Raw genomic sequence first — 121896 nt, forward strand, 5'->3', positions numbered from 1 at the left:
GATAGGGATGGGTATGGACTCAAATGGGGCTAGATTAATTGTGAAAACTGGGCAGCATGGACAAGCTGAGACAAAGGGTCAGGTTCCGTGCTGTAAACCTCTATGACTCGATGACACTGCCTGGATATGCAGTGGAAGCAGATTCAATTAAAGCAGTCAGAAGGACAATGGCTGATTATTTGGATAGGGATGTGTGCAATGATATGGGGAAAAGGCAGGAGATTAGCACTGGTACTAGAACAATTGACAGCAAAATGAGCCAAATGGCCTCCTCCTGAGCCTTATCAATTCTATGAATCTGTGTTACTTGATAAAATTGTAGAAAATATTGAACCATATTGTACAGTTCTTACTGGTATCATTTAACATTGTTCTGCATGTTATTGGTCTTAGTCCAAGAAAACAAATGACGCTGCTCCCAATGACTGTGTTGCCAGTCAGAACCTATGAAAAAATTATAATAATTGACAAGGCACTTTAATCCATCAGTACAATTATAGCCCAGACCTTGACAGCTGTATGCAGCTGCTATTAATTACTATTTCAGCAATATGAGGTGCATTAATCAGGGGTGGTGATGGCACTGAAGTACTATCGTTAGACTTTTTAATCCAGTGACCCAGGTAATCTTCTGGGGACCTGACTTCAAATCCCTCAATGGCAGATGGTCGAATTTGAATTAGACAAAAATATGTGAGATACATTCAACACAAAGGAATAACAAGAAGCTCCATGTACTTCGATAATGTAACAAACAATGATCTGAATAATTCCAGTGTTCTCATGATCACACTTAAAATGGTTTAATGCCAAATATAGCAGGAATTCTAACCTTTTCTTCACCACGAAAGTAACAGAATTTTCCTGAATTGATTTATCTACTTGCATTTCAGGTAGGATAATATTACAAAGGACAAATGTTTCCATTGAACCAGAGTTCCCAGGTGTTGCAGGGAGATAAACTGATTGGAGAGATCCATTAGATTGGGTTTCTATCTCCATGACACTATCTGAAATGGGCAGAGCTTGTCTGCACTGTAATAGGTGCACATCCAGCATGACCAGCGTAAAGAGAAAGGAAGGACATCTTGGTCTTTTCAGGACTGGTTTTTGATGCTTGTAGAGATAAAGCTGAAAGGAATATTACCTCATGCAGGTTATCTGTTTTCCTTCCCTCAATTTAATCCTCAGCTTTGCAATTGCTGATCTTTCCTAGAAGCAGCAAGAAAGCCCAAAGACCAGCATTTTGAAAAAATAATCATTCCTGGCATGTAGACATTGCTGGTTAGGCCAGCATTTATTGTTTATCTCCAATGGCCTGGCAAAGGTGGTAGTGAGCTGCCTTTGTGAACCACAGCAGTCCTTGTGGGGTCAGGATACTTTGTTAGGAATGCAGTTCCCTAACTTTGACACTGCAACAATGAAAGAACATCAATACAGTTCCAAGCCAGGATGGTGTGTGGCTTTGAGGTGATCACAAAATGTTACCATGTCCTTCTGTGCTGTAAAGATCACAAGTTTGGAAAATGCAGCTGAGAAAGGCACCTCTTACGGGAGGTACAGACTGCTATCATTGTAGGGAGTGAATGTTGGAGATGATGAATAAAGTACCAAACAAGCAGCCTGCTTTATCCTAGATTGTGTAAAACAACTTGATAGTTGTTGGAGCTGCACCCATCCAGGCTAGTAGAGAATATTTTGTCACACTCCTGACTTGCGCCGAATAGTAATGTCTATATTATTGGAGTTGAGTAACTCAACACAGAAATCATAGCCTCTAACCTACAATTGTTGTCGCACTATTATTTCAGTTGCTTTAATTCAGTTTCTGATCAATGGATATAGTCAGAGGGAAATTGAGAAACTAAATTGTAAGGAGATCTCAGCTATCTGTAAGAATTATACGGTAGTTATGGTAGGGAATTTTAACTTTTCAAACATCGACTGGGACTGCCATAGTGTTAAAGGTTTAAATGGAGAGGAATTTATTAAGTGTGTACAAGACAATTTTCTGATTCAGTATGTGGATGTACCTACTAGAGAAGATGCAAAACTTGACGTACCCTTGGGAAATAAGGCAGGGCAGGTGACTGAGGTGTCACTTTGGGGCCAGTGACCATAATTCTATTCGTTTTAAAATAGTGATGGAAAAGGATAGACCAGATCAAAAAGTTGAAGTTCTAAATTGGAGAAAGGCCAGTTTTGATGGTATTATGCAAGAACTTTCGAAAGCTGATTGGAGGCAGATGTTTGCAGGTAAAGGAATGGCTGGAAAATGGGAAGCCTTCAGAAATGAGATAACGAGAATCCAGAGAAAGTATATTCCTGTCAGGGTGAAAGGGAAGGCTGGTAGGTATAGGGAATGCTGGATGACTAAAGAAATTGATGGTTTGGTTAAGAAAAAGAAGGAAGCATATGTCAGGTATAGACAGGATAGATCGAGTGAATCCTTAGAAGAGTATAAAGAAAGTAGGAGTATACTTAAGAGGGAAATCAGGAGGGCAAAATGAGGACATGAGATAGCTTTGGCAAATAGAATTAAGGAAAATCCAAAGGGTTTTTGCAAATATATTAAGGACAAAAGGGTAACTAGGGAGAGAATAGGGCCCCTCAAAGATCAGCAAGGCGGCCTTTGTGTGGAGCCACAGAAAATGGGGGAGATACTGAATGAATATTTTGCATCAGTATTTACTGTGGAAAAGGAGATGGAAGACATAGACTGTAGGGAAATAGATGGTGACATCTTGCAAAATGTCCAGTCTACAAAGGAGGAAGTGCTGGATGTCTTGAAATGGTTAAAGGTGGATAAATCCCCAGGACCTGAACAGGTGTACCCGAGAACTCTGTGGGAAGCTAGAGAAGTGATTGCTGGGCCTCTTGCTGAGATATTTGTATCATATATAGTCACAGGTGAGGTGCCGGAAGACTGGAGGTTGGCCAATGTGATGCCACTGTTTAAGAAGGGCAGTAAAGACAAGCCAGGAAACTATAGACCGGTGAGCCTGACTCAGTGGTGGGCAAGTTGTTGGAGGGAATCCTGAGGGACAGGATGTACATGTATTGGAAAGGCGAGGACTGATTTGGGATAGTCAACATGTGCGTGTGAAGTCATGTCGCACAAACTTGATTGAGTTTTTTGAAGAAGTAACAAAGAGGATCGATGAGGGCAGAGCAGTAGATGTGATCTATATGGACTTCAGTAAGGCATTCGACAAGGTTCCCCATGGGAGACTGATTAGCAAGGTTAGATCTCATGGAATACAGGGAGAACTAGCCATTTGGATACAGAACTGGCTCAAAGGTAGAAGACAGAGGGTGGTGGTGGAGGGTTGTTTTTCAGACTGGAGGCCTGTGACCAGTGGAGTGCCACAAGGATTGGTGCTGGGCCCTCTACTTTTTGTCATCTACATAAATGATTTGGATGCGAGCATAAGAGGTACAGTTAGTAAGTTTGCAGATGACACCAAAATTGGAGGTGTAGTGGACAGCGAAGAGGGTTACCTCAGATTACAACAGGATCTGGACCAGATGGGCCAATGGGCTGAGAAGTGGCAGATGGAGTTTAATTCAGATAAATGCAAGGTGCTGCATTTTGGGAAAGCAAATCTCAGCAGGACTTATACACTTAATGGTAAGGTCTTAGAGAGTGTTGCAGAACAAAGAGACCTTGGAGTGCAGGTTCATAGCTTCTTGAAAGTGGAGTCACAGGTAGACAGGATAGTGAAGAAGGCGTTTGGTATGCTTTCCTTTATTGGTCAGAGTATTGAGTACAGGAGTTGGGAGGTCATGTTGCGGCTGTACAGGACATTGGTTAGGCCACTGTTGGAATATTGCATGCAATTCTGGTCTCCTTCCTATCGGAAAGATGGTGTGAAACTTAAAAGGATTCAGAAAAGATTGACAAGGAAGTTGCCAGTGTTGGAGGATTTGAGCTATAGGGAGAGGACGAACAGGCTGGGGCTGTTTTCCCTGGAGTGTCGGAGGCTGAGGGGTGACCTTATAGAGGTTCACAAAATTATGAGGGGCATGGATAGAATAAATAGACAAAGTCTTTTCCCTGGGGTCGGGAAGTCCAGAACTAGAGGGCATAGGTTTAGGGTGAGAGGGGAAAGATATAAGGGAGACCTAAGGGGCAACTTGTTCTTGCAGTGGGTGGTACGTGTATGGAATGTACTTCCAGAGGATGTGGTGGAGGCTGGTACAATTGCAACATTTAAGAGGCATTTGGATGGGTACATGAATAGGAAGGGTTTGAAGGGATAAGGGCCAGGTGCTAGCAGGTGGGACTAGATTGGATTGGGATATCTGGTCAGCATGGACGAGTTGGACCGAAGGGTCTGTTTCCATGCTGTACACCTCTATGATTCTATGACTAGTTTCAAAACAAATCACCGCAGTTTTCAGGATTAAACTCCATTTGCCACTTGCCTGAAGTCTAAAGCTTTTCTCTTCAGTACTTACCAAACCACCAATTTTCATGTCATTTGCAAATTTACTAAGCAAGCTTCCTGATTTCATGTCTAGCTCATTAATGTAGACTACACCAGGAAAACATCAAAACTTGAATAGAGGCTTTCATAAAACCATAAGACAGCAGCAGAATTAGGCCATTCAACCGACATAGTCTGCTCCACCATTCAATTTGGCTCATATGTATGACAATCCATTTTCCTAACTTCTCCACATAACGCTTCATCCCCTTCCCAATCAATAATCTATCTATCTCTGTCCTAATTGCATTCAATATCTTGGCCTCCACAGCCTTCTGCAGCAAATAATTCCACAGACTAACTACTCTCTGGTGGAAGAAGTTCCTCCTGATCTCAGTTCTAAAGGTGCATCCCTTCACCCTAGTCTCTCCTACTATTGAAAACATCTTCTAATGTCCTCTCTATCCAGGCCTCTTAATATTCTGTAAGTTTCAATAAGGTGTCCCCTCATCCTTCTAAACACCATTGAGTACAGACTCAGACTCCTCAACTGCTCCACTTCTGACAATCCCTTCATCCTCAGGAGTCATTCTTGTAAACTGCTTGTGGACTCCTCTTAATGCTAGCACATCCTTCCTTAAATATGGTGCCCAAAATTGCTCACAATATACCAAATGTAGTCTGACTTTGTGCAGCCTCAGCAGAACATCTGTACTCTTGTTTTCTAGCCCTCTTGAAATGAATTCTAACTTTGCTTTTGCCTTCCTAATTACCAACTGAACCTGCATGTTAACCTTAACAGAATCTGAACTAGGACTTCCAAGTCCATTTCTGTTTTCAATTTCCAAAGCCTTTCCATACTTATAAAATAGCATCCACCTATATTCTTCCTAACAATTCTTCCTACCTTGCACTTTTCCATATTGTATTCCTTCTGCCACTTCTTTGCCCATACTCTTAGTGCATTCAATTCCTTCTGCAGCCTCTCCACTTCACCTGCACTATCTGTCCTTCCACGTACCTTTGTGACATCTGCAAACTTAGCAACAATGTCCAGATCATTAGTGTACAATATGAATAGTTATGGTCCCATCTCTGACCCATCCTGAAAAAGACTCCTTTATCCTTACTTTCTGCCTTCTGCCAATCAGCCAATCGTCTTTCCACTCACCCACTCACCATCTCCACTCAGCCAATCGTCTATCCAGTCACCCACTCACCGCCCCCCCCTCCCCCAATGCCCCCTACCACCCCCCTCCCCCAACTTATCTCTCCACCCTGGATGCTCCCTGCTTCCATTCCTGATGAAGGGCTTTTGCCTGAAACATTGATTTTCCTGCTCCTCAGATGCTGCCTGACCTGCTGTGCTTTTCCAGCACCACTCTAATCTAAACTCTGGTTTCCAGCATCTGCAATCCTCACTTTTGCCTACCCACTCACCATCCACCTAACAGATTACGTGACCTTCCTGCCCTTGAAAACTTGTCACAGGAGGATGACATTAAATTCTGACCTTTGAGCTATGATTCCAGGATGAGCTGGAAAGTGGACTCAGGCTGAATAGCTATTTTTTCCAAACACTGACACCATGGGTCTCATGGCCTCGTTCTTCTGTTGTGTTTTCTATGTTAAAAGTTCCATTATTCATACACACAGAAGGAAAATTTATCAACAGTGGGCTTGCACGACCAGGACATTAATTTTCAAGTACTACGACTTTATTTTCCACCTTCCGCACATGTTGAGGTTGTCCTGGCAGATTTATGAAACGCAGGTGGCAAGCCTAGAGCAAAGGAGGAGCTTGATCCTGACTATGATTGGTGGTTGCAGTTGCGGGGAGAATTGCTTGCCCTCGAGTGGCTGAGACTGTGATATATATTTCCAGTTTTACTTGGAACTGGAAAGAACAAAAGTGCAACTCAGCGGCATAGTCGTCACTCGTGAGTACAGTTCATTCCAATCATGAATTAGTACAATATTTCAGCAACAGACGGAATACCATTTAGTAAATGCAATAATCCGGCTGGTAACTACACAGGGTCATACTGTACTTAACTACATTCGGATTACTTTGCGTTAGAAAGGATTTATTACAAGGGTCACCGGGTTAAGTGTAGCCACGCTAACGCATACTACAATAAACAGAAAACACGTTTTCGAAATACATTGCAATTGGTGAAGAAAAGTCGGGGCACAGAGAGTATACATATCGAATTTGACCCGTAGTTAGAATCGATTTACCCTTGACGAGACATCAAAGGTGGCTCATGTTGTTGTCATAGTGGGTTTACAGTGTATACATTTCTCCAGAATTCTTAAGAAAAACGCGTGGATTTTATGTTTTAGGCTGTGCACCAATTTTCAATTTTTTTTAAACTGCTGTTTTCTTTAGTTGGAATCGGACACAGTATGGATTTCGAGGAATTCCGTAAAAGGGGTAAAGAGATGGTGGATTATATCACAGATTACCTAAAATTCATTGAGCAGCGACCTGTTTACCCAGCGGTGCAGCCCGGGTACCTGCGATCGCTAATTCCAGACAGCGCGCCCCAGGAACCAGACAGCTTCGAGGATCTGATGTGGGACATCGAAAGAGTCATTATGCCCGGGGTGAGTGAATTCAACCTACAAATTACATCCCTGATGCTAAACCTTTGCACCTTGTACGTCCGCGCAGCATTAAGAAAAACTTCAATTATAAATCTGAAACTAACTGTTGCGTTGTATTTGAAAAGCTGACCAACAAGATGAAGTGCTGAAATAAAAACAGAAAACACTGCAGAAATTCGGCAGCTCTGGCAGCATCTGTGGAGACAAGGTAGAGTTAATGTTTCGGTTCTAGTAGCCCTTCTTCCGTTCTGAGGAAGGGTCACCATAGCAGAAATGTCGCCTCTGATTTTACTCCACAGATGCAGCCAGATCTGCTAAGTTTCTGCAGCAATTTATGTTTTGTCTCTGTTTTACAGCATCCGCAGTTCTTTGGGTTTTTACCCTTCATCAGAATTCTCAATTTTTTTAAATTCAGAAGTGCACAACTACGTGACTTTCCCACCATCAAAATCACCGTTACATCTTATTTTTGCTCTTTTTTTTGGCTTTTTTAACTACTAACCACCACCAGTAATCATCTGGCAGCCAATTCAGTATTTACATGCAAAGCCCATTGTGGGCAATGCAAACCATCAAAAGTGAGGTGGAGGTAGGGAAAGCAGGAAGAGGCTAAATCAGAATGGAGTTGGACGAGAAAATAAAGCATTGTGCAGGGCGACCCTGTAACTATGGAATTGTTTTCCATGGTTTCAATTACCTGTGGTTTACTGCAGCTGGAACATATTATAGGGAATATCCCAGCAGCCGGAATCTTGATCAGATGGGCCAGTGGGCTGAGGAGTGGCAGATGGAATTTAATTTAGATAAATGTGAGGCGTTACATTGGGGGAAGGCAAACCTCAGCAGGACTTATATAGTTAATGGTAAGATCCTTGGGAGTGTTGCTGAACAAAGAGACCTTGGAGTGCAGCTCCTCGAAAGTAGAGTCGCAGGTAGATAGGATAGTGAAGAAGGTGTTTGGTATGCTGTTCTTTATTGGTCAGAGTATTGAATATAGGACTTGGGAGGTCATGTTGCGGCTGTACAGGACGTTGGTTAGGCCACTTTTGGAAAATTGCATGCAGTTCTGGTCTCCTTCCTATTGGGTTCAGAAAAGATTTACAAGGATGTTGCCAGGGTTGAAGGATTTGAGCTATAGGGAGAGGCTGAATAGTTTTGGGCTGTTTTCCCTGGAGCGTCGAAGGCGGAGGGGTGACCTTACAGAGGTTTACAAAATCATGAAGGGCATGGATAGAGTAAATAGACAAGGTCTTTTCCCTGGTGTGGGGAGTCCAGAACTAGAGGGCATAGGTTAGGGTAAGAGGGGAAAGATATAAAAAAGACCTAAGGGGCAACTTTTTCATGCAGAGGGTGGTGCGTGTATGGAATGAGCTGCCAGAGGATGTAGTGGAGAATGTGCTGGTACAATTGCAACATTTAAGAGGTATTTGGATGGGTATATGAATAGGAAGGGTTTGGAGGGATATGGGCCGGGTGCTGGCAGGTGGCACTAGATTGTTTGGGATATCTGGTCAGCATGGACAGGTTGGACCAACGGGTCTGTTTCCATTCTGTACATCTCTATGACTCTCGGTGAGAGAGGAAAGATACAAAAGAGGCCCAAAAGGCAACCTTTTCACACAGAGGGTGGTGCGTGCATGGAATGAGCTCCCAGAGAAAGTGGTGGAGACGAGTACAATTGTAACATTTAAAAGGCATCTGGTTGGGTTTATGAATAGGAAAGGTTTGGAGGGGTATGGGCTGAGTGCTTGCAAATGGGACTTGACCTAAAAGGTCTGTGTCTGTGCTTTACATTTCTATGACCAGGGACCAGGAGGCTGCCAGGAAGTAAATTTCCTACTTAAATGAATGGGTTCGCTCCTATTCATGGTTTTGGTCTTCCACAGTAGCTCCTGGAACATAATATCCATGGGTACTGTGGGACTATTGTATTCCCCTTAATATCTTAACCAAATAGTCAATTGCTATAACAGTAAATTTGGAGTGAGAACTGTAATCAATGATTACAAATGTACTAACATCCTCTTTATTTTAGAAATAATACTGACTGTCACAATTTACCTTCCTTTTCAGGTAACCCACTGGCAAAGTCCTAATTTCCATGCCTATTTCCCCGCTGCCTGTTCCTTTCCTGGCCTCCTGGGTGATATGTTATCTGGTGCTATTGGCTGTATTGGGTTTTCCTGGGTAGGAATCTTTCATTGTTTTCTGCTTTAAAATTAAGGACAAGTAATTATGTGAAGGTTGCAGAGACATTGAATTTAGGGAGAACAAATGCATGTAATTAAATCTGTCAGGCTGTGCAGCATTGCAGGGCAGCAAAATAATCCAGTAGTTCTGAATTAATTTTTTTTTCACTTTATATTTTCATCTTTTAAACTTAGAAAAAAATGTTTAGAATTTGATATTCACTGTGCAAGTTAAAATACAAAAAATGGTTGCAGATAAGGGAGCATTGTAAATTAATAACATCAATTTCACTGTGTTATTTAACTAACATATGGAATATTCTAAAATACCAATGTGAATATATTTCAGACATATCAGGTTGATGATTTTGAATGTGACTTCAAGTTTTGCAGATATATCAAAGCATTGAGATTTCAGTAAATCTTTAATCCTTCTATACTGTTGCACTTTAAAATTGTGTTTTTTTGGGTGTTTATGTATTAATGAGATGGGGTGGAACTTGCTGCATTAGATTAGATTACTTACAGTGTGGAAACAGGCCCTTCGGCCCAACAAGTCCACACTGACCCGCCGAAGCGCAACCCACCCATACCCCTACATGTACCCCTTCTTACCTAACACTACAGGCAATTTAGCATGGCCAATTCACCTGGCCTGCACATCTTTGGACTGTGGGAGGAAACTGGAGTATCCGGAGGAAACCCACGCAGACACAGGGAGAATGTGCAAACTCCACACAGTCAGTCGCCTGAGTCGGGAATTGAACCCGGGTCTCTGGCACTGTGAGGCAGCAGTGCTAACCACTATGCCACCCACAGTGATTAAAAGCCAAAAGATGTGAATTGTGATCGGTTCACATTGTCAAGCAAAGTTTTGTTGAATGCAATTATTCAAAAGGTATTTTTCTTTGCAAGTAAGCAACACTAGTTGATGTCCCTTTGAGTGGCATAAGGCAAATCAAACCCAAGTATAGTTTTTCGGTCCAGTGGACCTAGAGCATGCAGATGTAATTCAATTTTCAATTTAAAGCCATTCTTCCTGTCAGTTTTAATTAATTGAACAGCAGAATAGTAAAATGGTTGCAGCAAGGAAGGAGGATATTTGAATCATTGTATCCATGCCACCTTTTCACAGGAACGACTCAGCCAGCCCCTCCTTCCTGCACTTCTGTAGTCCAGCAAATGTCTCTCTTCAAAAAAGATTCAATTTTGTTTTAAAAGCTGCTGTCTCTCAGAGTGTAGATAAAACAATTTTCCTCATTTCTCCATTTTGTCATTCACCGTATTTTGGTGCCTTTTGGTTCTCAACCCCTCTGCCAATGTGGAACAGTTTCGATCAATCTGCTCTGCCCAGCATATTGAACACATCTACCAAATCTCATCTATACCTTCTCTACAGATTATTATCCCAGCTTCTCCAATTGCACAAACTGGCAATTGCTCATCCTGAAAACCGTGTCTGTTAAACTTTTCTGTACCCTCTTTAAAGTCTTTATTTCTGAAATATTGGAGCTCAGTATAAAGTCCAATATACCACATGTGTTTAAACTAGTGTTTGAAAAGATGTATAATTAACTTTTTTACTCTTTGCCTCTCTTTAGAAGGCCTAGGATTCTATATGGCCTTTTAATTACTTTCTCAAAGTACCATTGCATCTTAAGTATTTGTGCACAAATACCACAGAGTCCCACTGCTCCTGCAGTCCTTTTTGGAATTGTACCCTTATGTTTTTCTTGTCTCCCCTCATTCTGTTGACCAAAATATGTCAAATGTCTGCCCAGCCACAAGCCAATCACTGTGTCTTCTGGGAGTCTTTCAATATCCTCCTTGCAGCTTACAATGATTCCAAGTGTGGTATCATGTACCAATTTTGAAAAAAAGTACAGTGTACAAGATAAATTTTTAGCATTTATCCGGAAAAACAGTGTCGTAGAGCTGACTACACACTGACTAAACATCTCTGAAAAGCTTTCTTTATATTCATTCATGAGATGTGACTGTCACTGGTCAGGCCAGCATTTATTACCTGTCACTAATTGCCCAGAAGGCGGTAAAGTGTCAACCACATTGTTGTGGGTCTAGAGTTTAGGTAAGGAAATAGAACCAGTCTGACTAAAATTGGAATACATTTGGACTCTAACCTCACACCATTAATGCATTGTCTGAGCTGAGATGTCACCTTTTTTTAATAAAACGTTATGTTATCTTGGGAATGAGACTTGAAAGAAGTTCTTGGGTTTACATATTAACAAATCAAAACCTGCAACCCATTTTAAAAAAGATGAGAGACTTAACAGCAATCTATGTTTGTTCAATATATCATATCAGTTGCATGACACCATAATCTTATGCAATAAATTCTGTATCTTATGATCCCACTAGCTACCTTACAAAGGAGCAGTGCTCCAAAAGCTAGCACTTCCAAATAAACCTGTTGGACTATAGCCTGGCATTATGTAATTTTTAACTTTGTCCATCCCAATCCAACACTGGCACCTCCTCACCATGAAGACCATGCATGATCTAATATGCTTCAATCAAGTCATCACTCAATCTTATAAACTCCAGTGGAAACAAACCGAGCTTGCCCAGTGTTTTCTCATAAGACGACTTGCTCATTTAAGGTATCATTTTACGAAACTTCCTCTGACCCTGTCTCCAATATGTTGACATCCTTCTTTAAAAAAGGGGACTGAAACTGCACATGGTATTCAAGATGTGATCTCACTCACCAACCTCCTGCCAAATTAAAGCAGAAGTCCTTAGTTTTACAAAAAACAGCAAATGCTGGAGAAATTCATCAGATTTAGTAGCATCTCCGGGGACAGAAAGAGTTAATATTTTCTGTGCAATGACTCTTCTTCAGAAATGAAGGGGCTGGAACATTGTATTTTTATGCTGTTGCCAAAGAAAGAGGAGAAGAAAGTGGAAGAGATGGTCAGAATACAAAGGCCTTTGACAGGATGAAACACAGAAAGATACTGAGCTTGTGGTGTTAGGGGCAAGGTACTGGCATGGACGAAAGATTGGCTGGCTGGCTGGCAGAAGGCAGATAATAGGAATAAAGAGGTTTTTTTAGAATGGCAGCTAGTGAAGATCCGCAGGGGTCAATGTTGGGACCACAACTATTCACATTATACATTAACGATCTGGATGAAGGAACTGAAAGCATTGTTGCTGAGTTAGACAAGTAGTGTTGAGAAAACAGGGAAACTGCAAAAAAGAATTGAAACATGCTAGGTGAGTGGACAATGAAGTGGCAGATGGAATACAATGTGGGAAAGTGTGAGGTTATGTACTTTGGTAGGAAAATAGAGGCATAGACTATTTTCTGAATGGGGAATAGCTTTGGAAATTTAAAGCACAAAGGACTGAGGAGTCCTATTTCAGGATTCTCTTCAGGTTAACATGCAGGTTCAGTTGGCAGTTAGGAAGGCAAAAGCAATGTTCGCACTCATTTCAAGAGGGCTAGAATACAAGACCAGAGATGTACTGCTGAAGCTGTATAAAGCTCTGGTTAGACCACGCTTGTAATATTGTGAGCAATTTTGGGCCCTGTATCTAAGGAAGGATGTGCTGGCATTGGAGGGGGTTGAGAGGAAGTTTGCAAGAATGAGCCTGGAGATGAAGGCTTGTCATATAAGAAGCAGTTGAGGACTATGGGTTTGTACTGGATGGAGTTGAGAAGGATGAAGGAGATCTCATTGTAACTTACAAAATAAAGTGGACACAGAGAAGATCTTTCCACTAGCAGGAGAGACTAGACCCTAAAGACACAGCTTCAGAATGAAGGGACAACCCTTTAGAACTAAGATGTGAAGAAATTTCTTCAGCCAGAGGATAATCTGTGGAACTCATTGCCACAGAGAGCTTTGGAAGCCAAATCATTAAGTGTACATTTGACAGTGAAAGATAAGTTCTGGATTGCTAAGGGGATCAATGGTTATGGGGAGAAGGCAGGAGAATAGGTTTCTCAACCCGTTCAGTCATGATTGAACGGCAGAGCAAACTCAATGGGCTGAATGGCCTAATTCTGTTCCTATATCTTATGGTGCCTAGGGTCAAAGAGTTTGAGCGCTAATGATAGTAAAGAAGAGAGTTCAATGCAAAAAACATGCATGTAATAGGTATGAATAGTCAAAAACAGATTAGTTCTGCAGTGAGCAAACCCATGTCACTTGTACATATAAAGTGCCGAGTTCGAAAATGAAGTACTGCTCCTCTAACTGGGATGGTGTATTGAAAAGGCAGGCAGCCATTAGATTGGGCAGCTCTTGTGGACAGAGTGGAGATATTCCTCAAAGTAGTCAGCCAGAATATGTTTAGTCTCACCAATGTAGAAGAGACCAATATTTGCAATGAATACAGTACATTATATTGAAGGAAGTAATGTAAATCACTGCTTCATCTGTAAGGTGTATCTGGGGCCCTTGACAGTGAGGAAGGAAGAGGGCAAGTGCAGCACCTTCTGCAGTTGCATTGGAAGGTCCCATGGAGGCCTGAGGAAGTGTTGGGAGTGACAGAGGCATAGGTCAAGGTATCACAAAGGAACTGACCTTGGGGAATGATGACAAGGAGAGGGGAAGAAATGGTGTCATCCTGTTAGAGGTAGTGGAAATGATGGAGGATGATCCTTTGAATGCGGAGGCTGTTGGGTGGAAAGTGAACACATGGGACATGTTATCATTGAGCTGGGGATGAGTGAAAGTGGTGAGTACAGAATAAAGCAAATTTAATAAACTAAATAATAATACCTCATTATCCTACTAGCTCATATACCTTACTATCTTGTAAGATCCGGGGATAAAGTCCATCAGGACTGATGGACCCATCAATTTGCCTTCAATTTGCTCAGTACCACTACCTGAATGATTACCATTTCACCAAATTCTTCTCTCCCTTCCACCTCCTATTTACAGCTATTGCTGGAGTTTATTTTGTATCCTCTAAAGTCAAGGCAGAAGTAAAATATTTGTTCATTTCAAACATAATTTCCTTATTATCCATTTTAACTCTCTATTCTCCCTCTTTGAAGGCAAAGTCTTACTCTTTTCCTTCATAAATACCTGTAGAATCTTGCCATCAATTTTTACATTTCTAAATAGTTTCTTCTCAAGCTCTCTTTCATCTGTTTAATCTCCCAGTCATTTTGAGCTGTTCTTTATGATCAGTTTAGTCATCTCACCTGCCAATCAACTTCCCACAATTATATGTTGTTTTCTTTTAATTTTGATGATTTTCTTAATTTCTTTAAGTAACTGAAGAAAATCAGTCCTCCCTTTGTATTTTTTCTTTATAGTGACAACATACTTATGAGTGTTTTGAAATATTCCCTTAAATATCTGTCACTGCTTCTGTATTGATCTACCCCTTTCCGATTATCCCGGTTTGATTTAGCTGGCTCAGATTTCATGCCAGTATGTTGCCCTTATTTAGGTCTTATTGTGGTTACTGCTGCATTTACTCTGAGGCTAGTAATTAATTCTGGCACATTTCACAATTCAAAGTCAATTATAACCTGCAGTGTGGGCAGCTCCAGAACGTTCTGCTCTAAGAAACTGTTTCTTTCTGAGAAACCACCTCATCCAAGCTACCATTTGTAATTTGATTTTTCCCGTAAATATGTAAATTAAAACCACTCAAGATTATTGCTGTCCCTTTATTATAAACACGCTATTTCTTCTTGTATACTTTGTCCTACATTGTGGTTAATTTTTGGGATCTGTAGGTCGCTTCCACTTGTGACTTATTTCCCCTAATAATCCTCATCTCCAGTCAACTTGGTTCTACGTCCTGATCTCCTGAACCATGTTGATCCCTAACTTTTGCATTAAAGCTATCCGTGATTAACAATGAATGCCTTCATTATATCTAAATTCTTATTCTTCTTGAATATCTGCATTGAGGATCCAATATTTGTCATCATGCATCAATGTCTCCAAAATTGCTATCAGATAATATTTATGCACTGGTATGGCATGGTGGTTAGCACTCACAGTGCCAGGCACCCAGGTTCAATTCCAATCTCAGGTGATTGTGTGGAGTTTGCATATTGTCCCTGTGTCTTTGTGGGTTCTCTCTGGGTGCTTCAGTTCCTCCAACAGTCCCAAAGGTGTGTAGGTTAGATGGATTAGCCATGGGAAATGCAGGATTACAGGAATAGGCTAAGGGGATGAGTCTGGGTGGAATGCTGTTTGGAGGGGCGGTGTGGACTCGATCGGCTGAATGGCCTGCTTCCACACTGTAGGGATTCCATGAGTCTACTTCAATGTGCACTATCAACATTCAGATACAGATTGTAAAATCTTGTCTTGACTGTTGGCATTTTACAAGGTTTATTCCCTCTGTCCCTTCCTTCCATTCATTGACCTTCATTTCACTTATTATTATTTTGCTTTTTTTGCCTTGACTGTACCCTTGATTTCATCTAGACAAGATTAATTCCTCACATCCAGTGTTTATTCCAAAGTCTCTTCTATTTCCTCAGTTATAGATTTTTCCAGAACACTGTTCCTACCAATAATTCATTCCCACTTTCCCCAGTACTGATGCCAATACCCTATGAACCAAAGCCCACTTTTCCCATGCCAGTGTTTGAACCATGTATCTATCTCATCAATCTTATGTACTTCTGCCATTTCAAATGTGGCTTTTACACATGAGATTCTGCTCTTCAAATTTAGTGTCTATCCCCACCTATGACATTGTTGAACAACAACAAGTGGATCTTACCCTCTCACTCCAAGTTCCAATCTAGACCCGAGTGGATATCTTGAATCCTGGCCATGGTTAGGCAACATTGCCTTCTGAACTCTTTTGCTTTGTTTTCTCTTTGCACAGAAAAGTATCACTACCGTCTTGCTATATTATCCCTACTATCATTACATTTCTATGTACTCCCTCCATTTAAAATACTTTAATTGTGGTCTCACCTTCCTGTCCCTTGCTACAAATGGAATTGAGCAACCGCCTTCACATAAAAAAATCAGTTAGCTCTCCTCTTCTTGATACATTGCAAAGTCATCAACTCAGTCTCCAATTCATTAACACTGAATTTGAGATCTTATAGCTATAGATGTTTGTGACAGATGTGTTTGCCCTGGAATACTTTCAGTTCCTAAACTTCCCATGTTCTGCAGCCATGACACTGAATTAATTAGAATACAGGCATGGAGAGACAATATGTCTCTCCATTGTCTCTGTTCTAACTAATTCAGTGTATTCTTTTATTTTAATCTGGCATGTAAAATTGTGGAAAAGAGAAATATTTTTTACTGTATCTACAAAATTCTGATACCCTTTCTAACTATAACCTATATATTAGCACCTACTAGCTGATCAGCTTACCCATCAGAATCCTGTGATGAGACTTCTTTCACTCTGTTTTTCAAAATGAACAGTTTTTTTTAGCAGATGAAGCAGCATACTCCAAAAAGGTAAAGAAAGGAAGAACAATGGTACAACTCCTTCTCCTACTTTGAGTGCTCACATTGCCAAACTTCAAAGCCTTCCACTCTGTGCCAAATGCACTCAATATTCTTTTTCCAAATCCTGATAGTGTGATACAACCTCAACTATATCTGCTTTCTCAACTCTTAGTTTCATTTCTACCTCCAACTTTTATGGTAATGCTATTAATTGGTTAATTCTTGCAAATCAGTCAAGCATAAATCTTACTTCCCTAGAAAGGTCACAACAACTGACAAAATTATTTTAATTTCCAATATGTAGAGTACAATTCACCTTAAAATTCTACTAGCCGTAAGTCCAGCAAGTCCTAATTTCAAATCCCGCAAAAGCCCCCAAAGTTAAGTTATGATCTGGTTAAGGACTTAATTCCATGGACTCCTCCTGAGTCATAACTTGGTGTAGCTGCCCCTCTTGATGGAATAGCTTCGCTGTGCAGCTAAATGCCTGACTGACAAGCAACCAGCAGGGAACAATTTTCTCCTCTGAATGCCTCTATCCAAATGCTTAAAATTGGCTATTCAGTAACCTATTCACTTTTCTGAGAAATCGATAGAAAACTTTGCAACAAGCCCAGTCCATATTGCTAGATGGAATCAAATATAACTAACACTTTGGAACAGTCAAATGCAGCAAACCCTTGAAACAAAATGATCCATGAATGCTGCAATTTTCAGGACTTGCTAGCTTACACTTAATTGAATAGATACACAGTAAAAATGGATTTCATCACACATCTCAAAATAATTCCTTTCAGTCTTGTGGAGATGCTCGATTCTGATACTTCTGTTGCTTGAATAATTCAAATACTTTAAACACTAAAACAACTTTTGATGAATTTCATTTAAGTTATTCCCACATCAGCATTATTATTTGGCAGATAGCCAAATTACTAGTGATATGGTGAGAAAAGGATCTGAGTAAATTCCCACTCTGTGGTAGACTGGTTAGAATGTTATTTGGTCCTGGAATAGGAAATTAAATATCGGCAACAAATGCTGGCCTTGCCAATGACATTCACATCCCACCAAGGAAAAAAAATTCTTATTGTGTTTGCTAACTTAATGTTGCTCATTAGACAGTATTTTATTTTAAACAGTGTTAATTCAAACAATTAAAATACACCTTACATCATTAATGTTTAAGCTCATGAAGTGTAAAAAAATGACTGTTGTTGCCTTTAGGCTGCAAGCCCTGCATGTTCAGAGTTGGAAACTGTGATGCTTGACTGGTTGGGGAAGATGCTGAATCTGCCTGAAGAATTTCTGGCTGTGACTGGCAGTGGAGGTGGTGGAGTGATACAGGTAAAAGAAAAGGCTCAGGAAAATATTATAAAGATCGTAAAGCACTATAACTGTCTAGAAATTGCAGGAAAAATAATGGCAAGTTTATGATATAGGAGCAAAATACTGCAGATGCTGAAATCTGTACTGAAAATAAAAAATGCTGGAAATCGCAGCAGGTCAAGCAGCATCCATGGAGAGAAAGCAAGCTAACGTTTTGAATCTACATGACTCTTCAACTGAGCTGACGTGAAATGTGGAGCGTGGGAGACATCTATGCAATACGTGGTTGGGGGGGAAGGGATGGAGTGCTTAGGCAGAAAGGATGTTGATAGTTCAGATTAAGTGATTGGAATGTGAGAAAAGCAGATCGATGATGCAGCTAACTGACTGCACCATGTCCTCGCTCCCCTCCCCTCACTCCGTTGGGTCTGTCTTCTTTGCAATCTATCAGTTAGACATACAATAACAGCAAAAAGAATGATTAAACCCATTTCCCAGCAAAATCATTCATAGATTCTCAACCCTAGTGAAGTATCACACCTATCTTCACACAAACACAGAATATCTCATTACTTTTTTACTGATCACTAAAAAAAGGAATTTTTTTTTCGGTTACTTTGACCACTTTACATTGATAACTGGCACCATTGAGTTTCAATCCAGTGGGTGGGAGAACAGGAAATTGCATATCAATCAAGTGAGATGATGTAATAGTGAGGAAGATGGTGGATGTGGAAATCTGCAAATTGGTCAGTTACTAGAAATAATTTTACCTTGCAGTTCAACAGCTTTTGAAAGGTGGAATTTTTTGCTCTTGATGTCGGGAATCTTCTTGCTACCTTTTGCTCAAGGTTTCTTCAATTTCCTTGTGAATGCATACATCATTCAATAGCTGGCAGGATATGGCCACAAGTCATCGATATTATTGCCAGAATGTTGTAAGAATATCGTAGCCTTTTTGCAACGCAGTTAATTTTTGATTTCAGATCGGAGTAAATTAACTTGGCTGAACACTGGCATTTGAGAATCTCAGGAAGAGCCCAAAATGAATAATCCATTTCTGCCTGAAGATATAGGTGTCTAGATTAGCTCCAACCTTCCAGCTCGGCATCGTCCCCATGACCTGTCCTACCTGCCTCATCCTCCGCCTAGGAACCCTCCAACTACACGGGGTGAATGCAAATTTCTCCAGCTTCCTCATTTCCCCTTCCCCCACCTTATCTCAGTCCCAACCCTTGGATTCAACACCGCCCTCTTGATCTGCAATCTTCTTCCCGACCTCTCCGCCCACACCCCCTCTCCGGCCTATCACCCTCACCTCCTTCCACCTAGCGTATTCCCAGCGCCCCTCCCCCAAATTCCCTCCCCCCTACCTTTTATCTCAGCCTGCTTGGCACACCAGCCTCATTCCTGAAGAAAGGCTTATGCCTGAAACGTCGATTCTCCTGCTCCTCGGATGCTGCCTGACCTGCTGGTCAATGCAAGTCAAATAGTCAAGGCAGGCAAAACCAAAGTAGAGAATGAGGTAAGACTGATAAATTAAGCTACATTAATTTCAATGCAACAGGTAAAGCAGATAAACTCGGGTCATGGTGGGAACATGGGATTGCAATATCATAGCTATTGAAGATATATGACTCAGGGAAGGGCAAGACTGGCAGCTTAATCTTCCACAGTGTTGCAGGATGTTGCAAGGGTTGGAGGGTTTGAGCTACAAGGATAGGCTGAATAGGCTGGGGTGTTTTTTCCTGGAATGTCGGAGGCTACAGGGTGACCTTATAGATATTTATAAAATCATGAGGGGCATGGATGGGGTGAATAGCCAAGGTCTTTTTCCTAGGGTAGGGGAGTCCAAAACTAGAGCACATAGGTTTAAGGTGAGACAGGAACTCCTGCAGAGATGTCCTGGGGCTGAGATGACCAACCTCCAAGAATCACAACTATCTTCCTATGTGTCAGATATGACTGGCGGGTTTTCCCCATGAGACCTATTAATTCCAGTTTTGCTTGGGCTCCTTGATTATACGTTCAGTCTAATGCAGCCTTGATGTCACGGGTTGTCACTCTCACCTCTCTTCTAGAATTCAGCTCTTTTTTCCATATTTGAACCAAGACTGTAATAAGGTAAGGAGTGGCTCTGGTGCAGTCCAAAATGGGCATCACTGAGCAGGGTATTGCTGAGTAGGTGCTGCTTGATAGCATTGTTGATGACACCTTGCATCACTTTGCTGATGATTGACAGTAGACCGATGGGGAGGTAATTGGCCAGGTCATACTTGGGCAATTTTCCACACTGTTGGTAGTGTTGTAACTGTATTGGAACAGCTTGGCTAGCGGAGTGGCAAGTTCTGGAGCACAAGCCTTCAGTAAAATTGCCGGACTATTGTCAGCGCTCGTGGCCTTTGCAGTTTCCAGTCTCTCTAAACATTTCTTGATATCATGTGGAGTGAATCAAATTGACTGAAGCCTGGTATCTGTGATGCTGGGGACCACTGATCTGTGATGCTGGGGACCACTGATCTGTGATGCTGGGGACCACTGATCTGTAATGCTGGGGACCACTGATCTGTAATGCTGGGGACCACTGATCTGTAATGCTGGGGACCACTGATCTGTGATGCTGGGGACCACTGATCTGTAATGCTGGGGACCACTGATCTGTGATGCTGGGGACCACTGATCTGTAATGCTGGGGACCACTGATCTGTAATGCTGGGGACCACTGATCTGTAATGCTGGGGACCACTGATCTGTGATGCTGGGGACCACTGATCTGTAATGCTGGGGACCACTGATCTGTGATGCTGGGGACCACTGATCTGTGATGCTGGGGACCACTGATCTGTAATGCTGGGGACCACTGATCTGTGATGCTGGGGACCACTGATCTGTAATGCTGGGGACCACTGATCTGTAATGCTGGGGACCACTGATCTGTGATGCTGGGGACCACTGATCTGTAATGCTGGGGACCACTGATCTGTAATGCTGGGGACCACTGATCTGTGATGCTGGGGACCACTGATCTGTAATGCTGGGGACCACTGATCTGTGATGCTGGGGACCACTGATCTGTAATGCTGGGGACCACTGATCTGTGATGCTGGGGACCACTGATCTGTGATGCTGGGGACCACTGATCTGTAATGCTGGGGACCACTGATCTGTGATGCTGGGGACCACTGATCTGTGATGCTGGGGACCACTGATCTGTAATGCTGGGGACCACTGATCTGTGATGCTGGGGACCACTGATCTGTAATGCTGGGGACCACTGATCTGTGATGCTGGGGACCACTGATCTGTGATGCTGGGGACCACTGATCTGTGATGCTGGGGACCACTGATCTGTGATGCTGGGGACCACTGATCTGTGATGCTGGGGACCACTGGCGGAGGCCTGGATGGATCATCTACTCAGCATTTCTGGCTGAAGGCTGTTGCAAAAGCTTCAGCCTCATCTTTTGCACTCAAGTGCAGGGTTCTTCCATCATCAAGGATGGGGATATTTGATGAGCCTCCTCCTCCAATGAATTGTTTAATTGTCCACCACCATTCACAACTGGTTTTGACAGGACTACAGAGCTTCAGTCTGATTGTAGGGTCGCTTAACTCTTTCTATCATTTGCTGCTTATGCTGTTTGGCATGCAAGTGATCTGTTTGGTGGCTTCACCAGGTTGACAATGCATCCTCAGGTATATCTAGTGCTGCTCCTGCTCATGGTTGATCCCCTGACTCGATGGTAATGGTTAAGTGGGGGGTTATGCCAGGTCATGAAGTTACAGATTGTGCGGGGTACAATTCTGCTGTTGTTGATAGATGCCGGAGTCTGATTGGACTCTGTCCCATTTGCCATAGTGGTAGTACCATACAACACGATGGAGGTTATGCTCAATGTGAATAAGGACTTCATCTTTACCATGATTGTGTGGTGATCATTCTTATGATATTGTCAAAGACAGATGCATCTGTAGCTGGCACATTGGTAAGGATGAGGTCATGTATGTTTTTCCCTTCTGTTGGTTCTGTTACGATCTGCCACAGACTCTCTCTAGCAGCTATGTCCTTTTGGACCCAACCAGCTTGATCAGTAGTGCTGCTGCCAAACCAATCTTGGTGGTGGACATTGAAATACCCCTGGCAGAGTACATTTTGTGCCTTTGCCAACCTCAATGTTTCCTCTCGGTTAAAAGTGGAGGAGAACTGATTCATCAGCCGAGGGAGGATGGTACATCGTATTTGGCAGGAGGTTTCCTTGCCCATGTTTAGCCTGAATCCATAAGACTTCATGGGGTCTAAAGTCAATGTTGAGGACTCTGAGGCAACTCCTTCATGAGTATATAACAGTGTGCCACCACCTCTGCTGGATCTGTCTTGCTGGTGGAACAGGACATTTTCAGGGATCGTGATGGTGGTGTCTGGGACATTGTCTGTAATGTATGATTCGGTGAGTATGATTGTGTCAGGCTGTTGCATGATTAGCCTGTGAGACAGCTGTCCCAATTTTTGGCATTAGCTCCCAGATGTTAGTGAGGAGGACTTTTTGCAGGGTCACCAGGGCTATTTCTGCTGTTGTCTTTTTTGGTACCAAGGTCGATGGCAGGTGATCCATCAATTTTCATTTCTGTGAGACTTTGTAGCAATTGTTACGACTGAATGGCTTGCTAGACCATTTCAGAGCATAGTTGAGAGTCACCCAAATTGCTTTCGGTGTGGAGTAACATGTAAGCCACACCAGGTGAGAATGGCAGATTTCCTTCCTTGAAGGACTTTAGTAAACCAGATTGTTTTTTCCAACAATCAGCAATGGTTTTGAGTAGATTCTTAATTCTAGATTTTTAAAAATTGAATTCGAATTCCACCATCTGCCATGGTGGGATTCAAACCTAGGTCCCTGGATTAATAGTCTAGCAATAATACCAGTAAGCAATCACCTTTCGTAACTTCAAATTAGACACCTTTGTTTATTTGCATAGGTCTCAGGAAGTTTCTTTCAATCTGTGGTTAGATGACCACTGCAACCATTTTAGGTTCATGTTTCTTCCTTTCTAAAAACAGTTTTAGTCCACAAGACAACTCCGCTATAACAATGGAAGTAATATTTGACTCTCTATATTTACTGCTATCATAGCAGTACCCTGTTTAAATTTCAGGCCCTTTTTTCCTTAAGCTGGAGCATTATTTAGTGAGAGTTGCCTTGTGAATCACACATGGCTAAAGCAAACCTCATACTGCGATGATAATGAAGCTGATTTTGTACCAAAGATGTACATTTCATTCAAGTACAGAAAGCAATAACGTTTCAAAGAGCAGTGATCTTTATTTTGATTAAAAGCTTCAAATATCACAGCTTATGAGCCATCCATCCCATTATTTGATTTTTGTCTTCTGAAATGTCAGTTTCTTTGTTGGTGGTGTATGATTGCTTGCAATTTCAGCCGTGTAATATTGTTAAATGGTTATTATAGCAAAGTTCTTTCCAACTTAATTGGAATCTGTAAAGCTGCTACCAATATTGATTTCCTGCATCCTACAATAATAGCAGACAGGCAGCATAAATCCATTTTTGTTCTGATATATAATTTTGATGTCAGCAAAGCATGTGTTTGAATATTATTTGGTCATCTTTTAAGTCTATCATCTGGTAGTGGACTGATTGCAAATATATTTCAGCTAGCGCTTGAAAAAGGCAGCAGATGAAAGGAAATTGCACTATAGATTTCTGACGAGTGAAAGAGTATGCGTCAGCGTTGACCAGTTTTTCTTTTCCTCTTTTGCATGGCTCACCATAGCAACAATTGTCTGCATTTTCAGCCGTGGAGTAAAATGTATCTTAGCAACTTAAGCTTCCCCCACTATAAGAGCTGACTCAGATACATAAAGTGCTCTGTGATGTGCAAGAACTACAGATCATCTGGTAAGAAATCCAGCAATTATAGGGCAGAAATTGCGAGGCTTCACTGCCAGTGAGGATGTTGCTACGCAACACTGTGTGCTATGTAATGCTGAGAGCCTTAATATTTCTAGTCCTTTACATAAACTATTAGAATTGTAAATCAGCCATCATCGTCAAAGGGTGTGGTGCTGGAAAAGCACAGCTGGTCAGGCAGCATCCGAGGAACAGGAGAATCGACATTTCAGGCATAAGCCCTTCAACCAAGTTGAGGAAGTTTGAATATTACAGTCCCCAGCAGCTCTATTATGTGACCATTCAAGAACACCATTTTCTGAGTCAGTCAATAATCTGATTGATTATTGAAATACAGGTCAGAATTTTGTGAGATATGGTAACACACCTCTCAGTCCATCCCACCTTCCAGGTTGAAAAACCAGGACTGATCTTGTCAGACAGCTAACTGGTTCAGGCTGAGCCTTCCATCTGGTCAGGGAGCAAGTTTTGTATTCAAAGGCTGCCAACTAATGAATTAATTGGGAGACAACAGAACTACTGGGAGAAGTGTCAGCTCCTGAGCCCACAGGCTGTCTCCAACCTCATGGAGCTGTGGATCTGAAAAACTAGGTTATTTCAGGGTTTCACCGGGACCAGGCTGATGAGCCCTGGGAAGCTGGTGTCAGCTTTGGGACAGAGGGGAGAAGGCAACATGTGAGATGCGGAGTATCCACATAGAGTGTTAACCTCCATTGAGTACAGAAATTGTACCCCAGCTCACATAGTTTGACACTATCCATTATTAACAAAAATCTAGGGAATGTTATGAATCCTTTAAATAGCCACTTATTTGCCATTGAGGTCCCCAATTGGCCCTAGGGTAGATAGACCACCACTCTCTGCTCCCACTACTCATAGGCAGATGGTTGGATAATTAGTTGATTGAAAAATTACCATGAGTGCAAGTGTCAAATTATAATGCCAATAAAAATAAAATGGGTAATCATAAATCGTGACATACTGACAGACAACCATTAAAACTGCTTAAAATAACAAGATTACATATTGTGATAAATGCATCATACAAATAATTAGGTACACTGCAAAATGTAAATCTCCTTAATTTATAGAATAGAAATGAAATGTTTGCTACTTTGTTTTGTCCTTAAGTTCATTGGTAATACATTGCCAGGAAGAGTGCGTTAAATTTTCATTTGGGGAGACTAGTAAAATACCAGTACAGATGTTTAGGTGGCAGGCATGACATCAAAATCTTGATATCTGATTCTGTGGTTCCCCACCACATGCCAGCCACTCCTGGAGTGGAATGGGAGCATTAAATTTCATCCGCACTATAGAAACAGAACATATTGCAGCAGCTTCTGCAAATAGTTATTTCATTCATTCAGGGATTGTGAGCATCGCTGGCAAGACCAGCACTTATTGTCTCTCTTAAATTGCCTTGAGAAGGTGGTGGTGTGCAACTTATTGAACCACTCACATCTCAAGGCTATATGTACACCTACAGTGTTGTTTAGAAGGGAATTTTAGGACTTTAATCTATTGACCAATAAATTTCCAAGTGAAATGGTATGTCACTTGGAAAGCAGCTTGCAAATGGGGTTGTTCCAAAAACAACAATAATGACTCATATTTATATACATGTAATAAAACATTTAAAGACACTGCACAGGTGCGTTATAAACTAATCTCCACTGAGCCACATGAGAAATTGTTCAATGGTTAAATTTTATGGAGTATCATTTCAGAGGAAAGGAAGGTAAAGAAGCAGTAAGATGTGAGGAGAGAATTCCAGAACTAGGGACCTGGCCAACTGAAGGCAAAGCTACTAGTAGAGGAACAATTATAATTGGGAATGTTCAAGAGGCCAGAATTAGAGGAACTCAGATATCTCACAGGACTCTGGAGCTGAATGAGACTGTACAAATAAGGAGGCAAAGGCCATTGAGGAACTGGAAAACAAAGATAGGCTTTTAAAGTCAAACGCGACTTGAACGGAAGCCACTGTAAGTCAGACTACACATGGCTGATAGGGAAATGGGTCTTATTGTGCATTAAGACATGGACAGATATGTTTTGGATCACTTCAAATTTATGGAGAGTAGAAGGTGGGAAACCAGCATTGGAATGATCAGATTTGAAAGGTACTGAAGGAATTGTCGAAGGCTTCGGAAGCAGATAAGATGAATCAGAGTGAATGGGGGAATGTTACAGAGGTGGAAATTGGCAGTCTTAATAGATAACTTGAATGTGAGATTTGAAGTTCAGTTCAGGATCAAATCTGACACTAAGTTTGTAGAGAGAGTGGCATAAACTCAGACTGTTGCCAGGAGAAGTCTGGAGTCAGTAGCTGGGGAATGCAGTTTGAAATGGGGATGTAAAATAATGGTTTTGGTATCCCTAATTTTATCAATGCAATTCTGCACTTGCTAATCTTGGTAATCAAAGTTGCAGGTTTGATAGGTTCTGTGGAAGGAGCCATGGTGCGCTGCCGCTGCACATTTTGTAGATGGTACGCACTGCTACCACTGTGTGTCAGTGGTGGAATGAATGAATGTGGAAGGAGGTGTATAGATTGCCAGTCAAGTGGGGTGTTTTACATTGGATGTTGAGGAGCTTCCTGTGTGTTGGATCTGCACTATTCCAGGCATGTGAAGAGTTTTCAATCACATGCCTAAGTTGTGGATTGTAGATGGTGGCAAGCTTTGATGAATCAAGAGGTATGTAAGCAAAATTCTTAGCCTGTTTCTTAAATTAGTACTTTTCTGGCAACTCCAGATATGTTTCTGGTCAATGGTAGCCACGAGGGATGTTGATCAGTGGTGATTCAGTGATGAGATTCGTCCTCAATGTCAGTGCTGCATATCCACTTTGCAGCTCAAGACTGAATGGTGTCCAAGTCTTGCTGCATGCCAACACAGATTAAGTTATAAATGGTAATGAAATTGTGAAAACATTGGCAAATGTCCCTAGTTCTGGCCTTATATTGGCAAAAAGATTATTGATGAATTAACTAAGGATGGCTAGACATTGAACAGAACCCTGATGAACTCCTGCATGTATATGCTAAGATAAATATAAATAATGTAAGTTTGCTTACTAATTTATATGTTCTGTACCAAATGAAAATTAGGTAATTCAAATATAAAACTAATTGTGCCAAATTAGTGTCAGCTTTGTTTCCTCATATTTACAATTCCCTGCTTTCCTTGGGCATATGTCCAGATCAAATATATTAGTAGATATGATTTTTAGTTGATAAAAATTTGTGCCAAATACTTGAGGTGAAACTAATTATTAAGGCAGCAAATTCATAAAATTATTCCACAAATAAGATTGGTCTCAGTAGATAGTTTTCAGACTTCCTTATCAAGCTCCTCCCTGCTACACCAATAAAACATGCATTTGGAGTGGCTTTTTTTAAAATTTAGTGAAATAGCAATTTAAATTAAGCTAGCAAATCATAATTTATATTTAAAATAAAACAGTGTGCAAAGTTAGAGGAATATGCTATGTTCTGCCTCAACAGTATTATTGCAGTTATCTAATAAGATCACATTTCCTGCCTGTCATCACATCTTCAAATATTTTACTTGGGAATACATAATTTCCTTTACAATATTGTGGTTGACTCAGCTTCAATAAAGTGATAATTTAATCTGCATTCTAAAGATTCTTCAGTTAATAAGTTTCTTCTAAGCTTCATTTATGCCACCTGTTTTCAGGTGCTTTAATGGAGGGGCATCTAGTCTATTTAATCTACTAATCTGTAACTGATCTCAGAAAGCATGCAGTCTGTTTTAAAAGAAGCCCAAATGAACACATACTGTAGAATGTCTACACATTATGCAACACCATTAACACATGAATAAACTCGTCACTTTTCCAGTTTTCAGAAATAGTGCAATATAATTTAAAAAGGCTCAAATACTAATGTTTCTACAATGAAGCAACATTAAAAACTTGAATAATTCTTCCTTCAGTCTGGAAGGAACCATGTAACAATTTATGCCTAAAGACACATTCTTAGCTACTGAAAATGCTGTCTTTGTTCTGCTCTTTGGCACCTCTGTTTATTTTCTTTATCTATGCTATAGCCCACAACCACTATGTTCATGTTTGGTATCAAGTGATGTGCTTGGAATCCTTAAAATCAGGAAAATGTCCTTCAGCATGTATCATGCTACTTTCTGTAGACTTGAGCAAGTTTAAACAATTCCAAATGGTAATGAAATTGTGGAAATATCAGCAAAGATCCCTACTTCGAAAGGGTCATTGTTGAAATAATTAAGGATGGCTAGACATCCTTAAGCATAAATCGAAGCAGGTAGTGCAGGAGTTCTCTAAGACCATCCCAATAGCCAATTAGTACTAGGTACTGAGTTCTGGCAACAGTAATAATGCCTCAGGAAATTGCAGCCAAAGCAAAACCTGCAGCACCACAGAGAATCAAGAAAATAAATTAAAAGCAAGAAGCAGCTGAGCAGTGTACTCCTAAGATGTGGTAGTGACAGAAAAAGTGAGAATGTTTTCAAACAAAGGTTCTTCTGGTCGAGGTGTTAGGATTCAAAAAGAAGATATAAAAATTAGCATAAGGTTACTTACCCGAGTGCTCGCAGAATTTGAAACAAGATAAATGAGTTGACAGCACAAATCATTGCGAATAGATATGATTTAATGGGCATTGCAGAGACATGGTTGCAGGGTAGTAACAACTGGGAGTTAAATAGCAAGGGGTATCAAACTATTCAGAAGGACAGACAGGAAGGAAAGGGAAGAGGTGTAGCTCTGGTATTTAAAGACGACATCAGGATGGTAGTGAGACATGATATAGGATTAATGGAGAAAAAGGTTGGATCTGTGTGGATGGAAATAGTAAGGGGAAAAAGGGGCATAGTGTATAGCTGATCAAATGACAGCATTATAGTAGGCTGGGCAATAAACAAAATAATAACTGATGCATGTAGAAATGGTATGGCAATTGTCATGGGGGATTTAAATCTACATATACATTGGTCAAACCAAGTTGATCAAGGCAGCCTTGAAGAGAAGTTCATAGAATATATCAGCGATAGTTTCCTCAAACAGTATGTAATGGAACTCATGAGGGAGCAAACTATCCTAGATCTGGTCCCGTGTAATGAGGTAGGTATAATTGATGATCTCAAAGTTAGGGTGCTCTTGGAAGGAGCAATCACAGTATAGTTGAATTTAAAATACAGTTGTAGGGTGAGAAGATAAAATCCAAGATCGGTGCTTTGTTTAAGTTTGTGAAAAGATTTGTAGCTCGGGTGCTCGTTGTTGTGGTTCTGTTCGCCAAGCTGGGAATTTGTGCTGCAGACGTTTCGTCCCCTGTCTAGGTGACATCCTCAGTGCTTGGGAGCCTCCCGTGAGGTGCTTCTGTGATCTTTCCTCCAGCATTTGTAGTGGTTTGAATCTGCTGCTTCCGGTTGTCAGTTCCAGCTGTCCGTTGCAGTGGTCGGTATATTGCGTCCAGGTCGATGTGCTTATTGATTGAATCTGTGGATGAGTGCCATGCCTCTAGGAATTCCCTGGCTGTTCTCTGTTTGGCTTGTCCTATAATAGTAGTGTTGTCCCGGTCGAATTCATGTTGCCTGTCATCTGCGTGTGTGGCTACTAAGGATAGATGGTCCCATCGACCTGGACCCAATATACCGGCCACTGCAGCGGACAGCTGGAACTGACAACCGAAAGCGGCAGATTCAAACCACTACAAATGCTGGAGGAAAGATCACAGAAGCCCCTCACGGGAGGCTCCCAAGCACTGAGGATGTCACCTAGACAGGGGACGAAACGTCTGCAACACAAATTCCCAGCTCGGCGAACAGAACCACAATAGTGCTTTGTTATTAAACAAAGGAAATGACAATGGGATGAAGGAGGAGTTGGGAGCAAAGACTATTTGGTGAGACAGTTAAAGAACAGTAGAGGACTTTCAAAGCAATTTTTCACAGTGGTCAGCAAAAGTATATTACCAGTCAGAAGGGAGGACTGTAGGAAAAGGGAAAATCCGCCATGAATAACTAAGGAAATAAAGGAGGGCATCAATTTGAAAGCTAATGCATAAAATTTGAATTAAAAAATTAGTGGGAAACTAGGGGATTAGAAAATCTTTAAAGGTCAACAGAAAACCATGAGAAAAACTGCAAAGAAAAGTAAGATGGATTCTGAGAGTAAACAAGCTCAGAATATAGAAACAGATAGCAAAAATGTCTACAAATATAGAAAACAAAAAACTGTGGCTCAGGTAAACATTTTTCCTTTAGAGGATGACAAGGGGAATTTATTAATCGGAATGATGAAATGGATGAGACATTGAACAGGTATTTTGTGTCGGTCTTCACAGTGGAGACATACAGAACATGTCAATAATTGATGACAAGGGGACTATGGCAAGTGAGGACCTAGAAACTATCATTGTCACTAAACAAGTAGTGTTGGGCAAGCTAATGCGGCTAAAGAAAGACAAGTCTATTAGCCCTGATAGAATACATCCCAGGGTACATTAAGAGATGGCGGGGTAAATAGCAGATGCACTTGTGGTAATTCACCAACATTCGGTGGACTCTGAGGCAGTTCCGGCAGATTAGAAAACAGCAAATGTGATATTACTGTTTAAGAAAGAAGCTGGAAAAAAGGAAGGTTACTATAGGCCCATTAGCTTAACTTCAGTCGTGAGGAAAATGCTTAAATCTATAATCAAGGAAGAAATAGCGAGATATCTGGATAGAAATTGTCCCACCGGGCAGTCACAACATGGCTTCATGAAAAGCAGATCATGTTTAACTAATTTACTTGAATTCCTTTTGAGGGCATTATGAGCACAATGGACAATGGGGAACTGGTGGATATGGTGTGGCTGGATTTCCAGAAAGCATTTGACAAGCTGCTTCATAAAATAAAGGTGTGCGGTGTTACGGGCAATGTATTAGCATGGATAGAAGGTTGGTTATCTCACAGAAAGCAGAGAGTTGGCTAAATAGGTGTTTTTCTGGTTGGCGATCAGTGTCTAGTGGAGTGTCTCAGGGATCAATGTCAGGACCACAATTGTTTACAATTTACATTGATGATTTAGAGTTGGGGACCAGGTCTGGTGTGTCAACGTTTGCAGAACACATTAAGATGAGTGGTAGAGCAAACCTACTGAAAGCCTGCAGAAGGATATAGGTGGGTCAGGTGAGTGGACAAGGGTCTGGCAGATGGAGTACAATGTTGGTTATTGTGAACTCATTCATTTTCTTAGAAATAACAGCAAAATTGACTATTATTTGAATGGTGGAAAATTGTAGCATGCTGCTGTGTAGGGTGACCTGGGTGTCCTTTTGTATGAATCACAAAAAGTTGGTTAGCAGGTGCAGCAGGTAATTAAGAAGGCAAATGGAATATTGTCCTTCATTGCGAGAGGGATGGTGTTTAAAAATAGAAAGGTTATGTATCTGTATAGGGTGCTGGTGAGGCCACACCTGGAATACTGTGTACAGTTTTGGTTTCCATACTTGAGAAAGGGTGTACTGACACTGGAGGGGGTGCAGAGGAGGTTCACTAGGTTGATTCCGGGATTGAGAAGGTTGTCTTATGCAGAGAAATTGAGTACAGTGGGATTGTACTCATTGGAATTTAGAACAATGGGTGGGGATGGGGAGGGAGGTCTTATAGAAACATATAAAATCATGAAAGAGAATAGATAGGATAGAAGCAGAGACATTGTTTCCTCTGGCAGGTGAAACTAAAACTAGGGGGCATAGCCTCAAAATACCAGAAAGCAGATTTAGGATTGAGCTGAGGAGAAGATTCTTCACTCAAAGAGTTGTGAATCTGTGGAATTCTGTCATTGTAGCAGTTGAGGCTACCTCGTTGAATGTTTTTAAGGGAAAGATTGATAGATTTTTGAACAGTAAAGGAATTAAGAGTTCTGGTGAGTGGGTGGGTAAGTGGAGCTGAGTCCACGAAAAGATCAACCATGCTCTTATTGAATGGCAGAGCAGCCTCGGTGGGCCAGATGGCCTACTCCTGCTCCTATTTCTTATGTTCTTATTGGACACAATCCTGCATGTATGTGCTAAGTCAAATATAAATAATGTAAGTTTGTTTACTAATTTATATGTTCTACACAAAGTGAAAATTCATTTTCCATTTCTTTAATCTGTAATGACATATTAGGTATTTCAAATATAAGCTAGTTTAAACATGGAGTGATCAGTTTGGAATCCTTGAAGTCAGGGAGATGTCCTTCAGTATGTATCTGGCCATTTTCTGTAGACTTAGGCAAGTTTAAACAATTTCAGAAACCACTAACCATTTCCACAACATCAGTAACAGCCAATAGAAAACAACCGGCCACTTAGGACGGCATGGTGGCTCAATGATTAACACTGCCGCCTCACAGCTCCAGGGACCTGAGTTCGATTCCAGCCTGAAGCAACTGTCTGTGTGGAGTTTATACATTCTCCGTTTGTCTGCGTGAGTTTCCTCTGGGTGCTTCGGTTCCTCCCACAGTCCAAAGATGTGCAGGTCAGACAGCTTAGTCATGCAAAATTGCCCACAATGTCCAGGGATGTGTAGGTTAGTTGGATTAGCCATGGGAAATGCATGGTGACAGGGATAGGATGGGGTGTGGTCTGGGTGGGATGCTCTTTGGATGGTTGGCATGGACTCGATGGGCTTGCATATCATTCCTTTCACCTGTAAGTAAGTGACAGTCTGTTTAAATAATACTGGATTGGAATAAGTTTGAAAAAAAACAGGATTATAGACCTTCTTGCTGCCTAGTGTCATGGAGTCATAGAGATGTACAGCATGGAAACAAACCCTTCGGTCCAACCCATCCATGCCGACCAGATATCCCAACCCAATCTAGTCCCACCTGCCAGCACCCGGCCCATATCCCTCCAAACCCTTCCTATTCATATACCCATCCAAATGTTACAATTGTACCGGCCTCCACCACTTCCTCTGACAGCTCATTCCACACACGTACCACCCTCTGTGTGAAAAAGTTGCCCCTTAGGTCTCTTTTATATGTTTCCCCTCTCACCCCAGGGAAACGATTTTGCCTATTTACCCGATCCATGCCCCTCATAATTTTGTAAACCTCTATAAGGTCATCCCTCAGCCTCCAACGCTCCAGGGAAAACAGCCCCAGCCTGTTCAGCCTTTCCCTGTAGTTCAAATCTTCTAACCCTGGCAACATCCTTGTAAATCTTTTCTGAACCCTTTCAAGTTTCACACTTTTATGAAAGTAAGAAAGAGTGTTAACGGGAGCATTGAGTTCCAAGAGGGCAGTGCTAGCATTAAATCATGTGATAAATTGATGTACATTACAATCTTCTAGCTCTGTATAATTCATATGGAAGTTCCATGCATATCCATGAAGGGCATTAACAAATTGATGTCTAATACAGTTTATACCAGAAGTATGCACATTATCTTTGATTTGTGGGTTGAATCTATAGTTGGCAAAATATATAAGTAATGTCATTTGGAGCTGAAATGGTATTTCTTGCATGGCTACCATGATCTAAGGAGCTAAACTATGAAATGTCCAACTGTTTAACTGCTACTAATTCATGATCTTTTTTTTTATTTAGGGCACAGCCAGTGAAAGTACACTTGTGGCGCTTCTTGCTGCAAGAAAGAAGATGATTACACAAATGCAAGAAAAGTATCCTGATCTTGAAGAAGTCATGATCATTTCAAAGCTTGTGGCTTACACATCAGAGCAGGTGAATGTTGCTATTGTTGCTCTGTTCTTTTCTTTGACCTGACCTTATGAAATATTGAAAGTCACTGTTAAGAGTGTCTTTGACAAGGTGCCACACAGGATGCTTCTGAATAAGGTAAGAGCCTGTGGTGTTATGTGCAAGGGACTGGCAAGGATAGAGGACTGGCAGAGGCACAGAGTAGGAATAAAGGGGTCTTTTACAGGATGGCAGCCAGTGATGAATGGAATTCCACAAAGGTCCACATTGGGACCACAACTACTCACGTTATACATTAATGCTCTAGATGAAAGAACTGAGAGTATTTTTAGCAAACTTTGCAGATGAAATAAAGATATGTGAAAGGAAAGGAAGGGTTGAGGAACTGGGGAGGCTGCAGAAGGGCTTGGACAAGTTAGAGTGAACAAAGAAGTGACAGTTAGAATACAGTGTGAAAGTATGAGATTAAATATTTTGGTAATAACAGTAAAGGCATACTCTATTTACTTAATGGGGAAAGGCTTTGGGAATCTGAAGCACAAATGGATTTGGGGATCCTGGTTCAGGATTCTCTTAAGGTTAACGTACAGGTTCAGGTGGCAGCCTGGAAGGAAAATGCTAGAAAGTGGCTAGAATACAAGAGCAAGGATGTACTGCTGAGGATGCATAAGGCTCTGGTCAAACTGCATTTGGAATATTGTGGGCAGCTTTGGACCCCATATCTAAGGAGTTCTGAGCAAGGATTAACAGATCTGAAGTGCAGCTCTGATCTTTCTTTACAGATGCTGCTAGACCTACTGAGCTTTTCCAGCAATTTCTGTATTTTTTCTAAGAAAGGTTGTGTTTGCCTTGGAGGGGGTCCAGAGGAGGTACACAAGAATAATCCTGCGAATGAAGCATTTAATATCCAAGAAGCGATTGAGAACTCTGGGTCTGTACTTAGTAGAATTTAGGAGGTTGAGGTGGGCGCTCATTGAAACTTATATAATACTGAGAGGCCTGGATAGAGTGCACATGGAGGAGATCTTTCTATTAATTAGAGAGACTAGACCAAGGGGTGACAGCCTCAGAATGAAGGGACAATCCTTCAGAACTGAGATGAGGCATTTCTTCACCCAAAGTGGGTGAATATATGGAACTCATTATTAAAGTAAGGTTTTGAAAGGCAAATCATTGGATGTACTTAAGACAGAACTAGATAGGTTCTTGATTGATAAGGGGATCACACATTAAGGGGAGAGGCAGGGCAATGGGGTTGAGAAACATACCAGCCCTGATTCAGTGCCAGCGTATACTCGATGTACCGAATAGTTTAATTCTGCACCCAGATCCTATGGTCTTATTCGGTATGTCGAATGTTATAATAGCTGAGAACAGTTGATTGTGAACGTGACCAAAGTCATTAATATTGCAAAATAATATTAAAATCATTGCTTTCATCAGTTATTTTCTTCCTAATGTTCCGGGAAAAATAATGTGCTATACATCAAGTTGATAGACAAACCATCAAATGTGGCAAAGATTAGTGGTAAGCCAAAGGATTGGGAAAGATTTAGAAACCAACAAAGGACAACCAAAAATGGAGACAACCAAAAAAAGGCAGTATAACTGCCTTTGACGGTAAAACTGCAAACAAGATCAAGATGGACAGCAAGAGCTTCTTAAATATATGAAAAGGACAAGAAAGGCCAGAGTTAACCTTGGCCCCTTAAGGAATGAGTTTGGGAAATAACAGTGGGGAACCAAGAAATGGTAGAGGAGTTGACAAAATATTTTGCATTAATCTTCACAATAGATGACATAAATATCATTCCAAAAATAGTAAATAATCAAGGGGCAAAAAGAGAAGAGGAAATAAATATAAAAACTTACACGAGAGAAAAATTGCTAAAGAAACAAACGGCGGTAAACTCTGATACATCCCTTATACCTGATGGGATGCATCCTAGAATAACAAAGCTACAGAACTAATGGATGCACTGATAGTAATATTCTAGCAATCCTTGGATGCTGAAAGTGTCCCAGAAGATTGGATAACTGCCAGTGTCATACCTCTTTTTATAAGGGGAAGGAGATAGCAAAGAAACAGTTAGCTTTGAGCCAGTTATCTTAATATCTGTTATTAAGAAAGTATTAGATTCTATTATGAAGAATGTATTAGCAGAGCATTTCAAAATACATAATATGATCAAGCTAAGTTAGCATGACTTCATGAAAGGGAAATCATACAACAAATTTATTAGATTTCTTTGACGAGGTAACGAGCAGGATAGATAAAGAGGAAGCAGTGAATATGATATATATGGATTTTCAGACGGCACATCTTAAGGTACCACATGATAATTTAGCTAATAGGGAATATAATGTGGGAAAGTGTGAAGTTATGTAGTTTGTCAGGAAGAATGGGGGAGCAGATATGATTTAAATGGAGAAAATCTGTAAAAAGCTTAATGCTGAGTGATTTGTGAGTCCTTGAGCATAAATTTCAAAAAGCTGGCATGCACGTTCAGCAGGTGACAGGGAAGGCAAATGAGATGTTAGCATTTAGTTCAAAAGAAATGGAATATAAAATAGGGAAGCCTTGCTAAAACTATACGTAGCTATAATACTGAGTGCAGTTTTAATCCCCATATCTAAGGAATGATCTAAGGAGGCAATCTGGAGAAGGTTCATGAGGTTGATTCACTTTATGAAGGGACTGTTATGAAGAGAGGTTAAGTAGGTTGGCCTGTACTCATCGGAGTTCAGAATAATGGGAGATGACCTTATTAAACCATAAAAGATTCTGAGGGGACTTGATAAAGTAGATGCAGAAGAGTTTTTTTTTGGCTCCTTTATGGAAGGACCACAGGGCATAATTGCAAAATAAGGGTCAACGCTTTGAAACAGAGATAACAAAGAATTTCTTCTCTTTCAGTGTAGTGAATTTATGGAATTCTTTACTGCATAGGGGTATAGAGGTTGGATCAATAAGTATTTTCAAGGCTTAGATAGACTGATTTTTCATCAGCAAAAGAGTCACGAGTTATGGGGAAAAGGCAGGAGAGTGGATTTGAGGATTATCAGATCAGCCGTGTGATGGCAGAGCAGACCCAGTGGACTGATTGGCCTGCTTCTGCTTCTGTGTCTTATGGTCTCATTGTTTGACACTTAACAGGTTTGTGTTTTGAAGGATTGACAACCTAGAACATTAGCAAGACAAGCAAATGAAAGATGATATAAAACTTTTTCATACAGCAAGTTGTTCAGGTCTCAAATAAGAAACTAAATAAAAATAAGAACATAAAAGTAGGATCAATACCACTTGGCCCCTCATAACTGCTGCATCATTCAGCAGAGCATGGCTAATGTGCCTTAGGCTTCAACCACTGTTTTGGGTCAGCTCAAGGCCATCAACTCCTTGATATTTCCAAATTACATCTTCCTGCATTTTAAATACTTTCAATGATCCAACATCCACAATTCTCTCTGATAGAGAATTCAAGACATTTGCTACCCTCTGGGAGAAGAAATTCCTTTGTATCTCAATTTAAAATGGCTGTCATAGTCAACATGGTTTTGTGAATGGGAAATCATGTCTCACAAACTTGATTGAGTTTTTTCAAGAAGTAACAAAGAGAATTGAGGGCAGAGCAGTAGATGTGATCATTCTAGACTTCAGTAAGATGTTCGACAAGGTTCCCCATGAGAGACTGATTAGCAAGGTTAGATCTCATGGAATACAGGGAGAACTAGCTATGTGGATACAGAACTGGCACAAAGGTAGAAGACAGAGGGTGGTGGTGGAGGGTTGTTTTTCAGACTGGAGGCCTGTGACCTGTGGAGTGCCACAAGGATTGTTGCTGGGTCCACTACCTTCCATCATTTATATAAATGATTTGGATGTGAGCAAAAGAGGTATAGTTAGTAAGTTCGCATGACACCAACATTGGAGGTGCAGTGGACAGGAAAGAAGATTACCTCAGATTACAAATGGGTCTTGATCAAATGGGCCAATGGGCTAAGAAGTGGCAAAATTAGTTTAATTTTGAAACATGGGAAGTGCTGCATTTTGGGAAACCAAATCTTAGCAGGATTTATAAACTAATGGTAAGGTCCTGGGGAGTGTTGCTGAACAAAGAGACCTTGGAGTACAGGTTCATAGCTCCTTGAAAGTGGAGTTGCAGGTAAACAGGATAGTGAAGAAGGCATTTGATATGCTTTCTTTTATTGGTCAGAGTATTGAGTACAGGAGTTGGGAGGTCATGTTGCGGCTGTACAGGATATTGGTTAGGCCACTGTTGGAATATTGCATGCAGTTCTGGTCTCCTTCCTATCGGAAAGATGTTGTGAAACTTGAAAGGGTTCAGAAAAGATTTACAAGGATGTTGCCAGGGTTGGAGGATTTGAGCTATAGGGAGAGGCTGAACAGGCTGGGGCTGTTTTCCTGGAGCGTCGGAAGCGGAGGGGTGACCTTACAGAGGTTTACAAAAATATGAGGGGCATGGATAGGATAAATAAACAAAGTATTTTCCCTGGGGTGGGGGAGTCCAGAACTAGGGGGCATAGGTTTAGGGTGAGAGGGGAAAGATATAAAACAGACCTAAGGGGCAACCTTTTCACTCAGAGGGTGGTACGTGTATGGAATGAGCTGCCAGAGGAAGTGGTGGAGGCTGGTACAATTGCAACATTTAAAAAGCATCTGAATGGGTGTATGACTAGGAAGGGTTTGGAAAGATATGGGCCAGGTGCTGGTGAGGATCAAAAATTTGAATTTAGGCTATTGTCAGAAGCAACAAGTATATGTAGATTTTTATGAACTGCAAAATATCTTTTCAATTTAAAATAACACAACAAAATGGCTGAAAGTAATGATTTGACTCTGTGAACTTGTACTATTGCTTTGCTGAGTTAAGCTAAATAGAGGATAAGAGAATGCAATGTATTTTTCATAATATGAATTATAAGACAGTGATTTGGTATTTGAACTAACCTTGAACTAGCAAACATGAGTTGATTTTGTGCGTATAACAATCTATTTCCACTGAAATATCATTGGATTAGCCTGTTGTCAATTATATCACCTTATTACAGTTGATTGGACTTTTCTTGTAATTAACATCCCTTTCCCAGGAAATATCATTGGATTAACCTGCTGTAAATCATGTCACCTTACTATATATGATTGGTCTTTTCTTATAATGAAAGCTGTACTATTTCTTAAATTACACATTATTTATATGTTTTTTTTCGAATGTAATTGCGCCATTTCTCCATGGAAAACAGAAGCTTTTAACCTCTGTGTTGCTGGACAAATGTGCGCCAGGCTGCCTTAATTTATTAAACTGATAACCTTGCTTTAAACAGTCCTTACTCCTAGTGATTCTTTTGACTGATCCTGAGACCGAGAAGTCCTGCAAGAGGGTCTAGATCTTCACTGGCAGGTGGGACAAAATTGTGTTAGGGTATCTGGTCGGCATGGACAAGTTGGACCGAAGGGTCTGTTTCCTTGCTGTACATCTCTATGACTCTGTATCCATTAGTTCAAGATCTTCTTATTCATAGTAACATCTTCTCAATATCTATCCTGTCAATCTCCCGCAGAATCTGCTACATTTCATTCTTCTAAACCCTCAGAAATAAAGACCTAACAATCTTCATACATTAACCCCTCTAACCAAGGAATCAACTTAGCAAATGTCATTTGTACTGCCTCCAATGCCAGCACATTTCTTCTTAAATATGAGGACTAGAATCATACACAGTACTTGAGGAGTAGCCTCACCAATACACTGCACAGTTGTAACAAGGTTTTCCTACTTTTATACCCCAACTCCTTACCAACAAAGACTAAAATTCTTTTTGCCTTCTTAATTACTTACTGTACCTGTATACATCTGTGTTTCATGTACAAGAACAACCAGATCCCTTTGCTGTACTATTTTTGTAATCTCTTTCATTTAAATACTATTTTGCTTCTTAATTTTTCCTACCAAAGTGCATAAATTCAACCACATTCCTGAATTAAATTCCATCTGCCAAGTTTTGGTAGACAGGCAGGGGGCTGGAAGAACACAGCAAGCCAGGCAACATCAGGAGTTGGAGAAGTTGATGTTTCGGGTGGATGCAGTTTCAACTGAAGCATTCAGTTGAAGACATTGGATGATTATTCAAATAGGAACAATATGTATGAGTATGGAGAAGGTATTAAATCAACATGCTCAGACGGCAAGTGAGGACACGATGGTCTGAAACAATTGCGTAATTTTTTTAGGTTGTCTTAATTTAGAAAACTATTAGAATATAGAGGCCAAGCTGAATATTGTGCAACCCAAATATGCCTCCAATCCAACTGTGATCATTAGAAAATCTCAAAGAAATCTGTCTCTGTTAGGTTTCTACCTGGTTGCAATGCCATCTCAAGCTACAAACTGAGAGTGAGGTGAGGGTGTGCGCACTTGGACCCATGTAGATGAACCGTCCTCTCCACCCTCTTATGTTGACAGTAGTGTGAAGGCATTTCTGAAATGTTCATAAACTAACCCTGGGAACACCACTTGATAGGCTTTAAACTGGCTTATTCCCGAACTCAACTGAAAGATAACAAGAAAATAAGAAATATGAGCAGGAGCTATGAATTGTTATTGTTAGCCAGCCTTTGTTACTGTTGGCCAGCCTTTGTTACCTATCCCTCATTGCCCACCTTCTTGATCCGCTGTAGCCCATGTAGTATAGTTACACCCACAGTACTGTTGGGAAGGGAAATCAAGAATTCTGATCTAATGAGAGTTAAGGAATGGTGATATAGTTCCAGGCTAGAATGTGACCTTGCAGGTGGTGGTGTTCCCATGCATCTGCTGCTTGCACCCCTGATCACCCCCTCCCCGAACCCCTCCACTCACCCATCCTTCTGTCCTTCTCAGTGATAGAAGTCAAGAGTGTGACAGACCTGAAAAGTGTCTATATGATAATTGCAGAATTCTTCTAGTAGTTATAGATGTAGTTATTTGGATAGTAATAAATTCATTTATGTATTCTACAAATGATTCTCTTTGCATAAGGTAGTTTGTTAATTTATAATACATATTAATGTATCTATTTTCTAATCGCTGATACTGACCAGTCAATTAAACATGAAGTTTTGCAGATTGTGTTCAAGGAGTCATAGAGTCATAGAGATATATAGCACAGAAACAGACCTTTCGGTCCAACTTGACCATGCCGACCAGCTAGCTAATTAATCTAGTCCCATTTGCCAGCATTTGACCCAGAGCCCTCTAAACCCTTCCTAATCATGTACCCATTCATATGCCTTTTAAATGTTGTAATTTTGCCAGCCTCCACCACTTCCTCTGGCAGCTCATTCCATACACGTACCAACCTCAGTGTGGAAAGGTTGCCCCTTAGATTCCTTTTAAATCTTTTCCCTCTCACCCTAAACCTATGCCCTCTAGTTCTGGACTCTCCCACCCCAGGGAAAAGACCTTGTCTATTTATCCTATCCATGGCCCTCATGATTTTATAAACCTCTATAATGTCACCCTTCAGCCTGCAACATTCAAGGGAAAACAACCCCAGCTTATTCAGCCTCTCCCTACAGTTCAAACCCTCCAACCCTGGCAACATCCTTGTAAATCTTTTCTGAACCCTTTTAAGTTTCACAATAACCTTCCTGTAGGGGGGAGACCAGAAAGGCACAAAATATTCCAAAAGTCTTGTACAGCTGCAACATGACCTCCCAGCTTCTGTACTCAATGCTCTGACCAATAAAGAAAGCATACCAAATGTTGTCTTCACTAACCTATCTACCTGAGCCTCCACTTTTAAAGAACTATGAATCTACACTCCAAAGTTTCATTGTTAAGCAACACTCCCCAGGGCCTTACCATTAAGTGTATAAGTCCTGCTCTGATTTGCCTTTACAAAATGCAGCACCTCACATTTATGTAAATTAAACTTAACTTGCCACTCTTCGGCCCATTGTCCCATCTGATCAAGATTCCATTGTACTCTGAGATAACCTTCTTTGCTGTCCACTACACCTCCAATTTTGGTGTCACCTGCAAACTTATTAGCTATACCTCTTCTGTTCACATCCAAATCATTTATATAAATGATGAAAAACAGTGGACCCAGCACTGACCCAGCACACCACTGATCACAGGCCTCCAGTTTGAAAAGCAACTCTCCACCACTGCCCTCTGTCTTCTACATTCGAGCCAGTTCTGTTTCCAATTCTCCCTGTATTCCATGTGTTCTAACCAGTCTCCCAGTGTCAGTGCTGCATTTCTGGTTTCCTGCCTGCTTGTTCCACACTCCACTTGTTTCACCCATCAGCAGAAATAGGATCTGGCGCAACTGGGATTTCCACAGCAAAGTCACTCCCTCCTCTTTTAGAACATTCCTCAGCAATTATACAAAAACCCAGCTACTAATATCTGTTCATGTGACTCAATGAGACAGATTTGCCAAGGCATGGCAATCTTGTGAAAATTGTCACACTGGCCCCTTTTTTTTTACCAGAGATGTGAGCTCTGAATTTCTGAGAGAAAGTTCTGCTCAGGCTTCCATCAGAAATGTGGAGGCATACTTCCATTCTGACAGTTGCATGACAGAGCTGTTAGAAGAAAGCAAACCGTGCCTCCTTTTCAGCTGCCATATTCTGGAACTTAGTCTTTCCACACACTTTAACAGTTGCTGTCTGGGTCGGAATCCAAGTGGCTTAGGTTCATCAGGAGGGGTATGAGGGTGGGGCTGGGAGCAGAGGTTTTCAGTTTGGATATGACAGGGATTATTGTAAGGTTGGGTCCAATGCAGTCAGTTCAGATCTAGCAGCAGAAGAAGAGGTTTAGGATGGGACTGATGGAGGAAATCAATCAAGTCTGAGGGGTTGGTTCTGGTGGGAAGTGGGGTTTGATCAGGTCAAGTGCAGCGAGGGAGGGCAGACTTGAGTCAGGTCTAGCAGAAGGAAGGGGTCTCAGGTCCTGGGAGGTGGGGAAAAGTCAGTTCAGGTTGGTAGTGTAAGGTAAAATGGAGTCAGTTGAATAGTTGCTGAAGAGTTAGACTATATATTTCATATTTTACATCATTTCATTGCACCCTCTGAATTCTTTGATTTAAATGGAGACTGTCAGAGGATTTCAGGCATAGGAGCGTGGCATAGTGGTATTATCCCTTGACTATTATTCCTGGAATCCGAGTTCAAATCCAGCCTTAATATATGACAGAATTAAGAATCTAATGATGACCATGGAATTGTGGTGGGCAAAGTCCAATGTAATTCACTGATATCCTTCACGGAAAGAAATCTGACCTACATGTGACTCCAGTCCCATAGCAATGTTGTTGACTCTTAACTGACCAATAGGGATAAATAACAAATGCCTGTCTATTCAGCAATGCCCACATCCCATGAATAAATATTTTAAAAATTTGTCATGCAGAAAACTAAATGACCCAGACAGTTCCTCTTCCCAGTTACGTTCCCCCCAGCCCAATCCCCATCTCCCTATTTATCTCTCACCCCCCTTCCCCCTCCACGTTCCTGCTGAAGGACTTATGCCCGAAATGTGTCTCCTGCTGTTCGGATGCTGCTTGACCTGCTGTGCTTTTCCAGCCCCACACTTTTCAACACCAATTTAGCAACTGTCTGATCTGTGTCATACTTTGTTTACAATGTTCCCGTGCAGCGACTGTGTGTTCTACTATGTCAGAGTTGCTATATAAATAGAAACTGTTGTTTGTCATAGCCCTGTCTACTGACGAAAACATACGTACAAACTTCAACCTCTATTTGCAATAAAGAACAATCATCTTAGTCATCTACTGAGGTTTTTAATGCTCATTGTTTATCATTATTTAACCTCTCAATGTCTTTCTCTGAGATTTCCTTTCTTTTCATTCATGATTTTCTATATCTTTTCAGTTTTTTTAAAATATATATTCATTATCCACTTCTCATCTGTTTATTCCTCTAATTTTTCTCCTAATTTATACACAGTATGTGTCTTAACTATATATGTTCATACCTAAGGACCATCAGCAGATTTAGAAGGGACTCATTATCTGATACAAAAATCTTTTAGTCATTTGACATCAAGCTTGGCTATTTTATACACTCACAATAGCCAGTGTTCATGACTTTTGAACAAGCAGATAGATATATTTACAGTACACGTCACAAAAGCAACAGATAGATATCTTGATTGATGCACCTGGTAGTTTTAAACAAACATAACAGTGATGCACATGTTTCCAGAATGCTAGTTTTAATAAAAGGATGTTTTACATTCCTGCCTCCAGTGCTGAAAAGTCAGGAAGATAGGAAGAAATATGAAGAATCATATTTGACTCAAACATTAATCCAGTTTTTCCAAGACTTTCTGTTTTTATACCATGTAAATGATTTCATTTTGTGCACTGCTGGGTATCTCAGTATGGGAGCAGGCAGAGGAAATTATGTGGTCTGCCTCTAAAGTTCACTGAGGATCTGGGATTTCAGGGAGACCAACTCCAGAAGTTCCATTCGACCCCAGGATTTTGTCATTGGACTGTCGCCTGATTGCCAGACTTCAGGAAGGGACTTAACATGTTTCCTACATGTTAACAAATTGTAACAGTTCAACAAATACTTACTTGGCTGTCAAGTGCTTTGGGCTGTCCAATAGTCATGAAAGGATTTTTAAAATTAATGTCTTGTTTTTTCAAAAGAGGAAGTGGGGAGGCTGCAGAAGGATCTAGACAGTTTGGAAGAGTGGTCCAGGAAATGGCTGATGGAATTCAATGTGAGCAAATGCAAGGTCTTGCACTTTGGAAAAAAGAATACAAGCATGGACTACTTTCTAAATGGTGAGAAAATTCGTAAAGCCAAAGTACAGAGGGATCTGGGAGTGCTAGTTGAGGATTCTCTAAAGGTAAACATGCAGGTTGAGTCCGTGATTAAGAAAACGAATGCAATGTTGTCAATTATCTCAAGAGGGTTGGAATATAAGAACGCCGTTGTGCTACTGAGACTTTATAAAGCTCTGGTTAGGCCCCATTTGGAGTACTGTGTCCAGTTTTGGTCCCCACACCTCAGGAAGGACATACTGGCACTGGAGCGTGTCCAGCAGAGATTCACACGGATGATCCCTGGAATGGTAGGTCTAACATATGAGGAATGGTTGAGGATCCTGGGATTGTATTCATTGGAATTTAGAAGATTAAGGGGAGATCTAATAGAAACTTACAAGATAATACTTGGCTTGGAGAGGGTGGATGCTAAGAAATTGTTTCCGTTAGGCGAGGAGACTAGGACCCGTGGACACAGCCTTAGAATTAGAGGGGGTAAATTCAGAACAGAAATGCGGAGACATTTCTTCAGCCAGAGAGTGGTGGATCTGTGGAATTCATTGCCGCAGAGTGCAGTGGAGGCTGGGACGCTAAATGTCTTCAAGGCAGAAATTGATAAATTCTTGATGTCACAAGGAATTAAGGGCTATGAGGAGAATGCGGGTAAGTGGAGTTGAAATGCCCATCAGCCATGATTGAATGGCGGAGTGGACTCGATGGGCTGAATGGCCTTACTTCCGCTCCTATGTCTTATGGTCTTATGGCAGTATGGCATCCTTCGACTAAGATGTTGGAGACAATGAAGAGAAGATCACAGAGACCATTGCATCATTGACACTCTTGGAAACAACGGGCTTGGTGTTTGGTAGTGAAGTCGTTCTCCAGAGAGAGGTGGAATGAAATGTCAGAAATTTGGCATTCAGCCTTTGCCAGGTGGAGTTTAGTTCACCAGATCATGACAACAGGAGCACCCTGAGCATTTGATGACATTGTTAAGATTGGGCCTGAGAGAAAGGAGTACAGTAAGCCCAGACATTGTAGGTAAGAGTATATGGGAAGTGCAAAATAATTGAGAACAGCAAATGTCACATTGAAAGTTCTTGATGTAAAGTTACAGGAGGGGTAGATCACAAGGAGAAGGTATTCAAGTGGAATTATGTGAGCGGGATTAAGGGGCTGCAGTGCAGGTGAAGATTCCTGATCAATGATGTGTGTGTAGGGAGGTGAAGGCAATGAAAGAAGGGCTTAGGGTGATGCTAGCCTTCAAATTAATTAACTTGAGTGCATAAGAGGACAAAGCCAAGTCTTCTCTTTACTTTTGCACCATCAGCGAGGGCAAGATCAGAGGGGACCATGAAAACAGGCCAAGGCAGAATATAGAAGTAGCAGGCAGATCTGTGGAGGAATTTCCTTTCTCAGGTTATTGTCCTCAGGAAGCAGTGGAGACTGTGTTATTAAATATGGTCAAGGATGAGCGGACAGATTATTGATCTATAAGTGGAGTCAATGGTAATTGCTGGTAGGCAGGAGAGTGGAGTTAAGTTCGCAGTCAGATGAGCCATGATTTTATTGAATAGTGATGCAGGTTTGAGGGGTCAAATTCCTTGCTCCTGCTCATATTTCTTATTTTCTTATTATCTTTGAGTTGAGTTCAGGAATAAGCCAGTTTAAAGCCTATCAAGTGGTGTTCCCAGGGTTAGTTTATGAACATTTCAGAAATGCCTTCACACTACTGTCAACATAAGAGGGTGGAGAGGACGGTTCAACTACATGGGTCCAAGTGCGCACACCCTCACCTCACTCTCAGTTTGGAGTTTGAGATGTCATTGCAACCAGGTAGAAACCTAACAGAGACAGATTTCTTTGAGATTTTCTGATGATCACAGTTGGAGTGGAGGCATATTTGGGGCAAAGACTTGCACAATATTCAACTTGGCCTCCATATTCTCATAGTTTTCTAAATTTGGACAACATAAAAGAATTACACAATTGTTTTGAACCGTCATGTCCTCCCCTGCTCTCTGACCATGTTGATTTAATGCCTCCTCCATACTCATGCATATTGTTCCCACTTGAATAACATCCAGCAACTGAATGCTTCAGTTGAAACTGCCTCCACCAGAACTTGGCAAATAGAGTTTAATGAGGTTGAGTTCATGCACTTCAGTAGGAAATATTAAGAAGCAAGATAGTATTTAAATGGAAAAAGATTGCAGAAACAGTGCAGCAGAGGCATCATACAGACACTCTTCAGACCTGTCAAATCCACGACCTCCATCACCCAGAAGGACAAAAGGATGGGTGGGTGGAGGGGTTCGAGGGAATTGGGTCAGTGGAATAAGGAGGTGGGTTTCATGGACAAGATAAGAAAGCTGTTGGTGTCGCCGTTTGCAAGTGCATTTGACTGCTTGAAGGAAGTCTGCAAAGTTTCAAGTTTAATCAACTGGTCACTAACTGCGATTAGAAAATAGATATATTAAATATGTATTATAAAGTTACAAAATAATTTATGCAAAGAGAATCATTTATAGAATACACGAATGAATTTGTTACTGTCAAGATAACTGCACCAATAACTACCAGAAGAATTCTGCAGTAATCATACACTGTTCGGATCTGTCAAACCATGACCTCTATCCCCTAGAGGATCAGAAGGGTGGAGGGGTTGAGGGGGTGGTGATGAGGGATGCAGGCAGCAGATGCATGGAAACACCACCACCTGCAAGTTCAGATTCTAACCTTGGAATTATATCTCCAATCCTCTGCACATATTAGATCAGAATTTTAGATTTCCCTCCCAACAGTATTATGGGTGTATCTATACTACATGGGCTACATTGGATGAAGAAGGTGGGATAATGAGGGATAGGTAACAAAAGCTGGTCCACAAGGTCCACATTCTGGCAAAGAATCAAAAAACTTCAATTACTCCTCTATGTAGCTATAGTATACACATACACTGCTCTTAAATCTTAATTTGTATCGATTTTGACGAGAACATATCCTTTTACTAATTTCTTTTGTGTAATTTTGTTTCACATGTTTCTGCTGTTCTTTCTGAAATTAAAATCAGCTTTTTTATTCCAATAACAATTAAAAGAACTGTCTGGTGGTTTAGATTAGATTACTTAGATTACTTACAGTGTGGAAACAGGCCCTTCGGCCCAACAAGTCCACACCGCCCCGCCGAAGCGCAACCAACCCATACCCCTACATCTACCCCTAACCTAACACTACGGGCAATTTAGCATGGCCAATTCACCTGACCTGGTTTTAGGATTGGAACATTTTAAGGATGGCTCATTTAAACAATCATGTTAAATACCATATCTGCAGCTGTGTAACAGTTCCATGCTTCCCATTGTCAAGGTGTGACATCCCTGGTGGCTTGAAAATAATTGAGCTCTCTATACCTCTTTGACCTGAGCTGCCTCTGGCTTCCATTCTCAACTTTCCTTGGCCCAACTTCAGGGTCTTAAGACAAGAGCATTTGACCTTGGATTGATTGCTATTTGATTTTTTTATACTTTGATACACATGGCAAAAGAAATGAAGCTACACCTACTACATGAGTATGTATAATACTTGCTGGTATGCAAGTAGAGCAAGTAAATTAATTGCAAAATGGAATTTATTTCAAAGGGACTCAAGAAGCGAAGTGTTGCTCCAACTGTACAAGGCATTGGTGATACCACACATACAGTATACAGTTTTGGTCTCCTTATTTAATGTAGAATATACTTGTAATGGATGCTGTTCAGAGTAGGTTCACCTTGGTGATTGCTGGGATAAATAAGTTGTTTTGTGAGGAAAGGTTGAGGACATCGGGCCTATACTCATTCGAGTTTAGAAGAATGAGAGGTGATTTTATTGGAATAATAAAATTCTTGGTGACTTCATAAAGTAGAAGCTGAGAAGATGTTTCCTCAGAAGCAGTCATAAACAGTCATAAATAAATAAATAGTTATGTTTTGGGGAGCCCATACATACACAAACACAGTAAACTGTGAGAAAAAGCTATATTCATGTATATCACTCAGCTGTTGGTTGCTTTTACACAAGACCAACAAATGCCCTTGGCATGTTAGACTAGGATTTAGAACATTTCTTATCCAGATTGAAACATTTTTTTTTAATCTATCAATTCCTTATGTACCAAACACAACTGTGGTTTCTTTGTTTCAGTTTTTATTGTACATTCATGGGAAGTGCACAACTAGCAATAAAATATAACCTTCTTCCTTTAAAAACACTACACATTTGCACAATCTTTTTTCTAGGCAACAGTGTTTGTTCTACTCTAAATTCGAAATAATTGCATTCATATTAATAGATTTTTTTTCCCAGGGTAGGGAGTCCAAACTAGAGGGTATTGGTTTAAGGTGAGAAGGGAAAGATTTAAAAGGGATCTGAGCGGCACCTTTTTCATACAGATAGTGATGCAAGTATAGAATAAGCTGTCGGAGGAGGTGGTAGAGGCTGGTACAATTACAATATTGGAAAGGCATCACAGTGGGTACATGAATAGGGAGGGTTTAGAGTGATATGAACCAATTCCTGGAAAAAGACACTAGATTAGGGTTTAGGATATCTGATCGGCATGGACAAGTTGTACTAAAGTGTCTGTTTTTGTGCTGTACAGCTCTATGACTCTACGTCACTACTAAGTTATACAATTAAATCATTATATGTTCATGTGTGTCTTTTGTCCAATCAAATCATTTCATGTTCACATCTCTTACTAAGTACATACTGTTGTCCGCTTTCACAGTTGCAGTTTTACCATTTGCAGAGCAGTAGGAAAACCAACAGACACATGGGTAGCAAGGAGAGATTGTTTCCTTTGTGAAATGTTGCATAGAAAATAAATGGATTACCTGGCTTTATTAGATTTTATTAAAAGTTTAGATTTACTATGGCTGTATGTATGTATGCATATTTATGCATGGCTACAATTACAGAACAATATGAAATCTTTTCTGATGAAAGTATAAATTGACCAGTTCGTCTTCTGATGGGATTGAAGTACTTTGACCCAATAAATCCTTGGTATACTAATTGTATTACGTTGAAATGTGGCATATATAGAACTGACAAGAAATTGAAAGTGACAGCAGTTCAACAAGTGACACACAGAAAGTTATTTTTCTGTGGGAGGATTTGCCTGAAGATACAAATGACCTTTCCGTTTCTATTCATAAATATGTTCAACAACTGGAATAAAAGCAATGCACTGCAGTGTCATTGCTGGCAAGATATGAGGATAAAAAAGCGGCTTACAGAACTCATGCTTACTTTCCAAATATATTCGTTTCCAGACATTTTGAATTCACGGTCACTTGAAATGTAAAATTTTGGAAAATGAGGCAAATCCCTTACAAAGCACATATTTCAACCTTTGAATTACAGTATACCCATAGTTAAAACTGTGTCAAAATTTATAGGATAGCGTATTACGCAGGTGTATGTGGAAGCAATGCTGTTCAGACCAAGGATGGGGAAAGGGATTGAATAGCTATTGTAGGCATTTCAGATGTCAACATATGGTGAGTCTTGTCTGCATGAAAAGCAAGGGTGAAGTTGCAGCTAACATAAACAACCTGCATTGGAAGCCAACATCTTAGCAGAAACTTAACTAGCCAGTTTAATATATTGTGACCATATTTGGCTCTTTGGTCTTTGTCTCTAACTGAAGCTCTAATGCACTAACAGTGCATTACTGATACACCCTCCATCAAGCCAGGAGATCGACCCTGATTCAATGAAGAGTGCAAGAAGACATGCCAGGAGCAGCACCAGGCTTAGCTGAAGATGAGCTGTCAACCTGGTGAAGCCCACAAACAGGATGACTTGCATGCTAAACAGTAAAAGCAGCAGTGATAGACAGAGCTAAGAGATCCCATAACCAACAGATCAGATCTAAGTTCTGCAGTCCAGCCAAAATCAGTCATGAATGGTGGTGGACAATTAAACAACTCACTATGGAGGAGGCTCCTCAAATATCTCCATTCTCAATTATGGAAGAGCCCAGCACATCAGTGCAAAAGATAAGGCTGAAGCTTTTGCAGCAATCTTTAGCCAGAAGTGCCAAGTATAACAGATATTAGTCTTCAGACAACTCGACTCACTCCACGTGATATCCAGAAAGAGTGGAGACAATGGATTCTGCAAAGGCTACAGGGCCTGACTACATTCTGGCAATAATACTGATGACTTGTGCTCCAGAACTTGCCACTCACCTAGTCAAGCTGTTCCAGTACAGTTACAACACTGGCATCTACCCAGTAATGTGGAAAATTGTCCAAGTATGTCCTATACAGTACAACCTCGAATATCCGAACATTGAATATCTGAATTTCAGATTATCCAAACAAGATCTCAAGGTTCTGATGCTTAAATAAACTGTGTTATCCGAACATTCAATCATCCAAACATTTGATTATCCGAACAAAATACTCCCCGCCCATGTAGTTCAGATAATCGAGGTTGCCCTGTGCATAAAAAGCAGGACAAATCTAACCCAGCCAATTACCATCCCATCAGTCTACTCTTGATCATCAGTAAAGTGATGGAAGTTGTCATCACCAGTGCTATCAAGCAACACCTGCTCAGTAATAACCTGCTCAGTGATGCCCAGTTTGGGTTCCACCAGGGCCATTCAGTTTCTGACCTCATTACAGCCAAACATGGACAAAGGAGCTGAATTCTAGAGGTGAATTGAGAGCAACAGCTCTTGACATCAAGGCTCCATTGGATTGAGTGTGGTATCAAGGAGCCTTTGGAAAATTGGAATCAATGGGTATCATGGGGAAAACTCTCCAGTGGTTAGAGTCATAGCTGGCACATAGAAATATGGTCATGGTTGTTGGAGGTCAGTCATCTCAGCTCCAGGACATCTCTGCAGAAGTTCCTCAGGGTAGTGTCCTAGGCTCAGCCATCTTCAGCTGCTTCATGAATGACCATCCCTTCATCACATGTTTGGATGTTCACTGATGATTGCACAGTGTTCAGCATCATTCATGATTCTTCAGATACTTAAGCAGCCATGTTCAAAAGCAACAATATCTGGATAATATCCAGGCTTGGGCTAACAAGTGGCAATTAACATTCATGTTTCACAAATGCCAGGCTATGACTATCACCAATAAGAGACAGTGTAATTACCCATCCCATGACATTCAATGATATCACCATCACGGAATATCCTACTATCACCATCCTGGGAGAAACTCAACTGGACTCACCACATAAACATAGTGGCTACAAGAACATGTCAGAGGCTAGGAATACTGCGACAGGTAACTCACTTCCTGACTCCCCAAAGCATGTCCACCATCTCCAAGGCACAAGGCAGGAGTGTGATGGAATATTCCCTACTTGCCTGGATGAGTACAACTTCAACAACACTCAAGAAGCTCGACAACATCCTTGAAAAAGCAGCCTGCTTGATTGGCACTAAATCCTCAAGTATCCACTCGCTCCTCCACCGAGGTCTGTAGCAGTAGTATGTAATATCTACAAGATACCCTGCAGAAATTCAGCAAAGATCCTCAGACATCACCTTTTAAACCATCGACCACTTCCATCTAGAAGGACAAAGGCAGCACCTGTATGGGTACACCACCACCTTTAAGTTCCTCTCCAAGCCACTCACCATCCTGACTTGGAAATGTATCAGCGTTCCTTCACATCACTGGGTCAAAATCCTGGAATTCCCTCCCTAATGGCATTATGGATCAATCCACAGTAGGTGGACTGCAGCGGTTTAAGTTGGCATCTCACCACCACCTTCTCTTGGGCCACTAGGGACAGGCAATAAACCAGCATTGTCCACATCCCACAAAATGAATTTTTTAAAAAACAGGCGTTACTTGGCAAAGCAAGGATGCGGTGATCATATAGGTAGGTACTAAGTGAGTGAGCACTAGGAAAAGAAGCAAGCTGCTTGGAGATGTCTGGCCTAATCCATGAGTAGCCTTTCAATACTAGTTGTCAGTGTATCTGATGATCTAGATCTCAACTTCTTGAATGTCCTGCATATGGATCAGATTGGTGGCATGAGGATCATGTAGTATTTGTAATTATCGGGTACCCGTGGCTGAGGGGTGAATGTAGCTGGTGCACATGAATCATTCCCTGAGACTCTATTGTTTTCCAAACAATGTGAAGTCTCTCCACAGTCAGTAGTGAGCTGAAATTGCCAGGTACCTGCTCTGGCTTCCATGTTGATGTTCTCATGGTCAGATTTGCTCACAGTGGATGGTCAGATAGGAACTGAAATTTAATGCGATGAGATGTGCATAAGGTTGTTAATAAGCAATAATCCCCCAACTCACCATTGCTTGGTGAGAACATCACTTCAGTGTCCAGATAGATAAAAGATGCAGTGAGTTGCAGGTAGGTCTCACTGGACATCTCAGGATTGTGCCACATTTTTCACCATAGCCTGCATCATTTAAGTCCCTCTGCCAAGAGTTAAAATTGTGGCAATAAAATTCTGAGTAAGTGCTGTCAGTAAGAAATAAACTTTAAAAAGAAATAACAAAAATATATATTTTAATGGTGTTTGACTGATTCATAATGGTGGCTTAACTGTGCAATTAATGTAAATTTGACAATTATGCCTAACGTGGAAATCTTTATTTCTGTGCCAGTCCCACAGTTCTGTTGAACGAGCAGGGTTGATTGCTAGTGTCAAAATGAGAAAATTACCTTCCGATGAGAAATTCGTTCTCCGTGGGGAGGCACTAAAACGAGCTTTGGAAGAAGATAAAGCCTTAGGTTTCATCCCTTTCTTTGTAAGTAAACATTTTCTTTATCTTCTGTCTGAGATTAAGTTGTAATATTTGCAAAAGATTTTTTATAAGGTAAGGCAGGGCTGTGGAGTGTAATTTAGTGCTTTGTGGAATGTGCACAAAGTTTACTGAACCAGATTCATGGCATTCCTGTTTTCCTGGTAAGTGGTTGTGCCCATTAAATTAACCTTAAATAATGAAATCCTGACAAATTGAGCCACTGGCCATGATCTTATTAATTTGTTGAGTATGTTAGGTGCATTAATAACGGTAGTTTATTGCAAATGCAACATTTTAGGACAGGATTGTACACACCCGTTATGCTCTACAAACTGACAAAATTAGCATTTTGGGTGCAACAGTTCAATAGAACCTGAATTCTTCCAAACTTCCAAAAATGGACAGAATATATGTTGTTGAGAAAGATGCAATTTTGTTTGAGGTTTGAATAAACTCAACTGCATCACATGTGATGACATTGAACAACACAATTCCTTGTTTCTTTAACACAGTCATATAATTATTTCTGTATTATCATCATGTTCATTGCCTTTTTAATACTAATAATGGTTTGAAAGAGATGACTTACAGATGTTTAGTGCAGTAAAGCCATAGGCTATGAAATTAATGCAGAAAAGAGTGAATCGCATACTGTTCCAAGATAGGGTGAATGTATAAATAGGTTTTTTACAATTACAAATACACTTGCTAATGTAACGTAAATCTGTGGCTTAAATAATAGGCAGATGGCTCATGTTCTGAATCCAATTTTTCTTCAACATTTTGTTCTCAAATTAAGCATAATTGGAGCATTCGCTGCTATTTGTTAAAGTTAAATGGTCCTGCAGAGATTCTTGTCCTGTTTGTATAGCTAACACATGGCTACAAAGATTAAACTAAACCTCATTATCTTTTAGCTTCCCCAAGCCTAAGGGTGTAATACATTTCTGTCAATTGTAAGCAATAAATCCAATAATGCATTGGTAAATATATGCAGTTAAAATGGAACAAGAGATCTGTTTTAGATGTAATCAGTTCTTCAAACAGAAAACTGCAGGCAATGTCATCAATTTTTAATATCATACGCAAACAGTTTAATACGTCAGTCATCTGTCTTTGTTATTCTCATGAGATACATGAGCATTTATTTGCAGCGAGAAACAAATGAAAATTTAATTTGAATTTGCAGAGAGTTAATAAAATTAGTTTGAGCTTTTATACCTGATTTCTAAATGATGCTAATATAGGAAAATAATCCAAGAATAAGGCATGTTCATCAGAATGGATCTCAGGTTTGTATCCTAAATTTCCTACATGGTGAGCATTCATTTCAGTGCCAAAAATTGTGCCAAGTAAAAGCCAAGGATTTTTCTGTCATTCCAAGGATGGGAAATTAGAGAGAAAAGCATACAGTTATTGTCATACACTTCGACAGCTGATTAAAGTGCCATGTCGCTTTATCCCCCATCTGTAAATAAAACTGTTTCAGCTTTCATTATTACTGAAATAATGGAGGTATTGTATAGGTGATTAACCTTGTCAGATTGAACCAGATCATTGATCCTGACATGAGCCTGTGACTACATATCTACTCCATCAACAAAAACCTCTACTTCTGCCTTGCTGGCATTGCCTATTACTGCAGGTCGTTCTGCTATAACGCGACAATTCTGTGCCTTTGCAATTTCGTGCTATAGAAAATCACACTGTTGAAAAGCGCTAACAGAAAATCGCTTTTCCCGTTCAGTAGAAAGTTTGCATTATCCAAAAAAAGTCCAAAAATCGTCAATCGTGTTATAGTTAATTCATGCTGACAAGATGCTCATGATAACAGAACAACCTGTGTTTTCATTCACCCGCTGCTGAACCAGTTTTTACAGACCTGAGATTAAATGATTTGTCAGTCTTGTGAGGTTTCATAATATGTAAACTTTCTTCAAGCTATAAGCCTTTGCCAAAGTTACTCATTTGACTGCTTGTGACCGGTTTTACAGCTGTTGCAGCTATATTCTCTCGGTAAATATTATTAGATTCTTCGAATCATAAAGTTGTACAGCATGAGAACAGACCATTAGGTCCAACTCGTTCATACCAACTAGATGTCCCAAATTAATTTAGTCCCATTTGCCAGCATTCAGCCCATGTCACTCGAAATCCTTCTTATTATGCACCCATTTAGATGCATTTTAAATGTTGTATTTGTACTTGCCTCCACAACTTCCTTTAGCAGCTCATTCCAGACATGCACAACCCTCTGCATGAAAAGGTTTACTTTTAGGTTCTTTTTAAATCTTTCCCCTCTCACCTTAAACCTTCTAGTTTTAGACTCCCCTAACCTTGGAAAAAGATGTTAGCTATTCACTCTATCTGTGCCCTTATGATTTTATAAATCTCAATAAGGTTACCCCTCAGCCTCTGACACTCCAGGGAAAGAGAGGAGGCAGCCTGTTCAGCATCTCCCTATAGCTCAAACCCTGCAACTCTGACAACATCCTTGTAAATCTTTTCTGAATCCTTTCAAATTTAACAACATCTTTCTTAGAGCAGAAAGACATGAATTGTACACAATATACCAAACCAATATCCCGTACAGCAGCAACATGACATCACAACTCCTGTAACCAAAGCACTGACCAATAAAGGCAAGCATAGGAAAAGCCTTCTTCACTACCCTGTCGATCTGCAACTCCACTTTCAAGGAATTATGAACCTGCACGCCAAGGTGTCTTTGTTTGGCAACAATCCCCAGGACCCCACTATTAAGTGTGTAAGTGTTGCCTTGATTTGCCTTACCAAAATGCAACACCTCAAATTTATCTAAATTAAACTCTATTTTCCACTCCTCGGCCTATTGTCTCATCTGATTAAGGTCCTGTTGTACTCTTAGATAACCTTAGTCATAGAGTAATAGAGTCAGAGAAATGTACAGCACGGAAACAGATCTTTTAGTCCAACTCGAGCTTGCTGACCAGATATCCCAGCCCAATGGAGTCCCACTTGCTAGCACCCGGCCCATATCCCTCCAAACCCTTCCTATTCATATACCCATCCAGATGCCTTTTAAATGTTGCAATTGTACTAACCTCCACCACTTCCTCTGGCAACACATTCCACACACGCACCACCCTCTGCATGAAAAAGTTGCCTCTTATGTCTCTTTTATATCTTTCACCTCTGATCCTAAACTATGCCTTCTAGTTCTGGACTCCCCCACCCCAAGGAAAAGACCTTGTCTATTTACCCTATCCAAGCCCCTCATGATTTTATAAACCTCTGTAAGGTCACCCCTCAGCCTCTGACGCTCCAGGGAAAACAGCTCCAGTCTATTCAACCTCTCTGTATAGCTCAAATCCTCCAACCCTGACAACATCCTTTAAATCTTTTCTGAGCCCTTTCAAGTTTCACAACATCCCTCTGCAATATTACCTCCCTTCTCCAGTATTCAGTACTCTGACCAATAAAGGAAAGCATACCAAATTCCTTCTTCACTATCCTATCTACCTGCAACTCTACTTTCTACCACTCCTCAGCCCATTTGCCCATCTGATCAAGATCCCATTGTAATCTGAAGTAACCTTCTTCGCTTTCCACTACACCTCCAATTTTGGTGTAATCTGCAAACTTACTAACTATAGCTCTTAAGTTCACATCCAAATCAATTATAAAAGTGATGAAAAGTAATGGATCCAGCACCAATCCTTGTGGCACTCTGCTGGTCACAGGCTTCAAATCTGAAAAACAACCCTCAACCACCACATCCCAACACTTGTATTCAGTACTTTGACTGATGAAAGTAGACATGCCGAAAGCCTTTTTCACCACTCTGTTTACCTCTAATACCACTTTCCAGGAGCTAGGAACCTGCATCCCTAGATCACTTTGTTCTATTACACTCCACAGGGCCCTATCTTTGGCTGCTCTAGTCCTGCTCTAGTTTGACCCAACAAAATGCAACACCTTGCATTTATCTAAATTAAACTCCATCTGCGAATCCATGAGATTTAAGTCAAGATTAGAGTGGTGCTGGATACGCCCCGTGATATTTAACCTTACTCAACAGCCTATCATGTGATACCTTATCAAACTCCTTGCTAAAGTCCTCATATACAACATTTACTGCACTGCCTGTAAGGAGAGAAAAGAGCTGGCGTTTCGAGTCTAACTGACCCTTTGTCAAAGCTTTGACAAAGCTGAGATTTTCCAGCATTTTTTTCTTTTGGTTTCAGCTTCCAGCATCGCAGTAATTTGTTTTCATTTACTGCACTGCCCTTATCTACCTTCTAGGTTACCACTTGTAAATTGATTATTCTCGAATTATCTAGAGACAAAGACTTGAAAGGAATCTGGATTTTATATTTTAATCAACAGTCAACTTCCCAACTGATTAAAGGATTAAAGGGCTGCAAGTTTTAAGGTTGTTAACGTTTTGCTGATAAGTACTGTATTTTATACCTCCCTATCATACCTCAGGAAGGAAATCCAAAGTCTTATAATCTTGGAATTTGTCCCATGAAACCAATTAGGAACAATATTTTCTTATTTTATAGTGTGAAATTTCAAAGTTTGAACTCATCAGGAGACAACTCTAATACAAAGTCGACTTTAGTAAAATGGGACAGAGACTGTTATTGGTAAAACAATTGAAGAAAAGTGGAAGATGTTTAAGGAAATATTTAACACAATACAAAATGAATTTATTCACCTGAGAAAGGGTAAAGCTCCTCTTCACAGAAAAAAAAAGCCTTGGACAATTAAAGAGATAAGAGACAGTATAAAACTAAAAGAAAGGACTTACAAAAATGCAAACAAAAAAAAGCACGCATTCTGCGGAATGGAAAAGATACAAAGACCAGCAAAGCAACTTAAATGAGTGACAAAAAAGGATTGCGAAAGGAAATTTGCGAGGGACAACAAAATCAAAGAAGGAATTTTATAATTAGATTAAGGAAAGCAAATGGCTACAGACAATCTTAGCTGACAAAAGCCTGAAAGTAGGGATATTGTCAATGACTATGGGGAATTGGCAGACATGTTGAATATTTACTTTTTCTCAGGTGCAGAAAATAATTAAGAAATGGAATTCTGTTCTTTATGTCTACAGGAACAGAGTACAAGGATGCAGAAGTTATTTAGCATATATACAAAACCATGGTTAGACCCCACTTGGAGTACTGTGAGCAGATCTATGCACCACACCTTGGGAAGGATAGATTGACCTTGGAGGGAGTACAATGTCGGTTTATAAGAATGGCACATGGACTTCAGGGCCTATGTTATGAGGAGTTTTGTGCAAATTAGGCCTGTTTTTGCTGGAATTTAGAAGTTAAGGGGCAATCTGATGCAAATGCCTTCAAGATATTAATAGGAAAAGACAGGGTAAATAAAAATGAACTATTTTCCCTGGCTGGGAATTCTAGGACAAGGGGTCATAGTCTGAGAATTAGGGCCAAACCGTTCAGGAGAGATATTGAGAAGCACTTTACACACAAAGGGCGGTAGGTGTTTGGAGCTGTGTTCCATAAATGACAATAGATACAGGATCAGTTCTTAATTTAAAATCTGAGATAGATAAATGTTTGTTAAGTAGAAGGTGTTAAGGGATATGGGCCAAAGTCAGGTGTACGAAATTAGGCCACACATCAGCCATTAAATGATGGAATCGGCTTGAGGGGCTGAATGGCCTACTCCTGGTCCTATGTTCCTGACTTTCTCAGAAGCGCAACATTGGAAAATAATCAACCCAAATTTCATAGAACATTTGAAGCATGAAATCTTAAATACTGCCAGACAGTAGTCAGCTGAAAGTGAAATGCTTTGCTCCTAATTGACTAAACTGAAAGTGAATGAATGCTGAAGTCAGCTCACCTTTTGTAATGTTTTGCTCTTTATGTACACCAGCTTTGTGCAACACTTGGCACCACTCCTTCCTGTGCATTTGATAACATTGTGGAACTTGGACCGCTATGTAAGTATATTTTAAATTTATTTACTTTATATTTATTGTGTTAACCCCATTAAAGGATAAAGTCTTTGAATTAATTTTCTTTTAGACTCTCTGACCTGTTATACTTCATTACTCCTCCCTTGACAAGAAGGACAAACTGCTGCTCAAGGTTTAAGTTACCTGGTTAATATTTGACTCCCAGTTATCATTGTGCATCAACGAAGTATGTATTTCAGAGACATCAAACCAACTTTACATCTCATGTAGTATTAACTAAATTATATATTATGACAGCCCCAATACTGAGCAAAGAATGCTGATTTGATCAGGATTGTGTTGGCACCAGCTTTTCAGTTGATAAAAGTTAAAGAAGTGAGGGTAAAATCCCTTCATCCAGTCTTCAGACCTGGAAGAGGACAGATCTATCCTTGAATTGAGGACAGTGAAGAAACCAACATGCATGGTGGTGACAGTGCATTAACAGAGTTACTCCTATGGCCTAAACTGGGAACAGAGAAGGAAGGGTGACAGTGCTAAGTTAAGTATACATACACGGGGCACCTTTCTAGCTGAACTTGCAGCAAGATGTCATCGCTTTTCACTATGAACTTGATGTACAGTTTAAGGGGGAGAATAAAGTTGATAACACCAAATTATGATCTTTATACACACAATAACAAGCTTATTTTCTTTGATGGTACTGTGTCATATGCCAATCTTCAAGTGCTAGAGGTGTCATCCTTTATCTGTGGCAAGAATAAGGCACTGACAGATGTTCTCACATAAGCCCTAGACACATAGATGATGCATATCTTTTCATCTGTGATTTTCTAATATGTGATATTTTGAAATCTGTTCTTAGGAAATGACTATGGGCCAATCTTTACTCAGCCCAGTGGTAATAGGCTTAGATTAGGGAGGCCTCTTAAAATGGCAAGGGAAGATGTTGGGAGTGGGCATCTTGCTACCATGGGATTTTGCTATCAGCAAGACCACCCGGTTCAACCACTCAAATGTTGTATTAAGGGTGATCACTGACTTCTTCATATGCATTTTGACTGAATAGGGAGGGTTACCACCATGAGGAAAATGTCAAGGCTAGTGGCACGAAGAAATATTCCAAAGAAAACTGTCTTCCCTTCGATAGTTCCATGTTTAATTTTTGTCTTATTTACAAATATGGATAATTTTGATGCACTCAAAAAGTGGCGAAGAATAATCACATCATACTTCCAGAAGCTTCTGGACCCCTTTGATTGTATAAGCATTTAAAATCTGACACAAAGGGTTTAGAGGCAAATTATCTGCCTTTACCCTGTTCTGGACAAAGGAAAATCTAGAAACTTATCATGTTAAAGTAGACACCAACCTTTTAACAGTTAACTCTTCACCTCACAATGGATATACAAATGGGAAAGGTAAAGCTACTCTATTAGTTTACTGACCTTCAATTTAGTTCATCACATGGGTTCTCAGCACCTGAAATTCCTGTATTTGACACATTATTGTAATTTGAAATTGTTGGATCCCTTAAATACCCAATTGTGGGGTTCTAAGTAAGGCCATTTCATCTCCAAAGAGAGGGCAGAAATGAGTTGGCAGCCTGCATCAGACTCTGTCTGTCGTGAAGTTGCTGGCTGGAAAGAAGCTTGCACATTGCCTGCAAGATGTCCAGAGTTGAATCATCATCTTACATTGACATCAGTATTGCTAAGGTTCCTTGGTGCTGTTACGACACGGGGTAAACTCTCCTGCTTAACTTAAATCAGCAACACAGAAAAGATTTATCCTGTGCAATGATCTGTGAAAATTTGAGAGGCCAAGAACTATATAAAGGAAAAATTAACAACTTTATTTATTAAAGTATAAAGATTCTTACATATGTCCTTACGCTGCAGTAACAACTCTTTCAACTGCATTCTATGCTCCTGAGACAGATAGATTACTAACCTATCCCACCTCTCAAGGACTTCTTTATTTTTTAATCTACTTTGAGGCACATCAAAATTCATATCATCTGGATTTGATTCCTTAGTCTGCAGGGTAGTAACTAACACCTGTTTTTCCAGTTCTTTCTCTCTAGTATAATACAGTTTCAACATGTTCACATGACATACCTGATACCTTTCTTTTCTATCTGGTATCTTTACTAGATAGTTCACCTGACTCAACTTTTTCTCAATTTGATAGGGGAAAACGTCTGAGTCTCAAAACTTTTATCTGCCATCTACTTCATTCTACACTGGGCCCTCTTTAAATGATGTTTAGCTAACTCAACTACTCGATTTAGTCTCTCCCTCACCTCCGATACATAATGTGAGATCTCCGACTTTGGTTTTGTCCATTTTTCTTTAATTCATCTCAAAGGGCCTCTCACTTCATGATAGAATATTAACTTGAAGGAAGTGAACTGAGTAGATTCATTTGAGGCATCTCTAATGGCAAATAATATGAATGGGATACCTTTATCCCCAACATTCGGATAATCCTGACAGTATGGTCTCAACATGGTCTTCAGGGTCTGATGCCACCTTTCTAAAGCTCCCTGGGATTCAGGATGATACACACTGGATTTAGAGTGCTGTGTACCTAAGTTATCCATAACCTCCTTAAACAGCCTAGCAGTAAACTTTGACTCTTGGTCTCCCTGAATCTCTCTGAGTAGCTCATACCTTGTGAAGAATGCTACTAACTCCTCTACCACCTTTTTTGCCTTGATACTCCACAATGGAATTGCCTCCAGAAATCTGGTAGACACATCCATTATGGTTAACAAGTACTGGTTACTACTTTTAGTTCTCAGGAGGGGACCTACACAATCAATTATAACCTGTGTGAAAGGTTCTTCAAATGTGGGAATTGGCAACAAAGGTGCTGGTTTTACTACCGCCTGTGGCTTACCTACCATTTGACATGTATGACAATCACATTGTTGTGCATTCCAGACCAATAAAAATCTTTTTGTATCTTTGCCTGAGTCTTTCGTACCCCTAGATGACCTACAGGTAGTTTATGTGCTACCCGTAACACTTCCTGTCTGTATGCTACCGGCAACATAATCTGGTGCACATTGGCCCATTTCTTCTCTGCACTAACCTGTGGTTCTCTATTTCCATCTCAGGATTCTATCTTTCAGATAATAATATGCTCTCACTCCTTTTTGGAGTACGCACCCCCATATATCTTGTCTTGCTGTTGCAAGTCCCTTAGCCTTTCAGGACTAAACACTTCTGTCTGACCCTCTGCCTATTCAGGTTTTTCCTGCACCATTACGTCAAACAGGGTATCCACTAACTGAACCTCAACTGCTTCATTTTTCTCTTTACTTGTTGCTTTGTGGAGTGACTTATGATAGTAGGATCTGGTCACCACACAGTCTGGGAAAATACCAGGATATTTCTGTTTTAACTCTTCAGTCTCTTGGTCTTCCATGGGCTTTCTCCACAACAAGGGGTGTCACTCCCACCTTGGATCCTGCCAAATCATTCCCAAGAATAAAATGAATTCCTGGAACTGGCACACTGTCAATCACTCCCATTGTAACTTCCCCAGTCTTGAGTTGGCCCTCCAATCTGATCTTACATAGAGGAACGCTAAATTTCTGTCCATCTATCTCACAGACTACCACACTCTCGGGTAACAGATCAGAAAGAGTGCATATTCACTTATCCCTTACTATTAGCGACTGGTTAGATCCTGAATCTGTCAAAATTATAACTTCTTGTCCTTCCCTCCCTGATCTTTCTGAGTAAACTTTACCCACAGAGGCAAAGTCTTTGTAGAGATCAGGTACTAACTCCATACCCAGCCCCTCCCTGGACTCTGCACTCTCCTACAGCCCCTCACCTTTAAAATTATACACTTTAGTTTAAATTGTTCCTCCAGGTTCTTTATAGCAAAATGGATCATTAACATGTATCTGTATTAAATTACATTTTTCACTGACTGTCCAGCCTGCCTATGAGCTTTGAAGATCTGTACTACTATTCTCACAGTTCACAATACTTGTAAGTTTTGTATCATTTGAAAATTTTGAAATTGTGCCACATACACCAATGTCTTTGTCATTAATATATATATCAGGAAAATTAGGGGTCCAAACACACACTACTTGGATCCTCTTATAAACCTTTCTTTGATCCAAAAAAAACCCTTAACCACTCTATTCCCTATCTCCCAAGCCGTTTGAAATGAGCTACTGCAGTGTCAAGTCTTTTGATCCAACATCTGCACCAAATGCTTTGCCAATATTTCAACATTTTGCTGTGATAATTTACAGGAGTTAAATGTTAACTTGGTCCCATTCTAATGCTCTCATACTCAGGCAGATGTTGACAAGTTCACACCCTATATCAGAAAGTTAAGCATAATAATCTAAGCTGATAATTCAATGCAGCACTGAAATGGTACAACATTCTTGAAAATGCCATTTTTATGTATAATGCTAAACCAAGGCCCTCTATCCTATTTTGATCCCACTGAACAAAAATAGAGGAAGTTCTCGATCTCAATGACAAAATTTATCCAGTGATGCAAGCAAGCAATGACAGATTATTTGGTCAGTTATTTCTGTTTGTGGAACCTAGTTCTTTGTACATTGACTGCCATATTTGCTTTCAAAAGAACATTACTGAGCTTGAGAACATTACATGTTTATCAAGACTGAGCTACTTCTTCTAAGAAATTGAAAAATCTTTCTTCCCCATGTGACAACAACTGCACTGACTGATACCAATAAGAACAACTGGCAACAGCAAATCTTTCCAAGATATCCCAGATATGTCATACAACATATCTGCTGAATATCAGTGCAAATTTCGATCAGACAGTGCTAGCCTAAAGAAATCTTGCTCTGCAAAAGCCACAGCCGCCTAAGGAGAAGAAGGAAGGGAAAAATAATTTATTTACTGTTCCAACTGGATCTTTAAATATTCAGCAGTTTAAAAGCTCACAGAACCTGTCAATCTCTGTGAAAGCAGCAGCCAACATTAAGAAAGCTGTCAAAGCCAATGTAGCACTAAGCTAGCCTTTAAATGGTCAAATCAGTAAGAAACAGGGAAAAATATTGAAGAGTTAGAATATTGAAATAAAATAAACTGTAATGTAGATTATGAAGACTCTTAACCAGAGATACAAGAGGAAAAATCAAAATCATAAAATCAGAATACAGTGGGTACACTTGTTTCATGATTATCAATATCCAATTACAACTACTAGTTCTGGTTAATTAATTTGTTTCACATTATTGTATTCAACCAATTATAATATTTATACACTTGACCAATTACAATATCTGTTCACTAATGAAGCATGTTTATGTGATTACATTTTCAAAGAACAACCTGACCTTAGCTTGAGCACTGACATTAACCTCCTTGTGGTTATCAAAGTTTCTTTTCATCCTTACAGTATCAAGATTCGTCTTTTTCCAATGTATTGCTGGATTCCTTTTAGTCATCATAAAATTCATATTCGGCCAATGTCAACATTTTCCCTTAGAATGTTTACTCTCCTTCAGTTCCTTTGTTTTCCTTGCTTCTGTTGATCACTTGATGAAGCATAAAATGTGATTGATTTTATGTGTAATATTTCAGGCACTTCTGAAAATATGTGGATGCACATTGATGCTGCCTACGCAGGAAGTGCTTTTATCTGTCCAGAGTTCAGACCTCTTTTAAATGGAGTGGAGGTAAGGTTGACAGTTTTAATGCAGTATTCTAACTCGATGCAACTTACTTGGAGCGTATTTTTGGAAAAGGTAGTATTTGCTGATGTTACTTACATTTCTGCGAGAGAAATTCATAAATTGGCTAAGGTGGATTGAATATATTATATATCCAAATTAAAATGATTGACTAATTGATTGATTTATTGTTGTCACATGTATCGAGACACAGTGCAAAATGTTGATGTGTACCTCAGGCCAGCAGAGGAATCCTGGCCGGTGAACTGGCAGGAGCTGGAGGCCAAAGTCTCAGCTCGCCTAAGCCAGTCGACAGGACTGCTCCAAGTGCTGTCTTACAGGAGTCGAGTGCTGGTCATAAACCAACTCATGGCTGCCATGCTGTGGTACCGGCTGGTCCCTTTGATCCCTCCTCCTGGTTTTGTCGCTGACATCCAGAGAACATTGGTTCACTTCTTCTGGGATAAAAAGATGCACTGGGTCGTGGCACAGGTTCTAAGACTTCCTATTGAGGAGGGCGGTCAGTCGCTGGTGTGTCTTCGCACCCAGGTGGTGACTTTCCCCTTTCAGACCTGGCAGTGATACCTTTACGTTGAGCCTCCTCCTAGGTGATGGGCCCTGGCAATGTATTTTTTCTGCCAGGTACGTAACCTCAACTACAACACGCAGCTCCTGTACATTGACTGTGATGGGTTTGGAGGTCACTTTCAGGCAACTGCCTGTCTTTTACCAGGACCTGATCACTGTCTGTAACATGGTTGAATTGCATCGCGCCTTCCCTCCAGCAGGAGTAGCAGATGCCGTTGGGCAGCCATTGCTCAGGAATCCGTATTTCCGTACTCACGGGTTCAAGTGGCTGTCAGAGGGGAGGGCCATGGCGGCGAGGGTGACCAGGGTTGGGGACGTGCTAGGTGGTCGGGGCCTGGGCTGGACATTGCCACAGGATATAGCAAGCAGGGCAGCAGTAGAAGTCCAGTTTGTGGCCACTGCCATTCAACACCTTAAAACAGCAGTGCTTGGATCGACATAGTGCACCAGTTGGAGGATGCTCAAGTATGCTGTGGAATCCAGGCTGCGTGAATCCTTGCCCGAATGGAATTTCACAGGAACCTGTGCCCCACAATTTGAGCCATCTTTGGAGTTTGAGTTTTGCCCCCTTTTAGGGACATAAAACGGCAGGTCGTGTACAGACTGCTACTGCATACCATCCACTTCCTTTCCCTCATCCACCGCAGATTACATTGGTTCATGGACTCCCAGCCCAACTGCTTGTGCTGTGGTGCTGTGGCTTCTGTGGGCCTTCTATGTACGTATTGTGTGTGGGCCTTTGCTCTCCTTTTTTGATTTTCTTACAAACCTTCATCTCTGTTTTTGGTTGCATTTCAGCCACACGCTCCTAACCTTTGGGTACCCGGTTTGAAGGGGGAGGGTGTGGGGGTAGGTTAAAGGATCTCCTCGCGGGTCTGCTCCTGGGCCTGGCCAAACTGGCCATAAACAGGTCCAGTCAGCGGGCCGTGTAGGAGGTCATTAGGGCCGATTGCCTGCCCCTCTTCTGTGGTTATATTTGAGCCTGTGTCCCTGGAGAAAGAGCACGCAGTGTCCACCAACACCCTTGAGCTGTTCAGAGAGAGGTGGCACTGAGGGGAGTGAAGTGTTTTATTTCCCCCTCAACTCTATTTTGATTTAATCCCCTTTACCTTTTTGATCATACAGCATTGCCCTTTGAGAAGGGCATTGCTTGTCACTGGCCACTTGGGTGTTTCCTTTCTTCCTGGTGGTGGAACATAAATAAAGATTTACACTTATTGTTCTTCACTGTGTCTTACACCTGCACACACACGACATGGGTGCTGGGGAAAAATAAGCACTACCGCTGTCAGGCAGATAGTACCATGCAAAGTGCAATAGAATAGCAGAACAGAGTGCAGATTACAATGTTACAGCTGCAGAGAAGGTGCAGAGAGAGAGAGATCAAATTTAACATTTGATGTAGGTTGAAGCCAGAAATACAAATCATATGCAGACAATGGATACCATTCCATCAGTAAAAATGGGAAAGGAAAAGGTCTAAAAGTAACTAAGTGGCACAAAGTTGTTATTCACAAGTCTTTAATTATAGTTTAAATATTACTGTTGGAGATGTTAAAGAAAATACTGAAATGATTCATGTGTTGTTTCTCTCTCAACTGGTTTAACAGAGGTGGTCCATGGAGAAGTGAATGATTCTGGAAGTTTAATTCATTTGTAAAAATTTCTATCACCTGAACAGACATGGGGGAGGATTGAAATAAAACTCATAGGATACATTAGAAGTTAATATGTAAGCTGGTGATTAAGCTTAAATAGCTTCCTATTTTTGAGTTCATGAACAATTACTTTCATAGATTGCTGTAGAAAATGATAACGTATACAATCAGGAAAAGATCCCTTGATTCACATGTAGCTGGCCATCGTTCATGTTACAAGGGACACATCTAAGATACCCACTCACCTATTAACCCATAAATTGGAGTTGGTATCTACCAGGCTAGAGAGTTTCTCCCACTTTGTATTTTTTCTAAGTTCTTCTTTTTCATCAGAAGGTAGGAGCTCATGGGATCCAATGAAATTTGTCAAATGGATACAGGTTTAGCTGAGTGGCGAGAATCGGGGGATGATGGTTGAGGGGTTGCTTTGTGACTGGAAACCACTGGGGTTCCGCATAGATCAGTGTTGGCCCTGGCTGTTTGCGATATATAAATGATTTAGACTTGAATGTAAAAGGGTTGATCAGTAAGTTTGTGGATGATACATAAACTGATGAGGATGTAAACAAGGAGGAGGTTTGCCTTATATTACAGGACAGTATCGACAGACTGATCAGATTGGCTGATCAGTGTCAAATGGAATGCAGTCTGGATTTGTGAGTTGATGCACATTAGCAAGATAAACAAGTCAAGGGAATACAATAAAGAATAGTAGGACCCTGGGAAGCCTGAGGATCAGAGAGACCTTTATGTTCATGTCCTTCAGCCTTTCAAGGTAGCAGGGCAGATAGATAAAGTTGTTAAGAAGCCATATGGGGTACAGAGTTTAAGAACTGGGAGCTGATGCTGGAACTGTATGAAACAGTGGTTAAGCTGAAGCTGGAGTATTGTGTACAGTTCTGGAATCTACATTATTGGAGGAATGTGATAACACTGGAAAGGGTGCAGATGAGATTTACCAGACTGTTTCCTGGACTAGAGAGTCTTAGTTAGGAAGAGAGATTGGATAGACTTGGGTTCTTTTCCTTAGAGCAGGGAAATGTAACAGGGCTGACATTGAGATGTACAAAATTATTAGAGGCATAGGCAGGGTAGACAGGAAGAAACTGTTCCCTTGATGGTATGGTCATTGATCGGTGGTAGAGATTGAAGCTAAGAGACAAGAAATTTAGAGCAGATGGGCAGAAAAAAATGTTCACCCAGAAGATGGTGGGAATTTGGAACTCGCTCAGTAGATGCAGATACCCTCATAATATTTAAAACGTATTTAGATGTGCACCTATGATGTCAAAGCATAGAAGTCTGTGGGGAGAAAGTGAGGACTGCAGATGCTGGAGATCAGAGCTGAAAATGTGTTGCTGGAAAAGCGCAGCAGGTCAGGCAGCATCCAAGGAGCAGGAGAATCGACGTTTCGGGCATAAGCCCTCCTTTCCTGAAGAAGGACTTATGCCCGAAATGTCGATTCTCCTGTTCCATAGAAGTCTGTGGGCCAAGCATTGGAAAATGGGACTAGAATAGAAAGGTGATTGTTTTCACCTGGTGCCGAAGGGCCTTTTTTTGTGCTGTAGGTCTCTGTGAGTCTATGACCATACATACTAGAACCCTAGGTTGTTTTATTTAGCCTGGCAATCATTTAAATAATCATGATGCAATTGACCACATGACTCTGATATCAGTCTAAAATGAGAATGTAAATACAGAGATCTTAGACATTACATCTAGTGAGCTGTATTTGAGAACTTGCTACGTACATATGTAAATAAAGAAGTGTTACAGTACATAGGGAATGGAAGATCTTTACTTCGGAATATGGAGCAAGCAGTCTCAAAGACAATGTCTGTGCACATCCCCAAATCCTGAGATATTCCAGACTGTTATCTGGACGTGCATGCAAAATGTTGGCTTAAAGCATAACATAAAGCAAATGAACATTAAATGCACAAATTAGAGGCAGGAGTAGATCATTTATCACTCAATCCTGCTCCACTTTTCAAATTGTTCCTGGCTAATCTGATTACTCCATATTCCTGCAAACCATGATAATCTTCTGCATACCTACCTCCATCCTTCACTATCAAGAATTTATCTACATTTGCCTTAAAAAGTATTCAAGGCTCTGCTACCACCACATTTTGAGGGAGAGGATTCCAAACACTTACAGACCTCTGTGAGAGAAGAAAATCCTCCTCATCTATGTCTTAAATGGATGACACTTTACTTTTAAACAGTGACCCCTAGTTCTAGAATCTCGCAAAAGAGGAAACATCTTTTCCACATTGACCCTGTCAAGATTTCTCAGGATCTGCTACATTGTAAGCAAGTCACCTCTTACACTTCTAAACAAGCTTAGCCTGTATGACCTTTATTCATAAGACAACCCACCCATTCCAGGTATTACTCTGGTAAATAATCCCTGAACTGTTTCAAGTGTATTTCTATCCTTCTTCAAATAAGGAGACTAATACTGTACACAGTACTTTGGATGTGGTCTCACCAATATCCTATATACCTAAAGTGTAACCCTCTATCTATGTATTCAAAGGCCTTGCAACAAATAATAACATTTGATTAGCTTTCCTAATTACTTTTTGTACCTGCAACTTCACCTTTGCAATTCATGCACAAGGGCATCCAGATCCTTTTGCATCTCAGAGCTCTGTAATCTCTCTCCATTTAGATAATATACAACTTTTTTATTCGTCTTACCAAAATTCCAACCTACTGTGTACAGAAATAAATGAAGGAGTAATATATTATGCAAAGTGTTGAAAGGTCTTACTTAGACATAGGGAACAAGCAACAGGTTTTTATTCAGTCAGGGGATGTGAGCTGCACTGGCTGATCATCAGGTGTTATCCATCAGCAGCGGGAGTCGAGTGAGTGCGAGCCAGGGAGCAGTCAGGAAGGACGCCAGGGAGCAGAGGGGATGGAAGCTAGGCCAGCTGCGTGCTCCTCTTGCAGAATGTGTCCCTGCTGACTTCACCAGCGAAAAGTACAACCAATTCCAGCTCCTCACAGACCACGTTAGGGAACTGGAACTGGAGCTGGATGAACTTCAGATCATTCAGGAGGCTGAGGGGGTGGTACAGAGGAATTATAGGGAGGTAGTCACAACTAAGTTACAGGATAAAGGTAGCTGGGTGACCATCAGGAGAGGGAAAATGAATAGACAGACAGTGCAGAGTCCCCTTGTGGCTGTTTCCCTCAATAATAAGTATACTGCTTCGGATACTGTTCAGGGGCACATACTACCTCAGGAAAGCCACAGCAGCTAGGTCTCTGGCACTGAGTCTGGCTCTGTGGCTCAGAAAGGAAGGGGGGAGAATAGGAAAGTGATATGGATAAGGGATTCAATGGTTAGAGGAATAGACAGGAGATTCTGTAGTCGCAAACAAGACCCTTGAATGATACATTGTCTCCCGGGTGCCAGGGTCAGGGCTGTCTCGGATTGACTCTACAGGATTCTTAAGGGGGAGGGACAACCGCCAGAAGTCATGGTATACATTGGTACCAATGACAAAGCTAGAAAAAGGGATGAGGACTTGAAAAGTGAATATACGGAGTTGGGTTGGAAGCTAAAAGACAGGACAAGCAGGGTAGTAATCTCAGGATTGCTACTGGTGCCGTGGGTTAGTGGAGCTAGGAACAGAGAGTGAGTGCAGCCGTAAACAAGGCTGCAGAGCTGGTGTAGGAGGAGGGGCTTCAGTTATGTGGATCATTGGGACATCTTCTGGGGAAGATGGGACCTGTTCAATGAGACCAAGTTGCACCTGAACTGGAGGGGTACCAATATCCTGAGCAGGAGGTTTGCTAGAGCTCTTTGGGAGGGTTTAAACTAGTTTGGCAGAGGGATGGTAACCGGATCTATGGATCAGAGGATGGGGTAGCTGGTGAACAGGCAGATACAGCGTGCAGAGACTGTAAGGAAGGATAGACAGTTGATAGGGCAAAGTTGCAGTCAGTGTGATCAGTTGAAGTGTGTCTATTTTAATACAAAGAGTGTCAGGAATAAGGGTGATGAACTTAGAGCATGGGTCAGTACTTGAAGCTACGATGTTGTGGCCATTATGGAGATTTGGATATCACAGGGGCAGGAATGGTTATTGGATGTTCTGAGGTTTAAGTGTTTCAAAAGGAATAGGGAGGCAGGTAAAAGAGATGGGGGAGTGGCATTGCTAATCAGGGATAGTATCACAGCTGCAGAAAGGGAGGTCATCGAGGACAGTTTGAGTCTTTATAGGTGGAAGTCAGAAACAGGAAAGGACTAGTCACTTTATTGTGAGTTTTCTATAAACCCCTCAATAGCAACAGAAACATAGAGTCATAGAGATGTACAACATGGAAACAGATCCTTTGATCCAACTCGTCCATGCTGACCAGATATCGCAACCTAATCTAGTTCCATTTGCCAGCACTTGGCTCATATCCCTCTAAACCTTCCCTATTTATGTACCCATGTAAATGCCTTTTAAATGTTGTAATTGTACCATCCTCCACCACTTTCTCTGGCAGCTGATTCCATACATGCACCACCCTCTGCATGAAAAAGTTGCTCCTTACGCCCTTTTAGAATTTTCCCCTCTCACTCTAAACCTATGCCCTCTAGTTCTGGACTCCCCTACTCCAGGGAAAAGACCTTGTCTATTTACCCAATCCATACCCTTCATGATTTTATAAACCTCTATAAGGTCATTCCTCAGCCATCGATGCTTCAGGGAAAACAGTCCTAGCCTATTCAGCTTAAATCCTCCAACCCTGGCAACATCCTTGTAAATCTTTTCTGAACCCTTTCAAGTTTCACAACATCTTTCCGATAGGAAGGAGACCAGAATTGCACGCAATATTCCAACAGTGGCCTAACCAATGTACTGTACAGCCACAACATGACCTCCCAACTCCTGTACTCAATACTCTGACCAAGAAAGGAAAGCTTGCCAAACGCCTTCTTCACTATCCTATCTACCTGCAACACTACTTTCAAGGAGCTATGAATCTGCAAGGTCTCTTTGTTCAGCAACACTCTCCAGGACCTCACCATTAAGTGCAGCACCTCACTTTTGGCCCATCTGATTGTGGAGGAGCAGATTGGGAGACAGATTTTGGAAAGGTGTAGAAGTAACAGGGTTGTTGTCATTGGAAGACTTCAACTTCCCTAATATTCATTGGAACCTCCTTAGTGCAAATAGTTTGGTTGGAGTAGACTTCGTCCGGTATGTCCAGGAAGGATTCCTGACTCAATTTGGAGATAGGCTGACTAGAGGGCAGGCTGTATTGGATTTGATGCTTGGCAATGACCCAAGTCAGGTGTCAGATCTCTCGGTGGGAGAGCGTTTTGGTGATCATAACTCCCTGACTTTTACTGTCATCATGGAGAATGATAGGAGTAGATGGGGGAGAGGAAATTACAATGCTATTAGGCTGGAACTGTGGAGCATACATTGAGAACAAATATTCTCAAGGAAATGCAAGACTGAAATGTGGAGGTTGTTTAGGGACCACTTGCTGTGAGTGCAAGATAGATTTGTCCCACTGAGGCAAGGAAGGGATGGTAGGGTGAAGGAAAGCTTGATGACAAGAAATGTGGAATGTCTAGTCAAGAGGAAGAAGGAGCCTTACTTTTAAGGTTGAGGAAGCAAAGATCAGACGGGGCTCTAGAAGGCTGCAAGGTAGCCAGGTAGGAACTGACGAAAGGACTACGGAGAACTTAGAAGGGGGCATGAAAAAGCCTTGGCAGGTAGGGTTAAAGAAAACCCTAAGGCATTCTACACTTACCTGCATAACAGGAGGATAGCCAGAGTGAGGATAGGACTGATTGGGGAACTTGTGCCTGGAGGTAGGGGATGTTCCTGAATGAATACTTTGCTTCAGTATTCATTAATGAGAGAGATGTTGTCGTTTGTGAGGACAGCATGAAACAGATTGATACACTCAAACAGGTTGATGTTAAGAAGGAAGATGTGCTGGCAATTTTGAAAATCATAGTAGAGATAAATCCCCAGAGCCAGACAGGATATACTCAAGGTTAATATGGGAAGTGAGGGAAGAGACTGTTGTACTTTTGCCGATGATCTTTGCATCCTCACTGTCCACTGGAGTAGTACCAGATGACTGGAGGATGGCAAATGTTATTCCCTTGTTCAAGAAAGATAATAGGGAAAACCCTGGGAATCACAGACCAGTCAGTCTTACGTCGGAGATGGGCAAATTATTAGAGAAGATTCTGAGTGACAGGATTTATGATTATTTGGAAAAGCATGGCTTTGCGAGTGGCAGATCATGCGTCACAGGCCTTATTGAATTATTTGAGGATGTGACAAAACACATTGATGAACGTAGAGCAGTGGATTTGATATACATGGATTTTAGCCAAGCATTTGATAAGGTTCCCCTTGGTAGGTTCATTCAGAAGGTAAGGAGGCGTGGGATACTGAGAAAATGGCTGTTTGGATACAGAATTGGCTGGCCCATAGAAGACAGAGGGTGGTAGTAGATGGAAATTATTCAGCCTGGAGCTCATGACCAGTGGTGTTACACAGGGATCTGTTCTGGGACCTCTGCTCTTTGTGATTTTTATAAATGACTTGGATGAGAGTGGAAGGGTGGGTTAGTACGTTTGCCAATCACAGAAAGGTTGGTGGAGTTGTGGATAGTGTGGCAAGCTGTTGTAGGTTGCAGTGGGACATTGACAGAATGCAGAGCTGGGTTGAGAAGTGACAGGTGGATCTCAGCCTGGAAAAGTATAAAGTGATTCATTGTGGAAGGTTGAATTTGAATGCAGATTACAGGGTTTAAAGCAGGATTCTTGGCAGTGTAGAGGAACAGAGGGATCTTGGGGTCCCTGTCCATAGATCCCTCAAAATTGCCACCTAAGTTGATAGAGTTGTTAAGAAGGCATATGATGTGTTGCCTTTCATTAGCAGTGGGCCTGAATTTAAGGGCCATGAGGTTATGCTACAGCTCTATAAATCCCTGGTTAGACCACACTTGGAATATTGTGTCCAATTCTGGTTGCCTCATTATAAGAAGGATGTGGAAACTCTAGAGAGGAGATTTACCAGGATGCTGCCTGCACTGGAGGGCATGTCTTTTGTAGAAAAGTTGAGGGAGCTAGGGCCTTTTTCATTGGAGTGAAGAAGGATGAGAGATGACTTGATAATGGTGTACAAGGTGATGAGAAGCATAGGTAGAGTGGATAGCCAGAGACTTTTTTTTCACATTACAGAAATGGTTATGATGAGGGAGCCTAATTTTAAGCTGATTGGAAAACAGTTTGGGGAGATGTCAGAGGTAGGTTCTTTACGCAGAGAGTGGTGTGTATATGGAATGCACTGTCATCAGTGGCAGTAGAGTCAGATACATTAAAGACATTTAAGCGACTCTTGGATGGTAATAAAATGTAGGGTATGTTAGTTAGTTTGATCTTAAGAGTTAATGTCTTTTGAGGTTATCTTGAACAATCTGGACTGTTTTTCATGACTAGTTTGGATCTTCAGAAAGCTTTTCATTTGATCCCACATTAGAGATTAGCAAATACAATTAAAGTGCATGGTATTTAATTAACATTGCGAGAGAACTGGCAGGCAGGCAAGAAAGAAAGAATCGGAATAAACAGGTCTTTTTCCAAGTAGCAGTCAGTGACTCATGGGGAATGCATGGAGACCAGCTGTTAACAATATATATTGATGATTGAGATGAGGAAACTAAATGTAATATCTCCAAGTTTGCAGACGACACAAAGCTGGTGGGAGGGTGAATGGTGAGGAGGATGCAGAGATGCTTTGGTATAATTTGGAAAAGTTGAGTGAGTTGGCAAATATGTGACAGATGAAATATGGTGTGGATAAAGGTGAGGTTATCCACTTTGGTAAGAAAAACAAGAAGAAGGTAACTGAATGGCAATAGATTGGGAAATGGGGAGGTGCAGCAATGGGTATCCTTGTACACCATTTGCTGAAGATAAATATGTCACTGTAGCAGGCGGTGAAGAAGGCTGATGGTATATTGGTATTCATAATGAGAGGATTTGAGTGCAGGAGCAGGGAAATCTTCTTGCAATTGTACAGGACCTTGGTGAGACCACACCTGGAGTACTGTGTGCAGTTTTCATCACCTTATCTGAGGAGAGATGTTCTGGCTATGGAGGGATGTATCAAAGGTTTACTGGGATGGCATGACTGATGTATTAAAAGAGACTAAATCAGTTAAGATTATATTCAACTGGAGTTCTGAAGAATGAGGGAAAATCTGACTGAAACCTATAAAATTCAGGACTAGACTGGATAAATGCAAGAAGGAAAGTCTCAATGACCAGGGAGTCCAGAATCAGGGGTTGCAGTATAAGGATACAGGGTAGACCATTTAGCACTGAGATGAGGAGAAATTTCTTTACCCACAAAGTGGGGAGCCTGTGGAATTCTTTGCTACAGAAAGCAATTGAGGTCGAAACTTTGAGTGTTTTCAAGAAGGACTGAGATATAGTTCTTAGAGTTAAAGGGACCAAATGGTATATGGAGAAAGCAGCTATGATCATTTTGAGTTGTGCACCATGTTCAAAGTGCTGAATGCCCATTTCCTTGCTCCTATTTTCTATGTTTCCATGAGATAATGGATTTGCAAACACTTAGATTAAACTCTGTTCATAAACAGGTATCTGAACTACTAGGTGTCACTGCAGGTCAGGTTCCTTGTGCAATCTCTGCTGACCACATGTCAGATGTTGGGCAGCCAAGCCCTTTGGTTGTCCTCACCCAGGCTCATTCACTCTATCCATACTCTCCTGTGTAATTCACCAAGGTTCATTTCTGGACTGTCAATGTTGGGCAGCTTTATTCTGTTCCTCAGTTTTCAGGAATGAAAAGACAAAAAGACAATAGGTAAAATACACATTCAGTCTTCAAATTGTAACAGCACAGAAGGAGACTATTCAACACATTACATCCATGTCAGCTCTCTGTAGAGCACTCCAGTAGATGTCAGCATCAGATTCTATCCCTGTAACATTGCAAGCTATTTCCGCTGTGTTCCTATCCAATTTCATTTTGAAATATCTCATAACCTTTGCTTCGATCACTCTTCTAGATGGTGAGTTCCAGTTCATTACTGCTTGATGTATAAAAACAATGTTGTCACATCTTTCCTATATTTTACCTGAAACCACAAATTTGTCTGCTTTCGACCTGAGACAATTCGTTAATGGCATAAGGTATTTGTTACTTACCTACCCTTATACATTTCTATCTGATCTCCCTTCAACTTCCTTTCGAACATAGGAGAACAACTCCAGCTTCTCCTGTAGCTAAGATCCCTTATACCTGAAGCCATTCTGCATCCTCTCAATCAATCTATTAGTCAAGAAAACAGCATATTCTAAGGTACCATCTGTAGAACAAATATTGTTTATATTGCATTAATATCCTTTCAGTAAGTCTGTAATATGACTAATGCATTATGATTATATCCACTGGATAGTAAATAGTATTCAATATTGCCAAACAGCCAAGAGGTCAAACAATAACCAGACGACAAGGAAGTAATGAAAAATAATTCAACAGTAGGTAGATTAAATAGAAAGTCCTATGATGTTTTTTAGTTACTGCAGTAAAGAATAAGCATTGTGTTTTGCATCTGACAATGGAGCAACTATCCATTGGACTTATAATCGCAAGGACTTTAATTCTATTGTGCCTTTATACATACATGTTATAAAGCACATTTTTTGGTCTCGCATCAAATAACATATTGAGGCCAATCACAAATGTCTATAGACTCGTGGGATTTTCTGGTCATTAATTTTAAAAATCAATCCTAGCATATGAAATACAAGTCATTGTTTTTGCATGGTAACTAAAAACTAAGGGTAATTATCTTTGTAAGTTCCCAAAATTTAGGCATGTTATAAAAGCAATGTACATTAAGTGATGTTTATAGAACATTGCATTTTATGATTGATTAGGAATAAAAATACAGTTTCAATTAAGATTCAATCAAAGCAAACAAAATTTTTAAGGAAAGAATCTGAATTGGAAACAACTCTGCTGAGCTTAAATAAGAAACTTTACAAAGGAATGAGGGTAGAGTGGCTGGAATGGGCTGAGGAAGAGGTTTGGCAATAAAGACAATTAAGGAACAGTGGCAGATGTTTTAAGAAAGTATTTCATATCTCACAGCAAGGATGTTTCAAGGGAGTAAAAGGGATTCTTGGAAGGGGATAAGCCAATACTAGTTAACCAAGCAAGTTAAGAAGAGCAGAAATTGTTGGAGAAACTCTAATCTAGGATCTATGCAGAGAAAGCAGAGTCAATGTTTCAAGTTCAGATGAAGAGTCACCAGATTCAAAACATTAACTCGGCTTTCTCCTAACAGATGATGCCAGTGTCTCTCCAGAATTCTCTTTTTGGGTTTCAGATCTCTATCATCCACAATTCTTTGTTTATTTAAACCACAAGACTGTAAGGTATAGGAGGAGAATTAGGCCATTCAGCCCAACACGTCTACTCCACCATTTGATCAAAGCTGATATGTTTCTCAACCTCATTCTCTTGCCTTTTCCCTGTAACTTTTGATCCCATTACCAATCAAGGTCAATCAATAGGAGAAAAAGAATCAAAATTGGAAGAATTCAGTTTCAATCATCCAAAAGCTGTGAAAATGAGGAGCTGCATACTGTCACAGGCTCTGATTTTACATGTAAATATTTCTAATAATATCATTGATTGGTGACTGCCCCTTAGCTCCAAACAGATTTTATTCTGAATCTTTTGTAATTAGATCCTTAGGTCCTTCTCCAACCCACCTTAATATATTTTCAACAACCAAAGCAAACCTTTTTTTTTAACTTTGCAGTTTTTTTCAACTGTGTGCAACAGCCAGTTAAGGATTGTGAATTCATTGCATATTATGTTCACTTAACCAGAATATCAATAATTGCATCATTATTAAACAAGTTAGCTGTCTCTACCACCTCCAATCCATTATGAGCCTTTTCTCTGTTACCACAGTAAAACTGCATAATTGGACATTATATCTATGAATAATGTTTTGCAATTCTATTTGTTTTATCAGTATGCAGATTCTTTCAACTTTAATCCTCATAAGTGGCTTTTGGTGAACTTTGATTGCTCTGCCATGTGGTAAGTTGCATGTGAGTTCTACAGATTACTTTTGAATTCACCATGTATTTTTACATGGTTCCCAGACTACGTATTTTTTAAAATAGTAAAATGCCATCACAAAATGTGACATTCTACTACTAAATGTGCCATTATTATTGTTGTTATTGAGTCAATGCATGTTTGTTCAATAAGTATAGGACTCAGATTATGTGTAAATCTGAGATTTTATGATAGAGTAAATAGTGTTGTTCATAAACTTCAAGATATCTGTCTCAGCAAGAAACCACTTTGTAGTGTATTTAACATTTAAGGAAGCAAATCAACAAGACCATTCTCGGATACATCTAGTCAGGTTCTGGGGCTTTATCCACCTTTATGCATTTTAAGATGTCCAGTACCTCCTACTCTGTTATATGGACACTTTACAAGATATCACTGTTTATTTCTCCAAGTTCTCTAGCTTCCATATCCTTCTGCACAATAAATATTGATGCAAAATACTCATTTACTACCTCAGCCATCTCCTGCGGTTCCACACATAGATGGCCATGTTGATCTTTAAAGGGCTCTATTTTCTCCCTAGTTACTATGTTGCTCTCATGGCAGAGATTTGTAAAATCTCTTTGGTTTTTCCTTAACCCTATTTGCCAAAGATATCATGTCCCCTTTTCGTCCTCCTGATTTCCCTCTTAAGCATATTCGAGAAGATTAGATTAGATTACTTACAGTGTGGAAACAGGCCCTTCGGCCCAACAAGTCCACACCGCCCTGCTGAAGCGCAACCCACCCATACCCCTACATCTACCCCTTACCTAACACTACGGACAATTTAGCATGGCCAATTCACCTGACCCGCACATCTTTGGACTGTGGGAGGAAACCGGAGCACCCGGAGGAAACCCACGCAGACACAGGGAGAATGTGCAAACTCCACACAGTCAGTCGCCTGAGGCGGGAATTGAACCCGGGTCTCTGGCACTGTGAGGCAGCAGTGCTGACCACTGTGCCACCGTGCCACCGTTCCTACTGTCCTTACACTCCTGTAGGGACTCACTCATTCCCAGGTATCTATATGTGCCATATGCCTCCTTTTTCTTGACCAGAGCCTCAATTTCACCTGTCATTCAGCATTCCATACTCTACCAGCCTTCATTCTAACAGGAATATATTGCCTCTGGATTCTCGTTATCTCATTTTGAAGGCTTCCTACTTTCCAATCATCCCTTTTCCTGCAAATAGCTGCACCAATTAACTTTTGAAAGTTCCTGTCTCATTCTGGCAAAGTAGCCTTACTCCAGTTCAGAACTTTAACTTCTATGTCAGATCTATCCTTTTTCATAACTATTTTAAAACTAAAAGAATTATGATCACTTGCCCCAAAGTGCTCCCCCGCTGACACCTCAGGCAGTTGCCCTGTATTATTACTCAAGAGTTGGCTAAAGTGAGGACTGGAGATTAAAGTTGGGAGTGTGGTGCTAGAAAAGCACAGCAGATCAGGCAGCATCTGAGGAGCAGGAGAATCGATGATTCAGGCAAAGGCCCTTCATCGGAAATGAGGCTGGGGGGTGGTGAGATAAATGGGAGGGGTGTGGGGCTGGGGGGAACGTAGCTGAGAGTGCAGTAGGTGGATGGAGATGGGGGTAATGGTAATCGGTCGGAGAGGAGCGTGGAGAGGATAGGTGGGAAGGAAGATGGACAGGTAGGACAGGTCATGAGGGCGGTGCCAAGTTGAAGGTTTGGAACTGGGATAAAGTGGGGATGGGGGAATGAGGAAACTGGTGAAATCCATTTTGATGCCGTGGAGTTGGATGGTCCCGAGGTGGAAGATAAGGCGTTCTTCCTCCAGGTTAGGGAGACATGATGCAGGAGGCCCAGGACCTCCATATCCTTGGTGGAATGGGAGGGGGAGTTGAAGTGTTCAGCCATGGGGCAGTGGGGTTGATTAGTGCAGGTGTCCCAGAGATGTTCTCTGAAATGCTCTGCAAGTAGGCATCCTGTTTCCCCGATGTAGGGGAGACCGCATAGGGAGCAATGGATACAGTAAATGACATGGGTGGAAGTGCAGGTGAAACTTTGATGGATGTGGAAGGCTCCTTTGGGTCTTGGACGGATATGGAGGGTGGGGGGGAGGAGCAGTAGATGTGGGCTCAGGATTTGCAATTCCTGCGGTGGCAGGGGAAGGTACCAGGAGGGAAGGATGGGTTGGTGGGGGGGTGTGGAGCTGACAAGGAAGTCACGGAGGGAATGGTCTTTATGGAAGGTGAATAGGAGCGGAAAGGGAATTACATTTCTGGTGGTGGGGTCAATTCGTAGGTGGTGGAAATGGTGGAGGATAACGCAATGTATACAGAGGTTGATGGGGTGGAAGGTGAGAACCAGGAGAGTTCTGTCCTTGTTGTGGCATTAAGGTGGGGTTTGAGGGCGCAGGTGCTGGAAGTGGATGAGATGAGCTAGAGGGCATCATCAACCCTGTGGGAGGGGAAATTGTGGTCTTCAAAGAAGGAGGCCACCTGGTGTGTTCTGTGGTGGAATTGGTCCTCTTGGGAGCAGATCTGGTGGAGGCAGAGGAATTGGGAATAAGGAATAGCGTTTTTACAGGAGAACGTGTGGGAGGAGTTGTAGTCTAGGTAGCTGTGGGAGTAAGTGGGTTTGTAGAAGATGTCAGTGTTAGTTGGTCATAGTTGATGGAGATGGAGAGATCCAGGAAGGGGAGGGCATTGTCTGAGATGATCCAGGTGAACTTAAGGTTGGGGTGGAATGTGTTGGTGAATTTGATGAACTGTTCAACCTCCTCCTGGGAGCATGAGGTGGCGCCGATATAGTCAGCAATGTAGCGGGAAAAGGTGGGGATTGGCGCTGGTGGAACTGCAGAGGATGGACTGTTACACGTAACCGACAGAGACAGGCATAGCTGGGGCCCATGAGGGTGCCCATGGCTACCTCTTTTACCTGGAGGAAGTGGGAGGATTCAAAAGAGAAATTGTTGAGGGTGAGGACCAGTTCAACCAAACAAATGAGAGTGTCAGTGGAAGGGTACTGGTGGGGACTTTGGGAGAAGAAGTAAGGAGGGCTTGGAGGCCCTCGTCATGGCAGATGGAGGTGTAGAGGGATTGGATGTCCATGGTGAAGATGAGGCATTGGGGGCCAGAGAAACGAAAGCCTTGGAGGAGATTGAGGGCATAGGTGGTGTCCCGAACGTCATGTCTTGCAGCTTCTCCAGTAGGTCCATCCACATACTGAATAAGAAAATTTTCTTGTACACATATAACAAATTCCTGTCTGTCCAAGCCCTTAACACAATGGCAGTCCCAGTCTATGTTTGGCAAGTTAAAATGGCCATACCACTACAATCCTATAATTCTTACAGATGTCTGAAATTTCCTTACATATTTGCATCTCAATTTCCTGCTGACTATTAGTGAGCCTGTAGTACAATCACAATAAGATAGTTATCCCTTTCCTATTTCTCAGTTCCACTCAAATAACCTCACTGGATAAACTCCCAGGAATATCCTCCCCAAGTACAGCTGTAATGTTATTCCGAACCAAAAATGTCTCTCCCTCTCCACTCTTGTCCCCCCCCTTTCTATTCTCCCTTTGACAACTATACCCTGAAACATTAAGCTGCCAGTTCTGTCCTTCCCTGAGCCATGTTTCTGTAATAGCTATGATATCCCAGTCCCATGTTCCCACGTGCCCTGAGTTCATCTGCCTTCTCTGTTAGGCCTCTTGCACTGAAATAAGTTCAATTTGATTTATCAGTCTTATCTCGTTCTCTTAACTATTTGACTTACTCCTCTTCTCCACTGTACCAGCCTCAGACTTATCCCTTTGCTCATGATCTCTCTGGGTCCCATCCTCAATGCCCCAGGCCCCCCCCCCCCCCCCCCCCCACCCCATCCTTACTAGTTTAAAGTTTTCCAAGTAGCACTAGCAAATCTCCCTGCTAGGATATTGGTCCCTTTCCAGTTTAGGTGGTTAGAGGTTATTGTGATTACACAAAAAGGGGTGAGTTCAGAAGAAGACATCAGGTGAGAGGAATGTGAAGGGGAAGAAAAATCTGATGGGGCACTGCTGCCCTTGAATGTTGAAGCCTTTAAGTTTGTTTTATTTGCTGTTCATTTCAATACTCTTGAAAAATGACTCGTTAGATTTTTTTAACTACAAGGGGTATTGTTTTCATAAATATGGGCATAACTGGCTAAGCAACCATTTTTGCTCATCCATAATTGCCCAGAGGGCAGCTAAGATTCAAACATATTGCTATGGGCCTGGACCAGGAAAGGATGGCAGATTTCCTTCCCTAAATGTTATTAATGAACTAAATGTTTTTTACAACAATCGACATAATCGCCTTTTTCAGTGCGCATAAATGCAGGTCTAATTCTTTGCATCTTAGGTAGACATCGTCATGATTCTAGGTTTTTGCACTGGATTTTTTCAGTTTCAATGTCGCTGGACATTCCATAAACAGATCCTGTGTCCCCGGCAGACAATAGAATGTTATTATTTGAGATGCAAATAATAGCCAGAATGGAATTAATATTCCCTATGGAATGCAGAAACAGTTTCTAATAATCAAATCAATCAGCGGCAATAAAGTTTCATTTTTGTGACAGGCCTGCCATTGTTGTGAATTTGGGCTCCAAGAGCTACTTTCACCTGATATCATCCAGTGATGATGATTGTTGTAACTTCCTAAATGCTTTTCATCTCTTGACTGTAAAGTGCCTTCGAAAAGCCTTCTAAAATTTCATTTATAATGATAAACATATTAATCAATGTATTTATCAATTCAGTCAATGACTGCATCGCTTGGTTATCCATTAACAATCCTTCAGCCTTACTGCTGAAGATTGAAAGTAAGCTTAGTTACTCTCCTCCTATGTAAATACATGCAGAACCACTCACTGTTCATTTTTATATTACTAGCTAGCTTTAACTCAAACCCAAATTTTATCTGCGGCCTCCATGATCTTTTGCAAAATTATACAGTGTATGATCTGGACAATTATAGGATTTTCACCTGAAAGACAATTATAAGATGTGGATATTACAATTGTGTGTTATCAGCTTTTTAAAAGTTTTATCTTGTCTATCCTGGTGTTGACTTTTTTTTTAACGGGCTTGAGATTGTTATTCCTCAGCTGTTAGTCTTTTTCATCCATTTTGTTAATTTCATTCCTTCCTATACATAAGGAATTTTACATTTCTTCAAATATATACAGATAAAAACGAACTGCATGATTTAGAATATAGTAATTGTTTCAGAATATTGTGTTTCATGTGCATCACATTTAGTAAAATACACAGCTAAGTCAAACAATTCATTAAAAATATGTCACTTTTAGGGTGAAGAAAAGATCAGAACTTATTGGAGCTTTTAAAATGGATCCCCTTTACCTAAAGCACGATCATCAGGACTCTGGTATTTTTTGGATTACTGTTGGCTAAATTATTTTGGAATTGAACAGTTAATGGAGCTGATTGTTAATCTTTGTCTGAAAGAACCTCACATTATTATAATATTGAATCAATTGGAATTGTGCATAACTGTCAAGTTTTAAGGTATAGTTATATAGATTATTTGTTAAACTAAGAATAAGTACCTTGTCCATAACAGCAATATTTTGAGAAAATAGTGTCATTAAGTTTTCTTTTCTTCTAAATAATAAGAACCATAACAATTTGCATTTATTTAACGTGGGAACAATTAAAAATGTGGCAACTTTGTGGTAATCATAATGGCTTTGACCTTCACAGTGTTTAATATGATTAATTTACAGCTCATCCAGGACATTTTTATTCACTTGGGGAACATGGGCGTTGCTGGCTGGGCAAACATTTATTGCCCATCCCTAGTTACACTTAGGAAGGTTGTACTGAACTGCCTCCTTGAACCACTGCAGTCCTTGTATTGTAGGTAGACTCCCAACATTGTTAGGGAGGGAATTCCAGGATTCTGATCCAGGAATACTGAAGGAAATGGCAATAGTTTTCTTAAGTCAGAATGGTTAGTAGCTTGGAGGGGAACTTGCAGGTTGTGTTGTTCTGATTTATCTACTACCTTTGATCTTCCAGTTGGAATTGGTTGTGGGTTTGCAAGGTGCTATCTGAGGATTTTTGGTGAATTTCTGCAGTGCATCTGATAAATGGTACACACTGCTGCACTAAATGTTGGTGGTGGAGTGACTGAATATTTGTGGATTACCTCAGACATGTAGTTTAATAATTAGAAGGTAATTGAGAGATGAAAGTAAGGAATGGTGAGGTAAAACTCGGTATTATCAACATAATTTGAATCTCATGTCATCCCTTTGGTTACCTGATGTGCAAAATGTGAATGAGAAATAGAGAACCTTCAGATATAACATTATGGAAGTGGGAAAAAAAATACCCAGTGCAGGGGACTTCCAGGAGATGATCAAATGGGTTGAGGAGATGCTGGCTAAGTGGTAGCATTATTTGACTTACAATCTAATCAAGTACAGACAGTGCTTTGTGAACACACGTTCAGATCCCACCATGGAGTCACACATAGTACAAAAGAAGGTGACTGTAACGAAAACAGAAGTTGCTGGAAAAGATGAGCAAGTCTGGCAGCATCTGTGCAGAGAAATCCGAGTTAACGTTTCAGGTCCAGTGATCCTTCCTCAGAACCAGAAGATAGTTGTAGTTGTTAAATGTCAATCATCTCAGCTCCAGGGTTACAGTCTCCATTTATTCATGCAGGCCGAGGAACGCAACTCCCCTGCGCAGGTTTGGGGCAACAAGCTCACTCCCCCTTACCCAGTGTTTGGCTACAATACCACCTTCCCCAATCCTAAGAGTATAATCATACACCCTATGATCTGTTACTGAAATATCATCACCATCCCCCCCCTTTCCCACCCCAACTAGAACTTTCAATCCTTCCTCAACCTGTTTAGCATAACTTCCGATACTTGCTGTTACTATACCTGAGAGCCAACGGAGAGGGTGGAGGGATGGAACAGGAAGGGAAAAGCAGAAGCAGAGGGGATATAAAAGGGAAGGCCAGAAGTAACTTCACAGAGGTTGGTATCCTGTCACCAATTCACCCTTAATTTACACGTGTAGAGTCCTTGACAATGATACAGCTTCCTCAGAGCCAGCTGTCAGAGAGAACAGAACCTCTGACATTTCTGCTTACATCTGTCAAGCAGGGCTCCTTGGTCGGACCAAATTAACAGCCCCAAGCAGGGAACTCAGATTCTCTGAGGTCCATCTGGCTGACTTTATTACAATCACTACAGGAGGGAAGAAGAGCAAGAAAAGAGGAGAAGAAGCTTTGAAGAGAGAATGGGAGATGAGGAAAGGCAGGAAGGTAGGGGAGAGAAGTAGAGGGGGTGAGTACGCAGAATGTCAGTGCAAATGGGTAGTGAGAAGGACAGGGGTCTGGAGGGAAGACCAGAGGGTTCAGGACAGAGGTAGAAAAGGGAGGAATCAGAGTGTGTGGAGAAAGGGGAAGCAGTGCAGTGGGTAGGCTGAAGTATAGTAGAGGGGAAGACAGGGGAAAGCTAGAGGAAATGGGAGAACCGAAGAGAGGAAATAGAATGGGAATTACTACCATAGTATATAACAATGAAAGTGTTATATTGTATTATAGAAACTAATGATATTAATTATAGTACCAATATAACTAATACTGATAATACTATAATGATAACTATAGTGATTTATTAAACAAGTACAGTTGTAACGGGGAATTAAACATTTGAAGTTCCAACAATATTGAAAGCTTTGTCAGGTTCCCTAGACCTGAAAGAGATCATAAATTGTTTTAAAAGTAATATTTTCTTGTTTAATTTTAAAATAGACTTTGCTAGATAAAAATTTAGCTATTGTCAATCTCATGACACTTGTTGACAGCATTTTCTGGTAAGCTCCAGCACTGATTTACAAAGGACAAAAGCTAAAATCATCATCATTCTGAAATGTGACACCCTTGCATTGTGTGGATTTTGCAGTTCACAAACACAAGGACCAGCTGACATGATGTTGCCCTAGCAGTGTCTTACAACATAGGGAGTGCAATCGACACATTATGCCTGAAGAGTCCTAATGCCCCAAAATTCTATATATAGAACAGTGTCCCTGCTCAAAATTATAAAAACTCACTTGTTAAGTAGAAATTGATTAATCTAGAAACCATGTCACAGACAAATTAACCCATGCTTGAGTGTGGAATCAGCAATTACTGTTAACATCAGTCATCCAATGATCTAAGGTCAGCTGGACTCCAGGTTGGTCTAAGCCTGCCTCAAGTCTCAGGTTTTTCGAAGCACGGTTTTCAGTATATATCCACCTGAAAAGTCTACCAACCTCATTGATAAATCTTCAACGAGTATGAAAAGATGAATTCTGGCACAAAATACCGCCTCCAGTCAATTGCATCCAACTGTATTTCTATTCCTACAGAAAATAACGTCCAACACAGATTTTATGGACTCAGACAAAATTATGTGAATTGCTGTCCATCCTGTTGAATATCAAATTATACTTAATTGAAATCCCTTTTCTTACTTGCCTGTCCTGTGTTTGTGTGTGTGTGTCTCTCTCTCTCTCTGAAGTTTGTTGTGAATAATTTTATTTGAAGTGAACTTCACAAGTAGATAATTTCAAAAGGGGGAAGAAATAAGCAAAATCATAAAACACCTGTGTTATGGCAATAAGAAGAGAAAAGTAAAATATTCAATATTTTCCTCACCTGTTCTAGAACAGCATTATGTAAATAATATTTCCAAATCAGTTTAAACCTGATGTAATCCCTTTTATGATCCCTCTGGGATCTATAAACCCCCCCAAAAAACAAATTTACCAAACAAAATCTAATAGAAGAATACTTTATGTGACTTTTATTTTAGCATGTATTAAAATCCACGTAACTTGAAAATAAATTAACAGGCAGTTGAGGTCATTTCAAACAATGGGTTACATCTGGAATAACATACAGCAAAGATAAATTTTATCGATCTTATAGCCCGCCCAATTTTCTACCTTGAATCTTCTTCAGGCAGAAGTCCAATTATTTTCCTTCAAATGTTTATCCATTTCTCCCAGGCAACACTTTCCATGTAAAGAGAGTTCTGCCTGTAAAAAGCTGCACACAATAGCATACTTCTTTCTGGAACTGTCTTAACTTCTGGGTTCCATTGGTTTCATGCATGAGAACTGCCTTTGCAGTTTCCTCTTACAGTCTGAAACTTGGTCTCCATACTTTAATTTTTGGTTGGTACTGTTTTCAGGCCAACATGGCTCACCAGGTCACAGAGACCAATGTTCCTTAGAATTTGAAAATTATAATGGATTCCTTACAACTGATACAATTGAAAGTCTCAGTAATAATTACAGAATCCCAAAACATTTTGAAGTAGTTACACATTTTACTTAATGGTGCTGTTTCTATGTCAAAGGCTGTCACATGTTAATGTGCATTTTACTTCATATACTTTGAACCTCTGATGTATTTGCGTCCAATCATTTGAGGCTGCATTGTAGTATTACAGCAAATGAGTCACATTTTACAGTAACTATTCTCTTTGTTCTGTGCTTTCAGTACTCATCACTGATTATAGGGTGAGTACCACTAAAGCATTTCTAAACCATAGTAATGTGAAATAGCCTCATAATTGGGGATATAATTTTCAGTTCTAGTCAAGATCAATATTCACCTAAATGTATGTTATTATTTTCAACACCTCCAGCTTTGACTTTAGTCTAAATGAAGATTTATTGAACTAAGTTTTGGTTTTCCCATAAATTTATTCCTTTCCTAACTTCTGCTAGAATCATTATTTTGTGGTTCTTCACTGTACTAGTCTTTCCTTGTGGAAACCTAAACAGTGAGTTTTATCAGTGTGTTCAATATACAGGATTTTTCATTGTCAAATCCAATTTCCCCAGTGTCCACAAATACATCCCTCAAGGGTTACTGGTCTTTTATTGTTACTGTTAATGCACTTCTCCTCAGAATCGAAATGCAGGTTTTTTTCTCTTTTCTGAACTGAGTTGCTGAAGTCAATTGTAGCTCCTCTACTGCCACCTGGCAGAAGTAAGTGAAAACAACATGAAAAGAGAAAAAAGGAGGGAAATGTTTATGGCTTAGTGTGATTAAGACATTTTTTTTGCATGAGTCATTGGGGACCTGATTGGAATTATGTAGTTTACGACTTGCAAACTGTCCCCGGTTAAAATGCAAGTTTGTAGAAATCAGAAACCATTTTGCCAGAGCAGCGAGGAGAGAAGGAGTGGTGAAGTGAGGACTGCCAGGAAGGGTGAGTTTTCCCGCATTAAAAGGGACTTACCTCGCGAGTCGGGCCTCCATTTGCCGAGAGGTGCAACGGAGGAGCGATGGACTTCTGGGAAGTCATATATTTATGTGGTTGCGTTACCCAAAACACTACTCGGGTAGTGTCTCCCACCCATCCTCCTCTCACCAAAAAAAAGGACCTGTGCGTCAGATTGGTAAGGTAACGAGTTTTTTTTAATTCCTTTTTTTTTAACAGTCTCTTTGGGAATTTAGAATATTGGGATTGGAATGTTCCTCCTGCAGAATGTGGGAGGTAAGGGTCACCACTAGTGTCCCTGCTGACTACATCTGCGGGAAGTGCACCCAACTCCAGCTCTTCGAAAACCCCGTTAGGGAACTGGAGCTGGAGCTGGATGAACTTCGGATCATTCGGGAGGCAGAGGGGGTTATTGAGTGGAGTTACAGGGAAGTAGTCACTTCTAAAGTACAAGAAAAAGGCAAATGGGTTACAGTCAGGGGACAGAAAGGGAACTGGCAGGCAGTGCAGGGAACCCCTGTGGCCATTCCCTTCAACAATAAGTATATCGTTTTGGATACTGTTGGGGGGGGGGGGGGGACGACTTACCAGGGGAAAGCAGTGGGGCACAGGGCTCTGGCACAGAGTCTGTCCCTGCTGCTCAGAAGGGAAAAGGGAAGTGGAGCAGAGCAGTAGTCATTGGGGACTCCAAAGTTAGGGGGACAGATAGGAGGTTCTGTGGGGATGAGAGAGACTCACGGTTGGTGTGTTGCCTCCCAGGTGCCAGGGCTCATGATGTCTCTGATCGCCTTTTTGGGATCCTTAAGGGGGAGGGGGAGCCGTCCCAAGTCAAGGTACCAACGACATAGGTAGGAAGAGAGATGGGGATTTAAGGCAGAAATTCAGGGAGCTAGGATGGAAGCTTAGAGCTAGGACGAACAGAGTTGTTGTCTCTGGTTTGTTGCCCGTGCCACATGCTGGTGAGGTGAGGCATAGGGAGAGAGAGGAGTTGAATACGTGGCTACAGGGATGGTGCAGGAGGGAGGGTTTTGGATTCTTGGATAATTGGGGCTTTTTCTGGGGTAGGTGGTACCTCTACAAGCAGGATGGTCTTCATCTGAACCAGAGGGGTACCAATATCCTGGGGGGGAAGTTCGCTAATGCCATTGGAGTGGGTTTAAACTAATCCAACAGGGGGATGGGAACCAAAAGTGTAGATCAAGTATAGAAAAGGTTGAGAGTAGGGAGGTCCAAAATCAAGTTTCAGGGACGCAAGATGGCACCAGTAAGCAAGAAGTTGGTTTGAAGTGTGTCTACTTCAATGCCAGGAGCATCTGAAATAAGGTGGGTGAACTGGCAGCATGGGTTGGTACCTGGGACTTCAATGTTGTGGCCATTTCGGAGACGTGGTTAGAGCAGGGAGAGGAATGGTTGTTGCAGGTTCCAGGATTTAGATGTTTCAGTAAGAACAGAGAAGATGGTAAAAGAGGGGGATGTGTGGTATTGTTGGTCATGGACAGTATTACAGTTGCAGAAAGGATGTTTGGGATTGAAGTTAGAAACAGAAAAGGAGAGGTCAACCTGTTGGGAGTTTTCTATAGGCCTCCGAATAGTTCCAGAGATGCAGAGGCAAGGATAGCAAAGATGATTCTAGATAGGAGTGAGAGAGAGACAGGGTAGTTGTCATGGGGGGCTTCAACTTTCCAAATATTGATTGGGAACTCTATAGTAAGGGTTCTATAGATGGGTCAGTTTTTGTCCAGTGTGTGCAGGAGGGCTTTCTGACACAGTATGTAGACAGGCCAACAAGGGGCGAAGCCACATTAGACTTGGTACTGGGTAATGAGCCCGGACAGGTGTTAGACTTGGAAGTAGGTGAGCACTTTGGTGATAGCAACCACAATTCTGTTATGTTTACTTTAGTGATGGAAAGGGATAGGTGTATACCACTGGGCAAGAGTTATAACTGAGGGAAAGGCAATTACGATGAGATTAGGCAAGATTTAGGAAGCATAGGATGGGGAAGGAAACTGCAGGGGATGGGCACATTAGAAATGTGGAGCTTATTCAAGGAAAAGCTCCTGTGTGTCCTAGGTAAGTATGTACCTGTCAGGCAGGGAGGAAGCTGTAGAGCGCGGGAGCCGTGGTTTACGAAGGAAATGGAATCTCTGGTCAAGAGGAAGAAAAAGGCTTATGTCAGGATCAGATGTGAAGGCTCAGTTAGGGCGCTTGAGGGTGACAAAGTAGCCGGGAAAGACCTAAAGAGAGAGCTCAGAAGAACCAGGAGGAGACGTGAGAAGTTGTTGGCGGATAGGATCAGAGTAAACCTTAAGGCTTTCTATAGGTATTTAAGGAATAAAAGAATGACAAGAGTAAGATTAGGGCCAATCAAAGATAGGAGTGGGAAGTTGTGTGTGGAGTCAGAGGAGATAGGGGAAGCACTAAATGAATATTTTTTGACAGTATTCAATCTAGAAAATGACAATGTTGTCGAGGAGATTACTGAGATACAAACTACTAGACTGGCTGTGATTGAGGTTCACAAGGAAGAGGTATTAGAAATCCTGCAGAGTTTGAAAATAGATAAGTCCCCTGGGCCGGATGGGATTTATCCTAGGATACTCTGGGAAGCCAGGGAGGAGATTGCCGAGCCTTTGGCATTGATCTTTAAATTGTCATTGTCTACAGAAATAGTGCCAGAAGACTGGAGGATAGCAAATGTAGTTTCCCTGTTCAAGAAGGGGAGTCGAGACAATCCTGGTAATTATAGACCAGTGAGCCTTACTTCAGTTGTTGGTAAAGTGTTGGAAAAGGTTATAAGAGATAGGATTTATAATCATCTAGAAAAGAATAATTTGATTAGTAATAGTCAGCACAGTTTTGTGAAGGGTAGGTCCTGCCACACAAACCTTATTGAGTTCATTGAGAAGGTGACCAAAGAGGTAGATGAGAGTAAACCGGTTGATGTGGTGTATGTGGATTTCAGCAAGGTGTTCGATAAGGTTCCCCACAGTAAGCTATTGTACAAAATGCGGAGGAATGGGATTGTGGGAGATATAGCAGTTTGGATCAGTAATTGGCTTGCTGAAAGAAGACAGAGGGTGGTGGTTGATGGGAAAAGTTCACCCTGGAGTCCAATTACCAGTGGTGTACCGCAAGGGTCGGTGTTGGGTCCATTGCTGTTCATCATTTTTATAAACGACCTGGATGAGGGCGTAGAAGGGTGGGTTAGTAAATTTGCAGACGACACTAAAGTAGGTGGAGTTGTGGATAGTGACGAAGGATGTTGTAGGTTACATACAGACATAGATAAGCTGCAGAGCTGGGCTGAGAGGTGGCGAATGGAGTTTAATGCGGACAAATGTGAGGTGATTCGCATTGGTCGAAGTAACCGGAATGCAAAGTACTGGGCTAATGGTAACATTCTTGGTAGTGTAGATGAGCAGAGAGATCTTGGTGTCCAGGTACACAGATCCTTGAAAGTTGCCACCCAGGTTGACAGGGCTGTTAAGAAGGCATACAGTGTTTTAGCTTTTATTAATAGAGGGATCGAGTTCTGGAACCATGAGGTTATGCTACAGCTGTACAAACCTTTGGTGCGGCCGCACTTGGTGTATTGTGAACAGTTCTGGTCACCGCATTATAAGAAGGAAATGGAAGCTTTGGAAAGGGTGCAGAGGAGATTTACTAGGATGTTACCTGGTATGGAGGGAAGGTCTTACGAGGAAAGGCTGAGGGACTTGTGGCTGTTTTCGTTAGAAGGTTGAGAGGTGACTTAATAGAGACATATAAGATAATCAGAGGGTTAGATAGGGTGGACAGGAGAACCTTTTTCCAAGTATGGTGACGGTAAGCACGAGGGCGCATAGCTTTAAATTGAGGGGTGATAGATATAGGACAGATGTCAGAGGTAGTTTCTTTACTCACAGAGTAGTAAGGGTATGAAATGCTTTGCCTTCAATAGTAGTAGATTCGCCAACATTAAGTACATTTATGTCATCATTGGACATGCATATGGGCATACATGGAGTAGTGTAGGTTAGATGGGCTTCAGATTGGTATGACAGGTCGGCACAACATCGAGGGCCGAAGGGCCTGTACTGTGCTGTAATGTTCTACGTTCTATTTTGAATTGGTAGTCAGTGCTGCAGGTTTTGAAGCCACCAAAATTAACTGTTGATAATGAATGCCTTTTTTTCCATTTTATTGTTAAATTTAATAATGTCATTTAAGAAACTCTTCCATTGAAATGATTTGATTTTTAATGCATGACTTTGTACAAAAGTTTGAAGCTGTAAGGTAAGTTTACCAATCATCATTTTTCAGCATGTAGCTACACTGAAGGGAGGACAGAGGTCAGAAATCAAGCATATACATTGTTCTCTAACTCCTGCTTTCCTTGTGCATGCTCCTCCTTTTGGATTGTTAGTTTTCCACATCTTTCTCCTTGTTTGTTAATTTCAATAAAAGGTTGATGGTCAAGAGTAGATCAATAAGACAGTAATTGGCTCCAGCGAACCATGTAAGCTTGCAAGAATATTTCTGTCTGCCTGAACATCCTGCTTTGATTGTGCATTGCAACTTTTTTGAGTTACTTGGTGAATATTCACTTGCACCTCAAACTGCTTGCTGTCAAACCTTCACTGCATCTGGACTTACTTATGTAGCAGAAGCCTGGCCCTCTGAGGAGCAAACCAGAGTCAGCCATATCAGCAGTAGTAGCAGCTGCAATAAAAGCAACAACAACAACTGGAGCTGCTACCTTCTCAGCTCAACACCATTCCGCAGGACTGAGACTGGGACAAGGTTCCCAACCTAAAGGAGGTAACATGACCTGGAATGTCTAGAAAGAGAGAACACGCTTCTTCAACAATCACAGCTTACATCAATATAGTACATTGAATGGAATGAATGATATGTCCCAAAGTGCTTCTGAAAGTCTTAGTAAATGAGTATTAGAAAAAAGGCATTCATTATCAACTGAGCCAAATAAAGAAATAGTAGGTCAAGGAAACTAAAGCTTGATTGTACACATTGGGCTTCAAGATGTGTTTAAAGGAGGTAAGCATTTGGAAATGGGGAAGAATTGTTTGGAGTTTGTGTCTAGGCAACTAAAGCTATGGCTACCAATGATGGAGCAACTTTGCTTAGGAATTTACAAGTGCTAGAATTCGCAACTCAAGATCTCAGAAGGTTGTAGGATTAGAGAAGATTACAGAGCTAGGAAACAGCAAGGCCGTGGAGAAATTTGAAGGCACATATTAGAATATTATTGACTAGGAGCCAACAGGACCATCAAGCACATGGATTGTATGAGAACAGGACTCACTGCACATTAAGACATGGTAGCAGAACTTTGGATGACCTCATGTTTACATAGAGTAGAACATGGGAGACTAGCCAGGAGTGCAGGAATAATCAAGTCAAGAGTTAACTGAGGCATGAATAGGGATTTCAGTTGCAGATGAACTTTGACAGGCCAAAATGAAGCGATTTTAGAGGTGGAGAAAGGCGCTCTTTGAGATGACATCAATATGAGGTCAGACACTAATCTCATGAACTAAAATGTCAACCCAGCCATTCATGCCACAGGGGGCTCAGTTGCAAAGCAATGCCCATTATCTGCTTTGCCACACTGCTGCAGTCTGGGAAGTCAGGTCTTTACATGTCTTTGAGAAAAATATATGAGTGCACCCTTCACTTTACAAATTTCATCCACCATTTGCTTTCCAATTCACTGATTCAGGCTGAAAGTAGATGTTCAAAAGCTTTGAAAATCCTCAAACTCTGCTTGTAGATTTTTGGTAAAAGTGACCACTGCATCAAGACCTTATTACTGCATCAATTCAAGATGCTAAATTGTATCTGTGCATCATTACCAGAAATACGTGTTCCACCTTTTCTCAGAGATTTGTAAATCTGCCTAAAACTCAAAATCTTTTTGGCAAAATGCTGCAATATGGTGCCTCAATGATACAATGTCCTGTGTCTGCTGATAGCTTTGGCAAGGGTCACATCTGATAAGGGTGCAAGATTACCCAGTGGAGAAAACACAAAGGTGAAGAAATCAGTGCAGTTTCTCCTTGCTGCCCCCAACTGACATAATGGATGGTTTTGCAGAAGTTGCATCTCTTTTGCACTGCAATATTCTGGGGCCTGGTCTGCTGACTGCACTTCAAAATATAATTACATCAAAATCTAAACCACTTCACATTAAAATTAATTCCCAAAAAAAGTTAACTGCTGATGAACAGGGCAATCCAATCTAACAGCTATGGAATGAATCGTGGAAACTTGGGATTATATGTGGAGTTTCAAGAGTCTAAATTAATTCTCTCCATTCAAATAACTTTTATATTGAGCTTTAGCTCCAATTACTTATTCCAACATTAGGGTCTAATTGAAAATAGGTATTTGCACCACAGATTTACTCAATTTGATTCAGGCAATGAAACAGAAACTACAATGGTCTCGGTTAGTGGATAATATTTTAACTAATACTGTTTATGTATAGCATTGGCAGATTCCCCTTGGACGCAGATTCCGTTCTTTGAAAATGTGGTTTGTATTCAGATTATACGGAGTAAAAGGACTTCAGGAACATATACGTAAGGTAGGTGACCAAAAATAACTCATGCAGATATAGTGTAGAATATTTTGGCAAAATATACTGTAAATCTGGACTGCATAATATCTGTAATATTTAATCAGAACTACAGTAATCCTTCCAGTCTCACATAGCCACAAATTAATTGTGTGCGTGTGTATGTGCGTGCGTGCACGTGTGTGTGTGTGTGAACTAAAAATGATTGATGCTTAACATCCAATGGAGTCCACAATAAAAATTTGTTGGATTTCTTAACAATCAGTGGGAGAAATCTCTAGGCTTTCTCTTTCTAAATTCAAAGAGGAAAAATTATACAATTTTTCAGAAAGGTTTAATGAGTACCATTGAGTAAAATGAATTAAGCATTTACTGTAAGTATAGCTACTGAACATGTACAAATGAAGCAATGTCATACTGATGTTACATCACATGAAGCTGGAGCCTGGGTCTACAGGGCTCCAGCCAACATGACCTATCCTACCATACACTTTAAATAGTTAAGCAAAGCCTGTTACTGTGAATTTCCAAGAATGTAAATCTCATCCCCAGTACAGATGTCATTGTCTCCAAGCAGCTGTTGTCAAACCTAATATTGCAAGTCAATAGAGTTGTATCATTGCTATGTAAAATGCTGTTTATGGTAATAATATGATTCCTTACGCCTATCATTTTGTGAAAACTGAATGGAAGGATGCAGGAACTTTAATTGGTGGAGTATATTTGTTGTTTACTATATATAGTTATCCATCTTATCATGTTCTACTCACTGACTGCAGCTGCGCTGAAATTTCACAGCTGAGGGAGGGAAGGAGTGAAATATGGATTTCCTCCACTTCAGCCAGGATGTTGTTAGAGATTGCAACCTTTACTCTGTCCAGAGCTGTTTCTTAATGTTATTTGGAATGTATATGTTGGCTGGAAAATAACATGTATGATTTGGTGGACCTGGGGAAGAGAAGAATTATAATTATCTACTGGGCACTTTTGTGTGAAGTAGCATGGTGGCTCAGTGGTTAGCACTGTCACAGCGCTAGGGACCCGGGTTAATTCCAGCCTTGGGAAACTGTCTGTGTAGACTTTGTACATTCTCCTCGTATCTGCATGGGTTTCCTCTGGGTGCTCCAGTTTCCTCCTACAATCCAAGGATGCGTAGGTTAGGTGAATTGGCTGTGCTAGATTGCCCATGGTGTTCAGGTATGTGTTGGTTAGGTGCATTAGTCAGGGGTAAATATAAAACAATAGGATAGGGTGGTGGGTTTGGGTGAGTTGCTCTTCGGATGGTTGGTGTGGACTTAATGGGCTGAAAGGCCTGTTTCCACACTAATTCTAAAAAGCCATTTACAAACACTACAATGTTCTCTTTTTCACTCACGTTAGATTTTTCCATTATTGAAGATAGGCATGGAACATTTTCTCATGATGTGTATCACCATACTTTACTGGAAATGGTGGAGACCTAGAGCTTTACAATCATTAATTGCACATTGAGCTACTTAGCTCTGACTCTAATCTGCTGGTTTTGTTGTTTGCATGCAGGTAGTGACATATTGTAACTTAACTAACTTGCTACCTCCTTCTGAGTTGTAGCTGGTGCTGCTTCAGCTGCACCTTTCCATAATTTTCATTGAACATCCTGACTTAATACTAGTGGAGAAATGAGGGATGTGCCAAGCCTACAGTTACAGAGACCTATGCTGTTGCTGTCCACAACACCTCATAGATGGCCAATAGCAGGCTGAGAGATTTGGCTTCAAATGATGGTGCTACATGTTATGGACCAGGCCAGACACCCTTCACCCATTTCAAAAATGTAGCCCAGACCCTAACCTTGCTCATTGTTTAAGCAGGTATAAAGTGGATATTCCAGGAGTGATGCCACTGGTCAAACCACTTAGTTTTAAACAAAACAGAATTTATTTATAAGAGTACCAAATGAAACAAAAGCAAAAGAGAACAGAATACAGAGTAAGTTAATCTATCCGAAAACCTACCAGCTTACTGCAACTTAATGATGCTGTTCCAAATACTTGCAACAAGCCACGTAAACAACCCTCATCACAAAAGGCAAAATCAAACACAAAGTCTTACAGGAGAGAGGTCAGAGAGAGAGAGAGAGAGAGAGAGAGAGAGAGAGAGGATCTGCATGGACCTGCTTCTTTGGGTCCAGCAGCTTCAAAACTGACTGACTGCTTTCAGTGAACAGCCAGACTGCTAAAAAAAACAAACCAAACCAAAGAAAAGCTGAGCTGGGAGAACTGGCCACTCCTCTTTCATTGTACAGTTATTTTTAAAACTCTAAAGCCTTTTGCCTGAGGCAGTAACTGTTAGCAATAATCAAATTGTCCCTAAAACCCTCCAAACCTAAATCTTTTGGAATTGTTGCTTTTACAACCTCTCTGAAAAAAAAACACAAGGACAGCATAACCTTGTTAAAGGAGCAGCATCATCACACATTCCCCCTTAAAAAAATGCATCATCAATATCCAAAGATGGCTTCATTTTAAAACCCCTTAATCTTAATTTGTTAATACACTGCAACACACATGTGCATTACATTGATAATAATTATGCAAATATGTACTGCTATATTTTGTTTCAGTCTGTTTTACTCCAGCCACTGAATGCTTTCATTTCTCATTCGTCTGGACGATGCGTCGGCAATCATGTTTTCTCATACTGCCACATGCACAATTTTCAAATTGAATGGCTGTACAACAAGCTTCATCTAAATAGTCTGGAATTTTGTCCTTAAATTTCTCCACAAACTTCAGTGGGTTATGATCAGTGCATATGATTGTCTTAGATGCATAGGTAAAAACAAGTGCTGCAGATGCTGGAAACCAGATTCTAGATTAGAGTGGTGCTGGAAAAGCACAGCCGTTCAGACAGCATTCGAGGAGCAGGAAAATCAACGTTTCGGGCAAAAGCCCTTCATCAGGAATAGAGGCAGAGTGCCTGCAGGGTGGAGAGATAAATGAGAGGAGGTTGGGGGTGGGGAGAAAGTAGCATAGAGTACAATAGGTGAACAGGGGTGGGGATGGAGGTGATAGGTCAGGGAGGAGGGTGGGGGAAGGTAGCAAAGAGTACAATGGGTGAATGGGAGTGGGGATAAAGGTGATCAGTCAGAGAGGAGGGTGGAGTGGATAGGTGGAAAGGAAGATAGGCAGGTAGGACAAGTCATGGGGACAATGCTGAGCCGGAAGTTTGGGACTGGGGTGAGATGGGGGAAGGGGAAATGAGGAAACTGGTGAAGTCCACATTGATGCCCTGGAGTTGAAGTGTTCCGAGGCGGAAGATGAGGCGCTCCTACTCCAGCTGTTGGGTGGTGAGGGAGCGGCGGTGATGGAGGCCCAGGACCTCAATGTCCTCGGCTGAGTGGGAGGGGGAATTGAAATGTTGGGCCTCTGCTAGGAGGCGCCCAGTCTCCCCAATGTAGAGGAGACCAGATCAGGAGCAATGGATACAATAAATGATATTGGTGGATGTGCATGGTGGATGGACGTGGAAGGCTCCTTTGGGGCCTTAGATGGAGATGAGGGAGGAGGTGTGGGCGCAGGTTTTGCAATTCTGCGGTGGCAGGGGAAGGTGCCAGGATGGGAGGGTGAGTTGTTGGGCGGTGTGGACCTGACCAGGTAGTCATGGAGGGAATGGTCTTTGCAGAAGGTGGAAAGGGATGGGGAGGGAAATATATCCGTGGTGGCAGGGTCCGTTTGGAGGTGGCGGAAATGTCGGCGAATGATGTGGTTTATGCGAAGGTTGGTAGGGTGGAAGGCGAGCCCCAGGGGGGTTCTGTCCTTGTTACGGTTGGAGGGGTGGGGTCTGAGGGCAGAGGTGCAGGATGTGGACAAGATGCGTTGGAGGGCATCTTTGACCACGTGGGAAGGGAAATTGCGGTCTCTGAAGAAGGAGGCCATCTGGTATGTTCTGTGGTGGAACTGGTTCTCCTGGGAGCAGATGCGGCGGAGACGGAAGAATTGGGAATACAGGATGGCATTTTTGCAGGAGGTAGGGTGGGAAGAGGTGTAATCCAGGTAGCTGTGGAAGTCAGTGGGTTTGTAAAAAATGTCGGTGTCAAGTCGGTTATCATTAATGGAAATGGAGAGGTCCAGGAAGGGGAGGGAGGTGTCAGAGATGACCCAGGTAAATTTAAGGTCAGGGTGGAATGTGTTAGTGAAATTGATGAATTGCTCAACCTCCTTGCGGGAACACGAGGTGATGCTAATGCAGTCATCAGTGTAGCGGAGGAAGAGGTGGGGAGTGTTGCTGGTGTAACTACAGAAGATGGACTGTTCTACATAGCCAACAAAGAGACAGGCATAGCTGGAGATGGCTACCCCTTTGGTCTGGAAGAAGTGGGAGGATTCGAAGGAGAAATTGTTGAGGGTGAGGACCAGTTCAGCCAAACGAATGAGAGTGTCAGTGGAAGGGTACTGTTGGGGACGTTGGCAGAGGAAGAAACGGAGGGCTTGGATGCATTACTGGCAACATAAATATTGAAATCAAAATCTTCTTCTCGGTTGTTGAATATTTCTGCTGTTGAATGTACAGTTTCCTGGAGAAATACCCAACAGGTCTTCCTATCTTCTCATTGTCTTCTTCTAAGAGCACAGCGCCAATACCCATATCACTTGCATCGATAGCCACCCTGAATGGTTTTGCGTAATTAGGTATGGCTAATACTGGGGCAGTAGTTAACATAGTTTTCAGGCTGTCAAATGTGTTCTATTCCTGATGAAGGGCTTTTGCCCAAAACGTCGATTTTCCTGCTCCTTGGATGCTGCCTCAACTGTTATGCTTTTCCAGCACCACTCTAACCTAGAATCTGGTTTCCAGCATCCGCAGCCCTTGTTTTCACCTAAATGTCTTCTGAATTGGACATCCCTCAAATTAAATTCATAATGAAGACGTTGTCAAAAACTGGGATAAGTTATTGAGTTACATTCTGGAAGAAAATTGAAATTACCTGGTTCTTCCCTCTCTGTTGTAACCAATAACACAGTCTCCTTTGGCTTTCCTTCCCTGTCAAAATACCTTTTGAGCATATTCACATGACACACACTGCGAGATTCCTTTCTGTCTGCTGTCCACTGAAGCCTCTTGCCTTTCTTTAGCAATTCAGTGAGTGGACTGGCCATACTGTGAAAATTTGAAACGAATTTTTGATAAAAGCAACAGGAATCATAGTATTGCTCTTTTTGTCAATGGTATGGGAATCTCCCAAGTTACCTTTGTTCTTGCATTCCTTGGGCCATTTGTTCATGTCCAATAACATGAACCAGGAAGCTGACTTGGGCTTTGGCAAACTCACTTTTAGCCATGTATATCATCAAGCCTACCTCCCGAAGTCAATTGGACAATTATGATAAACATTGCAAATGTTCCTTCTATTTGTGACTAAAAATCACCAGGTCATCTATATATACAACACAATTGGGCAATCTGGCAATCACCTTACTGGTTAGTGTGATTTTGGAGAAGACTTGTATTGGTTAGTCTCTGAAATGCGGCTGGCACATTTTTCACACCAAACACACCAGACTTTAAACTGATATAGTCCATTCAGTATTACGAAAACTGAAATTGACCTTGCTCTTTTGGGTGAAGATACATGCCCGTATCCTCTGAGCAAGTCCAACTTAGAAATATAAATTGATTGTCCCACGTTTTCAACAGTCTTCCAAATGCAGAATTGGATATGCTTCTGTCTTTGTAATGGCATTAGCTTTGTGATAGTTTACACATAACCATTGGGTACTATCTGGTTTTATCACCGTCACAATGGGTGAGCTCCAGTCACTGTAACCGACTTTGATTATGTCGTCTCGGAGCATGTATTCAATCTCCTTTTGAACCTGTGCCAACTTTAGAGGGTTATCCCTAGAAAGATGTTGCTTAATTGGAACAGCATCTCCTATATCTATGTCATGCATAATTAGGTTATACTTCCCAGTTTATTTTCACCTATCTCCCCATGCAATAGTAATAACTCTTTTGAGTAATTTCAATTTTCTTCCAGAATGTAACTCAATAACATATCCCAGTTTTTGACAAAGTCTTCATTATGAATTTAATTTGAGGGATGTCCAATTCAGAATCCTCTGAACCTGGTTCTTCCCTCTCTGTTGTAACCAATAACACAGTCTCCTTTGGCTTTCCTTCCCTGTCAAAATACCTTTTGAGCATATTCACATGACACACACTGCGAGATTCCTTTCTGTATGGAATCTTCATCAAGTAGTTCACCTCACGCAGTTTCCTTTTGACTTGATAAAATCCACTAAACCTTGATTTTAAAGTTAAAAAATCACACAACACGAGGTTATAGTCCAACAGGTTTATTTGGAATCACTAGTTTTCAAAGCGCTGATTCTTCATCAGGTGGTTGTGAAATGGAAGTAACACCTTATCCCCGATAGCAAAATTGGGAGTTTTTGATTTCCTGTCAGCTTCCTGTTTCGTTGTATGCTGTGATACTTTTAAATGCTGTCTAGCCAACTCCCCTGCTCTATTTAATCATTTCCTTTTTACCCTGTGGTAAGTTATCCTTATGATCTTTACCGAGATTTTTTTTTTCCTTTCCATTTGAGGATTTTACTTTTCCCCAATTTCTATCCCTCATGCTTGAAATTGATTCTGGAAGCCAAACTTTGATTTATGGACCAACTCATAATTATCAGCCATTTCAGCTGTTAACCTTGCCATTTTCACTCTCTGCTCTTCCACATGAGTTCTCAACACTTCAGGAAGTGAATTTTTGAACTTCTTCAAAAAATCATCTCTCTGAGAGCATCATAGATTTGCTCTATTTTTAATGCCTTTTTCCACTTATCAAAATTACTTTGTTTGCTCCTTTCAAACTCAATGTAGGTTTGACAGAAGTCCCTTCTTAGATTCCTGAAACATTGTCTGTAGGCTTCTGGCCCAAGCTGATATGCACTTAAAATGGCTTTCATCACCTCCTCATACACCCCAGATACCTCCTCTGATAGTGATATGAATACCTCACTAACTCTACCTATAAGTTTTGTTTGGATCAATAAAACTCACATGGTCACTGGCCACCGCATTTGTTTAGCTGCCTTTTCAAATGAGATGATTAAGGTTTCCACATCCTTCTCATCAAATTTAAGCAATACTGGAATATATTTAAACAGTTTCTCACTAGGCCTTTGACCATGGATTTGCTCATCCTCACTCTCTTCCTCACTAAGCTTATCTTCAGCCTACATCTCCATCCTTTGAAGCTGACTTTCCTGTCTAAACGCCAATTTCTGAAATTCAAACACCCTCTCTCTCTTCCTTTCTTCTGTCTCCTTTTCACTCTCTTCTTTCTCTTTCCTCTCTGCTTTTGATTATAATTCAAACTGTTTCATTTCTGTTGCCTTTTCCTTCTCCTTTGTCTCCAACTCAAGCTGCTTCATTTTCAATTGAATTTTAGCCATCTCTAAAGATTCTGATGGTGTTTCCAGCAAATTTAAACCCTAAGCTGAGCTGTAATTATCTCTCTTTTCCTCATAGAAGGAGGCAGCTCCAACCCCAGTGTGTCAGCTAATTCCAGCAGCTTGGCCTTGATCACCTTTTATAAAACCCCAAAGCCACCTCCAGAAAACTCTTGGTGACCGAAAGAGCCGTTGCTATCCCAAGCACTGATTAAACCAATCAAACTTAACATCTGGAACAAAAAACACTAACACCTACCACTTGCTGCCTTCAAGTCCAGGAACCTTAATCCCAAATCGGAACTATAGAACAAATCCCACAAAGAGCTCCCAATCTGTTATGGACCAGGGCAGACCCCCTCAAACCATTTCTAGAAAGTAGCACAGACTCTAACTTTACTGGTGTTTTAAGCAGGTGTAAAGTTGATATTCCAGGAGTGATGCTGCTGACCAAACCACCTAGTTTTAAACAAAACAGAATTTATTTATAAGATTACCGAATGTAACACACACAAAGGAGAACAGAATGCAGAGTAACTTAACCTATCCGAAAACCCAGCAGATTACCCCAACTTAATGATGCTGTTTCAAATACTTGCAACAATCCACAAAAATAACCCTTGTCACAAAAGGTAAAATCAAACACAAAGTCTTACAGGAGAGAGGTCAGAGAGACAGAGGACCTGCTTCTTTGGGTCCAGCAGCTTCACAACTGACTGACTGCTTTCAGTGAACAGTCAGACTGCTAGAAAAAGCTGAGTAAAGCTGAGGGAGAACTGGCCATTCCCCGGTGCCAGGGTCAGGAATGTCTCGGATTGACTCTACAGGATTCTTAAGGAAGAGGGTGAGCAGCCAGAAGTCATGGTACGTAATCAGCACCAATGACATAGGTAGGAAAAGGGATGAGGACCTGAAAAGTGAATATAAGGAGTTAGGTTAGAAACTAAGAGGCAGGAGTAGTAATCTCAGGATTGCTACCAAAGACCAGTGAGGCTAGGAACAGAGAGCGAGTGCAGCTGAACATGTGACTGTAGAGATGGTGCAGGAGGGATTGCACCAGATATGTGGATCATTGGGATAACTTCTGGGCAAGATGGGGCTTGTATAGGGAGGATGGATTGCACCTAAACTCGTGGGGTACCAATATCCTGAGTGGGAGGTTTGCTAGTATTCTTCGAAAAGGTTTAAACTAGTTTGGCGGGGAGATGGGAACCGGGGCTATGGATCAGAGAATGAGGTAGCTGGTTAGCAGGTAGATACAGCATGCAGAGAGTCTGTGAAGAAGGATAGACAGTTAGTAGGGCGATCAGTGCGATGGGTTGGAGTGTGTCTATTTTTAACGCAAGGAGAATCAGGAATAAGGGTGATGAATATAGAGCTACGATGTTGTGGACATTACAGATATTTGATTATCACAGGGGCAAGAACAGTTGTTGGATGTTCCAGGGTTTAGATATTTCAAAAGGAATGGGGAGGGAGGTAAAAGAGGTGGGGGAATGGCTTTGTTAATCAGGGATAATACAACAGCTGCAGGAAAGGAGATCATTGAAGAGGGTTTGTCAACTGAATCGTTATGAGTGGAAGTCATTAACAGGAAAGCAGCAGTCACTTTATTGGGAGTTTTCTATAGACCCCCTCAATAGCAACATTGACACAGAGGAGCAGTTTGGGAGGCAGATTTTGGGAAGGTGCAGAAGTAACAGGTTTGTTGTCATGGGTGACTTCAACTTCCCTAAAATTGATTGGAACCTCCTTAGTGCAAATAGTTTGCATGGAGCAGACTTTGTCAGGTGTGTCCAGGAATGATTCCTGACTCAATCTGTAAATAGATCAACTACAGGGAAGGTCATATTGAATTTAGTGCTTGGCAACGATCCAGGTCAGGTATCAGATCTCTCGGTGGGAGAGCATTTCGGTGATAGCAATCACAACTCCCTGATCATGACTAGTGGGAGAAGAGCAGACAGTATGGGAAAGTATTTAATTGGTGGAGAGGGAATTACAATGCTATTAGGCAGGAACTGTTGAGCATAAATTGGGAACAGATATTCTCAGGGAAATGCATGTGGAGGTGTTTAGGGGCCACTTGCTGTGAGTGCTGAATAGGTTTATCCCACTGAGGCAAGGAAGGGATGGTAGGATGAAGGACCCTTGGATGAATAGAGATGTCGAACATCTAGTCAAGAGGAAGAAGGAAGCTTACTTAAGGTTAAGGAAGTAAGGATCAGACAGGGCTCTAGAGGGTTACAAGGTAGCCAGGAAGGCACTGAAGAATGGACTTAGAAGAGTTAGAATGGGACATGAAAAAGCCTTGGTGGGTACGATTAGGGAAAAGTTCAAGGGTTCCTCACATATGTAAAGAACAAGAGGATGGCCAGAACGAAGGTCAGGCCGATCAGGGATAGTGGAGGGAATTTGTGCCTGAAGTCAGAAGAGGTAGGGTAGGTCCTTAATAAATACCTTGCTTCAGTATTCACTATTGAGAGGGACCTTGTCATTTGTGAGGACAGCGTGAAATAGACTGATACAGTCAAACAGGTTGATATTAAGAAGGAGGATGTCCTGGAAATTTTTAAAAACATGAGGATGGATAAGTTCCCTGGATGGATAAGTCTCAAATTCCTGAAGAAGGGCTTATGCCTGAAACGTTGATTCTCCGGCTCCTTGGATGCTGCCTGACCTGCTGCGCTTTTCCAGCAACACATTTTTCAGCTCTGATCTCCAGCATCTGCAGTCCTCACTTTCTCCTAAGTCTCCTGTGCCAGACCAAATATACCCAAGGTTATTACAGGAAGGGAAGGAAGAAATTGCTGTGCCTTTGGTGATGATCTTTGCATCCTCACTGTCTACTGGAGTAGTACCAGATGACTGGAGGATGGCAAATGTTATTCCCTTGTTCAAGAAAGGGAATAGGGATAACCCTGGGAATTACAGACCAGTCAGTCTTACGTCAGAGGTGGGCAAATTATTAGAGAGGATTCTGAGAGACAGGATTTATGATTATTTGGAAAAGCATAGCTTGATTAGAGATAGTCAGCATGGCTTTGCGAGTAGCAGATCATGTGTCACAAGCCTTATTGAATTCTTTGAGGATGTGACAAAACATATTGATGAAGGTAGAGCAGTGGATGTGGTATACATGGATTTTAGCAAAGCGTTTGATAAGGTTCCCCATGGTAGGCTCCTTCAGAAGGTAAGCAGGCATGGGATATAGAGAAAATAGTTGTTTGGATACAGAATTGGCTGGCACAGAGAAGACAGAGGGTAGTAGTAGATGGAAATTATTCAGCCTGGAGCTCAGTGACCAGTGGTGTTAGGGATCTGTTCTGGGACCTCTGCTGTTTGTGACGTTTGTAAATGACTTGGATGAGGAAGTGGAAGGGTGGGTTGGTAAGTTTGCCGATGACACAAAGGTTGGTGGAGTTGTGGATAGTGTGGAGAGCTGTTGTAGGTTGTGATGGGACATTGACAGAATGCAGAGCTGGGCTGAGAAGTGGCAGGTGGAGTTAACCACCAAAAATATAAAGAGATTCATTGTGGAAGGTTGAACTTGAATGCAGATTACAGGGTTTAAAGCAGGATTCTTGGCAGTGTTGAAGAACAGAGAGATCTTAGGGTTCACATCCATAGTTCCCTCAAAGTTGCTACCCAAGTTGATAGGGATGTTAAGAAGGCATATGGTGTCTTGGCTTTCATTAGCAGGGGGATTGAGTTAAAGAGCCATGAGGTCATTCTGCAGCTCTATAAAGCCTGGTTAGACCACACTTGGAATATTGTGTCCAGTTCTGGTCGCCTCATTATAGGAAGGATGTGGAAGCTTTAGAGAGGAGATTTACCTGTTATTCCCTTGTTCAAGAAAGGGAATAGGGATAACCCTGGGAATTACAGACCAGTCAATGGTGCGTAAATTATTGCAGAAGATTCTGAAATTCAGAATTTACAATTATTTGGAAAAGCATTGCTTGATTAGATAGTCAGCATGGCTTTGTGAGGGGCAGGTCATGCCTCACAAGCCTTATTGAATTCTTTGAGGGTATGACAGAATACATTCATGAAAATAGAGCAGTGGATGTGGTGTACATGGATTTTAGCAAGGTGTTTGAGAAGGATCTCCATTGTAGGCTCATTCAGAAGGTAGGGAGGCATGGGTTACAGGGATTTTTGCTGTCTAGATACAGAATTGGCTGGCCCATAAAAGAGAGAGGGTGATAGTTGATGGAAAATATTCACCCTGGAGCTTGGTCACCAGTGGTGTACAACAGGGATCTGTTCTTTGTGATTTTTATTAGTGACTTGGATGAGGAAGTGGAAGGTTGGGTTAGTAAGTTTGCCATAGACACGAAGATTGGTGGAGTTGTGGATAGTGTGGAGGGCCATTGTAGGTTGCAATGGGACAGTGACAGAATTCAGAGCTGAGCTGAGAAGTGGCAGATGGAGTTCAATCTGCAAAAGTATGATGTGATTCATTTTGGAAAGTTGAATTTGAAAGCAGGTTACAAAGTTAAATGCAGGATTCTTGGTAGTGTAGAGAAACAGAAGGATCATGGGATCCACGTCCACAGATCCCTCAAAATTGCCACCCAAGTTGATGGGGTTGTTGAGGAGGTGTATGGTGTGTTGGCTTTCATTAGCAGAAGGATTGAGTTTAAAAGTTGTGTGATTATGCTGTAGCTCTATAAAGCCCTTTCATTGTACAAGTGTTTTTTAATATACTTAAAAGCCTTTTGCCTGATGCAGGATCTGTTAACTATAATCAAATTGGCCTAAGACCCTTCAAACCTAGACCTTTCTGAATCACCGCTTTTACGATGTTACTGAAAAAAAAGCCAAAGACAGCATAACCTTGTTAAAGGAGCAGCATCATCATGCACATCAATGAACATAGGAAGATGGAATGGCTGCTGCTCAAAAAGAAGCAGTTCATTCCATGCTAGCTCTTTGCAACAGAAACTCACTTCGTCCCACATTCCTGCTTTTTCTCATCCATTCCTGAGTATTTTACCCAAAGACAAGACCGTTGGTAAATTTTCATCCTGAGCCATTTTCTTGACAGCTTTTGTTTGGTAGTTTGCCATTGCCTTTCACTTATAAAGCAGCATGATGGAGCAGGTTCCAAGTCTACCGCAGTCAGAACAGGAAATGGACATGTACTGTGGTGTTACTCTGAATCACATGCTCACCATCCAGCCAACAGAACTAACTAACCCCCTTTATACTACAATCCTTGCAATTATTTTCTGCAAGTAATTACCTAATTCTCTAAAGTACCTGATTGAATCTGTCACACTGTCAGGCATAACATTGCCATTAGTTCTTTTGTCAATCGCCTTCAATCAAAATTCTCTGGTTCAGTAACCTTGTTGTTTTATGCTAGGAGTTAACACTCAGGTGATAACACTCTTCGCCAGGTCAGACAGTGTGGGTGCAAATTTCATTGCAGGACTGGGTGGCACAGTGGCTCAGTAGTTAGCACTGCTGCCTCACAGCGCCAGGGACCCATGTTTGATTCCAGCCTTGGACGACTATCTGTGTAGAGTCTGCACATTCCCCCGGTGTCTGTGTGGGTGTGCTCTGGTTTCCTCCCACAATCCAAAGATGTGCAGGTTAGGTGAATCGGCCGTGCTAAATTGCCCATTGTGTTCAGGGATATGTAGGTTAGGTGCATTTGTCTGGGGTAAATGTAGAGTAATAGCAAAGGGGAACGGGTCTGGGTGGGTCCAACTCTTTGGAGGGTCGGTGTGGACTTGTTGGGCCAAATGGCCTGTTTCCACACTGGGATTCTATGACTTTAGTACAAAACTCTAAACTTACCCAAAGAGCTTGGCTGGGCCTGCTGGTTGGACATTACACCACCTATACTCTTTAGCGGATATATAAGATTCAATGACATTATATTCGTGCAGAGCAGAGGAGTTATTCCCAGTATCCTGACCAATATTTATCCTTCAGTCAGCATCACAAATAAACAGATTATCTGTTATTTATCAACTTACTGTTTATGAGAGCTTGCTTGGTGCAAATTGTCTGCCCTATTCATTACCTGTAACAGTGATGACACTTCAAAAGTGTTTCATTGGCTGTCATATCCAGTGGTTCAGAAAGATGCTACATAAATTTAAGTACTTCATGTTACCATTAAGAGAAGGGTACTAAGTTATGCAGAATGCCATCAAAACAGATTTCTAGTGACAAGTACTTGTGACACTTGTTGCTTCCTAACACGCAGGAAATTTTGGATCAACTTTGTCTTTACATTTTCTGATCAGTCAGTCATCTATGTGGACGACATGAAATGCACTACCTTCACCCTCTCTGCTACCTTCTCAAAATTGTAATCAAGATAGTCAGGCTAAGTATTCCTTTAACAAATCCATGATAATTCACTGATTAATCTTAGCCTCTCGAACATGTTTCATACCAACTACAGAAATGGTTCCAGTAATATGGCCACCACCAAGGTTAGATCAGTTGGCCTGTGCTTACTGTGACTATTTCTAAACAATGGTGCATCATCTACAGCCTTCCTGTTCTTTGACACTCTGCCCCCAGTAAGAGAGGGGTGTGGAAAACGATCATCTTCCCTCACATCTTCTAATAATCTTAATACAGATATATTTGATCAAGCATGGAGACTTCCAACTTTCAAGGATGATAAACAATTTTATATTTCTTCCCTTTGTATGTATTTGTAAATATATATATATATATCTCCTATCCAATATTTTACCTTACTCCTTAAATATAAGTCTCCCTCATTTCCCTCTTAATAGACACAAAGTATTCATTAAGAAATATGCACGCATTTACTGCCTTCGTGTAAAGTTACCTTTTTGGTCTTTAATCATCTCTACACTTTCCTGAGTTATCTTCTTTCTCTTCATGTATTCACAGAGACTGTACAGTGTTCATGCCTCCCAAAGCAATTGTGGACAGATGTATCAATGATAGAAGTGATCTTGAGGGTGCAGTCAAATGAATTACACCTTCAAGTTGATTTGTTCATCATCTGATTCAGATCAATGTTGACAGTTAATTCATTTGGGACTCTATTAGCTCGCTCCCACATTCTATGTGTTTGCGTGTTTCTCAGTGCTTCTTCTGAGTGGAGTTTGAACTGAAGGAACATTGATCCATAAGTTGGAAGGTTTTGTATTTAATAATTAGCAGACTTCCATTACTTTGTTCTTGTAAAAGCATGACATTTTATATGGTATGATTTGACTTTTTTTAACATTTCCTTTTTCTTCCTTTCTTGCAGCTTCTGTAACTCATTTCTAGCTTCTCCCTCTGACTGGTCCTACACTCATTTCTCCTACATTATCTAAATGCACTGATATATATCATTAATAACATCTTTTGGCTCAGAGCTTTTTGAAGCTTAATAGCACCATGTTCTCCTTCAGATCCTTGCCCTCACCAAACTCGTTCATTAGATCTTCCTGCGCCCTCGACCTTATTCTCACCTAATAACAGATGAAACAATCTAGCGTCTCGGCCGTATGTGCACTGGCTATGTAAGAAATAATGCCATCTCCCCTCTAGTAATCTTCATTCCCACCCACTACTGTTAAAATTCATCTCCCGAAGAAAAAAATCTCTAACTACTGGATATCTTCACTTTCATTTTGCTTCCACCATGTCAGCATTGATGAAGTGCCACAGATCAATAATTATCTGTCCTGCAACTCGTCTTGAATTTATCCTATCAGAGTTCTGCTCAGGCAACAGCACTTAAGTGAACCTGATAAATGAATATTGTCTATGTCCATGTTGCATTAGTACTCCTCAAAGTTCTATCTGCAAAATTCAAAACCTAATACTGCTTCTTTGTTGTCCACCTTGATTTAACTGCCCTTGCTTGGATCCACTGTAACATCTCTAGCACTGACGTCTCTCCCATGCTGCCTTACCTACCTTAATCTAAGGCAGGTATTGATGCAGGGATCAACATTGCATCCAATCTGTCAATGCTGCCTTCAGATGTCTAAGGATAAGAGTCTGTGACATCCGTGCTGAAACCAAGATCCTTATGCATAAGTCAGTCAGTCGTTCTTCTGACACTTTCATATGGCTCTGAAACTTGGACCACAAATAAATGCCATCTCAAGTCACTTGAGAGGTACCATCAATGCTGTTTAAGATTCGCTCTGTCAGCTGAGAGAACAAGTATACTAACATTAGCCTCCTTGAAGCAGCTAATAGCATCAGCATCAAGGCCATGAACATCCAAAACCAGCCATGTGCTTAGGATGCCTGAGTTCTGACTACAAAAGCAAATCTTCTTCACCCAGCTTAAGGAAGGTACTCCATAGGCTTCTGTTAAGAAATGCAACATGGATGTCAATGTCAATGCATGGGAATGTCTCGTTCAGAAGAATCAACTTAGAGTCATAGTCATACAGCACAGAAACAAACACTTCAGTCCAACTCGTCCATACCAACTGAGTTTCCCAAACTAAACTCATCCCACTTACCTTCATTTAGTCCATTTTCTGTAAATCTTACAGAGTCATGTACCTGTCCAAATGTCATTTAAATGTTGTAACTGTACCTGTTTCTACCTCTTCCTTTGACAGTTCATCCCACATATAGCCCAACCGCTGAAATAAAGCTGCCCCTCGGTCCCTTTTAAATCTTTCTCCTCTTACCTTAAAAATGTACCCCCTAGTTTGAACTCCCAACCCTTGGGAAAAGATCTGTTATTCACCTAATTTATGCCCCTCAGGGTTTTACAAACCTCTTATGCTCCAGTGAAAAAACTCCTAGCCTATTTAGCTTCTCCCTATAAGTCAAACCCTCCAGTCCCAGCAACATCCTAGTAAATCATTTCTGATCCCTCTTCAGTTTGATAATATTCTCTTAGCAGGGTGACAAGAACTGTACATAGTATTCTAAAGGGGCCTCACCAACATCCTGTACAGCCTGAACATGATATCCTAACTCCTACACTCAATGTTTAAGCAATGAAGGCTAAACGTCTTTTAACCACCCTGTCTACCTGTGATGCAACTTTGAAAGAACTAAGTACCTGAACTCCTAGGTCTCTGTTCGACCACAATCCCCAGGGCCCTACTATTACTTTGATAAGTCCTACCCTTGTTCACTTTGCCAAAATACAGTACCTTCCTTTTATTCAAATTAAACTCCACCCGCCACTTCTCAGCCATTGTCCCAGTTGGTGGAATTTGAATTCAATAAAATTCTGGAATTAAGGGTGATGACCATGAAGACATCGCTGATTGTCTGAAAAACCTATTTGGTTCACTAATGATGTGAGGGAAGAAAACTGCCATCCTTACCTTGTTTAGCTGATATGTAAGTCCAGACCCCTAGCAAGGGACACAATTCTTTGAGAACACTCGATGACAAGAGGAAACATGGAAAATAAATTGGAGAAAGGAATGCCAATGATCTCAAGGCTAAGCACCAATTCCACTTCCTGGAAATACCAGCCAAATGGTTGATCAGAGATGTGGCTCTGGGATTGGACTCATCAGTCACGCAAGGACCCATGAGAATCCATGACCAGTGACATAGAATTTCCTACATAGACAATCATACTCATTAATTAGTGATTGCCGATGACACTCTGATTAATTCAGGAATTTGCAAGGATCCATCTCTGGTCCCCTCCTCACATTTATTTACATGCTACTCCTTGGTGGTATCAATTGTAGAAACAGAGCTTGCTTTGCATAAATGTGGACAAAATTCAGCCTTGTATCTCCATGACCACTCTTGACACTTGAAATGCTCCTGCATTGCCAGACTCCTTGCAGAGCATTCACTCTAGATGGACTATGATTGGTTGATTTAAATGCAAGAAAGACTGAAATCAGTTTTCAGAACTGGCCCCTGTCTTAGGCTGAGCTCTTGATTTGAAATCCTCTCCACTTTCATCCTGGAAATTTTGTGGAAATGGTTTTTAAAAACCAATGAATGAATCTGTTTCATTGGTCCTTTAAGACATGGGGTTGTAATCCTTAATGCTATTGTCAATCGTTATCACTTGCGAACAGTGTTAATTTTGCATAAAAGTAAAACATAAAAACATGGGATACAATGGCTTGGATTTTCCAAAGGCCTCACAATCATTATTCCAGCATAGATAGGAGTTGAATTTTGGACCAGCGCAGTCACTATTCTGCTCTGAAAGAATACCCAGGAAAGTAAAGATTCCACTGAGCAATTTGTCTTTACCTGGAACCCTTCAAAAGGTTCCATCTAAATCAGAGAATCCGACTCCTGAATCTAACTCCTGATTATCTATTCAACAGACCCCATACGTAACTCTCATACTCCCAACTAGACCTCCCTCATCCAAACTATTTATACTCCCCCCAGACCACGACTTCACAACCCAGGACCCAACAAGCCTGTCCCACCTTGGACCTGACATCCCTATCCTCCAGTCCCAAGTCGATACCCTCTTCCCCTGCTCTGGACCCTATCCTTTCCACCCACTCTCAATCTGACCTCCTCCCTATCCACTTCAGAACCAAGCCCCATTTCCCATTCTGGACCTGACGCCCCACCCCACATCTGCTGTGGACCCAACACCTGCTCCAGGCTTAATTCCCCTCTTTACCCACTTTGATCCTGACGATTCCATTCACCTGTTTTTGTACTTTGTACAAACCCCTTTGTCTATTCTAGGTCCAAATCTCTTTATCCCCTGCTCCATCCCCACCCTGGAGGTTAACCGCTCCCTGACCAGTGCCTGATCCCAGCCTTATTCCACTGATGAACTACACCAACATTGCACCACCCCAATGGATAGCAGTGAGTTGTGGGGTGTGTAGGTTAAGTTACGATATTTTACATTAGGATTAAGTCTCGGCACAACATCGTGGGCCTAAGGGCCTGTTCTGTGCTGTACTTTTCTATGTTCTAAGTCCTGTTGCCACCTTGCATGTTGATACTCTCCCACCTGGCACCCTACCAGCTGGCCTGCCGTCCTCCTACCTCCCTCGTCTCACACTTACCATGTCTGTTTTGATAGCAGCTGTGATTCTGGATCTTCAACAGTTAGGTTACAGCAAATGACTGCTGTGAAAAGACAGTGTGGTTTGCCTTTCCCTGACAGTTCTGCACTATGAGAGAACAATCAAAATGGAAGTATGGTTCCAAGTTTATGAAGGACCTCTGATTGCAATCTTCTGTCAGAAATCTGAAGCTCACTCCCTTCATAAAAGAAGGTGGGAAAGGTGGGAGAACCTGGATCATTATTACATCAGTTCACGTTATTTGATTATCACAAGGAAACACTTAACATTGTTAGCAAATTGAGCAATGTTTTGTGGGTCTCTAACCCCTTTCCTTTGTTGTGCAGTATCAAGAATCAAAGCATACAGAGCATTGAAAAGAAAAATAATGAAGTAATAATGACATAAAATTTCTTTTTTATACTTGTCTTCCTAAAAATAAATCAATATAAAATACTAAAACCGAAATTTAAGTTGATTTGATGACTTTTCCTGGACTTGCCTCTTATATATTAATGTTCTTGTGTTTAGTTTACATAGACAATGACAAAATTAGACATTTTAAAATCTAATTTTAATCCTTTGCTGCAAAGTGCCATTTATTTTTCTTGAGAACTTGTTTGTCAAAAGCTTAGATTTCAACACAGTTTTGTTTGTGTTTGCTTCAGCAAGTGAACCTGGCACAAGAGTTTGAGAACTTAGTACGTCAAGATGACCAGTTTGAGATTGTGAATGATGTCATATTGGGGCTGGTGTGCTTCAGATTGAAGGTATGTAAAAATATTAATATTAAACATTTTTCATGGATCCCCTACTACATTTTCCTCTTTAGCACTTAGACCTAACTTTCTATTTTACATTCTGGTTTCCATAATTGCAACAATTACAAATGCAGACAAAGAATGGAGTAGTGATCTTCTTTGTTTAGCATGATCTGAACTAGTTTGTGTGAAATATAATCTTCTAGTCAGACTTCAAGTACTCTGCTATGAAGGGTGAAATATCATATGACCACAAGACAATGAAGTAAAAATGATCATAATTAATGGAAATTATGTAAATGTACAGAACATAACTGAGAACAAAATTTAATGTTTTACTTATATCACAGAGTCATAGAGATGTACAGCACAGAAACAGAGCTTTCGGTCCAACTTGTCCATGCCGACCAGATATCCCAACCCAATCTAGTCCCACCTGCCAGCACCCGGCCCATATCCCTCCAAACCCTTCCCATTCATATACCCATCCAGATGCCTTTCAAATGTTGTAATTGTTCTGGCCTCCACCACTTCCTCTGGCAGCTCATTCCACACACGCACCACCCTCTACATGAAAACGTTGCCCCTTAGGTCTTTTTATATCTTTCCACTCTCACCCTAAACCTATGCCCTCTAGTTCTGCACTCCCCAACCCCAGGGAAAAGGCTTTATCTATCTGCCCTATCTATGCCACTCATGATTTTATAAACCTCTTTAAGGTCACCCCTCAGCCTCCGACGCTCCAGTGAAAACAACCCTAGCCTATTCAACCTGTCCCTATAGCTCAAATCCTCCAACCCTGGCAACATCCATTTACATGTTTTCTGAACCCTTTCAAGTTTCACAACATCCTTCCGATAGGAAGGAGACTAGAATTGCATACAGTATTCCAAAAGTGGCCTAACCAATGTCCTGTACAGCCGCAACATGACTTTCCAACTTCTATACTCAGTACTCTGACCAATAAGGAAAGCATACCAAACGCCTTCTTCATTATGCTATCTATCTGCGACTCTACTTGCAAGGAGCTATGAACCTGCACTCCAAGGTCTCTTTGTTCAGCAATACTCCCTCGGACCTTACCATTAAATGTATAAGTCCTGCTAAGATTTGCTTTCCCAAAATACAGCACCTCTCATTTATCGAAATTAAACTCCATCTGCCACTTCTCAGCCCATTAGCCCATCTGATTAAGATTCCGTGGTAATCCGGGGTAACCTTCTTCGCTGTCCACTACACCTCCAATTTTGGTGTCATCTGCAAACTTACTAACTATCCCTCTTATGCTCACATCCAAATCATTTAAATAAATAATGAAAAGTAGTGGACCAAGCACCGATCCTTGTGGCACTCCACTGGTCACAGGCCTCCAGTCTGAAAAACAACCCTCCACCACCACTGTCTTCTACCTTTGAGCCAGTTCTGTATCCAAATGGCTAGTTCTCCCTGTATTCCATGAGATCTAATCTTGCTAACCAGTTTCCCATGAGGAATCTTGTTGAATGCTTTACTGAAGTCCATATAGATCATGTCTACCATTCTGCCCTCATCAATTTTCTTCGATACTTCTTCAAAAACCTTAATCAAGTTTGTGAGACATGATTTCCCACATACAAAGCCATGTTAACTATCCGTAATCAGTCCTTGCCTATACAAATAAATGTACAGCATGTCCCTCAGATTCCCTCCAACAACTTGCCCACCACCGACATCAGGCTTACCGGTCTTTCATTCCCTGGCTTATCCTTACCAACCTTCTTAAATAGTGGCATCACGTTAGCCAACCTCCAGTCTTCCGCACCTCACCTGTGACTATCGATGATACAAATATCTCAGCAAGAGGCCCAGGAATCACTTCCCTAGCTTCCCACAGAGTTCAAGGGTACACCTGATCAGGTCCTGGGGATTTATCCACCTTTATGTGTTTTAGGACATCCAGCACTTCCTCCTCTGTAATATGGATATTTTTCACAATGTCACTTTGTATTCCCTACATTTTGTACCTTCCATGTCCTTTTCCACAGTAAACATTGATGCAAAATACTCGGTTAGTATCTCTCAAATCTCCTGCAGCTCCACACAAAGACTGCCCAGCTGACCTTTGAGGGACCCTATTCGTTCCCTTGTTACCCTTTTGTCCTTAATGTATTTGTAAATACCCTTTGGATTCTCTTTAACTCTATTTGCCAAAGCTATCTCATGTCCCCTCTTTGCCCTCCTGATTTCCCTCTTATTGCCTTCATACTCTTCTAAGGACCTAACTTATAGAAACGTGCTATAGTGGCAAGTCACAATTAAGTCTTTGAGAGGTTCACAGTTAAAAGTTTTCCCACTGTTTAAAGCTGTGTTCTGATGTAATATTTTCACAACATATGGGAAAGCATGGTTTCTAAATTCTTCCAGTCGAAAGGAGTTTTGCTACATGGGTAACCTATCCTGACAATGCCAACCAAAAAAGCCTGTCTAAATTCTTAATTTAATCTAATTTTTTTCCTGCAACAAGTATTCACTGTGTAACATAGCTGTCTCAGTTGTATGAAGTAAGATTCTTGCGTCTCGGGTCGTAGCCTCAATGTTCAAGCTCTGAGTTCCACTCTAGGACTTGTTGACTAGGAAGAAGCTCAGTGATTGATACAGGCAAACCAGCATATAGTCAGCCTGGTTGTTTAATTGAGGGAGCAGGGAGGCTGCAGAAGGATTTGGACAGGTTAAGAGAGTGGGCAAAGAAGTGGCAGATGGGGTACAACGTGGGAAAATGTAAGGTCATGCATGTTGGTAGGAAAAGTAGAGGCATGGACTGTTTTCTAAATGTGGAGAAAATTCAGGAGTCTGAAGTGCAGAGATTTGGGAGTTTTAGTCCAGGATTGACTCAAAATAAACTTGCAGGTTGAGTCAGTAGCTTGGAAGGCAAATGCAATGATGAGATTTATTTTGAGAAGATTTGAATATAAAAGCAGGGATGTACTTCTGAGGTTGTATAAGGCTCCTGTCACACCACATTTGGAGTTTTGGGCTCCATATCTCAGGAAGGATGTACGGGCCCTGGAACATGTTTAGAGGAGATTCACGAAAATAATCCAAGGAATGAAAAGCTTAACATATGAGGAATGTTTAACATCTCTGAGTTTATATTCGACGGAGTTTAGAAGGATGAATGGGAATCTAATTGAAACATACAGAATACTGAATGGCCTGAACAGAGTAGATGATGGGAAGATGTTTCCATTGGTAGGAGAGACTATGACCTGAGGGCACAGCCTTAGAGTAAAGGGAAGATCTTTTAGAACTGAGATAAGGAGAAACCTCTTCAGTCAGAGAATGGTGAATCTATCGAATCCATTGCCACAGAAGGCTGTGGAGGCCAGGTAATTGAGTATATTTAAGACTGAGATAGATAGATTCTTGAGCATCAAGGGAATCAAGGGTTACGGGAGCAAGTGGAGAATGGAGTTGAGAAACCTATCAGCCATGATTGAATGGCCTAATTTCTGCTCCTATGTCTTATGGTCTTAATAACAATACCAATTTAAGCCTTCTTTCAACTTCTCAGCCCAGACTTTTACCACAAGTTTAAATAATTTCACCTTTCTTCAAAAGCACTGAACTAGAGCTCGATAGTTGGTCATTTATTTTCCTGGATTGTTAATCTGATTTTGACCCTTAAAGCTTCAGTGACATTCTTTCGAGATCTTACAAGCTTGTAAGTTTTGTTCCCAATTCTGCTTGATGTAAGTTTCGAAAGACATATACTGCACAAAAGCTTCTGTCATTCGGAGTTGCTCTCTGCCATTTTCTGCTGCTATTACATCAGCAACTAGCTGCATTTATCCCTTTTTAAAAGCTGCTAACTTCTTAAAGAGATGATCACATCTTTTCTGTTTAGATGCTGTGGATTCTTGCACTGTCCTTGAGTTCTTCAATCTTGAAACAGCTTACGTAGCCTGCTGCTATATTATAAGAGATACCCACAGCTAGCACCTGTTCTGCTAGGAACTTCTTTGGGTAGATTTGCTGCCACCAACTCTTCTTGTAATACTATTTCACAGGATTTACCCATATTACGTGGTGAAGAATTTGCCAAGAATTTGTCAACAGAAGATGTATATATTTGAATAATAAGAAATATTTTATCATATGACAATAGATTATCTAAGCTAAAAACTGGTTAGGTACAGTAATACTGGTAAGACACACTATTTTCTTCTATCAGATAGTCACTAGTCACTGCTACATTACATGGTAGCCATGATGTGGAGGTGCCAGTATTGGACTGGGGTGGACAAAGTTAAAAATTGCACGACACCAGATTATAGTCCAACCAAATAAACCTGTTAGACTATAAACTGGTGTCATGTTATTTTTAACCTTACATGCTGGTCGACTATAGAATTAACTGATGACGAACAACAATTTAGAACAAACCAACTCCTCCAAGAAATAGTCATTTGTATCTTTGTGGGCTGAGAAATTCCAAAGCTTCTAAGTCAAAATGTTCAGGCCAATTGCCTTAAACAACAGTTATCTCAAACTTAATAAAGTAGTAGAAAGTTATAAGCATAGTTAAACACCTCAGAACTGCATAGAGAGGATGGTGAAATGGCAGGTACAGGACAGGTGGAGCTCAATGCAAAGAAATATAAAGCAACAGCCTTTAAAAAGACTAATGTGGAAAGATGGTATACTATAAATGGCATAATTTTGAAAAGGGTAGATGAGGCAATCGTCTCCACTTAAACAAATCTTTAAAGATGGAAGGAAAAACTGATAAGGGGCTTTAAAAGTTTACAGCTTACTACTTAGGTTTAGAAACAAAGGGATAGAATATAAAAGACCATTAGTACATTATAAATCACTGGTTATCCACGATTATTGGAGGAGTTGGTTTGTTCTAATTTGTTGTTAGTCATCAGTTAATTCTATAGTCGACCACCATGTAAGGTTAAAAATAACATGACACCAGTTTATAGTCTATACCTGGGCACCATGTATCAGGAAGTGTGAAAATATCTTAGAAAGGAACCAGAGGCTGTTGACTGCATGGTACCAGAGAACAGTGGAAGTTAGGGCTCTTCTCCTTGCAACACAAAAAATATGGGATGATCTCAGAGATCTTTTTAAGATGCTGATAGATTTTGATTGAGTAGATAGAGAAAGGCTGATGTTTCAGGTGAGAGGTCAGTAACTAAATGTTGTAAAGTTATACATTGGTAAAGTATCTACAGAGGTTATGATGAGAATTGTTTCACTCACAGTTAACAGGATCTGGAACGCTTAATCTGAAGAAATTGTGGAAGTTGATTCCATAATTCATTTTAAAAGTAGACAGCCATGTACTTGAGGTTGAAGAACTTACAAGGGTAATGAACAAAAATGCAGAAATGTAGGACAAAACATGACTGTTTTTTGAAAGAGCAAGCAAATGCCCTCCTCATTCAATGCCATGACTTTTTTGATTCTACTTTGGAAAGTTTGCCATGCATTTTGAAGTAAAAATCTTTTCCGAGATCCTTTCTGATGGGTTTTTCATTTTGTTTAGGGCTCAAATGATCTTAATGAAAATCTCATCAAAAGAATAAATGAAATGAGAAAGATTCACATTGTACCTTGCGAACTTCAAGACAAGTTTGTCCTCCGTTTTGCTGTATGTGCACGTACAACTGAAAGTAAACACATCCAGTATGCCTGGCAGCAAATAAAGGAGATTGTAACACAACTTCAACAAGGCGATCAGTAATATGAATCTTCTGTATAGAGGTATACTTCACTGTACTGGATACATATGCTTAATTAATTTATTTTTGCGATTTTTGGCGCTGGTTTTCCTGATCACAGAATAATGTAGACAATAATACCCAAGCACTATATCAGCTGTTCTTATATACCTTGTGTGTATGCTTTATTTGGACTTGATTTTAAGCGTAATCAGCAAATTGTTTTGTGGAGTTGGTAACATGTTTCTAAATGATGTATTTTTTGTCATTATTTTGCTATATATATAATACAATGTACTAGTCCTTACATCTTCAAGAGTGTTTACACTCAACCCAATAGTTGGACTTTTTGAGGTCAAAACCTACTGGTTCAATTACTTATATTAAAAACATTTTCTGACTGCTTAAACAATGATCCAACTTTGTTCAAAAACTGTGCAACCAAAAATTATAATATATTCACATTAGGTGTTTGATTCTGCAAAATAAATTATCTGCAAACTCTAAACTGAACTATACTTGGGAATTCATTTCTATTCTCATATATTCTGAAAAATTATAATCTATTTCTTATCATTGGATCGAATATTGTACTTTGTTTTCAAGTCAGACTTTTGAAAGCCTTTGAACTCATAACCTTGAAAATGTTAGAATTTGAATAATTATCTAAATATTTAAAATATATTTATTATTTACACAACACATTTATGACTGAATGTCTTAGAACATAGAACATTAGAGCGTAGTGCAGGCCCTTCGGTCCTCGATGTTGCGCTGACCTGTGAAACCAATCTGAAGCCTATCTATCCTACACTATTCCATTTTCATCCATATGTCTATCCAATGACCATTTAAATGCCCTTAAAGTTGGTGAGTCTACTGCTGTTACAGGCAGCCGTTCCATGCCCCTACTGCTCTCTGACTAAAGAGACTACCTCTGACATCTGTCCTATATCTATCACCCCTCAATTTAAAGCTATGTTAGCCATCATCATCCAAGGAAAAAGACTTTCAAAGGTGTGAGGTGATTCACTTTGGAAGGAGCAACAGGAGTAAAGAGTATTGGGCTAATGGTAAGATTCTTGGTAGTGTAGATGAAGAGAGAGATCTTAGTGTCCATGTACACAAATTAGAAAGTTGCCAGCCACGTTGATATGGTCGTTAAGAAGGCATACAGTGTGTGAGCTTTTATTAGTAGAGGGATTGAGTTTCAGAACCATGAGGTCATGCTGCAGCTGAACAAAACTCTGCTGTGGCCGCACTTGGAATATTGCGTACAGTTCTGGTCTCCGCATTATGGGAAGGGTGTGGAAGCTTTGGAGAGGGTTTAGGGGAGATTTACTAGGATGTAGCCTGGTATGGAGTGAAGGTCTTACAAAGAAAGGCTGAGGGACTTAAGGCTGTTTTTCATTAGAGAGAAGAAGGTTGAGAGATGACTTAATTGACACATATAAAATAATCAGGGGGTGGAATGTTCAGTATCTCTGCGTATGAGCAAATGATTAAAAGTCAAATGATTTTGTATTTTTGTAGGTTCCTGGCAGGTGCTTACTCTGCAGGCAGGTGTTTGCTCTGCAGGCTGGAGTTCATTGTCTTTTAGCTGAGGCATTTGTAGCTTCCTTTCGCTAACCCCCTGTCTCCCCAATGCAGATGCTGGAGATCAGAGTGAAAAAGTGTTATGCTGGAAAAGCACAGCCAGTCAGGCAGCATCCAATGAGCAGGATAGTCGATGTTTCGAGCATAAGCTCTTCATCAGGAATGTGGGGGGCCCTAGGAGGCTGATAGATAAATAGGATGGGGATTGGGCTGGGGGGGGGGGGGAAGATGGCTGGGAATGCGATAGGTAGATGAAGGTCAGCCAGCTTCCCCTAGACTTGCATATTGCCTGGATTGTCTCAGCCAGAGA

General features: G+C 41.0%; 1 protein-coding gene across 4 annotated transcripts; it reads left to right on the forward strand.

The window, feature by feature from the left end:
• The first annotated feature begins 6256 nt into the window (after nucleotides 1-6256).
• On the forward strand, nucleotides 6257-120498 carry ddc (dopa decarboxylase). Of its 4 annotated transcripts, none has more exons than XM_072575613.1 (14): nucleotides 6257-6370; nucleotides 6823-7040; nucleotides 9114-9227; nucleotides 17881-18000; nucleotides 33503-33637; nucleotides 53077-53220; nucleotides 59116-59182; nucleotides 64756-64850; nucleotides 78152-78219; nucleotides 83553-83629; nucleotides 87779-87798; nucleotides 95002-95100; nucleotides 114187-114288; nucleotides 119816-120498. In XM_072575613.1, exons 2-14 carry the CDS (start codon nucleotides 6840-6842, stop codon nucleotides 120011-120013), a joined length of 1440 nt encoding a protein of 479 aa, XP_072431714.1. In that variant the 5' UTR covers nucleotides 6257-6370; nucleotides 6823-6839; the 3' UTR covers nucleotides 120014-120498. The 4 variants fall into 4 exon arrangements, with proteins under 4 accessions (XP_072431714.1, XP_072431717.1, XP_072431716.1 ...); XM_072575616.1 differs by lacking the exon at nucleotides 6257-6370 and adding an exon at nucleotides 6411-6456; XM_072575615.1 differs by lacking the exon at nucleotides 6257-6370 and adding an exon at nucleotides 6526-6711.
• The last annotated feature ends 1398 nt before the right edge of the window (nucleotides 120499-121896 follow it).

This window comes from Chiloscyllium punctatum, chromosome 8 (genome assembly GCF_047496795.1).
Source record: "Chiloscyllium punctatum isolate Juve2018m chromosome 8, sChiPun1.3, whole genome shotgun sequence".
Classification (NCBI taxonomy): domain Eukaryota; kingdom Metazoa; phylum Chordata; class Chondrichthyes; order Orectolobiformes; family Hemiscylliidae; genus Chiloscyllium; species Chiloscyllium punctatum.

Excerpts from the sequence above, each read along its gene's own strand:
- ddc (XM_072575613.1), top strand. The coding sequence starts at position 6,840 with ATGGATTTCGAGGAATTCCGTAAAAGGGGTAAAGAGATGGTGGATTAT. Across the intron at positions 7,041-9,113 it reads AAAGAGTCATTATGCCCGGG|GTAACCCACTGGCAAAGTCC; the intron begins GTGAGTGAATTC and ends CTTCCTTTTCAG. Across the intron at positions 18,001-33,502 it reads GAGGTGGTGGAGTGATACAG|GGCACAGCCAGTGAAAGTAC; the intron begins GTAAAAGAAAAG and ends TTTTTTATTTAG.